Consider the following 144,179-nt stretch of genomic DNA (forward strand, 5'->3'; position numbering starts at 1 on the left):
AAGCCACTCCTTAGTAAAGGGCACATGACAGCCTGCATGGAGTTTGCCAAAAGGAACCCAAAGGTACTCAGACCATGAGAAACAAGATGATATGGTCTGATGAAACCAAGATTGAACTCTTTGGCCTGAATGCCAAGCGTCACATCTGGAGGAAACCTGGCACCATCCCTACGGTGAAGCATGGTGGTGGCAGCATCATGCTGTGGGTATGTTTTTCAGCGGCAGGGACTGGGAGACCAGTCAGGATCGAGGGAAAGATGAGCAAAGTACAGAGAGATCCTTTATGAAAACCTGCTCCAAAGGTTAACCTTCCAAAAGGACAATGACCCTAAGCACACCGCCAAGACAACTCAGGCGTGGCTTCGGGACAAGTCTCTGAATGTCCTTGAGTGGCCCAGCCAGAGCCCGGACTTGAACTTGATCGAACATCTCTGGAGAGACCTGAAAATAGCTGTGCAGCGACACTTCCCATCCAACCTGACAGAGCTTGAGAGGATCTGCAGAGTAGAATGGGAGAAACTCCCCAAATACAGGTGTACCAAGCTTGTAGCATCCTACCCAAGAAGACAAAAGGCTGTAATCGCTGCCAAAGGCTCTTCAACAAAGTACAGATTAAAGCGTCTGAATACTTATGTGAATGTAATATAATCTTTTTTCATTTGCAAACATTTCTACAAACTTTTTTTGCTTTGTCATTATGGGGTATTGTGTGTAGATTGATGAGGGGAAAAAAACAATTCAATCAATTTTAGAATAAGGCTGTAACGTAACATAATGTGGAAAAAGTCAAGGTCGGAATTTTCACTGTATACAGTACCAGTCGAAGGTTTGGACACACCTACTCATTCAAGGGTTTTTCTTTATTTGTACTATTTCCTACATTGTAGAATAATAGTGAAGACATCAAAACTATGAAATAACTCATATGGAATCATGTAGTAACCAAAAAAGTGTTAAACAAATCAAAATATATTTTAGATTTTAGATTCTTCAAAGTAGCCACCCTTTGCCTTGATGACAGCTTTGCACACTCTAGTTTTGATGTCTTCACTATTATTCTACAAAGTGAAAATAGTAAAAATAAAGAAAAACCCTTGAATGAGTAGGTGTCCAAACTTTTGACTGGTATTGTATATATTTTTGGCCCTTTCAGGCGTGGAATAAAGAAAAAAAAAAAAAAAAAAAAAAAAGAATACTTCCATTTTGACATTATGGGGTATTGGGTGTAGGCCAGTGAAACAAAATCATTTAAATTCAGGCTTTAACACAACAAAATGTGGAAAAGGTAAAGTGGTGTCAATACTTTCTGAAGGCACTGTATGCAAGTTAGTCATTCAAGTTTAGACATTACACTGAAGTAGAAAATAAATACAAAAACAAACACATATTAATTTGGGGATTATGAAGTCCAAGATAATCAAATTGTACAACAATACTTCAAGGGCCCTTTACTAAAAGAAAATAGATTTACTGACCACATACAAAAGTGGCTCCAGGAAACCAGTTTTCACCATGTTAAATTATTTATCTAGAAACAAAAATAACAATGATGTTTCCTTGGATTCAAATGTAATGTCTGTTTCCAATGATAATGTTGAGAGCAAAAACAACAGTAAACTAAACCTTATAAGCAGCAATTAACTAAAGCAGTGTGTTATTATATGAAAGCTGACAGGTTATGGTAAGATGTTATCACAACTGCACATTCTCATAGGCACTCTGAACACTGGGACCTGTTGAATGAAATAAATATTATGTGACACATTATATATAAATCATATTGTTTTTATCTCAAGCTTCGTGGATAATAATATTATTTAAATATTGAGATACTGTAAATGTCCAACTCACCTATGTTTCCAGGTACAAGTCCTCATTCCTCACTGTGGTTATGTTTCATTTTCTAAGGCCATTTCTATGTTACTTGTGCCTAAAAAACAAAACATGCCTACAGTAAATAGAGTTCAACCTGGATGTGGACATGAACCTAGGGTAAGAGTTAGGGTTGTGGTTGAGGATAGGGTTAGGGTTGAACCAGGATGTGGACATGAAGTTAGGGATAGGGTTAGGGTTAGGGTTAGCTCGGCTCCACCTCGCTTTGCCTTTGACTCCGGCTCAATTTAACCACTGAAAATAACCCATCAGATAGTTGATCCCTCACCCAGTCTCTCTTTGTCCTCTGCGGCCCCATTCTCTGTCCAGGACGGGGCGCTGTTCAGCAGTCGACTTTGGGACTCCCTCAGTGTTTTGATTGGGAACTGGTGGCTCTCTCCAACACTGCACAACACAGAAAAAAACCTTAGGCAAGATCCCTTGATCAGCACCTTCAGTTGTGTAAATGTGGTAAATGTGAAAAAAATTGTGTAACTGTGACCCCAGTTACTCAACAGATAAATAGTCCCTTATTGTTATCTGCGAGCTTCAAGGGATCTGAGCTAAGTTTTTGTCCTGAGTTGAGTTTTCGTCCTGATTCCTATCCCATTGAGACTGTCTTGGCAGGCCCACTCGCCCCAGGGGCATTTAGCCCTGCCACCCAGCTGCTGTTTATTCATATATTACCTTACCAGAAATCAAACTCAAATTTGGATTGTTGAACATCAGATTTCTTTCTCCAAAAGCAATTCATGTGAATTAACTCTGTCCAAACTTAATGAAAATAATCTAAATGTCTATTGGATACGGTTGCTAAAATGACCAAAAGCCAATTGTTACAAACTCAATATTCCAGTTCTGATTATATGACTTTCTTTACAGACAAAATTGATTCAATGAGATAAAATAACCTCAACTTCTACTTTACCAACTAACCCCTCAAATACCTTTAACATGCCCATAGTGCACGAGCACCATGATTTGACACCCTTATCTACTCTGGAATATTTTAGGCTCACACTAAGTAAACTGTCCAAAATTGATTTTATAAATACAAACTCAATCTTTGAATCCTATCGATCTGGTTTTAGACCTCACCACAGTACCGAAACGGCCCTTATAAAAGTCACCAATGACTTACAACTTGCATCTGATAATGTCTCTCTCTCCATACTCATTCTACTCGATCTAAGCGCAGCTTTTGATACTATTGACCATCATACCCTTCTCAGGTGCTTAGAAACAAATATTGGTCTTTGAGGTCAGAGACTCTCTTGGTTCCGCTCTTACCTTTCAGACAGACTCCAGTTTGTACAATTAGATAATGAATCCTTACCCAAGGTCGATTTTGGGTCCATATTATTTTCTTTGAGGAAGCTCTTGAGGATCAAGTGGCAGGACACAATCCCAGACACTGAAGTCCTCAGCTGTGCCGACATGATGAGCATTCCCACACTGCTTATAAAAGCACATCTCAAATGGGCGGGCCATGTGGCCAGGATGCCTGCTACCCTTCTCCCTAAGCAGATCTTCTTCAGAGAGCTGAAGAATGGGAAGCGAGCACAAGAGACAAAACCTGTATTAACAGAACCGTCAGGAGACTGCTACCAAGATATCATGTCCAGTGTGCCAAAGAGTGTTCCGGGCTCAGATTGGTCTCATCAGCCATCTGCGCACTCACCATACCCCAGACTCATCCCAATGAATCGTGTCATGGTCATCATCAATCTATGATGGTTGAACAAGGACATGTTACATTTAGGTGATATACAGTGGGAGTTCTCCCACTTAAAAAGATGAGAGAGGCCTGTAATGTTCATCATAGGTACACGTCAACTATGACAGACAAAATGAGGAAAAAAATCCAGAAAATCACATTGTAGGATTTTTTATGAATTTATTTGCAAATGATGGTGGAAAATAAGTATTTGGTCAATAACAAAAGTTTCTCAATACTTTGTTATATACCCTTTGTTGGCAATGACACAGGTCAAACTTTTTCTGTAAGTCTTCACAAGGTTTTCACACACTTGCTGGTATTTTGGCCCATTCCTCCATGCAGATCTCCTCTAGAGCAGTGATGTTTTGGGGCTGTCGCTGGGCAACACAGACTTTCAACTCCCTCCAAAGATTTTCTATGGGGTTGAGATCTGGAGACTGGCTAGGCCACTCCAGGACCTTGAAATGCTTCTTACGAAGCCACTCCTTCGTTGCCCGGGCGGTGTGTTTGGGATCATTGTCATGCTGAAAGACCCAGCCACGTTTCATCTTCAATGCCCTTGCTGATGGAAGGAGGTTTTCACTCAAAATCTCACGATACATGGCCCCATTCATTATTTCCTTTACACGGATCAGTCGTCCTGGTCCCTTTGCAGAAAAACAGCCCCAAAGCATGATGTTTCCACCCCCATGCTTCACAGTAGGTATGGTGTTCTTTGGATGCAACTCAGCATTCTTTGTCCTCCAAACACGACGAGTTGAGTTTTTACCAAAAAGTTATATTTTGGTTTCATCTGACCATATGACATTCTCCCAATCCTCTTCTGGATCATCCAAATGCACTCTAGCAAACTTCAGACGGGCCTGGACATGTACTGGCTTAAGCAGGGGGACACGTCTTGCACTGCAGGATTTGAGTCCCTGGCAGTGTAGTGTGTTACTGATGGTAGGCTTTGTTACTTTGGTCCCAGCTCTCTGCAGGTCATTCACTAGGTCCCCCCGTGTGGGTCTGGGATTTTTGCTCACCGTTCTTGTGATCATTTTGACCCCACGGGGTGAGATCTTGCGTGGAGCCCCAGATCGAGGGAGATTATCAGTGGTCTTGTATGTCTTCCATTTCCTAATAATTGCTCCCACCGTTGATTTCTTCAAACCAAGCTGCTTACCTATTGCATATTCAGTCTTCCCAGCCTGGTGCAGGTCTACAATTTTGTTTCTGGTGTCCTTTGACAGCTCTTTGGTCTTGGCCATAGTGGAGTTTGGAGTGTGACTGTTTGAGGTTGTGGACAGGTGTATTTTATACTGATAACAAGTTCAAACAGGTGCCATTAATACAGGTAACGAGTGGAGGACAGAGGAGCCTCTTAAAGAAGAAGTTACAAGTCTGTGAGAGCCAGAAATATTGCTTGTTTGTAGGTGACCAAATACTTATTTTCCACCATAATTTGCACAAAAAAAAAATGTCTATGATGAAAATTACAGGCCTCTCTCATCTTTTTAAGTGGGAGAACTTGCACAATTGGTGGCTGACTAAATACTTTTTTTCCCCACTGTAAACAAAATGTACTTTCAATGCTATGCTGATGACACTCAGGTTTATCTGTCTATGAAACCGCTGACATCACACAAACATCGCACTTAGAATCCTGTATTGTTGATATAAAAGAGTGGATGACTGCAAAAGGAAAGAATGAATGGGGCCATGTATCGTGAGATTTTGAGTGAAAACCTCCTTCCATCAGCAAGGGCATTGAAGATGAAACGTGGCTGGGTCTTTCAGCATGACAATGATCCCAAACACACCGCCCGGGCAACGAAGGAGTGGCTTCGGAAGAAGCATTTCAAGGTCCTGGAGTGGCCTAGCCAGTCTCCAGATCTCAACCCCATAGAAAATATTTGGAGGGAGTTGAAAGTCCGTGTTGCCCAGCGACAGCCCCAAAACATCATGGCTCTAGAGGAGATCTGCATGGAGGAATGGGCCAAAATACCAGCAACAGTGTGTGAAAACCTTGTGAAGACTTACAGAAAACGTTTGACCTGTGTCATTGCCAACAAAGGGTATATAACAAAGTATTGAGAAACTTTTGTTATTGACCAAATACTTATTTTCCACCATAATTTGCAAATAAATTCATAAAAAATCCTACAATGTGATTTTCTGGATTTTTTTCCTCATTTTGTCTGTCATAGTTGACGTGTACCTATGATGAAAATTACAGGCCTCTCTCATCTTTTTAAGTGGGAGAACTTGCACAATTGGTGGCTGACTAAATACTTTTTTTCCCCACTGTATCTGTTTAGCTGAGAATATCAGTGTTTTCACAGGGGGCTCAGACACAGAGCAAAGAGCATTATATTTTATTTTCCAGCAGCCTACCACCCTGCATCCCACTGCTGGCTTGCCTCTGAAGCTAAGCAGAGTCAGTCCTGGATGGGAGACCAGATGCTGCTGGAAGTGGTGTTGGAGGGCCAGTTTGGGAATGCTTCCCTCTGGTCTAAGGAGATCCCAATGCCCCAGGGCAGTGAAGGGGACATTGCCCTGCGTAGGGTGTTGTCTTTCAGATGGGAAGTTAAAACGGGTGTCCTCTGTGGTCACTAAAGATCCCATGGCACTTATCATAAGAGTAGGGGTGTTAACCCTGGTGTCCTAAAAGTTCAAACATGGTTACATTTCATTTCAATTTTGGTAATGTTCTAGGAACGTTCTCCAACTGGTTTGACATTGGGAATAATTCTCAAATAGTTCAGAGAACATTAAAGGGGAACGGAAACACTTTAGGAAAGCTTAGCAACAATATGTATTCAATCCACTAATACTAAACATGTGCATGTAACATAGAAACCTATTTTTAATATTTTGATCTTGAACAACGTTTATTTGACCTATGGTCAGTGCCATCTTAAATTGCCATAGTAACGACTGACACCAATGCGTCATTGGTAGGAGTGAGCAAATTGTCTGTGGTATTGAGTTTTGGTGTGGAGAGTGAATCGAAGAGTGAGCAGCGGACGATGAAGATGGCGAGAAGTAATTCAAACGTGAACTGTATAGCCCCAGGCTGTACTAATTGCTACAAAAACAATCCCAAGGACCCACAATACTGGAAAAAGTGGAAGAGGAAGGACGTGCCAGCTCACAAGGCAGTGTCTGTAGCTAGCACTTTGCGGAGGAGGACTTTGTTATGAAAGGCACTTTTGATGTAGCAAGCGGGAGTTTCCGAATGGAAAGAAGTCAAACATTGAAGCCCTCCACTTGCCCCTCCATCTTCAACTTTGACAGTTACGGTGTTTGGGTTACTGACCGACCATCATCGACAACATCGATTACTTCAGACAGTGTCAAGGAATGAACGGAGGAGGCAGCGCGAGTCAGTGAAAGTAAGATCAGCTAGTTATGCTGACAGAGATTTGATTTGGCCTGCAGCAGCTAATGTTAGTCAGTAACGTTAGCTGTCAACAAGTGTTGCTAGCTAGCTAGCTACCTGATTTTGTTAGCGCCACCTTAGATAGATAGACTGAAGTTGACATAGCCAATGTTTTGTGGGAATCTAGATGTGATGACTAGCTTAGAAAGAATGCATTAATGATTAAACATAAAAGGTTTGTACTGTACTGATATAAATTGTTTCACATAACATGATGTGATTCATGTGAGGAATGTTAGGGAGTAGGGTGAGACAGACTTGTATTTCTCACAGACACATACACACTGCCTCTTTGTTAAACCATCATACTCAAGGACATGTGTACTGCAAAAAGTGCTGACTTTCTGGATAAGTTGCAAAACAACTAGACACCTGGCAACAGTGAAGCGCCAAGGGGCTGGGACCAGCCTGTGCGCCAACGGATAGGCTGAGTAAGTCTAAACCACGCTCAGTCTCTACCCTGATAGGCCCAGCAAGGAGCGGGAACTATCACTGTCAGGGTATTTAAAGAACAGCCTGTAACAATGGATCAGTTCTCTGTCTGCCCTGCGTGGTATTTCAGTGAGCCCGTATACGAACCATCATACTTATCATACATATATTTTGCATATAATAAATTTAGCTTGGATTGAATATCTCTTGATTATGTTTTCTCTTATTCCAATACCAGATTTGTATTACGCTATTTCTAACAGTTTGCTGAAAGAGAAATGTCGCTTCCTGTATTTTCTCTGCTGTGTCTGTGTGTGTAGATTAGATGGTTAGACTGAAGTTTACATAATGTTTGTTGTAAAATGTCCCTGTATTTGTATGTCACATACTGTGTGTGTGTGTGTTTGTCTGTGTGCATAACACATTTACAACCAACTGATATATTTTGTTCTGCAAATGTAACAAAATGTTTGTTTGTTTTCAGGATGACATCGTCATCCCTAAAAAGGTTTTCATCCTGGAGGAGACCGTGGAGACTGTGCAGGAGTCAGAGGAGGTAGCTGCATGCAAACCCGTGTTATTTCTAAGCTATTTTTATTTCATGCCACAATCTGTCTTTCCTGAGGGGAATTTGGATATAAAATGGACAATATACAGTATATGCAGTGATTCTTGAAGAATATACTGTAGCTATAGCCTAAAAGATGCCTCATCATGTTCTTAGTACAACTGACTTAATTTGTTTTCTACCAACAGGAAAGAATGGTTAGTACTGCTTGCCAAACTGACCCCTGGGTGCCAGTGTCCTTGTGCTGAGCTGGAGAAGAGGTCCACCGGGACCATCACTACAGAGCTGGAGGCACAGCTAGTCTGCGCTCATGCCCATCTGTGTATGACCAAGCCCTGCCCCTTTTCACCACAGATCATGGAGGAGCTGACTGACAGTAAGAGTGAGAATGAGATGAGTCAAGACCAGGTCTCACTGTTTGAGCCTGAGAGAAGCAGCTCAGAATCACAATCATCGCAGTGCGAGCCAGGAGTTTCTATCGAAGAGTGTGTGCAAGATGCAAAATCCATCATCTTCGATAGCAAGCTGAAGGAGCTGTTTAATGTCTGCCATGAGCCAGGATGTGGCGCAAGTGTAATCAGCTCATCCCAGTACAGAAGTGGTTTTGCCATCACCATGGAGTCCGAGTGTGTTGTGGGCTACAAGAGGAAGTGGTAGTTCCAGACCAGAGTGGGAAAGTTGTTTGCAGGGAATCCCTCCAAACAACTCCCACACCACATTTGTGGAAACTTGTCACCTCCTCAGCCTGGTGTCCATCTCGCGGCAACAGTTCACCAACATACAGCGCCTCTACATCATTTGGCACTTACACCATCCTGGACTCTGCTTCCCACCTGATCCTCGCCCAGGAGAGTGTGCATGTGACCGAGTTGAAGAACATCTACTGGTTGGAGACAGAGGGATTAGAGAGATGCCTGCAACACACTGAGGTAAGCTATAACCTATTTTTTGTCTTTGTCAAATGCAATTAATGCTGTTATGCAATGTGTAGGCCTACTTTAGGTACCTTTAGTAATAATGCCTTTATTATTATCCTTACAGGCCCATGGATGCGTAGTTGAAACCCTGGCCACCGACAGGCATCCAAGTGTGAGGGTGCTCTTGAGGGACTCCTATTCTCATATCTGGCATGAGTACGACCTGTGGCACATACAGTAGCCAAAGGTGTGAGGAAACAGCTGTTGGCTATCGGGAAGCCAGAGGTACTGTCATATATTTTATGGTAAACTCAGAACCACCTGAACTTGTCACAATATAGGAATGAATTTGGTTTTATTTATTTTTACAAATGAATTTTCAGACAGAGGCGATCATTCAAGTCAATGACTCAGGTGTCTCATTTGTTCCCTATCTGTCTCAGGTACTGCCATGGGTGAGGGCAGTGGTACTGTGCCGTCACTGCTGGTGGAAGTGTCCAGGTGCTGAAAGGAAAATGGATCACTGAAGTTCACCACATCACAAATGAGCACCAGTGGGTCAATGGAGACTCCCGTAACAGATGTGAACCCCACCCCCACACACACCCGAAGAGGAAGAAACACGCCCCTGGCTGAACACGTCATCAGCAGCTTTTGAGAAAGTTAGAAACGTCGTCCTCAACTCGAGATTGCTAAAGGATCTCGAGAAGGTAATTTTCAAAATATATGTCTGTACATACACTACCGGTCAAAAGTTTGGACACGCCTACTCATTCAAGGGTTTTTCTTTATTTTTACTATTTTCTACATTGTAGAATAATAGTGACGACATCAAAACTATGAAATAACACATATGGAATCATGTAGTAACCAAGAAAGTGTTAAACAAATCAAAATACATTTTACATTTGAGATTCTTCAAATAGCCACCCTTTTGCCTTGATGACAGCATTGCACACACTTGGCATTCTCTCAACCAGCTTCATGAGGTAGTCACCTGGAATCATTTTAATTAACAGGTGTGCCTTCTTAAAAGTTAATTTGTGGAATTTCTTTCCTTCTTAATGCGTTTGAGCCAATAAGTTGTGCTGTGACAAGGTGGGGGGGGGGGGGGGGGGGGGGATACAGAAGATAAGAAGTGGGTGGCACTGTGTGCTGTTTTCGAAGGATGGGTCCTGGCCTCTCGGGGGGCCTAGGGATCCGGGGGGACAGGGGTGGTATGCCGATCACTGGGATGACAACCCAACTTGGGATGGGGAGGGGCTTTAGCGGAGGGAATAGTGGAGAACAATTGGAGGGTTACTTAGTAGCAATGCAAATATCATGGTACAGCTACAGTGCCTTGCAAAAGTATTCATACCCCTTGGCGTTTTTCCTATTTTGTTGCATTACAACCTGTAAATTAAATGGATTTTTATTTGGATTTCATTTAATGGACATACACAAAATAGTCCAAATAGGTGAAGTGAAATGAAAAAAATAACTTGTTTCAAAAATATTGAAAAAATAAATAACGGAAATGTGGTGCAGGCATATGTATTCACCTCCTTTGCTATGAACCCCCTAAATAAGATCTGGTGCAACCAATTACCTTCAGAAGTCACATAATTAGTTAAATAAAGTCCACCTGTGTGCAATCTCAGTGTCACATGATCTGTCACATGATCTCAGTATATAGACACCTGTTCTGAAAGGCCCCAGAGTCTGCAACACCACTAAGCAAGGGGCACCACCAAGCAAGTGGCACCATGAAGAACTTTGAGAATCTCACGGAGCACCATTAAATCCATTATTTAAAAATGGAAAGAATATGACACCACAACAAACCTGCCAAGAGTGGGCCGCCCACCAAAACTTACGGACCAGGCAAGGAGGGCATTAATCAGAGAGGCAACAAAGAGACCAAAGATAACCCTGAAGGAGCTGCAAAGCTCCACAGCGGAGATTGGAGTATCTGTCCATAGGACCACTTTAAGCCGTACACTCCACAAAGCTGGCCTTTATAGAAGAGTGGCCAGAAAAAAAGCTATTGCTTAAAGAAAAAAATAAGCAAACACGTTTGGTGTTCGCCAGAAGGCATGTGGGAGACTCCCCAAACATATGGAAGAAGGTAATCTGGTCAGATGAGACTAAAATTGAACTTTTTGGCCATCATGGAAAACACTATGTCTGGCACAAACCCAACACCACTCATCACTCCGAGAACACCATCCCCACAGTGAAGCATGGTGGTGGCAGCATCATGCTGTAGGGATGTTTTTCATCGGCAGGGACTGGGAAACTGGTCAGAATTTAAGGAATGATGGATGACGCTAAACACAGGGAAATTCTTGAGGTAAACCTGTTTCAGTCTTCCAGAGATTTGAGACTGGGACGGAGGTTCACCTTCCAGCAGGACATTGACCCTAAGCATACTGCTAAAGCAACACTCGAGTGGTTTAAGGGGAAACATTTAAATGTCTTGGAATGGCCTAGTCAAAGCCCAGACCTCAATCCAATTGAGAATCTGTGGTATGACTTAAAGATTGCTGTACACAAGCGGAACCCATCTAACTTGAAGGAGCTGGTGCAGTTTTTCCTTGTAGAATGAGCAAAAATGACAGTGGCTAGATGTGCCAAGCTTATAGAGACATACACCAAGAGACTTGGTATTATTAAATATTTTGCATCTTCAAATCAAATGATACAAACCCCACAAAAAATCTAATTGAATTCCAGGTTGTAAGGCAACAAAATAGGAAAAATGCCAAAGGGGGTGAATACTTTCACAAGCCACTGTATATGGATACTCAATCACTATGGTACCTTTTATTGGAAAATTTACAAACATATATTATAATAAATAGATTTGAAACTTGTATCTTTATATGGTAAGTGTTGAAATAAGTATAGCCAATTATAATATATAATTGTAACGGCTTTGCAGATAATAACAAAATAATATTACTCTGCCCCTACACAGATGGTAACGCGCCGCCGCAACCTTCGCTCTCTCTCTCCCACTACTCTCTCCTCTTCCATCCTATCATCTCTTCCCTCTGCTCAATCCTTCTCCCTCCAATCTCCTGATTCTGCCTCCTCAACCCTCCTCTCCTCCCTTTCTGCATCCTTTGACTCCATGTGTCCCCTATCCTCCCGGCCGGCTCGGTCCTCCCCTCCAGCTCCGTGGCTTGATGACTCATTGCGAGCTCACAGAACAGAGCTCCGGGCAGCTGAGCGGAAATGGAAGAAAACTAAACTCCCTGCCGACCTGGCATCTTTTCACTCCCTCCTCTCTACATTTTCTTCATCTGTTTCTGCTGCTAAGGCCACTTTCTACCACTCTAAATTCCAAGCATCTGCCTCTAACCCTAGGAAGCTCTTTGCCACATTCTCCTCACTGCTGAATCCCCCCCCCCCCTCCTCCCTCTCTGTGGATGACTTCGTCAACCACTTTGAAAAGAAGGTTGACGACATCCGATCCTCGTTTGTTAAGTCTAATGACACTGCTGGTCCTGCTCACACTGCCCTACCCTATGCTTTGACTTCTTTCTCCCCTCTCTCTCCAGATAAAATATTGCGACTAGTGACTGCAGGCCGCCCAACAACCTGCCCGCTTGACCCCATCCCCTCCTCTCTTCTCCAGACCATCTCCGGTGACCTTCTCCCCTACCTCACCTCGCTGATCAACTCATCCTTGACCGCTGGCCATGTCCCTTCCGTCTTCAAGAGAGCGAGAGTTGCACCCCTTCTCAAAAAACCAACACTCGATCCCACTGATGTCAACAACTACAGACCAGTATCCCTTCTTTCTTTTCTTTCCAAAACTATTGAGCGTGCCGTCTTTAGCCAACTCTCTTGCTATCTCTCTCAGAATGACCTTCTTGATCCAAACCAGTCAGGTTTCAGGACTGGTCATTCAACTGAGACTGCTCTTCTCTGTGTCACGGAGGCTCTCCGCACTGCTAAAGCTAACTCTCTCTCCTCTGCTCTTGTCCTTCTAGACCTGTCTGTTGCCTTTGATACTGTGAACCATCAGATCCTCCTCTCCACCCTCTCCGAGCTGGGCATCTCCGGCGCGGCTCACTCCTGGATTGCGTCCTACCTGACCGGTCGCTCCTACCAAGTGGCGTGGCGAGAAGCTGTCTCCGCACCACGTGCTCTCACCACTGGTGTCCCCCAGGGCTCAGTTCTAGGCCCTCTCCTTTTCTCCCTATACACCAAGTCACTTGGCTCTGTCATATCCTCACATGGCCTCTCCTATCATTGCTACGCTGACGATACACAACTAATCTTCTCCTTTCCCCCTTCTGATAACCAGGTGGCGAATCGCATCTCTGCATGTCTGGCCGACATATCAGTATGGATGACGGATCACCACCTCAAGCTGAACCCTGGCAAGACGGAGCTGCTCTTCCTCCCGGGGAAGGACTGCCCGTTCCATGATCTCGCCATCACGGTTGACAACTCCGTTGTGTCCTCCTCCCAGAGTGCGAAGAGCCTTGGCGTGACCCTGGACAACACCCTGTCGTTCTCTGCTAACATCAAGGCGGTGACCCGATCCTGCAGGTTCATGCTCTACAACATTCGGAGAGTACGACCCTGCCTTACACAGGAAGCGGCACAGGTGCTAATCCAGGCACTTGTCATCTCCCGTCTGGATTACTGCAACTCGCTGTTGGCTGGGCTCCCTGCCTGTGCCATTAAACCCCTACAACTCATCCAGAATGCCGCAGCCCGTCTGGTGTTCAACCTTCCCAAGTTCTCTCACGTCACCCCCCTCCTCCGCACACTCCACTGGCTTCCAGTTGAAGCTCGCATCCGTTACAAGACCATGGTGCTTGCCTATGGAGCAGTGAGGGGAACGGCACCTCCGTACCTTCAGGCTCTGATCAGTCCCTACACCCAAACGAGGGCATTGCGTTCATCCACCTCTGGCCTGCTGGCTCCCCTTCCTCTGCGGAAGCATAGTTCCCGCTCAGCCCAGTCAAAACTGTTCGCTGCTCTGGCACCCCAATGGTGGAACAAGCTCCCTCACGACGCCAGGACAGCGGAGTCACTCACCACCTTCCGGAGACATTTGAAACCCCACCTCTTTAAGGAATACCTGGGATAGGATGAAGTAATCCGTCTAGCCCCCCCCCCAAAATTTTTTTTTTTTTAAAATTAAAAAAATTAAAATAAAATAAATAAAAAATAAATAAAATTGTTGTAAAGTGGTTAACCCACTGGCTATAGGGTGAATGCACCTATTTGTAAGTCGCTCTGGATAAGAGCGTCTGCTAAATGACTTAAATGTAAATGTAATGTAAATGTAACTGAGTCAGGTTTGTAGGCCTCCTTGATCGCACATGCTTTTTCAGTTCTGCCCACACATTTTCTATAGGATTGAGGTCACGGCATTGTGATGGCCACTCCAATACCTTGACTTTGTTGTCCTTAAGCCATTTTGCCACAACTTTGGAAGTATGCTTGCAGTCATTGTCCATTTGGAAGACCCATTTGCGACCAAGCTTTAACTTCCTGACTGATGTCTTGAGATGTTGCTTCAATATATCCACATATTTTTCCTTCCTCATGATGCCATCTATTTTGTGAAGTGCTCCTGCAGCAAAGCACCCCCACAGCATGATGCTGCCACCCCCATGCTTCACGGTTGGGATGGTGTTCTTCGGCTTGCAAGCAACCCCCATTTTCTTCCAAACATAACGATGGTCATTATGGCCAAACAGTTCTATTTTTGTTTCATCAGACCAGAGGACATTTCTCCAAAAAGTACAATCTTTGTCCCCATGTGCAGTTGCAAACCGTACTCTGGCTTTTTTATGGCGGTTTTGGAGCAGTGGCTTCTTCCTTGCTGAGCAGCTTTTCAGGTTATGTCGATATAGGACTGGTTTTACTGTGGATATAGATACTTTTGTACCTTTTTCCCCCAGCATCTTCACAAGGTCCTTTGCTGTTGTTCTGGGATTGATTTGCACTTTTCGCACCAAAGTACGTTCATCTCTAGGAGAAAGAACGCGTCTCCTTCCTGAGCGGATTGACGGCTGTGTTGTCCCATGGTGTTTATACTTGCGTACTATTGTTTATACAGATGAACGTGGTACCTTCAGGCGTTTGGAAATTGCTCCCAAGGATGAACCAGACTTGTGGAGGTCTACATTTTTTTTTCTGAGGTCTTGGCTGATTTCTTTTGATTTTCCAATGATGTCAAGCAAAGAGGCACTGATTTTGAAGGTAGGCCTTGAAATACATCCACAGGTACCTCTCCAATTGACTCACATTATGTCAGTTAGCCTATCAGAAGCTTCTAAAGCCATGACATCATTTTCTGGAATTTTACAAGCTGTTTTAAGGCACATTCAACTTAGTGTATGTAAACTTCTGACCCACTGGAAATGTGATACAATGAATTATAAGTGAAATAATCTGTCTGTAAACAATTGTTGGAAACATTACTTGTGTCATGCACAAAGAAGATGTCCTAACCGACTTGCCAAAACTATAGTTTGTTAACAATAAATTTGTGGAGTGGTTGAAAAAAGCATTTGAATGACTCCAACCTAAGTGTATGTAAACATTTTTTACATTTTAGTCATTTAGCAGACGCTCTTATCCAGAGCGACTTACAGTTAAGTGAGTGCATACCTTTTCTTTCTTTTTTTTCATAAACTTCCAACTTCAACTGTAAATGGTACTCAAGAAGGTCTGATTTCATTATTACTGAAACGGGATACAAGTGAGAAATAGAAAAATATCCAGTCCATTAAAAAAATTGGAGGCACCTTACACTTCAGTGTTGTGATGCAAAAATTCTAGCAAAATGTGTAGCACATAGAATTAAAAAGGTATTGTCAGACATTATTCATTCTAATCAGACAGGTTTTTTACATGGATGATACATTGGAGATAATATAAGGCAAGTCCTGGAAACAATAGAACACTATGAAAAATCTGGGAAACAGGCCTACTTTTCATAGCAGACTTTGAAAAGGCATTTGATAAGGTACGACTGGAGTTTATATATAAATGCCTGAAGCATTTCAATTATGGAGAATCTCTTATAAAATGGGTAAAAATCATGTATAGTAACCCTAGGTGTAAAATAGTAAATAATGGCTATTTCTCTAAAAGTTTTAAACTGTCAAGAGGAGTAAAACAAGGTTGTCCACTATCGGCATATCTATTTATTATGGCCATTGAAATGTTAGCTATTAAAATCAGATCCAACAATAATATCAAGGGATTAGAAATCCAGGGCTTAAAAACAAAGGTGTCATTGTACGCTGATGATTCATGTTTTCTTTTAAATCCACAACTTGAATCCCTCCACAGCCTCATAGAGGATCTAGATACATTTTCTAACCTCTCTGGATTACAACCAAATTATGATAAATGTACTATATTACATATTGGATCACTAAAAAATACAATTTTTACATTACCGTGTAGTTTACCAATAAAATGGTCTGATGGTGATGTGGATATACTCGGAATACATATCCCAAATGAAATAAATGATCTCACTCCAATAAATTTTTATAGAAAGTTATTAAAAATAGATAAGATGGAAAGGTAAATACCTGTCTATTTGTGGAAAAATCACCCTGATTAACTCTATATTATTATCCCAGTTTACCTATTTACTTATGGTCTTGCCTATGCCTAGCAAACAGTTTTTGAATTTATATCAGAATGACATTAAATGGGCCTATTTCTAAAATGAATATGAATTCGGAGGACAGAAATGATTAAATATTAAAGCATTAGACCTATCACTAAAAGCTTCAGTCATACAAAAGTTATACTTAAATCCGAACTGGTTCTCTAGCAAATTAGTAAGATTGTCTCCCCCCATGTTCAAGAATGGCCTTTTTCCCTTTATTCAGATTTCTAATAACTGAAAGTGAGAGGTTGTAAAGGAAATCATCTCCCAAATATCACTCTTTCTAAAACAAGTCATAGAAAGTTGGTTGCAATTTCAATTGAATCCTCCAGAAACGATAGAACAAATAATGCAACAAATATTGTGGTTAAACTCAAATTACTAATTGATAAAAAACCATAATCTTTTGATTTTTTTTTACAAAATGTATAATCTTCATAAATGACATCATAGGTAGGAGTGGTGGAGTAATTTCGCACATGCAGCTAACAAAACCATATGGAAATGTCTGCTCTACCCAAAATTACTTCCAAATAATTCAAGCATTACTGCAAAAATGGAAGAGGAAAGGGGAAGGGGGCAAAAGTAAGGAACTTGTCTGTCAGCCCTGCATTAAAGACCATAATTGGTTAAAGGAAACTGTGATAAATAAAAAAGTATACCAGTTTCATTTAAGGACCAAAGGATCGACAGCCATCCCATATAGATTGCAAAATAGTTGGGAAGTTTTTTGACGTACCGATTCATTTTACATTTATATTTTTGTCATTTAGCAGATGCTCTTATCCAGAGCGACTTACAGGAGCAATTCGGGTTAAGTGCCTTGCTCAAGGGCACATCGACAGATTTTTCACCTAGTCGGCTCGGGGATTAGTACCAGCGACCTTTCGGTTACTGGCACAACGCTCTTAACCACTAAGCTACCTGCCGCCCCATTCCGGTTCCATGGCATAGTGTTTATGAACTGATACGCAAAACAACGCCGGATTCAAAACTTGGAATTTTTCAATTTAAATTATTATACAAAATTCTTGCTACATATAGAATGTTATTTATATAGGGGATACAATCTTCCCAGCTCTGCAGATTTTGCTGCGAATAGACAGAATCATTAGATCATTTGTTTTGGTATTGTCCATTTGTAGCTTGTTTTTGATCACAGGTCCAGGAATGGCTGAAGGATTGCAATATTTAACTGGAGCTAACTCTGCAGATAGCACGACTGGGTGATCTGAAAAGTCATAGTCAATCGATCAATAATATAATAATAATTTTTGCAAAAACTATTATTTTCAATTTACAATCTGTAGAAACAATGAGAATAGAAGGGTTCAGAACTTTTGTGAAACATCACAGTACAGTTGAAAAAATATATGGCAAATAGAAATCCAATATGGATGGTGTTAAGAGATAGATGGGAGGTGTTGAATGGAGCTGAAGGATGGGACTAATAACAACTAACAACAACTAATAACAACAAGATAACTAATGTAAAGCATACTGTGTCCATAATAAGTATATAGGTTATAGGTTGAGAGCTTTTGTGAAAGAGCACAGTTAGAAAGAAATGGCATATAGAAGCATACCAGATGGACATCATGAAAATTATCGGCAATGTTGTGGGTGGAGGAAGTTCAGGAGTGAAAACAAACAAAATATAATTATTGTAAGATTGACTGTGTCCATAAAATGTACATAGTATGTATAAGCTGGAAGTAGAGGCCTAAGTGTGAAGGGATGATCTCCACATGTGTATTTCCCACCGTAAAGCATGGAGGAGGAGGTGTTATGGTGTGGGGGTGCTTTGCTGGTGACACTGTCTGTAATTTATTTTGTGTTAAAAAGTCGACAATCTCCACAATATCATCAAATAGCCATCACATATTATATAGTATGCACATAGCCCAGTGTTCCACAGTATGGATGGCGGAGGTCGGTTAGACGGGAGCTCATCTGCTGGCTGAGATGAAATTACCAAAAATGATTTGTGTAACTCCTATCTGGCTCTAGGGTCATCCCAGCAGACCCTCCTGAGTGCCCAATTTGTGTGTATTAGACAGTTTTGTATGTTATGATGATTTATGATACGTTCCGGGATGGCCCTGTTTTAGGTGGGAATTCAGTTCTGTTTTGGAAAATTGACTGGGGAGGCTGCTTTAGCCTGGTACACCCCCACCTGTCTAACCTGATAGAGACAGGGTAAGCCTGCTTGAGACTCAGTTCGTTTGGCTTTGTAAATATTGTAAATATCTTTATCGGATACCACTACTTGAATAATGTAAATAAATATCAACAGTTATGCTCCCGAACCTTCTGCCTCCTGCTGAATATCTGACCGCATCTCTACACTACCTGTTTTACATGTTTTTTTGTTTTTATTTACAATACATTTGTAATGTGTGCTTTTTGTCAAACAAAGTGCCAACTTGAGTGTCTAAGATCTCAAACTAGCTGCTCAGTGTAATTACCATTGCTTCCACAAGATGGCAGTGCTTCCCTAAGCTACAGTGCTATGAAAAAGTATTTGCCCCCTTTCTAATTTTCTCTACTTTTGCATATTTGTGATACTGAATGTTATCAGATCTTCAACCAAAACCTAATATTAGATAAAGGAACATAAGTGAACAAATAACACAACAATTACATTTTTATTTAATAAACAAAGTTATGCAACACCCAATTCCCCTGTGTGAAAAAGTAATTGCCCCCTTACACTCAATAACTGGTTGTGCCACCTTTAGCTGCAATGACTCCAACCAAATGCTTCCTGTAGTTGTTGATCAGTCTCTCACATCGCTGTGGAGGAATTTTGGCCCACTCTTCCATGCAGAACTGCTTTAACTCAGTGACGTGTGGGATTTCAAGCATGAACTGCTCGTTTCAAGTCCTGCCACAACATCTCAATTGGGATTAGGTCTGGACTTTGACTAGGCCATTCCAAAACTTCCAATTTGTTGCTTTTTAACAATTTTCATGTCGACTTGATTGTGTGTTTTGGATCATTGTCTTGCTGCATGACCCAGCTGCGCTTCAGCTTCAGCTCACAGATGGATGGTCTGACATTCTCCTGTAGAATTCTCTGATACAGAGCAGAATTCATGGTTCCTTCTATTAAGGCAAGTCGTCCAGGTCCTGAGGCAGCAAAGCATCCCCAAACCATCACACCACCACCACCATGCTTGACCTTTGGTATGATGTTCTTACTGTGGAATGCAGTGTTTGGTTTTCGCCAGGCATAATGGGACCCATCTCGTCCAAAAAGTTGACTCAAGTTTGCCAAAAAGCACCTGGATGATCATCAAGACTCTTGGAAGAACGTTTTATGGACAGATGATTCAAAAGTATAACTTTTTCACATAGGGGAATTGGGTGTTGCATAACTTTGTTTATGAAATAAATGAAATAAATATGTAATTGTTGTGTTATTTGTTCACTTATGTTCCCTTTATCTAATATTAGGTTTTGGTTGAAGATCTGATAACATTCAGTATCACAAATATGCAAAAGCAGAGCAGTTGCTATTCTTGCCCCGAGAACGAACTTTTCGACCTGGGGCAATGATCGGCTCAAACATGAAATATTTCAGGAGGTTTATTGGCTTTCTAACTATTTCCTCCTCTTCCATTAATTCATTTTCTGACTTAGAGCTACTGCTGCTCTCGGTAAATTCAGCCACTTTTGGGAATTCCAAAACTTTCTCTCCTACCAGTGACGCGACAATGGCAATATGGCGAGATGGCAATATTTACACTTAGAGTTAGCTTTTGGGAATTTCAAAACTTCAGCATTAACGTTTCCTACAGATTTCCTCATGATTCTATTTAAAGTCATGTTTACAAATTGTTCCGAGAACATTAAGAAAACTTTCCATTAAACCACAAGAAAACTATAGTAACGTTTAGAAAACGTTCTAAGAATGTTATTTAAAAACATACATTCTGTTCTCAGCATGAACAAAATGTTCCTCTATCTTGTTAAGTGTGTTCAGATGTGTTGGCCAAGCCCACTAATTGGCCACACCTGAGGTTAATGAGTGCTTGTTTCCTTTGAAATGGGATGTGTTTGAATAGACTAAAATGAACAGCTTTGTATGTGTAAAAAAACATGGCATGCTAATTCCATGGATAGAGAACAGAAGATTATAGGTTGGAATCTCACTGATTCTCTGTCATAATAAATAATACATGTATTTGCATGATTAATGCTTAAGCAAATTCATTTCCATGTGTCCCATCTGTGCTTGGAGTTCAAGAAAGTTAACCCAACATAAGCTAGCAGTGTTATTAAAAGTCTTATTGAAATATTCAGTGAATGTTTTAAGGAAGGTATTCAAAAACCACCAAATAACAAGTATCATCCGCATATAGATGAAGTTTACAATTTTTAACAGATTGACAAATAGTGTTTATATGAATAGTGAAGAGAACAGGTCCCAAAATAGCCCCCTGTGGTACACCTTTATGTACTACAAGAAATTCAGACTTAATTCAGACTTGGCCTGAGTTCTAGCACTAAGATAATCATGAAACCATGAACAGGCGTCAGAGCTCAGGCCTATCGAGGACAACTTATTCAATAAAATAGCATGATCAACAGTATCAAAAGCTTTTGAAAGGTCCACAAACAAAGCAGCACATTTCATTTTAGTGTCTAAAGCATTGAGAAGATCATTAACAACTAAAGTGGTTGCTGTAATAGTGCTATGCACCCCGTAGTGCCAGAAGACATGAGTAAACAGGGCCTCCGCAGTCTGCAGGGCCGTGGGGAGACCGGGCAGAGGAAGGAGGTGGCAGGCTTTTGAAAAGCGGTCCACAACGACCAGGATGGTGGTGTTACCCTGAGAGAGGGGAAGATCAGTGAGAAAGTCAATACACAGGTGGGACCATGGCCGTTGTGGAACTGGTAAGGGCTGTAACTTACCCGCTGGGAGGTGCCTATGTGCCTTACTCTGGGTGCACACCGAGCAGGAGGAGACATACATGTCCTTAGCCAAGGTAGGCCACCAGTACTTTCCGGTCAGGCAGCGCACTGTACGACCGATACCTGGGTGACCAGAGGAGGGGGACGTGTGTGCCCAATAGATCAGACGGTCACGGACAAGAGACGTACAGCAGCCCAGCTGGACACTGAGGTGGAGATGGCTCTGTGCGTAACGCCCGCTCTATGTCCGCGTCCACAGCCCATACTCCCGGCGCCACAATACAGGAGGCCGGGAGTATGGGGGTGTTGTCTATGGGCTTCTCCTCTGTGTCGTACAGCCTTGCCAGTGCGTCTGCCTTCATGTTCTTCGTACCCGGGATGTATGATAGAGTAAAATCAAACCGGGTGAAGAATAGGGCCCACCTGGCCTGGCGAGGGTTCAGCCTCCTCACTGCCCGGATGTACTCCAGGTTACGGTGGTCCATCCAGACGAGGAAAGGGTGTTTCTCCCCCTTGAGCCAGTGCCTCCACACGGTCAGGGCTTGGACAACAGCCAACAGCTCCCGATCACCAACGTCGTAGTTCTGCTCCGCCGGGCTGAGCTTCTTGGAGAAGAAGGCACAGGGGCGGAGCTTGGGTGGCATGCCCGAGTGTTGAGATAGGACAGAGCCTATCCCTACCTCGGACGCATCCACCTCCACTACGAACAGTAGTGATGGATCAGGATGGGCCAGTACCGGGGCTGAGGTGAACAGAACACTCAGGTTACTGAAGGCCCTGTCAGCATCAGCAGACCAGTGGAGCCGGGACGGCCCACCCTTCAACAGAGATGTGATGGGAGCTGCGACCTTGCCAAAGCCCCGGATAAACCTCCGATAGTAGTTGGCGAAGCCAATAAAGCGCTGTACCTCCTTAACCGTGGTTGGAGTCGGCCAATTACTGACGGCTGAAATGTGATCTCCCTCAATCTCCACACCTGAGGTGGTAATGTGGTATCCGAGGAAGGAGACGGACTGTTGGAAAAACAGACACTTTTCTTCCTTGGCATGAAGCTCATGTTCCAACAGTCGGGCCAGCACTTTGAGAACCAGGGACACATGCTCGGCGTGCATAGCGGAATACACCAGAATGTCATCAATGTAGACCACTGCACTGCGACCAAGCATGTCCCGAAACACCTCGTTCACAAAGGACTGGAAGACTGATGGAGCATCAAACCGTACGGCATCACCAGGTATTCGTAATGCCCCGTGGTTGTGCTGAATGCTGTCTTCCACTCGTCCCCCTCTCGGACACGCACCAGGTTTAACGCACTCCGGAGATCTAATTTTGTGAAGAAGCGCGCCCCATGTATTGACTCGATCACACATGGAATGTGGGGTAGAGGATAACTATAACGTATTGTCCCCTTGTTCAGTGCTCGGTAATCAATGCAAGGGCGCAGATCTCCGTCTTTCTTCTTCACAAAAAATTAACTTGAGGAGGTGGAGGGACGTATGAACCCCTGACGCAGGGACTCGGAAACGTATGTCTCCATCGCCTCCGTTTCAGCCTGTGTCAGGGAATACACATGACTCCTGAGAGGCACAGGGTCTACCCAGAGGTTTATCGCGCAATCCCCCGCCCGATGAGGTGGTAATTTGGTCGCCTGCGTTTCAGAAAACGCGTGCACCAAATCTAAGTATTCGGGGGGAATGCACACGGTGGAGGTAGTGTCTGGACTTTCCACTGTTGTTGGACCAACGGAAACACCTAGACACCTACCCTGACACTCTCGCGACCACCCCGTGAGAACCCTCTGCGGCCATGAAAAGGTGGGGTTGTGTAGTGCTAACTGGGGAAATCAGAAGACTCAATAATAAAAAAGGTGACTTGCTCTCTATGGGTCTCGTGCGTAACCATGGTGACTGGTGCTGTAACTTCCTTTACGAACCCGGACCCTAGTGGTCGACTGTCAAGTGCTCTAATGGGGAGTGGAATGGATAGGGGAACAAATGTAATGCCTAGACTATGTGCAAATGACCTGTCCATAAAGTTACCAGCTGCGCCTGAATCGACCAGTGCCTTACACTGGGGAACTACTGTGTAATCAGGAAAGTAGACGGGTAGGGTACAGTGCGCAGAAGAGGGCTCTGAACGAGTGTGGGTGTTCGATACCTGGGGTGACGCAAGAGTGCTCTGCCTGCCGCCTCCAGCGTGCAGGAGAATGTCCTCTCTTGCCATTAGAGTGACACTGGCGCTGTCGTCCTCTGCTCTCCCGGATCGCCGTTCCACCCAGCTCCATCAGCTCATGATCCAGGTTGGGGGGTTGGGGGACGTCCTCTAGCATCCAACAGGTTGTCCAACCGGATGGCCATGTCCACCAGTTAATTGAAGGACAACATGGTGTCCCGGCAGGCTAGCTCCCTTCGGACGTCCTCTCGTAGATGGCACCGGAAGTGGTCGAAGAGGGCCCGCTCGTTCCACCCGGACCAGACGCTAGAGTTCGAAACTCCAGGGCGAGGTCCTGCGCGGTCCTCGTCCCCTGCCTCACGTGGACCAGCCGCTCGTCCACCTCTCTACCTTCGGGCGGGTGATCGAAGATGGCCCGAAAGAGGCGAGCGAACTCCCCGTAGTTGTCCACGTGGCTCCTTCACTCCAGACCACATTGGCCCATTCCAGGGCTTTCCCCGAGAGGCAGGAGACGAGGGCGGACACCTTCTCCCGCTCCGATGGAGCCGGGCTGATGTTTGAATAGTACAACTCCAGTTGTAGGAGGAATCCCTGCCAGAGAGCAGCTGTCCCGTCGAAATCCAGTGGTCGGGATATATGCATCCCTCTGGGTGCTGGGGTGTGGGTGGCTGGATCCGGTCGGCCAGCTGATCCATCGCTTCTGCCAAGCTGGCTAGCATCGTCGAATGCTCCCGGACCCGTGCCATGACTCCAGGCATGTGCTCCTCTCCTGCTGACTCCATTTCGGGTGTGTGATTATGTGATGGGTGAGTTGAAGGAGTCAGGCGCAGGAGGGTAAATCACAGAATAACAGGGTTTATTCCGGAAAACAGAGTTACGCAGTCTAATTGGCAAAACAGGCGCACCTAAACCAACAAGGTACACAGGGGAAAATAACCCGGCGATACAAAATACAAGGAGCTCCACTGAGCTTCACTATCCTCACAATAAACAATCACACACAAAGACAAGGGGGCAGAGGGAACACTTATACAGGTACTGATGAGGGGATATGAACCATGTGTGTGTAATGAACAAGACAAAACCAATGGAATTATGAAATGAGGAGCGGCAATGGCTAGAAGGCCGGTGACGACGAACGCCGACGCCTGCACGAACAAGGAGAGGTGGCAGCTTCGGAGGGAGTAGTGAAAATATCACAGCTAATCACAACACTGTGAAACACAACACTATGAAACACTAATACTGTGAAACACTATCATTCAACTATTAGCGGCAGATACATTATGGACATTTTCAGAAATTACAAAAATAAAATAAAAATCGTATTTGTAGCACCTTTAAGAGTAGATGCGTGCCCAAATTTATTTTTTTTCCCCCCATGTAAGTGTTTGCCACTGTTATTGCCATTGAAATGCATTGGAAGCTCATATAAATATTGTTGTAGCACAGAAAGTATAGATGCTATCAAAAATATTTTCTCAAGCAATCTACATTGGAAGTTCGTTTTGTGTTAATAGCTTAAATCGTTTAAGGGCTAGAGTGATTTCAAATAATAAGAATAAGAATAAGAATAAGAATAAGACTATGTAAGAAATCTAGAGTTGTGCTTTGCCTTCAGCAAGCACACCTAATAAATAAATAAATACCTGGAGAATACGGGAAGTGGCCAGTATCTAATTTCATCCCCAAAGACCTGGCGGAAGTTCTTACTTAGGCCCAGACTGAAGCCATTCTTATCTGCCCCATGACGGAATGGTGGCGCACGGAACGCCTCTGAGGAACAATAGAATAGAATATGATCAGTGTTGAACCAAAACTGAGGAGAGATCTAGTTTTGCAACATAGAGAACATATGCAATCTAGATGTTTCATAACTCAAAGGAAACTGAGAGAAATACTTCATTGCATTATGTTGTGGGTACTTATGTAACTGCTGAATCAATAGCAACACTATAAGTCTAATGTCTAATAAGTCTAATGCATGGATAAGAAACATTTTGAGACATCAGTTGTCAAATATCCTCTTGTGGAACAGATTGATGAGAGTTTGTTATTCTCAAAGGGTGGGGAGATTTGCTGTTTAAAAGCCTGCTACAACTGCAGACTAATACCTTCTACTCCATCTCACTGAACTGCCATTTGTACAGCAAAGATAAAAATCAGCTACAGTGAGGGAAAAAAGTATTTGATCCCCTGCTGATTCTGTACGTTTGCCCACTGACAAAGACATGATCAGTCTATAATTTTAATGGTAGGTTTATTTGAACAGTGAGAGACAGAATAACAACAAAAAAATCCAGAAAAACGCATGTCAAAAATGTTATAAATTGATTTGCATTTTAATGAGGGAAATAAGTATTTGACCCCTCTGCAAAACATGACTTAGTACTTGGTGGAAAAACCCTTGTTCGCAAACACAGAGGTCAGACGTTTCTTGTAGTTGGCCACCAGGTTTGCACACATCTCAGGAGGGATTTTGTCCCACTCCTCTTTGCAGATCTTCTCCAAGTCATTAAGGTTTCGAGCCTGACGTTTGGCAACTCGAACCTTCAGCTCCCTCCACATATTTTCTATGGGATTAAGGTCTGGAGACTGGCTAGGCCACTCCAGGACCTTAATGTGCTTCTTCTTGAGCCACTCCTTTGTTGCCTTGGCCGTGTGTTTTGGGTCATTGTCATGCTGGAATATCCATCCACGACCCATTTTCAATGCCCTGGCTGAGGGAAGGAGGTTCTCACCCAAGATTTGATGGTACATGGCCCTGTCCATCGTCCCTTTGATGCGGTGAAATTGTCCTGTACCCTTAGCAGAAAAACACCCCCAAAGCATAATGTTTCCACCTCCATGTTTGACGGTGGGGATGGTGTTCTTGGTGTCATAGACAGCATTCCTCCTCCTCCAAACACGGTGAGTTGAGTTGATGCCAAAGTGCTCGATTTTGGTCTCATCTGACCACAACACTTTCACCCAGTTCTCCTCTGAATAATTCAGATGTTCATTGGCAAACTTCAGATGGGCCTGTATATGTGCTTTCTTGAGCAGGGGGACCTTGCGGGCGCTGCAGGATTTCAGTCCTTCATGACGTAGTGTGTTACCAATTGTTTTCTTGGTGACTATTGTCCCAGCTGCCTTGAGATCATTGACAAGATCCTCCCATGTAGTTATGGGCTGATTCCTCACTGTTCTCATGATCATTGCAACTCCACGAGGTGAGATCTTGCATGGAGCCCCAGGCCGAGGGAGATTGACGGTTATTTTGTGTTTCTTCCATTTGCGAATAATCGCACCAACTGTTGTCACCTTCTCACCAAGCTGCTTGGCGATGGTCTTGTAGCCCATTCCAGCCTTGTGTAGGTCTACAATCTTGTCCCTGACATCCTTGGAGAGCTCTTTGGTCTTGGCCATGGTGGAGAGTTTGGAATCTGAATGATTGCTTCTGTGGACAGGTGTCTTTTATACAGGTAACAAGCTGAGATTAGGAGCACTCCCTTTGTTGTTGTTATTCTGTCTCTCACTGTTGAAATAAACCTACCATTAAAATTATAGACTGATCATTTCTTTGTCAGTGGGCAAACGTACAAAATCAGCAGAGGATCAAATACTTTTTTCCCTCACTGTATTTCTAATTGACTTTATGTAATAACTAATGCCAATGAACCAAAGAGCCTGAGTACCCTGCTCTCTGAGGACAGATCTATGCCTTCAGGTCTGCTGGCTGTTCTGAGCTGTGGTTTGGCTGACTTCTCTTCCTCTAAAGGCCTGTCCAGCAGGGCTACCTGACCAGTGTCTATTTCTAAGCCTCTTACTCCTCTGAGCCTCCTCTTGGCGTTATAACAGACTCCCTGAGTAATCCACTCACTCCAATCTGAGACTGCTCTCTCTGTCTGTCTGTCTGATATTGGCCATGACAAAGATACATCGAATCATACCACAGATGAGGGACTCAATCTCTGTTTTTATTGGATGTGGAGAAAAATTGAATAAAGTCCCTATACTTGGAGACTCAGTCAGTGCACCCAGACTAGGTCTATTTACACTATGTTTAGTGAGACACCAGTGAGATGCTCTCAAAAACAGCCCTTACCTAGAGTGGATCTGTTCTTGCAGACCAGCCAGCAGTGGTAGACGAACAGTGAGGCCAGACTGACAGAGAACATAGAAGCAGCGAAGAACAGGAACATTATATGGAATTTAGCCTGGCTGTCAGGCAGACCATCCTGAGGGAGCAGTTCCACACAAACACAATGCATTAGACTTCTAGTATCTGCAAGTGCACATTAAACATTACCTCTCTATTGAAGTTACTGTAAGGAAAGTATGTCATCTAGTTGGGTGTTAGCGTTTGTTAGCTAGGACTAGGTCACTACAAAACTAGTTTAGGGGGAGCTTAACCAATCAGTGTGCATCGTCCTCAAATTAAATGCCACTGATTGGCTGATTGGCTCATACCAGTTATTCTAACAGACGGTCATGTGTTGTACCTCCAGCCTTGCAGAGAAATCAGAATGCCAAAAACATAACATGAAACAGTGATTTTAAAGTTATACACCAAGCATCATCTTTCATACTGTATTCTCCCCCTAATGAACATGGATATAGAGAGATATAGATATATAAGACAGTAAACTATAATTAGAAATGCAATCATTCTACTGATTTAGATTCTACAGAATGTAAATTATTCAGAAGTTTACAACGAAGATATTGTACTCACGATCCAGAATTTAATGAAGTACTGTAAATCTGTAGCAGTGATGAAAAGGCAATATAATAAGGAGTATGCCAGGAACAGCATGAAAAACTTATAGTTGGAGAAGCCCACACAGTTATTCACCCTGTCACATTCCAAAACAATAAGGCAATGCTCCAAGTCAATATCACACAATATGGGGAAAAAAAACATACAGTTTGACTGCAACATAGATTGTAAGAATGTCCCCAAACAGAAATGGACAAGGCTGAAATATCATCTACACTATATATACAAAAGTATGTGGACACCCCTTCAAATTAGTGGATTAGGCTATTTCAGCCACACCCGTTGCTGACAGGTGTATAAAATCGATCACACAGCCATGACAAACATTGGTAGTAGAATGGCCTTATTGAACAGCTCAGTGAATTTCAACGCGGCACCGTCATAGGATGCCACCTTTCACCCTGCTAGAGCTGCCCCGGTCAACTGTAAGTGCTGTTATTCTGAAGTGGAAACGTCTAGGAGCAACAACGTGGTAGGCCACACAAACTCACAGAACGGGACCGCCGAGTGCTGAAGCGTGTAGCGGGTAAAAAAATCTGTCCTCAGTTGCAACACTCACTACCGAGTTCCAAACTGCCTCTGGAAGCAACGTCAGCACAAAGACTGTTTGTCGGGAGCTTCATGAAATGGATTTCCAATGCCGAGCAGCCGCACACAAGCCTAAGATCACCATGCGCAATGCCAAGCGTCGGCTGGAGTGGTGTAAAGCTCGCCGCCATTGGACTCTGGAGCAATGGAAACGTGTTCTCTGGAGTGATGAATCACGCTTCACCATCTGGCAGTCCGACAGATGAATCTGGGTTTGACGGATGCCAGGAGAACGCTACCCGCCCCAATGCATAGGGCCAACTGTAAAGTTTGGTGGAGGAGGAATAATGATCTGGGGCTGCTTTTCATGGTTCGGGCTAGGCCCCTCAGCATACAATGACATTCTTGACAATTCTGTGCTTCCAACTTTGTGGGAACAGTTTGGAGAAGGCCCTTTCCTGTTTCAGAATGACAATGCCCCCGTGCACAAAGGGAGGTCCATACAGAAATGGTTTGTCGAGATCGGTGTGGAAGACTGGCCTGCACAGAGCCCTGACCTCAACCCCATCGAACACCTTTGGGATGAATTGGAACGCCGACTGCAAGCCAGGCCTAATCGCCCAACATCAGTGTCCGACCTCACTAATGCTCTTGTGGCTGAATGGAAGCAAGTCCCCACAGCAATGTTCCAACATCTAGTGGAAAGCCTTGGAAAGCCTTCCCAGAACAGTGGAGGCTGTTATAGCAGCGAAAGGGGGACCAACTCTATATTTATGCCAATGATTTTGAAATGAGATGTTCGACGAGCAGGTGTCCACATACTTTTGGTCATGTAGCGTATATCGTAGACAGACATCTGTTAAGCCCTTGACGACAATGGAAAAAGCTATCTATTTATCAAATGAGATTTAAACACTATTACAAATCATACAGGGACCTAATGGAAAATATTGTTTATTTCCCTAGAATAATTAATAAAACATCACTTATATTTAGTATGAGATCATACAGTAACAATACATACCACGGGCAATGGTGATCCATCTTTAGGATGCATCTGTAAAACAACAGTAAGGAACCTCAGTGACAGCTAGAATATTCTCCTACACATTAAAAAGAGTTACAGCAGAGTTCTTATTAACAGTACATAGGACCATGAGCAAAGCCATACTTATCACAGACTGAGCAATGGTGACATCGATCAGGCTTGACCAGCTGGCAGCGATCACAGAAACGGATAGCTGAGGAGAGACAGCAAGAGACAGCGTTAGCATGGTCAATTAGACACCATTGTCAGCCTATCCACCCCACTGATAAATAACAAATGAAATTGACTTTTGATTGCCAAAGGCCAGTGCTTCTGGTGTGTCGCTACACACTGCTCTGTCAACAGCAAGTATTGAAAGGTTTTAGGGGTACCATAGGCCTATGTTCTTTTGTTCATCACCATTTCTGTAATTGTGTTCAACAACTGAAATGCTATAGAAATATCTTTGTATTGTAAACAGAGAATGTCAAATGAAAATGGTTTGTCAATTAAATAAAGAATGTATAACAATGAAAGCACCTATAACAATGAAATTGTTATACTGGTGGATTGGTAAAAGTCACAGGGCAGAATTGCATTGAACCATCCATCACAGTTAAGACGTTTATCAGCGTGTGTTCTGTACCTCCAGACATGGTGCGGGTGTAGATGGGTAAATCCTTGGCTAGCCTTCTAAGAATCTCCTGTTGAGACTCTCCGCGGTCCTCACGCTCCAACAGCTCCTTGTCTGAGTAGGACAGGTGGAACTACAGAGGAGAGGATGGAGGAACATAATAAGAAGCATCCTGTGCCTCTAGCATACTGCAGGCCTATATCCATTACTAATGAGATACACTTCCCATTACAGCACTTATCAAAGAATATGATAATGCAAGTGATCTAAATGATGTGTAGCTCTGAGTGCTGGAGGACTGCAGTACAGTATTGTTGTGTGTCGCAAGGCTGATCAGTCATTTGCAGTTCTATATTTCCCCTTTCCTTCTGATTCCTTCTGCCTGAGCAGCTAGATTGGTTGGAGAGCCACAGCACTGCTACATTATTACTTTGAGGCACTCAGGCATTTTATGATTGAAGGCTAAGGACTAATAACTTCAACAATAACAAACAGCATGGTACCCAGTGCCACATATATCACTTTTATTGCGACATCACCACCCACTGAATAATCTAACAAATAAATACTACAGTATGAAGGAAAACATTGTTATGTGGTGACCTGAATGTTAAGTTCTCTCCCCTTGAATGCACACAATGAAACAGAGCACTCAGTAGTGTAAGGAGGATTTTTGAGTGTCGTCTGAAGCACATGGATTCAACAACAACAAGCACTGAATCCGAGTGGTCAGGAGAAGTGCTATTAGAGTGCTCCTTCAGGCAGTTGGAGAAGAATGTAATATCACACTAAATATCACTCTCAATCATAGAAGGAGAGACTGTAGCCTAGTTCTGCACCTCTCCCTGTACCTCATCATCGAGACTTGTCTAGAGCCGTGTGGGTGACTGTGGTCAGACGCACGCACCAAGGTTATTATAGTTTTCCGTTTATATATTCGTTTTTATTTCTATTCGTTTTAAGATTTTATTTGAAATTCAGTTTAGTTTGTTAGTTTTCAGATCCACTTTATTAGTTTTTATTCAGTTTAAGTTTTATAAAAAAAAATATTTTGTTTTTATATTAATTTCGTTTCAGTTTTAGTGTTAGGGACAGAAATGTGTGGGAGGCTAGGAGCCATTTATGTGTTTTGGGGATGTCACTTCTTGCCACTGTGTGGCAGTAATGCATAGGTTAGTTTAGGTTTAAAGGTAGACACAATTTCTGTAACAACCAGGAGGGTTGAAGCACGAGGCTAAACTTCTCTACTGTTTTGGTCCCGTAGCTACCACGTTGTAGCAGCATGAAACACAGCTGTGCACATGCGCAGATACTCTGTGTGACGGTGTAAGAGCAAAGTCTTGCATAATGGGTGCGTTCAAGCGAATCACTTTGGTCAAGTCGGTGACCATCGTGTGTTGCATTCTGGGGATTGTCTGACTTGCATCTACATGTCAACTGCATGAACTTTACAACAATAATGTGATCAAAGGTCATGAAGTTTTGACTGCAAGTTTCTGCAGTTGCTCTTCACCAACTTCATCCTGCAGCATCGCCTGCATTGTGGGAGGCTCTATTGTCAACCAATCATCAGGGTGCTTTTGTTTGACCCACGTGAACATGACCAAAGACATGAAAGAGGAACCAATTTGCCGCGATTTATGTGTACAGTGGATATATACAAATACATGTGATATTTGAGGCTCTTTCTCAATAAGTGATTGTACAATGTACACACATAATATTCTATTATGATTTCAGATTGTGTGATATGGTGGTTAGATCCATGTTTATTTCGACATTATAAAGAAAACATTTAATAAACAATGGCAACACTACCATGTTGATCTGAGCCTTGCTGTTGGAAAACCACATTAGTGTCCGACTTTCGGCTGTCGCATATGCACCTCCCCCGACTTTCGTCTACTGTCGGTTGCTTTAGCCTTACTACTCAAACACGCCGAATACCTGTGGTGCTGTTTGTGGCAACGTCATCTCACTGAGTCTACCTTTCAATTATAAAGTAAATCTCAATGTGACCCGCCAGATTCAGAAACTTGAAAATCCCATTCGAAAAAAAGTTTGTAAACCCCATTAGATTTTGAAACCACCCCCCCCTCAAACTGAACATAATTCATGTTGGTTTTGATTTTACTTCAGTTCGTTTTGGAGTCAAAGATAATAGTTTCAGTTTAATTTTAGTTTTTCAAATGGATTTGTGAATTATTTTATTTAAGTTTACTAAATGTTTTTTCATTAGTTTTAGTTTCAGTTCTAGATTACTATAACAACGGTGGCACACACACACACACACACACACTCACCTCTTTCATGGGGTTCATGGGCTTGGTGAAGATGGTCTGCCAGTAGGCCCAGGTAAACAAGATGAAGGCAACATGATAGGCCAGCAGGTAAACAACTGGAAATAGAAAGACATACAGAAAGACAATTGTAGAATGATGATTTATTGGGAAAGATGGGTTGATCTGTGGCTTTCTGAAGGGTGGAATTGATGAGTGTTGGAATAATTATATACACAAATGTAGGTCCTCCAATCAGGGGTGAGGGCAGGGCTGGGATTATTGTATGTTTTTAGATTTTTGTGGTTTGGCTTCATGCTGTGAGCGGTGTGTATCCTGGTCCTGGTAGTTATGGGTTCGCTCGCTTCCATGCCCGTCCGGGCATCGGGCGGGGCTTGGTTTTTCCCGCCCTTGGAAAATCCCCTTTGGGTCGGGAGCGGGGCCTTGCCGTGTCGGCGTCTCGGGGCGGGTGGGAGCGAGCACACCCTCTGACCAGAGCACCCACTGTAGGAGTGGCCATTTGTATTGTCTGTATTGTATTGTTGTTTTAAAGAAAACATTTGTATATCCCTCAAAACAAATTGTACAAAGGGAAAAAAAGACATACAGCTCACTGTGCAGGCAAGTCATGTCTGCTAGCAGCTAGATCTCTGATACAGTTTTCGAATAGACCAACAAAAATGCCCTGTTTCCCATTAACTTAAAGTCAATAAAGTTATTATTCCTTTCCCACACTTTGAACAGAGCACATTTTTCCTAAGAACCCCCAAAGGAGAAATTGTGGCGGCTTTGGGTCAGCTTGACTAAGGGCTCTATTCAAACAGATCCGCTTTAGCCGACATACGCATAGCGGTTGTTTTGGCAGTGTCGGAGGTGGAAATGCAGAGGTAAAACCACAAGCGGCTCCTGGCATTATAGCCTACCTAAAGCCTACACAGAGTCACATTAAGAGAAATCCCATGCAGCCTTGTTAACAAGTTTGAACTTGTTGAGATGTAATATACACCTCGATTAGGCTGATAGAAATACTCATTATTTTGTTTCATGATTTTCAGTTAGAGTCATTATTTCTATATAGCCTACACAGTCCCTAACACTCTCGTTCCGAACTTCTAACACGAGTAGGATGGGTGTGGCTTCGTGACAATGATCAAGAGCAGCTGCTCACCGATTTGACAGCTCCAACACAGTTACACCTCTGACACTACCAAAACATCAGCTATGCGGATGTCGGCTATCGCAGGTTAACGCTTGATCTGATTGAATCTAGGCCTAACTTTGCTTAGATAAGGCTCTGGCAAAGATAACAGAAGTCCTTTTTGCTTTTGGGATCTTATTTATTCAGGAAGCCCTCTTACATAGCCTTTAATAATAACAGTGAAAATTAGTTTCCAAATGGTTTTGAGTAAACAAACATAATTGGAATCCATGAAACTGACTATAAACTGCATGCTTGACTGACATTTTTTCTAAAAGACAGGTTGGGGTTAGACTATGATGAAGCGTGTAGTGATGCTTAGGCTAGCTACAGTAAATGTCTCTATTGGGTCCCAGCCTGTGTTGATGAGGGACTTGGGGAACATCCTATTCAACTGCTTCCAACTGCGTACTCCCTGACCCATCATGCAACATCATCCTCATTCCTGGGTGTCTCTCCTGACTCTAACTGTGTATATAACAGATTCAGGCCTGGCAGAGGAAACAGAAAGTTCTTAGACAAGCACTTTAACAGACCTACTTCCCCTGCCCACAATGGTACTAACCACCTGAGCGGCAGTTGGTCAGACTAATGGCTACTGTTGGCACACGACTGACCATTGATAAGCCTCAATCCTCTGGGTTATTCATCAGTGCTGGGTTCACTGAGACAGACAGGCACTACTAATGGCATGGCATCAGTGTTCATCATATCATACTGTAGAAAAAAACTATATCGGTCAGGGCACTTACTCTTTTCTCCAATGTTGTCGATGGATTCTGAAAGGAAAAGATGAGAAATGTGCAGTCATGTCTCTGTATTTAGTTACCGTAAAAAAAATCAACGTTTACTGCATAACACCCGAAAAAATACGAATGTAAATGCTTTGAACATTTTCAGCAGCATCCCTCTTCAGTATAATGTGTAGATTGTGCTAAAAACAAAGGATATGCCTATGTGGCAAATTTTCTCCTTGGTGTACTTGGCGTCAAATTATTGTTTAATAATGATAAATAAGCTGAGGGTCACACAGACATGCTGTAGGCATGCTGCTGAATTGCTATAAGTGAAATATGCTAACACTAAGACATCCTTTAGTCCCAATGCCGTCTGAGACATCAAACTCCTACGACAGGGTTCCTCAACTGGAGGTGGTTTTATGAGGCACCCCAAGTTTTCCCCAAAAAATATATAAATACTTGTTTTATTTATTTTGGACATAAAAGACTGTAAAAACACCAGGAAATCAGCACAAAGTGATTTTAATTTAGGAAATCTGTTCCCAAGTATTCCCACGCATAATACAGAGACACGTGATCATATACAAATGTAAGCAAGGTTTGAAATGATTATGTTTTAGTCAAATATTATATGTTTGGGCTTCTTGCAGTCAATTTGCAGTCTACAAATTCTTTGAAATTATGTTCCTGCCCCCCGACCATCCGCTCAAGAAGAAATTGTCCCACAGATGAATCTAGTTGATGATCCCTATCCTACAACTTATCACGACCCATTCCAATCATAAATGACTGTCCTTGTTTTACCTTTTGATATAATAAAGCATTAATGTGCATTGACACGAAAGCAATGAAAACAACAGTAGCATCGTGTCTGTTACAGTCTGTGCTGACTGTTGCAGCTGCTCCACGTGCAGCTGGACAGGGGGCAAACAAAGAAGCTGGCCACTTGCTAGGATCAGCACCCCAGTCCTCAACACACTGAATCAGCTCAACTACTGAGTATACAAAACATTAAGAACACCTGCTCTTTCCATGAAATAGACTGACCAGGTGAATCCAAGTGAAAGCTATGATCCCTTATTGATGTCACTTGTTAAATCCACTTCAATCAGTGTAGATGAAAGGGAGGAGACAGGTTAAAGAATGATTTTTAAGCCTTGAGACAATTGAGACATGGATTGTGTATGTGTGCCATTCAAAGGGTGAATAGGCAGTATGGTAGTAGGTGCCAGGCGCACCGGTTTGTGTCAAGAACTGCAGCACTGCTCTGTTTTTCGCACTCAACAGTTTCCTGTGTGTATAAAGAATGGTCCACCACCCAAAGGGCATCCAGACAACTTGACACAACTGTGGGAAGCATTGGAGTCAACATTGGCCAGCATCCCTGTGGAATGCTTTCTCCATGCCCTGCCGAATTGAGGCTTTTCTAAGGGCAAAAGGGGGAGGGTGCAACTCAATATTAGGAAGGTGTTCCTAATGTTTGGTATATTCAGTGTACATGAGTAGCACCCTACTACATACACCTACTAATATAACATGAACATCACCAAGAGACACCTATGAGAAGCTCCAGTACACACATATTACACAGTTGCACCTTACTACACACACCTACACACACTTAATAAACATCATTAAAATACACACCTAATACACATGACCAGCATCCACCAAATACATTATATACTACATCAACAGCACAGAAAAGACAGGACCAGCTCCCTAATTGAGACAAAGTATCCTACACATAACTAATACTAAAAACACCAAACACATAAGACCAGTTCCCCAACAGCACATTGATCCTTCTTCCTTCCAATCAGCCCTTACAGGAGCACACATTAGCTTAATATTCACAGGCATATAGCACACTGCAGTCTGCACACATACACAGCCAGAGCTGAGGAAAGGTGATCAGAGCAAAATAATCATACAAATAATTATTGTGTGTGCGTGCATGCTTATGTGTGTGTTGTCAACCCAGTTTCCATACACACTGGGTCAACACGACTAAGAGGGCAGTGAATTGGCACTTTAGTGGTGTGGCATAACATATTGTTTGTCCACATACTACAACAGGTGCTTGGTAATACATTTGAAAGGGTGAAATCAAACAACTGATTTGTGTCCAAGAATTCTCATAAAGTTTCCCAACAATAACAGCGCTGGAATATCACAGCTTTGACATTTTGTCAACTTCAAAAGACCCTGCTGCCATTTTTCAAAGATAGTGTGAAGTGATTTTATGAGGGGAAAACTGGGTCAGGCAGAGATTGCTTGGGGTGAATTAAGTGAGTCAGACAATGGGATTAACAGAACTAGAGGGATCAGTTGATGATACACTCCTACAATTTTTTTGGGAACTCATCACACCACTTGCTGGCAACAACAGTTCTAGTCCTATCTTACTGGTTTCATTATAGATAGGAGAAAACAAGACATATACGTTTTCTGTCATTTTACAGTCAATGCAAATATCAAACTATCATATTGTAGGAACTAAAAGCATTGATAACAGATTAATACATTCAATCCCTGGTTTCCTCTGACACACACAGAGCTCTTCACCTAAGGAATCAGCATCACTATTCAGGTAAATTCAATATTCTGTCTAATATTCCTCTCTTTTACACAATCATTTAACAAAGTGTAACATTGCCAGCCTAAAAACCAGCCTTGAAAGCCAATGGGAGGGAGGAACTAAATGTCCAAAATGGCACCCTATAGTGAACTACTTTTGAGCAGGGTTCATAGGGCCCAATTGTATTTTGTATTTATTATGGATCCCCGTTAGCTGCTGCCAAGGCAAATTAAGGCAGTAATACAATTTTTAAAACATTACAATACATTCACAACACATTAAGTGTGTGCCCTCAGGCCTCTACTCTACCTTAGATTGCTTATTGTAAAGCAGCAAGTGCTGATCACATCACAGTGTTGTCGTGAATGTGCAACACATGAACACGTAATGAATCTTGTCAGAGCTGTATGAAGTAGTAGTACATCCATGTAATCCATACATACAGGCAAAGGATAGTACAGGCCATCAATCTGCCAAACTCATCCTTGTGAAGTGATTTTTCATCCGGAGAGGAACTCAAATGGAGGGGGCTTGATTTTTCATAGTCATAAACATTTAAAAGCAGACCACAACTTGGATGTTTTACAGAGGCACAAGTTGATATAGACCCTTCATCTTAATCAGTGCTTGTTTCTTGTATAGTTGTTTGGATTATACATTTGCAATAAATGGTCCATACATACAGTATATGGTGCATTGCTTGAGATAATCAAACACATTAGCAAGATTATTGAATGATGTCAGTCCATATATAAACAACCAATAATTACATTTCCACTATCATTATTTCATTATAATCAAACAGTATTTGCAACTAATGTAATCTATTTCAGTTATAGTATTTATAGGAGCCTTCCAGATACCAACATTTGTTTCCAGAATAACTGTCTTTGAAATGATGGTAGAAATTGGTACTGTCAACAACAAGCACCAGCATAAACAAATTGTTCAGCGTCCAAAATCAGGCTGGACCAACATGAGTGAATGCTGAAAATGAGACGCAGCACAGGAGCTGGGAAAAACACATGGACACATCAGTTTTAAAGGCAATGCAAGGCATCCACAGCATCCTAGCATTCAAACCCATACTGTACCGACAGCGGAGTTATCCTTACCTATGCAGAGCTGTACAACATACGCGTAGTAGGACCAAGCCACTATGATGGTGATAAAAATAACTGGAATCCAATACAAAACTGTCTGACAGCTCCGTTTGATACTGCGCGAGCCAGACGGCGCCATATTCTATTTATAAACCATTTGTTTGACATTAAGTTTTTGTCTCTCGTTCACTGAGCTTACTGCACATAAATCAGCCAGGACGTAGCACTTCTGTTCTTCAGCCTCCACTTCGCAGGCAGAGAGCGGCGGCGCGACGTTCCTCGTTCCTCTTTGTGCTGCAAAATATAGAGCACTACCCCTTTTCATCAAGTTGCCATGACGTTCGTGGAACGCTGCAAACCAATTTTCATTATTTGGAATGAGCCCATTGAGCCTCTGACCATTGATGCAGAGAAGAAAATGTGTATCAACATTTAAGTTGCTTTTAATGTTGACTTGACATTGATCTAACATTGATGAAAGTAGGCATATATGATGGAAAGATCTTAGGCTACATTTAATGTGCCTTTTTGTAGAATAGGCCTATTGGTAGGCAGCAGGGGCGGTGTGTTCAATAGGGCGATATGGGCGATGCACTGCCAAACGGGAAAAGGAAGGGATTTTTTTTCTAATCAATTATATCACGGCAACAGTAGTTATCAGTGTTGTAATCTAGACGTCTGATCTGCCACAGTGCCACTAAATGTCCAATCAGGCTAAAGTCGTGCTTCAAATGGCCCCCCCCCCTTTTGGGGCGATTTCAGTCAGGTTGAAAATCGCCCAGAAGTCTGTCATAGACTCCCATGTAAAATCAATTTTTTTCAAATATCAGAGCTTTCAATACAATCTCTATGGGTTTCTGAGGGCTTGCACTTACGCGCTTTCGTCATACGTAACATAACCATGAACGTAACTAAGAAAAGAGCGGGTAGCAGCGTCAATCAATTTACTATTACTGTCAAAATGGCTAGGCTTCAGTGCAACTCGATTGTGTCTTTGAAAGAAGTTCCTTTTTGTCGGCGAACAAATGAAGATAAATTGGCAACGAAACAATTAGGACCTCCCAGACCAAATTTAATAATTCAACAGGTTTCTACTAAAGGGGGGAAGTCCTACACCCGAGGATTTTCCAAAAATTGGTACGAACGAAAAACCTGGCTAGCAGGCTGCGATGTAGCTAATGCAGTCTTCTGCTACCCCCTGCTTACTCTTTCACCCTGAAGGCGGCACGGCAGACAGCACCGCTTGGACAGCGACTGGTGTGTAACGGACATGCACCATCTTTCAGGAAAGATTAAGAAACATGAGCTGTCAAAGACCCACATGGATAGCTGTTTGAGATTGTCTGCTTTGGGGAGAGTGAACATTCCCACTCAACTGGATGAGGGATACAGGCTAGCTGTCCGCCGCCACAACGATGAGGTTAGTGTTGATAATCACAAGTTTACTGGAGAACTGAAACTGACAAGGCTGACAAGATATGACCCTTTTGTCCATTGTTATTGGATAGGAACAGAACTTATAACCAGCTCCTGACCTAAATAGATCTTAGCACAACATTTTACTCAACATATCATATTCCATATTCACTATAACAAATATATTTACTACGACATTAGCAAGAACCGCCACATCCTCAGCCGGCTAATCCAGTGTGTGAAGTTTTGCGGAGTGTTTGAGTTAGCTTTGCGAGGCAAAGATGAAACTGAGGGCTCCACCAACCCTGGTAAGCCAACACTTTTGAGATCAGTCAATAAATGCTTCTGGTATTGACTTATATGCTGCCCCTGTCTTCATGTTGTTGCTGGACATATATATTTTAAAATGTGTGTAGGTCACCTAAATCATCAGAAAAATTGCCCCCCCTGAGAATTTTTTCAGGAGCCGCCACTGGTAGGCAGTGCTTGACTTTTACATTTACATTTTAGTCATTTAGCAGACACTCTTATCCAGAGCGACTTACAGTTAGTGAATGCATACATGTTTTCATACTTGGACTGAAATAGGTTCAGGTACTCATTTTGGGTGTCGGTACTGTTTATATTTAGGTGCAGGAGTTCCACAATCCTTTTGAGCTAATATTATATGAGGAATAGGAGCTCAAACAGTGGAAAATGTGAGGTGCTGGTACTCAGCTCCGGTGATCCCCTGCCCAAGTCAAGCACTATTAGGCATATTTGTTTATGAATGTAATACAGTAAGAGCAGAAGATGCTAATATAGCCGCTCTGTTTCAAAATTCTGAGGAATGTGTGACACAATCAGCTGTTAATAACTGACATATTAAATATTGCCTTCAGCTAAAATCTGAGGTCAGAGGTTATGAAATTGTGTTTGTGTGTGTGTGCGCTCGTGTGTGCGCTTTTGTGTCCAGAACATTTATTACACAAAGCTTTGATTGTTTTAAAATCTTTATTTACCAAGTCAACGTAACAGCCTGCAACAGCCTGTGTTATCCATCTCATCTTAACAAAGTTCTGTAGACGAGAGCTTTGTCATTCACATGACTTCCAAACATCATTCAGAAGAGGTAGACAAAAAGAAAATGTAAGATATTCACATTACTTGCACAAATGGCTTCTGTTATATCATGCAAAGGGAGTAGGCTAAGTAAACACATCCATTTGTTTGATTTAATATGTAACATATGAGATAATATTGTGAGACATTGGCACTAGCAAACCAAGTATGTATTCAAGCAGGAAATCCACCTAAGGTAAATATCACGAGACCAGGACTACAGTCTCTATAAAACATCACTGAAATGCATACACTATGATGTTACCCATTTAGAAATAAACACAGGTAGGCCTACCCCTCTGAACAAACAGTAATCTCATTGGTACTCCAACATTTTACCTTTGGTGTAAAAAATCTGCAAATTCATAAAGTTCTCATTGTATAGAGTCCCTGTCAGTAGGCCTAGTATGAAAATAGTCTGTATGGTTAGTATACACTACATTTCTCCATTACAGAGTAAAACCTGGATTATGATACATTATTAATAGAGTTAGCAGCCTCTATTTACACAATGAAACCCAGAGATAAAACCCCCATTTGAAAGGTGTTAGCTAGCTGGCTCTGAGAGTTATTTGAGTACTATTTCTGTACTTCCCTGCGTCAGTTGATCTGTGCAGTGGGCTGCAGACAGGCTTGGAGAAAGTATGTTAGCAATGCGCCCACTGTACAGGCAGATTATCAGGTTTAGGACTGGGAGGGAACTACACTTGTGATGAGTGTAATAGAAGGAGTCAGGCGCAGGAGGATAAATCACTGAATACAGAGTTTATTCTGTCGTACACAAATGCGCTGGATAGTGACACACGGAAACAGGCACAGGGGACTATCTACCCCGGCAATACAAAGGGAGAGTAGCTCCACCGAGCTACACTACTCTCATAAATAACAATCACCCACAAGGACAATGGGGCAGAGGGAACACTTATACACAGACTAATGAGGGGATAAGAACCAGGTGTGTGTAATTGACAAGACAAGACAAATGTAATGATGATATATGGAGCGGCAGTGGCTAGTAAGCTGGTGACGACGAACTCCGAAGCCTGCCCGAACAAGGAGGGGAGGCAGCCTCGGTGGAATTCGTGACAGTATCCCCCCCCCCCCTTGACCTTGGCCTCGGGGACGGCCAGGAGGACGCGGAGCAGGGCGAGCCGGATGGCGACAGTGGAAATCCCGCAACAGGGAGGGATCGAGGATATCCCTCACCGGGACCCAGCACCGTTTCTCTGGACCGTACCCCTCCCACTCCACGAGGTACTGAAGGCCCCCCACCCGACGCCTCCAATCCAGGATGGAACGGACAGAGTATGCCGGGGCCCCATCGATGTCCAGAGGAGGTGGAGGAACCTCCCACACCTCAGACTCCTGGAGCGGACCAACCACCACCGGCCTGAGGAGAGACACATGAAACGAGGGGTTAATACGTTAATTAGGGGGAAGTAATAACCTAAGTGACCTCGTTGATTCTCCTCAGGACTTTGAACGGCCCCATAAACCGCGGGCTCAGCTTCCGGCAGGGCAGGCGGAGGGGCAGATTCCGGGTCGAGAGCCAGACCCGATCCCCCGGTACGAAGACCAGGGCCTCACTGCGGTGGCGGTCAGCGTTGGCCTTCTGACGACGCACGGCGTGCTGGAGGTGAACGTGGGCAGCGTCCCACGTCTCCTCCGCACGCCGAAACCAGTCATCCACCGCAGGAGCCTCGGTCTGGCTCTGGTGCCATGGTGCCAGAACCGGTTGGTAACCTAAAACACATTGGAATGGCGTTAGGTTAGTAGAGGAATGGCGAAGAGAGTTCTGGGCATATTCTGCCCATGGCAAGAACACCGACCACTCCCCCGGCCGGTCCTGTAGTAGGACCGAAGGAACCTACCCACCTCCTGATTTACCCGTTCCACCTGCCCATTTGACTCGGGGTGAAACCCAGAGGTCAGGCTGACGAGACCCCAGACGTTCCATGAACGCCTTCCAGACCTTGGACGTGAACTGGGGACCTCGTCAGACACTATATCCTCTGGTACCCCGTAATGCTGAAAGACGTGCGTAAACAGGGCCTCCGCAGTTTGCAGGGCCGTGGGGAGACCGGGCAGAGGAAGGAGGCGGCAGGACTTGGAAAAGCGGTCCACAACGACCAGGATGGTGGTGTTACCTTGGGAGAGGGGAAGATCAGTCAAAAAATCAACACTTAAGTGAGACCATGGTCGTTGTGGAACTGATAAAGGTTGTAACTTACCCACTGGGAGGTGCCTAGGTGCCTTACTCTGGGTGCACACTGAGCAAGAGGAGACGTACACCCTCATGTCCTTAGCCAAGGTAGGCCACCAGTACTTTCCGGTCAGGCAGCGCACTGTACGACCGATACCTCGGTGACCAGAGGAGGGTGATGTGTGTGCCCAGTAGACCAGACGATCACGGATAAGCGCAGACACGTACCGCAGCCCAGCTGGACACTGAGGTGGAGATAGATCTGTGCGTAATGCCTGCTCTATATCCATGTCCATCGCCCATACTACCGGTGCCACAATGCAGGAGTACGGGGGTGTTGTCTCTGGGCCTCTCCTCTGTGTCATACAGCCGGGACAGTGCATCTGCCTTCAAGTTCTTCGTACCCGGAATGTATGACAGTGTAAAATCAAACCGGGTGAAGAATAGGGCCCACCTGGCCTGGCGAGGATTCAGCCTCCTCGCTGCCCGGATGTACTCCAGGTTACGGTGGTCCGTCCAGACGAGAAAAGGGTGTTTCGCCCCTTCGAGCCAATGCCTCCACACGGTCAAAGCTCAGACAACAGCCAACAGCTCCTGATCACCAACGTCGTAGTTCTGCTCCGCCGGGCTGAGCTTCTTAGAGAAGAAGGCACAGGGGCGGAGCTTGGGTGGCGTGCCTGAGCGTTGAGATAGGACAGCACCTATCCCTACCTCAGACGCATCCACCTCCACTACGAACGGTAGTGATGGATCGGGGTGGGCCAGTACCGGGGCTGAGGTGAACAGACCCCGCAGTTTGCTGAAGGCCAGGTCAGCCTCAGCAGACCAGCGGAGCCGGGATGGCACACCCTTCAACAGGGATGTAATGGGAGCTGCGACCTTGCCAAAGCCCCGGATAAACCTTTGATAGTAGTTGGCGAAGCCAAGGAAGCGCTGCAACTCCTTAACCGTGGTTGGAGTTGGCCAATTATGCACGGCTGAAATGTGATCTCCCTCCATCTCCACACCTGAGGTGGTAATGCTGTATCCGAGGAAGGAGATGGACTGCTGGAAAACATACACTTCTCTGCCTTGGCATAAAGGTCATTTTCCAACAGTCGGGCCAGCACTTTGCGAACCAGGGACACATGCTCGGCGCGCGTGGCGGAATACACCAGGATGTCATCGATGTAGACCATCACACCGCGACCAAGCATGTCCCGAAACACCTCGTTCACAAAGGACTGGAAGACGGATGGAGCATTCATCAAACCGTAGGGCATCACCAGGTATTCATAATGCCCCGAGGTTGTGCTGAATTCTGTCTTACACTCATCCCCCTCCCGAATACGCACCAAGTTGTATGCCCTCCTGAGATCTAATTTGGTGAAGAAGCGCGCCCCATGCATTGACTCAATCACTGAAGGAATGAGGGGGAGAGGATAACTAAATCTTATCGTCTCCTTGTTCAGTGATCGATAATCAATGCACGGGCGCAGACCGCCGTCTTTCTTCTTCGCAAAGAAGAAAATCAAGGAGGCGGGTGAAGTGGAGGGACGTATATACCCCTGGCCCAGTGATCTCATTAAAATGCAAATCAATTTATAACATTTTTGACATGCATTTTTCTGGATTCTTTTGTTGTTATTCTGTCTCTCACTGTTAAAATAAACCTACCATTAAAATGATAGACTGATCATGTCTTTGTCAGTGGGCAAACGTACAAAATCAGCAGGGGATCAAATAATTATTTCCCTCACTGTACATGGAGCGGCAGTGGCTAGTAAGCCGGTGACGACGAATGCCGAAGCCCGCCCGAACAAGGAGGGGAGGCAGCCTCGGCGGAAGTCGTGACAACACTGAACAATACTGTGCACACTGCCAGCCACCAACTAACCAAATGGGTTTTTCCATTTCAGAGACTTACAGTGGTAAACATACAAAATAATTATGTAAATGTATAAATAAATACTGTACATAGATGAAAAGTTAAATAGTGAATAAATCTGCTGTAACAATATGTTGGAGTTTTAAGTGACACTATCAGCTCCTGTGACTTGTAGAAGACCAAGAAGGTGTTACACCGGTCTTGATCCATAGCGTTTAATGCCGTGATTTAACATAGAAGAAAACTATTTAGTAGAAAAATAAAACACAATCAGTGCAACTTAACATTCATATCATGGCCATTACAGCACTACATAGCACATATTGCTGATTTCCATATGTAACAGACTGAAAGCTTAACAACAAGCTTAAGACTTTAGGTATTGTAAATGGCTTACTTACTTTTAGGGTTATCAGAGTAACTCTCTGTTTTCTCACATCAGTCTCAACTTGAAATCACTTCCAGTAGCAACTAGGCATAGGTATGCAGCATCCTATTTAATTTAATTTCTACTTTTTAGGCTACTATGCAGAGACTGCCACATGAATAATATCCTTCTCTCATCTTCGCATAGCAGAAGGAACTATACTGTTGTTTTGAATTATCTTCTTCATGGATAAGGGGGAGTCTATCCAGGTAGAGGGGGAATACAGAGTGCAGGATATTAACCTGGTGATCAGCAGAAGAAAAAATACTAATTATGCAATACATTGAAGGACATAGCACACAAAGCATTTAACACTATCGACCTGTTCAGTGGCAACATAAAACTACTGGGAAAAACAAAAGAACTGCTGAGCTATTCATAAAATAACCTCATGTATCCCTTGATGGCCCAGAGTCTTTCCTGGTCAGATCAGGTCCCAGGGGTGTCAGTTGGGTATGGCAAAGACCAAAGATGCAAGTAGGCTGCAAATAAATTGACTAAAATCATTCCAATCGTGATTAAAATGCAAAGGCTGTTAAGCTTATTGGTTGGCTGGCTTTAGGCCCATCGCTTGGAGAGTAGCTGCCAGCCTGCGTGTCTTTATCTCAGAGCGTAGAGATGGTGCCAGACAGTTTGCTGGTCAGCTGTTTAGGCAGTGTGCAGATTACTTTGAACTTGATGTCGGCATTTGAACTCGGCCTTATAAGCGTTGTGGCTACCGTTTTATGCACCGTTTACTTTCACATTGATGTCGGCATAAGCGACGCGTCCAATAGGCTAGGGGAAGATAAGCTTCCCCTAAAGTAAACTGAATAAAATTGGCCAAAATTAGCTATATAATTACTTGTGCCTACACAGAAATAAATAAAATCATTCAAAATACTACACCAAAGTGCATGATTTGGCCACAGAGGATCATTATCTTAAAAAAAATAAAAAATGGTGTTGTGCACAATTTGGGAAGAGTGCGTTATGAAATAGCTGATTGTTGAGTTGCAGAGGTCAGTGAAAAGCAGTTATGAAAGACACAGGTTACACAAGTCAGATAGTTTGAGAGGCAGGTTTATGTTACCCCCTAGACTCTCAGGCTCTGGGTTGTACCCCCTAGACTCTCAGGCTCTGTGTTGTACCCCCTAGACTCTCAGGCTCTGGGTTGTACCCCGAGACTCTCAAGGTTGTGAGGTGCTGATAACAGTCACCGGGCAGGGAATTTGTAACAAGTTAAATAGCCCCAAAAATTAAATCGTACTGAATAACATCGATTAGAGGCTTTTCTTTGTCTTCTCTTTTCAGCAATAGCCATTTGCTTTCTAAACTGTCTCTAGTTATCAGCATCGGCCATATCCCCGGTGAGTGCTCGCATATTCACTGTCTTTATCATTGGATCAGTACCACTATAACGTTTTTTGGGGACAATAATTTCCTTGTCCATGCTAGATGGACATCATATTTTACAATTTGTGTCTCCCATTTTCATAGGCCTAGATTAAATGGTTGCGATAAGGTCGTTTTTACTGAGCAGGCTACTAATTTGTGTCGTATTAAAAAATATGTTGCTTATGTTTCCAGTCATATAAAGTGTAGTAGAACTGCATGAAATGTGTTTATAAAAGGCTACATTTTTCCAGTGCATTGAAAGGAGAAGAAACATTGCATGCATTTATTACCCTAAATTATGACTATGCAAAGGTGTGTTATTCTGTCAGATATGTGCTGATGTGGATGCGGTGGTTGAGTCAATCGCAGGACACAGAGGATAAGTCAAGACGACTTTACTAATACTTGTAAATAGACACAAAATAAACGGCCTCAAACACAGGAGGCGAACAAAATACGCGCAGTGCGTAAATTACTATACAAAGCCAAGGCACCGAACCTATCAACACACGACATGTGGAACAATAACACACAACTACAAAACATAACACAGGGAAACTTATAGGTGACATAATCATGACAGAATACGAAACAGGTGCACTAAACTAAACATGACAAAACAAACATCGAAAACATCAAACGGTGGCAGCTAGTACTCCGGGGACGACGAACGCCGAAGCCTGCCCGAACAAGGAGGAGGAGCAGCCTCGGCGGTATTCGTGACAATCACATTAGGAAGAGTAGCCTATCTTACATTAGTCTGCAAATGCGATGATAGATGTTTTATATAGGTGCAATTTTATAGTGAAAAAATTGCTTCCCCAAACTCACGCGAGCCTATGGATGTCGGCATTTGATGTCGGCCTTGTTGTGACTTGATAGAGTGTTTTATGAATCTATTTCACTTTGCACTGTATGTGCCTTTCCACAAGGAAATGTGTCAATTTATGATGAGGTTGAGTAGTGGTTGACATAGCATATGCCGTTCCACAGACCTTTAAACCTAATACTGCGGTGATACAGTAAGTAGCCCTTTCCTGCAGTCAGCACCCAAAAGCGCCCTCTTTGGCCTCATGGGTGGAATGTTATTTATATTCTTCCTAAATGAATGTTTATTTTTTATTACGACAAAAATCCATTGTTTCCATTTCAAACAGTTTTGTCAATTTTTCAGTCTTCTGTGATGTATATAAAGTGTAATATTGGGATGGGAAACTCAAAATGTAACACATTCCAACTCTATATCTGACATGGTACAGGTGTCTTATTTTTTTAAAGCCCATAATCGTGTGTGAGGTGTTTACTTTTGTTTCAAAGTAGATTTGTTTAAGACTACCAAGAATCACTGTGTGACCCTGATTTAGCCCACTGCAGTAAAAGGTTAATTAATGTCTGGAGTCATTTTTGTTTGTTATGCTATTCTTCAAATAGCATTTGAGTTTATTAATTGTGGAGAAATGCAGTAAATGAAATAGTACCAGTCAAAAGTTTGGACACACCAACTCATTCAAAGGTTTTTCTTAATTTTTACTATTTTTTTTACATTGTAGAATAATAGTGAAGACATCAAAACTATGAAGGCACAGTATGTGGGTATGTGTGGATGAATTGTGATGGAAGGTGTGGTGTGTGTTTTTGTGTTTGAATAAGTGTGGGGTTAAGTGAGTGAGAAAGGAAATGGTTGCATATCCCAGAACCAACGTGTGTCTGTGAGCAGGGGTTGTGAGAGAGAGCTTTCAATTTTGTGCAGATGAGGGATATACATTTTAAAATATAGTATACATCTGATAGATTAATTTGTATTTTAAGAATAATGACTAAAGGATTTCACCCCAAATACAGTATAAATGTGTGAACGGTGGGGGGGGGGGGGGGTTAGAAACTGCTGAGAAAACATTCCAGGGTGAAGGGGACTGAGATTGTCACGGATTCTGCAGAGGCTGCCCCTCCTCCTTGCTCGGGCAGGTTTCGGCGTTCGTGGTCACCGGAGTACTAGCTGCTGCCGATCTATGTTCTATGTCTACCTGTTGTTGTCAGACTGTTTCACACCTGTTGCCCATCTTGTAATTACTCCGCCCCTATTTAACCCTGTGGCTCCCAGTGTGTTCTGTGCATGTTTGTTGTTTGTTTTCGGATGTCGTTGGTGAGCGGGTTTATTCCTCCCTGCGTGGAGGTTTATTGTTTCTTTATGTGTTTTGGTAAAGATACGTTTTCTTTGAGTTCTGTGTCCTGCGCCTGACTTCGTCTACCGCATTACACTGACACCGTGACAGAAACACGCACCAATATGGAGTCAGCAGGAACAACTGGATCTACTGAGACGATGGAGGAACGATGGAGTCCAATGTCAAGAGACGGTACTTCAGAATCTCGGTGCCACAATGGAACGAGTGTTCCAGATGATGGAACGATTTGAGAGAGGTGGTATCCCTTCACCATTTCCAACCACACAACCACCTACAACACTGGCTACCACTTCGCCACCTGGGTCCAGTGGAATTCGGCTCTCGCTCCCGAGGGCATATGATGGTACACCTGCCGGGTGCCAGGAATTTCTCCTCCAGGTAGAGCTCTACCTGGCCACCATTCACCCGGCGCCCTCGGGATATGAGAGCGTGTCCGCCCTCATCTCCTGTCTATCGGGGAGGGCGCTTGAGTGGGCCAACGCCGAGTGGGGAGGTATAGACTCGAGAACTGTCCGCTACGAGGATTTCACCCGCCGCTTCTGGGCGGTATTCGATCATCCACCTGAAGGGAGAGCGGCGGGAGAACGTCTGGTCCACCTACGACAGGAGATGAGGAGCGCGCAGGATTTTGCGCTGGAGTTTAAGACTTTAGCAGCCAGCGCGGGATGGAATGAGCGGGCCCTTATCGACCACTATCGTTGCAGCTTAAGGGAGGACGTCCGTCGGGAACTGGCCTGCAGGGACACCAATCTCAACCTGGACCAACTGGTGGACATGTCCATCAGGTTGGATAACCTGTTGGCAGCCCGCGGACGTTCTGATGGGGGGCTGTCCATTCCATCCCCCAGCACCTCCGAGCCTACCCCCATGGAGCTCGGAGGTGCTGCAGTTAGGGAGACTGGGAGAGGGATCGTCCCCTGCAGCAAGTGTGGCCGCAGAGGACACACTGCTGGTCAGTGCTGGGGAGGGTTCTCAGGAGGTCGAGGCAGCAGGCAGAGCACTGGTCGACCGTCTCAGGTGAGTAGGCACCCGACTAACCCAGAGCTCCCTGCTGCTAATATGTGTATTGACATTATGTTTCCAGAATTTTCTCCCCATTCCCAGCATAAGGCGCTAGTAGATTCAGGCGCGGCTGGGAATTTTATTGATCGCCAGTATGCACGTAGTCTAGGGATTCCCAAAGTGTCTGTTGATAAACCTTTCCCTGTTCACGCATTATATAGTCGCCCGTTAGGGTCAGGCATAATCAGGGAGGTCACCGCTCCACTGCTGATGATGACGCAGGGGGGGTCATGAGGAGAGGATTAGCCTCTATCTGATTGATTCTCCTGCGTATCCTGTGGTGTTAGGACTTCCCTGGTTAACCATTCATGAACCCACGATTTCATGGCAACAGAGGGCTCTCAAGGGATGGTCCGGTCAGTGTTCAGGGAGGTGTTTAGGAGATTCCTTGGGGGCAACTTCGGTGGAAAGTCCAAACCAGGTTTCCACCATGCATATTCCATCCGAGTATGCCGATTTGGCGATCACCTTCAGTAAAAAGAGGGCGACTAAATTACCACCCCATCGTCCGGGGGATTGTGCGATAAATCTCCAGGTAGGAGCTGCACTTCCCCGGAGTCACGTGTATCCTTTGTCTCAGGAGGAGAAGGCGGCTATGGAGACATATGTCACCGAATCTCTGAGGCAGGGATACATTCGGCCATCCACTTCACCTGTTTCCTCAAGTTTCTTTTTTGTGAAGAAGAAAGACGGTGGGTTACGCCCGTGCATTGATTTCCGTGGCCTAAATCAGATTACCATCAAGTACAGCTATCCATTACCTCTGATAGCTAGTATGACGGAATCATTGCACGGGGCACGCTTCTTCACAAAATTGGATCTCAGGAGCGCGGACAACCTAGTGCGTATCCGCGAGGGAGATGAGTGGTAGACGGCATTTAATACCACCTCTGGACATTTTGAGTATCTGGTCATGCCATACGGGTTAATGAATGCTCCATCAGTTTTCCAATAATTTGTGGATGAGATTTTCAGGGACCTGCACGGACAAGGGGTAGTGGTGTATATTGATGACATCCTTATATACTCCGCTACACGGGCCGAGCATGTGTCCCTGGTGCGTAAGGTGCTTGGAAGACTGTTGGAGTATGACCTGTATGCTAAGGCAGAGAAATGCCTGTTCTTCCAGGAGTCCATCTCTTTCTTGGGGTACCATTTGTCCGCGTCAGGGGTGAGGATGGAGAGTGACCGCATTTCCGCCGTGCGTAATTGGGCGACTCCTACCACGGTAAAGGAGGTGCAGCGATTTTTAGGTTTTGCCAATTACTACCGGAGATTTATCCGGGGCTTTGGTCAGGTAGCAGCTCCCATTACCTCGTTACTGAAGGGGGGCCGGTGCGTCTGCGGTGGTCAGCTGAGGCGGACAGGGCTTTTAGTCGTCTGAAGGACCTGTTTACCTCGGCTACAGTGCTGGCTCATCCGGACCCCTCCTTAGCCTTCACGGTTGAGGTGGATGCGTCCGAGGCTGGAATAGGCGCTGTACTGTCTCAGCGCTCGGGTACGCCACCTAAACTCCGCCCCTGTGCCTTCTTTTCGAAGAAGCTCAGCCCGGCGGAGCGCAACTATGATGTGGGGGACCGGGAGCTGTTGGCTGTGGTCGAAGCTCTGAAAGCGTGGAGACATTGGCTTGAGGGGGCTAAACACCCTTTTCTCATTTTTAATGACCACCGCAATCTGGAGTACATCCGGGCAGCGAGGAGATTAAACCCTCGCCAGGCAAGGTGGTCCATGTTTCTCACCCATTTTGTTTTCACCCTTTCCTACAGGCCAGGTTCCCAGAACGCTAAGGCAGATGCTCTGTCCCGACTGTATGACACGGAGGGGAGTTCCGTGGAGCCCACTCCCATACTTCCGGCGTCGTGTCTGGTGGCACCGGTGGTGTGGGAGGTTGACGCGGAGATCGAGCGGGCGTTGCGTAACGAACCCACTCCTCCCCAGTGTCCAGAGGGTCGTGTGTACGTACCGCTGGATGTCCGCGATCGGTTGATCTATTGGGCTCACACGTCACCCTCCTCTGGGCATCCTGGCATAGGTCGGACAGTGCACTGTCTTAGTGAGAAGTACTGGTGGCCCACCTTAGCTAAGGACGTGAGGGTTTCCTCCTGCTCGGTGTGTGCCCAGTGCAAGGCTCCTAGACACCTGCCCAGAGGGAAATTGCAACCCCTACCCATTCCACAACGACCATGGTCCCACCTATCGGTGGACTTCGTGACGGATCTTCCCCCCTCACAAGGGAACACCACGATCCTGGTCATTGTGGATCGGTTTTCTAAGTCCTGCCGCCTCATTCCGCTGCCCGGCCTCCCTACGGCCCTACAAACGGCTGAGGCCCTATTTACACACGTCTTCCGGCACTACGGGGTACCTGAGGATATAGTGTCTGATCGGGGTTCCCAGTTCACCTCTAGGGTTTGGAGGGCGTTCATGGAACGTCTGGGAGTCTCGGTCAGTCTGACCTCAGGATTTCACCCCGAGAGTAACGGGCAGGTGGAGAGAGTCAACCAGGAGGTGGGTAGGTTTCTGAGGTCGTATTGCCAGGACCAGCGGGGGGAGTGGTCAGTTTTCCTCCCCTGGGCAGAGATAGCCCAGAACTCCATCTGCCACTCCTCCACTAACCTTTCTCCATTCCAATGTGTATTAGGTTATCAGGGGGGGTGGGGGGTACTGTCACGGATTCTGCAGAGGCTGCCCCTCCTCCTTACTCGGGCAGGTTTCGGCGTTCGTCGTCACCGGAGTACTAGCTGCTGCCGATCTATGTTCTATGTCTACCTGTTGTTGTCAGATTGTTTCACACCTGTTGCCCATCTTGTAATTACTCCGCCCCTATTTAACCCTGTGGCTCCCAGTGTGTTCTGTGCATGTTTGTTGTTTGTTTTCGGATGTCGTTGGGGAGCGGGTTTATTCCTCCCTGCGTGGAGGTTTATTGTTTCTTTACGTGTTTTAGTAAAGATACGTTTTCTTTGAGTTCTGTGTCCTGCGCCTGACTTCGTCTACCGCATTACACTGACACCGTGACAGAGATACTGTTTTAAAAACCTCCTAATGGTGGGCGGAGCAAAGTTCCTTTTTGTGTCAAGGGCTATAAAGCTGTATATGTGTTTTTGGGCGGCAGAGCTTTCCATGATTAAACATACAGATCATTCTTGCCGGTTGTGGACCTTCGTTTAATTCATGATTAAACCAGAGTCTTACACCCTCTGGGAATTATTCAAAGCTTTAAGTTTGATTAATTAGAGATAGAAATTCTCGTGACAAATGGTCCTTCGAGCAGAGCTCAAAATGCGTCTTTATCGTTCTGAGGACACCGAAAACCGTGCACGGGCGGATGATAGCATCCGTATAGAATAGACCTGGCCTTTGACGTTAAGGTTATAAACAGGCCGGTGATGAACCTTATGAACGATAAAGACGTTGACGAGATCTGAAAAATCATTTAAATCTCAACTGCAAGGAGAAGGTCAGTAATTTTTATTCATGGTTTTTGTGAAATCATTTCAACTTGTATGATAATAGTAATTATTGTGAAGGGCAGAGAATAGTTACCAAAATCTCATTAGAGAATTAAAAGGAAGGAAGGGGGTCTGAAATGACTCTAGGTAAATGGCCATTACCAAAATAAACTAGTTAATATTGAGATTGTACGGGGTACAGTGTTTACAATATAAACAGGAAGGGAGATAATTATCATCATGTGAGATAGACACATTAAACAAGTCAAGAGTCATAAACAACTGGGGATTTACTCTAACTCTGTCTATTTCATAAAACTAGAGCAGTTACGACCTCTGGGTTACGGATAGTGTTAGTAAAAAATCATATAAGGTTGTATACGTGTGAGACCTAATGATCCATCGAAATACGTGATAATTGTTTCAAGGAAGGGACTAAAATAGGTAGCGTGAGAAAAAATGGTGATCCCATCCGTTTCATTAAACTGGTGTCTTAAAAAACTCTGGCTTACTGGTTGGATCATTTAAATGGTTGATTACAAAAGCAGATCATAAACATTTGCTCAAAAGTCGCACCAAATAATAAGTCCCAAAGAAAATGATTCTTGATTGAATTATTACTAAACGGGGGGATTTCTTATTTTTCTACCATGGGAAATAAATATTCTAAAGAGGTCCGAGAATTAACGGGGGATGAAAGATATATGTTTGGAAGGGATCGAAGAAATATGTTTTATGGATCCATTTGGGAGAAGAGGTATGGATTTATTGGGCATCTCGATGTGGAGAAATTAGAGGCTATGATTAGGCAGATGCATATAAACTGTGGAACGGATTTGAAGAAACAGCGAGGGGAGGGGCTAGAGACAGCGAGAGTATGGCTTTTGGAGGCTCGGAAGAGAGAGGAAGGACAGAAAATAAAAAAAATAGTTATGCAGAGAGAAAATGAAGTAAAAATTGAGGTTTCAGTGCCTCCCCCAGAGCAGAGGGCAGAAAGGTTATATCGAGTTTTAGCAGAGCAGGCTTGGAAAGAAAGCCCAGATGATAACGTTGTCATGTGTAGGAGAAAATTAGGACTGGTCCCCGCCCCTCTCCCACCATATGACGGCCAAGCCGGAATGTTGGAAGAGGGGGAAGAAGGGGGGCAGAGGAGGGAGGCCAGTAAAGAGAAAAAAGAGGGGGAAGTTTTACAGAAAGAATTTACAGAACTCAGGGAGAGTAGAGAGGAAATAGGCAGGCTAAGAGTAGAACTGGATAGGGAGAAAGAGTTGAGAAGGGCTAAACACAGAGAGTTGAAGAGATTAGAGAGCTATAATAAATTAGGGAGGCAGAATAGGGGAGGAAATAAGAGGAAGTGCTTTAACTGTAACAAGGAGTGTCATTTTGCCAGAGAGTGTGAGGCCCCGTGTAAATACTGTAACAAAACAGGTCATAACCATCGCGACTGCAGAGATAAAGGAAAGGGCAGTGTCCGGGAAATGACAGTCTATTTTTTGGTTCCACGGGTAAAATGTTTGAAGAAGTGATTTGTGTCGATTAAGAATTGGCTAAAAACACCACGAAGTGATTATTTGAGAGGTACCTATACATTTCTAACGATATATACGTATGAACTTTCTCACCCAAACGTAGACGTACATCATGGGTGAGAAAGTAGAGAATATTTACATTTGCGGTCATTTAGCAGACGCTCTTGTCCAGAGCGACTTGCAGGAGCAATTGGGGTTGGGTGCCTTGCTCGGGGGCACATCAACGGATTTTTTGCCTGGTCAGCTCGGGGATTGGAACCGGCAACCTCTCTGTAGCTGGCACGGCACTCTTGGTCACTAAGCTACCTGCCGCCCCATATGAGTTTAAGGTTGTGCCGTTGTTTGATCATGTGATAAGGTTTAATGGGTAATCGGACCATAACTAATGTGGTTATAGAAGTAATGTATAATATAAGCCAATAGAGGGTTCCATTGAACTATTATGGTTTATTGGGCATTTCAATGGCATATGTATGAGTGAATTCAACGGCTGGTATGGGTGGTAACCGGATACTACTGAGTATTTGGTATGGTGATGTTGAATGGAATCGCAGATTTTGTAGAGTGACTGGCAATGTACGTAGAGGGTCCCTGGTTGGAACCCAGGTAGGGACAGTGGGTAAAGCTTTCGCATTGGGGCTATGGACCTAGATTACTACGTGGATTGAGAAATGTGAAAAGTTGAATTAGATAGCTTTAGAAATATTCTAGAAAGGTCTATGAAAATATGTTACAAGTACGAATGACATTATTTCCTAAGAAGGAAGATGATTAGGGCAGGTCCCCGCGCCTCACCCGTTGTGTAGGAAGGAGCAGGGGGGGGGGGGGGGGGGGAGAGAGAGACAGTACATAGTTCAAATGATAGGAATGTAATTAAATGTATGCTTATCAACAATAGCAAGTATTTGTTTTATTAATTAGGGCCTAATCAGAAAGAACAGTTAAAGAAATTAAAAAGCGAACTGAAATTGCGATAGAGCTGTGAAAATTATTTAAGTTGAGGACAAAGGAAAATAATTTATGGTTCTAGTTCCCGGGTAAAAGAGTTGTACTTGCTTGACTAAGATTGAGCAGAAGTTTTAATAGTTGAATGAATAGCATTTCTTTGACAAAGTCTAATGGTTATTACTTTATTGTATAGGTTGGGTAACACCAGTGGTGTATGAAAATAATTGGTGATTTCTAAAACGATAATCTGTTTATGGTACGCTGAACAATGGGATATAGTTGTGACTATTAGGATGATGGATTGAATAAACATTGGTTATAAGTATGAAGTTGTTAAACAATAGGTTTATATTTTAAAAACATCAATGCAACAGGTTGCGATGATTACATTAATAGAAAGGGGTTATAGGGTTATATTAGAAGGTGTAGTGAACTTAATGAAACGTGGTATTATATATATCCAGGATTGATGGCATTATGTTAAGGGAATGCCTTGGAAAAAATATAATATCTTACTTACACGGAGTATGTGATTGTATTGGCTAATGAATGAAATATGATATTTACAGGGGCAAAAGGAACAATGGAAGGGGAGACATATTTTCCTATGGTGTTGGTAAAATAATTGATAATGGATCATTTGAGATGAGATCACATGGAGTAGATTTAGGGGTTCAATAATCATTGTGAGATTAGTTATGAGGAATTAGATTGATACAAACGATTATTGATGAGTTAGGACTGGGGATATCTGTATCATGTTTTGTGTGTACTTACCATCTTTAGATTACTGATGGTAATTGAAGGTTAACAAAATGTATAACCAGGAGAAAGAGATTATCTTATCTCATTGGAATGTTGCCCAGGGCTAGGGGGAGTATTTAGGTCGTAAAAGGGAGCTACCAAATTAAGTGGGGCCTGGCTATTTTTGGTTGTTGTTTTTCAATTGGGTTTTTCAAATAAAAAACAACACACCTAGTATGATGTTTCTAAAGGGGGTTGTTATGTTGAATTTAGGGGTTTTTCAACAGTTCATAGGTGATGGGTCTTAAAGGAGCACACACAGTGAATTTTATGGAGTTTTTCGTTTTTTGACTGAGTTTGGAGTGTGCATGATTTCTTGTGGGACTTGGATGTCATGAGGACTTGGTGTTTACTATGCTGTGGGATGGTTTATTTTATCAAGTTGAGGGTAATTTATAATACTGTGAAAAGTGTGAAGAAGATTACAATTAGGTAATAATAGGATTTGAACCATAAAATAACAGAAGAGGAAGAGAGCTTTCCCTGAATGAGGGATACCTGTTGCTAGTCAATTGTACTAATCTTGGATTACTTTTACGGGATAGAAGTAAGTTGAGATATTATCAAATGTTGTCATTTAAATTTCATTTTTATTATGCTTTAATAAACAACAAGTTGGTATTTGAAACTAAATTAATGCAATGAGTTGCAGTAATCAGAGGAAGGCACAATCTAATGCGAAACAGCTATTGCCTAGATCATTGATTTAGTAATAAGATCAGGAAGATAGTAATAATAGGAAGCTGGATAGGAGAATTTAAGATAGGGACTAGCTGTCCAGAAATAGATGAAGAAGGATGAGTTAAGGAATAAATGCAGAGACGAAATACAGAAAGTGTTGTGAAGTGTTCTTCTATACTTGAAGTACCAAAACCGTTAAACAAGAAACAAATGATGAGCTTTTTGGGAATGATAGACTACTGTAGAGCTTGGGTACACCATTATGTACTGCATACTGGTAAATTAAGTGATCTTATCTATGGGAAGGCAATGGCAGCCCATGGTAAAATCATTTGGAACTCTGAGGAGGAGGAACAATTTATGAAGATAAAAAAGTTGCTCACTTCCCAAACAGTCTTAGCTTTTCCTACATATAACAGGGATTTTACCCAAATGGTAGAGAGTAAAGAGGGATATATGACATTAGTCGTGATTTAAAGATGGTGATGAGGGAGTTTTTTTAGTGGACTATTAGATATAACTGGGTTAATCACGAACATAGAGTTTTTTAATTCTTTGTTGCTAGGCGGAGCGCTTAGTTGGGTTATTTCAGTGTGTGGGTGAAGTGAAAGGGGACCTAAGGTCGAATTGCTCTCTTACTTAAGTCCTATGGCTGTCCTACGTTATCAGTGAATGAAAGCAGAAGGGAGCCTTTTGCTTCTCTCCTCAAACAGAGAGGAAAAATCTGCCAGGGTTGAGCAGAGTTCAGGCTAAAACCTTTGTCTCTCCTTTGCTATCTTCTTGATTGTTACAGCATGAAGGGGGGTTTGTGTTAGGTTTGAAAGATTTAAGTATGAACCTGTCATGTCCAACCATCAGTCTTCAGGTCAAGCCCGGGAGAGCCGGGGTAGAACAGAGTTTGAACTAAACATGAGTGTTTTTACAAGATAAGGGATTGATTGATTGGATTACTATTGATTCTGAACTGAATGAAAGTCGAATTTAGCCGCCATAAAAGACAAAGGAAGTGGGAGGAGCAATAAAGAAGCAAGGGACAGTCTCAAAAATAAATAAGGGATGGCAATTGGATGATAAATTACCAATATTACCTAAGTGATTGTTTAGGTAGGTGGTAATATTGACACATGAGCAAAACCATGTGTCAAGAGGGGGGAAGAGTGTAGTGGTAGGATTAAAAAATAAATATACGAAGGAGAGGACAAAATACTTTAAAAAAAATTTTTTTTAGATACAGTCTAGAAAGAGAATACTGATGTGAATGGTATGATTAGAGAGGGGTTAAGGAAAACACACAGGAGAGCAGGAAGAAATGGGGTACAAGGTCTACCGATAGTATTAATGACGATCAGGAGAACTCCAGATGAAGAAGGGTTATTGCCATTGGAGAAGGGATTTGGTAGACCATATAGAATGCCCGAGTTAGGAGGACCGTAGCAGGCAGAAATAGACATTAAGAGCACCCTAGCAGAAAATGTGAGAAGGTAGTTATTAACCACACCGGTATGTCAGAGGTTTTGTGCCCCACAGGTGAACTAAAGGAGAAGGTGACCCACTCTATCTAACCAGGTGACTGGTGAGCATCCAGTCCCTAAAGAAGAAAGACTGGAAGCAGGCCTGTTGGGAAGGGCCCTATCAGGTTATATTGGTCACTGCCTTTGCCATTAGAATAGCAGAAAGAGCAACCTGGGTCCACGTTACCCACTGCAAAAAGGTAAGAACACATACAAGCACCACTGAACACATGCAGAGTTAGAGAGAAGAACTGGACCGATAGGGTCTGGGGATCACCTCTGTTAACGAATATCTCCTACCCCGACCTATCATCACTGTAGTGTGTTCTCAGGGTGTGAGTATGGGGTAATACCAAGCAGAAAGACTGAGGACAGGAGAGGGTTGGCGGTTTTTGGGAATAGGGGTGACTTGAGCTGCATCATAGTCTCGGCAATGGTCTTGATATGTCAAGATCCACCACCAATTACGCTATGCCCTTACCATTGTTAAGAAGTAAAAGAGAAGAGAAGCGACCCGACATACTGACCGTCAAGGACTAGTGGCCTACAAAATGGGAGTCAGAGAAGGGCAGACTGTAGGATTCAAAATAAAGGTTAGGGACGTAGCCAACGGGTGGGGTACATGTCAATAAACAACTTGGGATTATAAAATCCCATTATATTCGTGTTCGGCCCCCACGGCGGATTGTTCCTAGACTCAAGTGTTTAAACACACTTGGGGACGGGGGTATGAGACCGGGCGGGACTGAACATCCAGATGGGGGGTAAAGAGAAACAAAGACATCACCAATTATCAATTGGAGATAGTAGTAATGTGATTGACTTAAGTTCAGAAGCACAGGAGAGAATTCTGAACCTTACAGCCCCTTTAACCGATGGGTGGTAGGCGTGTGCCAGTAAAGGCAGTATAAGGCAGAGAATACCAAAAGGGTGGCTAGATACGTGTGCCCTGGTTCTACTGATTCAGCTAGTTAGAATTAGTCAACAGGAACCAAGGAAAGGGTTAAACAGACGTAGGAGGAGTTTTAACAAGAAGGAGAATAGCCCTATTTAGATGGATGCGAATGGGATACCAAGAGGGGTATCGGATGGATACCAAGCTATGAAAGAATTAGGGGAAGGATTTACTACCACGTTCTTTTGGTGGGTGACAATAAACAAAATTGTGGATTGGATTAATTATATCTATTACGACCAACAACGATTTATTGGCCAGACTAGGGATGCAGTAAAAGGTCTCTCTGAACAATTATCCGCCATCTCACTCATGACTTAGGAAAATAGGTTGGCTCTAGATCAGGCAGAAAGGGGCGGTGTCTATAGAATGATAAGCCATTGTTGCACATTTATCCCTAACAACACCACACCGGATGGGACGGTCACCAGAGCTCTTGCAGAATTAACTGCTCTAAGTGAAGAATGAGCGGAGAACTCAGAAATTAGTACATCGAGGATAGGGTGGTTTGATGAAATGTTTGGTAAATAGAAAACCATAGCAGCCACCATCTTAGGGGCGGTCAGCGTTTGTATGGGTATTCTTGTATTATGTGGTTGTTGTTTTGTTCCCTGTGTCCGAGGATTGGTGAGTAAGGCGTTGGTGAATGCAGTATCTCACCAAATGATGAGAGATGGAGCGACTCCGGACTCTGACCAGGAGAGTGGGAAATACGATCCTCCAGGCTTGGGGGATAACGAGGACTTTGACCCTGAAACGTTTATTGGTTCTGACGTATGAAGGTCATAGGGAAAATCTTAAAAAGAAGACCTATGATTGGAAGTAGATAAATATAACTAATCTCTGAGATTAATCATGCTTGTAAATACATTTGTCCTGAGTGTGAAAACATTTAGTCAAAGGGGTGGATTGATAGATTAATTTGTATTTTAAGAATAATGACTAAAGGATTTCACCCCAAATACAGTATAAATGTGTGAACGGTGTTAGAGTTATAATGTAGTGTCAACCTACTAACAGAGGGGGCACCCACCTGAGCGACCCATACACCAAAGAGAAGTCCCCATCTGTTTTATGGACCTGCTGTGAATTACCTAAATGCAGCCAAAACAGAAAATAAATGCGGTCAGAGACCTACTTGAGCAGCACCGCACAGCAGGTCCATAAAGGACCCCTGGCAGGGTTGGTCCTACAAAGCCAGAGCCTCCTGATGGGAGAGCATAATATAATAATATACAATTAAATTCTCAAAGCTGCTAATGAGAACCTTGACGACCTTGTACCTAGCCGGTGGGGATTCCGGTGGGGTACCCCCACCCAGGTAGTGGCAGTGTTGAAAACACTGACTGCAGTAACCCATGGGGAGGGGGTCACACTCGGACAATCAGAGAGGGGGCTAATCATTGTGGCCCAGGTTGCTCAAAATTATCAAAGGTCTGACTGCAAGGAGAGGCTTGGGAAAAATGGTTACAACGGGGGACCAGAGTGTTTGTGTCTCAGGTGAAGAGGGTGGATCTGACCTCCATCACCTAGGACTTGACATAGATTAAATAGATTAATCAAATACATTTTTGCTCAATCTTGCATGCTTTCTCAAACAGCTGTAACTGTATATGCATTTGTATATGCATTCGTAAATCAGGTCCTTTCTTGAGTTGGGCTCTGGGATGTAACACCCCCTTGAGTGTGTTAGAGTATGTGCGTGTGTGTTTATCCCACATCTGTTGCAAGGGGGTAAGGATGTTAGGGAGAATATAGGATGAAACACAATAATTGTTTGCTAAAATAATAATTGCTTGTCAAAATGTAATGTAATACAATGGCAATCCGGGTTATAGGTTAAGATCCTACGCATGAACTGCTGACATTATTACGCATATTCATTGATAATGATGGAAAATGAGATATGCAAGATATTTGAATAGATACAGTGGGGAGAACAAGTCTTTGATACACTGACGATTTTGCAGGTTTTCCTACTTACAAAGCATGTAGAGGTCTGTAATTTTTATCATAGGTACACTTCAACTGTGAGAGACGGAATCTAAAACAAAAATCCAGAAATCACATTGTATGATTTTTAAGTAATTAATTTGCATATTATTGCATGACATAAGTATTTGATACATCAGAAAAGCAGAACTTAATATTTGGTACAGAAACCTTTCTTTGCAATTACAGAGATCATACGTTTCCTGTAGGTCTTGACCAGGTTTGCACACACTGCAGCAGGAATATTGGCCCACTCCTCCATACAGACCTTCTCCAGATCCTTCAGGTTTCGGGGCTGTCGCTGGGCAATACGGACTTTCAGCTCCCTCCAAAGATTTTCTATTGGGTTCAGGTTTGGAGACTGGCTAGGCCACTCCAGGACCTTGAGATGCTTCTTACGGAGCCACTCCTTAGTTGCCCTGGCTGTGTGTTTCGGGTCGTTGTCATGCTGGAAGACCCAGCCACGACCCATCTTCAATGCTCTTACTGAGGGAAAGAGGTTGTTGGCCAAGATCTCGCGATACATGGCCCCATCCATCATCCCCTCAATACGGTGCAGTCGTCCTGTCCCCTTTGCAGAAAAGCATCCCCAAAGAATGATGTTTCCACCTCCATGCTTCACGGTTGGGATGGTGTTCTTGGGGTTGTACTCATCCTTCTTCTTCCTCCAAACACGGCGAGTGGAGTTTAGACCAAAAAGCTCTATTTTTGTCTCATCAGACCACATGACCTTCTCCCATTCCTCCTCTGGATCATCCAAATGGTCATTGGAAAACTTCAGATGGGCCTGGACATGCGCTGGCTTGAGCAGGGGGACCTTGCGGGCGCTGCAGGATTTTAATCCATGACGGCGTAGTGTGTTACTAATGGTTTTCTTTGAGACTGTGGTCCCAGCTCTCTTCAGGTCATTGACCAGGTCCTGCCGTGTAGTTCTGGGCTGATCCCTCACCTTCCTCATGATCATTGATGCCCCACGAGGTGAGATCTTGCATGGAGCCCCAGACCGAGGGTGATTGACCGTCATCTTGAACTACTTCCATTTTCTAATAATTGCGCCAACAGTTGTTGCCTTCTCACCAAGCTGCTTGCCTATTGTCCTGTAGCCCATCCCAGCCTTGTGCAGGTCTACAATTTTATCCCTGATGTCCTTACACAGCTCTCTGGTCTTGGCCATTGTGGAGAGGTTGGAGTCTGTTTGATTGAGTGTGTGGACAGGTGTCTTTTATACAGGTAACGAGTTCAAACAGATGCAGTTAATACAGGTAATGAGTGGAGAACAGGAGGGCTTCTTAAAGAAAAACTAACAGGTCTGTGAGAGATGGAGTTCTTGCTGGTTGGTAGGTGATCAAATACTTATGTCATGCAATAAAATGCAAATTAATTACTTAAAAATCATACAATGTGATTTTCTGGATTTTTGTTTTAGATTCCGTCTCTCACAGTTGAAGTGTACCTATGATAAAAATTACAGACCTCTACATGCTTTGTAAGTAGGAAAACCTGCAAAATCGGCAGTGTATCAAATACTTGTTCTCCCCACTGTATATATTTTTAAATAGCTATATACAGTGGGGGGAAAAAGTATTTAGTCAGCCACCAATTGTGCAAGTTCTCCCACTTAAAAAGATGAGAGAGGCCTGTAATTTTCATCATAGGTACACGTCAACTATGACAGACAAAATGAGAAAAAAAAATCCAGAAAATCACATTGTAGGATTTTTAATGAATTTATTTGCAAATTATGGTGGAAAATAAGTATTTGGTCAATAACAAAAGTTTCTCAATACTTTGTTATATACCCTTTGTTGGCAATGACACAGGTCAAACGTTTTCTGTAAGTCTTCACAAGGTTTTCACACACTGTTGCTGGTGTTTTGGCCCATTGCTCCATGCAGATCTCCTCTAGAGCAGTGATGTTTTGGGGCTGTCGCTGGGCAACACGGACTTTCAACTCCCTCCAAAGATTTTCTATGGGGTTGAGATCTGGAGACTGACTAGGCCACTCCAGGTCCTTGAAATGCTTCTTACGAAGCCACTCCTTCGTTGCCCGGGTGGTGTGTTTGGGATCATTGTCATGCTGAAAGACCCAGCCACGTTTCATCTTCAATGCCCTTGCTGATGGAAGGAGGTTTTCACTCAAAATCTCACGATACATGGCCCCATTCATTCTTTCCTTTACACGGATCAGTCGTCCTGGTCCCTTTGCAGAAAAACAGCCCCAAAGCATGATGTTTCCACCCCCATGCTTCACAGTAGGTATGGTGTTCTATGGATGCAACTCAGCATTCTTTGTCCTCCAAACACGACGAGTTGAGTTTTTACCAAAAAGTTCTATTTTGGTTTCATCTGACCATATGACATTCTCCCAATCGTCTTCTGGATCATCCAAATAAACTCTAGCAAACTTCAGACGGGCTGGACATGTACTGGCTTAAGCAGGGGGACACGTCTGGCACTGCAGGATTTGAGTCCCTGGCGGCGTAGTGTGTTACTGATGGTAGGCTTTGTTACTTTGGTCCCAGCTCTCTGCAGGTCATTCACTAGGTCCCCCCGTGTGGTTCTGGGATTTTTGCTCACCGTTCTTGTGATCATTTTGACCCCATGGGGTGAGATCTTGCGTGGAGCCCCAGATCGAGGGAGATTATCAGTGGTCTTGTATGTCTTCCATTTCCTAATAATTGCTCCCACAGTTGATTTCTTCAAACCAAGCTGCTTACCTATTGCAGATTCAGTCTTCCCAGCCTGGTGCAGGTCTACAATTTTGTTTCTGGTGTCCTTTGACAGCTCTTTGGTCTTGGCCATAGTGGAGTTTGGAGTGTGACTGTTTGAGGTTGTGGACAGGTGTCTTTTATACTGATAACAAGTTCAAACAGGTGCCATTAATACAGGTAACGAGTGGAGGACAGAGGAGCCTCTTAAAGAAGAAGTTACAGGTCTGTGAGAGCCAGAAATCTTGCTTGTTTGTAGGTGACCAAATACTTATTTTCCACCATAATTTGCAAATAAATTCATAAAAAATCCTACAATGTGATTTTCTGGAATTTTTTTCTCTCAATTTGTCTGTCATAGTTGATGTGTACCTATGATGAAAATTACAGGCCTCTCTCATCTTTTTAAGTGGGAGAACTTGCACAATTGGTGGCTGACTAAATACTTTTTTCCCCCACTGTATATATGGGATGGAGACAATTACATTGATGGAAGTTACAATCTATCTGCAATATTAAAGCTGATCTATGCCCCCCCCCCCCCCCCCCCCCCCCCCCAAAAAAAAAGAAACCACTACTAAAGGACACCAATAAGAAGTAGAGACCTGCTTGGTCCAAGAAACACAAGCAATGGACATTAGACTGGTGGAAATTTGTCCTTTGGTCTGGAGTCCAAATTTGAGATTTTTGGTTCAAACCGCTGTGTCTTTGTGAGACGCGGTGTGGGTGAACGGATGATCTCCGCATGTGTAGTTTCTACCGTAAAAGATGGAGGAGGAGGTGTTATGGTGTGGGGGTGCTTTGCTGGTGACACTGTCTGTGATTTATTTAGAATTCAAGGCACACTTAACCAGCATGGCTACCACTGCATTCTGCAGCAATACGCCATCCCATCTGGTTTGGGCTTAGTGGGACTATTGTTTTGTTTTTCAACAGGACAATGACCCAACACATCTCCAGGCTGTGTAAGGGCTATTTTACCAAGAAGGAGAGTGATGGAGTGCTGCATCAGATGACCTGGCCTCCACAATCACCCGACCTCAACCCAATTGAGATGGCTTGGGATGAGTTGGACGGTAGAGTGAAGGAAAAGCAGCCAACAAGTGCTCAGCATATGTGGGAACTCCTTCAAGACTGTTGGAAAAGCATTCCAGGTGAAGCTGGTTGAGAGAATGCCAAGAGTGTGCAAAGCTGTCATCAAGGCAAAGGGTGGCTATTTGAAGAATCTGAAATATAACATGTATTTTGATTTGTTTAACACTTTTTTGGTTACTACATGATTCCATGTGTCATTTCATGGTTTTGATGTCTTCACTATTATTCTACAATGTAAACAATTGTAAAAATAAAGAAAAACCCTTAAATGAGTAGGTGTGTCCAAACTTTTGACTGGTAGTGTATATATACAGTGGGGAAAAAAAGTATTTAGTCAGCCACCAATTGTGCAAGTTCTCCCACTTAAAAAGATGAGAGAGGTCTGTAATTTTCATCATAGGTACACGTCAACTATGACAGACAAATTGAGGAAAAAAAATCCAGAAAATCACATTGTAGGATTTTTAATGAATTTATTTGCAAATTATGGTGGAAAATAAGTATTTGGTCAATAACAAAAGTTTCTCAATACTTTGTTATATACCCTTTGTTGGCAATGACACAGGTCAAACGTTTTCTGTAAGTCTTCACAAGGTTTTCACACACTGTTGCTGGTATTTTGGCCCATTCCTCCATGCAGATCTCCTCTAGAGCAGTGATGTTTTGGGGCTGTCGCTGGGCAACACAGACTTTCAACTCCCTCCAAAGATTTTCTATGGGGTTGAGATCTGGAGACTGGCTAGGCCACTCCAGGACGTTGAAATGCTTTTTACGAAGCCACTCCTTCGTTGCCCAGGCGGTGTGTTTGGGATCATTGTCATGCTGAAAGACCCAGCCACGTTTCATCTTCAATGCCCTTGCTGATGGAAGGAGGTTTTCACTCAAAATCTCACGATACATGGCCCCATTCATTCTTTCCTTTACACAGATTAGTCGTCCTGGTCCCTTTGCAGAAAAACAGCCCCAAAGCATGATGTTTCCACCCCCATGCTTCACAGTAGGTATGGTGTTCTTTGGATGCAACTCAGCATTCTTTGTCCTCCAAACACGACGAGTTGAGTTTTTACCAAAAAGTTATATTTTGGTTTCATCTGACATTCTCCCAATCCTCTTCTGGATCATCCAAATGCACTCTAGCAAACTTCAGACGGGCCTGGACATGTACTGGCTTAAGCAGGGGGACACGTCTGGCACTGCAGTATTTGTGTCCCTGGCGGCGTAGTGTGTTACTGATGGTAGGCTTTGTCACTTTGGTCCCAGCTCTCTGCAGGTCATTCACTAGGTCCCCCCGTGTGGTTCTGGGATTTTTGCTCACCATTCTTGTGATCATTTTGACCCCACGGGGTGAGATCTTGCGTGGAGCCCCAGATCGAGGGAGATTATCAGTGGTCTTGTATGTCTTCCATTTCCTAATAATTGCTCCCACAGTTGATTTCTTCAAACCAAGCTGCTTACCTATTGCAGATTCAGTCTTCCCAGCCTGGTGCAGGTCTACAATTTTGTTTCTGGTGTCCTTTGACAGCTCTTTGGTCTTGGCCATAGTGGAGTTTGGAGAGTGACTGTTTGAGGTTGTGGACAGGTGTCTTTTATACTGATAACAAGTTCAAACAGGTGCCATTAATACAGGTAACGAGTGGAGGACAGAGGAGCCTCTTAAAGAAGAAGTTACAGGTCTGTGAGAGCCAGAAATCTTGCTTGTTTGTAGGTGACCAAATACTTATTTTCCACCATAATTTGCAAATAAATTCATTAAAAATCCTATAATGTGATTTTCTGGATTTTTTTTTTTCAATTTGTCTGTCATAGTTGACGTGTACCTATGATGAAAATTACAGGCCTCTCTCATCTTTTTAAGTGGGAGAACTTGCACAATTGGTGGCTGACTAAATACTTTTTTTCCCCACTGTATATATATTATTTTTTTTGCTGCCTCTTGGGCCCCCCACGGGCCTGGGCCAAGGGCTTCAGCCCTGGTAAACCCCTGCATTAATCCGGCCCTGCCTTCAGGACATCTACACCAGGCAGTGTCTGAGGAATGCCCAAAAGATCGTCAAGGTCTCCAGTCACCCGAGCCACGGACTGTTTACTCTGTTACCATCTGGCAAGCGGTATCGGAGCATCGGGTCTCAGACCAACAGGCTCCGAGACAGCTTCTACCACCAGGCCGCTGAACAGCTAACCCTAGCTGTCTCCCTGCATAGACCTGCACCTTAGAGACTATTTGCACCCTAGAGACTATCTGCACCTTAGAGAGTATTTGCACTGATTACCCACACATCCAACCCTTACACACAAACGTACACACAAACACAAACACCCATAAACACACACAGACTCAGAACTCTCACACACAGGCATACATACACACACACAGTCAACGCTGCTGTTGGATTACATACTATTTATTCTACCTCTTGATCAAGACACTACCCACTTTATATGTGTACTTTATATGTGTAAATACAGTGTAAATACAGTCCTTTATTACTATGCATACTACCTCTATTACTTGTACTACTTTTTTACTCTTTTTATTGTTACTACTCTAGAAGGAGCTAGCACACCAGCATTTCGCTGCACCTTTTATACCTGCTGTAAACTGTGTATGTGACGAATAAACTCTGATTTTATTTGAAATAGGGTGCCATTTGGAATGCTATGTTCTATACTCAATGCTGTGTGTAAAATATACTAGGAGACAACATGTTTTTTTATATTTTAGCCCAGAGTAAAAACATGCAGATCAGGATGTTTGGTAAATGGACCCAGCGTCAGCCTTGTTGTTTCATCACGTTGTTTGAGCAGTATGGTGTTTCCTTTGAAACATTCATAGGGGTTTAAACCACACTGCTCACTGATCATGTATGCAGATTTAAGCTCTGGTAGCAGTTGATCAGGCGTAAATATTACTACACTGTACTCGATGCTGAGGCTAAGGAGAGTTAGTGTTGGGGGCCTCAAAAAATTTCAGGAGCTAACTTAACATACCACATCCCTAAGGAACTAGTTGAAAAGAGATTGTTTTTAATTATTTCATTACAAATTGAGCTCCTTTGAAGAAGGACCTGGAACTAATACCATGTGTGTTATGGTGGCATTTTTCCTATTTTGTTGCCTTACAACCTGGAATTAAAATTGATTTTTGGGGGGTTTGTATCATTTCATTTACACAAAATGCCTACCACTTTGAAGATGCAAAATATTTTTTGGGGTGAAACAAACAAGAAATAAGACAAAAAAACTGAAAACTTGAGCGTGCATAACTATTCACCCCGCCAAAGTCAATACTTTGTAGAGCCACCTTTTGCAGCAATTACAGCTGCAAGTCTCTTGGGGTATGTCTCTATAAACTTGGCACATCTAGCCACTGGGATTTTTGCCCATTCTTCAAGACAAAACTGCTCCAGCTCCTTCAAGTTGGATGGGTTCCGCTGGTGTACAGCAATCTTTAAGTCATGCCTGTCACGGAATCAGCCGAGGCTGCTCCTCCTCCTTGCTCGGGCAGCTTTCGTCGTTCGTCGTCCCCGGAGTACTAGCTGCCACCGATCTATGTTTCGGTGTTTGACTTGTTTTGTCCTGATTGTGTACACCTGTTCCCCATTATGTTGTATTGTTTCCCCTATTTAACCCTCTGTCGTGCATTGTGTGTTGTGTGTTATTGTATTCGTCTTCGGCAGTGTTAGTGTGCAGGTTGTTTTCCTCCTTGTATGGAGATGGTTTTCTTCTCTGGTTACTTTCAAGTAAAGTACGTTTCCAGTAAGCTCTGTGTCCTGCGTTTGACTTCGCCTACCGCATTTCACTGTCGCCTTCTGACAGAGCCACAGATTCTCAATTGGATTGAGGTCTGGGCTTTGACTAGGCCATTCCAAGAAATGTTTCCCCTTAAACCACTCAAGTGTTGCTTTAGCAGTATGCTTAGGGTCATTGTCCTGCTGGAAGGTGAACCTCCGTGCCAGTCTCAAATCTCTGGAAGACTGAAACAGGTTTTCCTCAAGAATGTCCCTGTATTTAAAGGCATCCATCATTCCTTCAATTATGACCAGTCTCTGCCAATGAAAAACATGGGGGGGATGGTGTTCTCGTGGGGATGAGAGGTGTTGGGTTTGCGACAGACATAGCGTTTTCCTTGATGGCCAAAAACCTCAATTTTAGTCTCATCTGACCAGAGTACCTTCTTCCATATGTTTGGGGAGTCTCCCACATGCCTTTTGGCGAACACCAAACTTGTTTGCTTATTTTTTTCTTCAAGCAATGACTTTTTTCTGGCCACTCTTCCATAAAGCCCAGCTCTTTGGAGTGTACGGCTTAAAGTGGTCCTATGGACAGATACTCCAATCTCCGCTGTGGAGCTTTGCAGCTCCTTCAGGGTTATCTTTGGTCAGTTTGTTGCCCCTCTGATTAATGCCCTCCTTGCCTGGTCCGTGAGTTTTGGTGGGCGGCCCTTTCTTGGCAGGTTTGTTGTGGTGCCATATTCTTTGCATTTTTTAATAATGGATTTAAATGGTGCTCCGTGGGATGTACAAAGTTTCGGATATTTTTTCAGAACCCAACCCTTATCTGTACTTCTCCACAACTTTGTCCTTGACCTGTTTGGAGAGCTCCTTGGTCTTCATGGTGCCGCTTGCTTGATGGTGCCCCTCGCTTAGTGGTGTTGCAGACTCTGGGGCCTTTCAGAACAGGTGTATATATACTGAGATCATGTAACAGATCATGTGACGCTTAGATTGCACACAGGTGTACTTAATTGAACTAATTATGTGACGTCTGACGGTAATTGGTTGCACCAGATGTTATTTAGGGGCTTCATAGGAAATGGGGTGAATACATATGCACGCACCACTTTTCCGTTATTTATTTTTTTGAATGATTTGAAACAAGTTATTTTTTTCGTTTCATTTCACCAATTTAGACTATTTTGTGTATGTCCATTACATGAAATCCAAATAAAAATCGATTTAAACTACAGGTTGTAATGCAACAAAATAGGAAAAATGCCAAGGGCGATTAATACTTTTGCAAGGCACTGTATATCTCCAAATCAATATATCATTAACAATACTTCTATGTACTTCTTCTGGGCATTGTGGATAGAACATAGACATATCTCTATCTGCCTGATGAGATCTCCTTCTTCAGACAGGATTGGAAAGAAGTGAACTTCTTCTTATCATCCACACTAAACACCTGAGAGAGAGAGAAAGACACAGACAGACATAGAAAGAGAGAAAGAGAGAGAGAGAATAATGTAAATGGAAAATGTAACATAATGGCCATTATTTGCCACTAGGTAGCGGCAAACCTTCACAACAATTGAAGCAGGATTTAGAAGTGGAAGTGAGACAGTGCACTAACATGATGGTCAAGATGTCAGAAAAGTGATTAAATTGGCCATGAACTAATGTAAAACAAATATATCACATGAAAACATGAAAACCATGTTTGTTTCTATGCATTAGCTGGTGGCTGTTAAAATAAATAATTGACATACCTTATAAGATATGTCTTGGTAATACAGTGCATTCGGAAAGTATTCAGACCCCTTGACTTTTTCCACATTTTGTTAAGTTATAGCCTTATTCTAAAATGTATTAAATAAAAGCATTTCCTCATCAATCTATACACAATACCCCATGATGACAAAACAGGTTTTTAGAAATCTTAGCACATTTATTCAAAATAAAAAACAGAAATACCTTATTTACTTAAGTATTCAGACCCTTTGCTATGAGACTTGAAATTGAGCTCAGGTGCATCCTGTTTCCATTGATCATTCTTGAGATGTTTCTACAACTTGATGGGAGTCCACCTGTGGTAAATTCAATTCATTGGACATGATTTGGAAAGGCGTACACAGCTGTCTATATAAGGTCCCACAGTTGACAGTATATGTCAGAGCAAAAACCAAGCCATGAGGTCGAACGAATTGTCCGTAGAGCTCCGAGACAGGATTGTGTCAAGGCACAGATCTGGGGAAGGGTACCAGCATTGAAGGTCACCAAAAACACAGTGGCCTCGCCTCCATCATTCTTAAATGGAAGAAGTTTGGAACCACCAAGACTCTTCCTAGAACTGGCCGCCCGGCCAAACTGAGCAATCGGGGGAGAAGGGCCTTGGTCAGGGAGGTGAACAAGAACCCGATGGTCACACTGACAGAGCTCCAGAGTTCCTCTGTGGAGATGGGAGAACCTTCCAGAAGGACCACCCTCTCTGCAGCACTCCACCAATCAGGTCTTATGGTAGAGTGGCCAGATGGAAGCCACCATTCAGTAAAAGGCACATGACAGCCCGCTTGGAGTTTGCCAAAAGGCACCTAAAGACTCTCAAACCATGAGAAACAAGATTCTCTGGTCTGATGAAACCAAGATTGAACTATTTTGCCTGAATGCCAAGCGTCACGTCTGGAGGAAACCTGGCACCATCCCCACGGTGAAGCATGGTGGTGGCAGCATCATGCTGTGGGGATGTTTTTCAGCAGCAGGGACTGGGAGACTAGTCAGGATCGAGGGAAAGATGAACGGCGCAAAGTACAGAGATCTTTGATGAAAACCTGCTCCAGAGCACTCAGGACAGACTGGGGCAAAGGTTCACCTTCCAACAGGACAACGACACTAAGCACACAGCCAAGACAACGCAGGATTGGCTTTGGGAAAAGTCTCTAAATGTCCTTGAGTGGCCAGCCAGAGCCCGGACTTGAACCCAATCTAACATTTCTGGAGAGACCTTCAAAATAGCTGTGCAGCGACGCTTCCCATCCAACCTGACAGAGCTTGAGAGGATCTGCAGAGAAGAATGGGAGAAACTCCCCAAATACAGGTGTGCCAAGCTTGTAGCGTCATACCGAAGATGACTCTATGCTGTAATCACTGCCAAAGACGCTTCAACAAAGTCCTGAGTAAAGGGTCTGAATACTTATGTAAATGTGATATTTCCGTTTTTTTTATATATAAATACACATTTGAAACATTTCTAAAAACCTGTTTACGCTTTGTCATTATGGGGTATTGTGTGTAGAATGAGGAGGAGAAAAAAAACTATTTAATCAATTTTAGAATAAGCTGTAACGTAACAAAATGTGGAAAAAGTCAACGGGTCTGAATACTTTCCGAATGCACTGTATAAAACATAGCTCGATGATAAACTTGCTTTGCTCTGTTCATACAGCTTCTGTGAACATTTATCGACTTGTCCCCCTTCCCATTACATATGAATGTCTATGCCTCATGATGACCATGCCTTTATCAGCTATCCTGTCCTGACAGCCTCCACACAGCTATACTCCACACAGTTCAGTTGCCTTGGGAGATTACACATTACAGAGATATGTAGATAACATTGGGTATATCTGTCAAAATCAGGCTTCTGCCTGCACTACCGTGGAGACCTCTGCAGAGGGTTTCTGGGCTGCTGGGTGGGTTAATTCCACCTCAATCCAACATGGCCTCATTCTCAGGCTGGTGCCTAGCCGAACTTGGCTAGACGAACTGAACGAGTGTGCTTGCATACTCCCTTAAAAGACCTTCGCTTGAAAAATGAGAAAAAAGCGGCAATAGTAAATTTGAGATGGTGTAGCCAGAATTAGACAGAATTAATCTAAGAAATCAGTCATTCATTTTGACGTTTTAGTCATGCAATTTTACATCTAAGATGTTTGGTGCGGTATTTCTCAATGAAAAAATGTGCATGAAAATGAGTCGTCTCTCGTTGAATGACAACAAAGACTTTAATGAAGAATCCCTACTGTTGACCAATCACCAACGAAAGGGCGTAGACTTCGGCTACCGACTTCGGCTTGACTCAATATTTTTTTTGGGTGTGCCCTAACAGCCGAAAAAACATTTACCAAAGTCCAAAACGAACAAAAACGTCACAAAATGTAGTCATAATATATGCACAAACCTTTCCGAACTGTTTCGGCTGGGAAGCATGGGGACGCCTTTACCCTCCCTCCCTTGGCACTACTTTTGATGGGTGCCCATAGGGTCAAAAGTAGTGCACTAAGGAATAGTGTGCCATTTGAGACGCAGAAGTGTATAGGTGGTGTGTTAATAGTGTATAAAGTGTTGTTATTTCCTGTCCATGAATTTCAGTAGTCAAACAAATCAAATTAAGAGTGGAACTAACCTTGGCCAATGGAACGATTGGATATAGCAAAATCCTCCAGGTTGTTCAGAAATTGGAAGAATGATCTGAACTCAAAGGTGATTCCCTACAAGATTTAAAAAGTCAAATCAAGTCAAATCAAACAGTCAAATCAATTCAAATCGATTCATTATAAAAGCAGATTTAACAGTAGCATAATCTCTCCTAACTCAAATAAATGAAAACTGAAAAAGATTCACCATAATATTTAAAAGTTAAAAGAATAGTAAAATCCGAAAGGCTCAAACAGCATGTGAGAAATTATACAGGAATGAATGACACATAAAGCAAACGACTGGATGTCCCAACCCTGAAACAAAAAGGGGGCCAGCCAGATTATGCAACAGCACTTCACATGACACATCATCTACTCCACTTAAAACAGAGGGAAGCCTTTAGTGTCTGCGGGACCTTGAAGACATCAAACAGATAACAGATCCAAAGGTAGGAAAATGACTTAGCCAAACAGACAGAGTATACATTGTAGGGTTTTCTCCCCCTGGTATGAGCTGTCAACACAGCGGGGGATTGTAGTTTTGGGGAAAAGGTCACTGCGTTTGCAGACTTTTCTAAAGCAGATTAACCTAACACTTACATAAACAAAAACAAAAGGGGACTGAATCCCAAACATTTTAGGTCTGGCAGATGAGTCAAACAAAGGCCCTATTGATGTCCACTCAACCATCCCACTGCTACTAGCGGCTCCTATAGCACCATCCCTCCGGGGCCCCTCCAACACGCTGAACCTAACAAATGAAGTAATTAGTAATTTGTGGCGCTTTGCTGATTTAACAAGGCAAGCTCCATAAAATAACTCTTAGCCTAATGATGAGACCCACTTGATAATCAATGGCAATCTAACAACAGTCTACTCAGAGTTGGGGCAGAGAGGATTTGTTGAATTGGTAAAAATCACAAATATGTTTTGTACATAACATATATTTGACACAGTAAAAGCAAGATATAAGTTGGAGTTTTTGTCAATTTCTCCACTTACCTGTAAAGATCATCGAAGCCCAACTCTGCCTTTCCCTTCTTCCCAAAGAAATGAACCAGCAGTGTTGTGTTGGTCATATTTTCATCAACATTTTGGGAGGGAAAACAAATATGTGATTCAGTCTGACTTTCATTCCTCATAAAGAAATTGACCACTTATGGCTGACCACTTATCCACGAGGACCACTGATCCACAAGGACTCAGCCACGCAAAAAATATTTCACTCACACAAACATGCTTGTACGTAGAAACATGCAGGCAAGTGCCACATATATAGCTCATGAACATGAAGGCACCCCATCGTTTCAATATCACACATATTAAAAGGAAATGCTTTTATCCAACTTTTATTGTTTAATGTGTAAAAGTAGCACGATTGTCATTTTACAACTTTACTATGTACAGTGCATTCGGAAAGTATTCTGATCCCTTTACTTTTTCCAAATTTTGTTACGTTACAGCCTTATTCTAAAATGGATTAAATCGTTTTCCCCCCTCATCAATCTACACACAACACCCCATAATGACAAAGCAAAAACAGGTTTTTAGATTTTTTTGCACACGAAAAAAAAAAAAAAGCCAATATTATGTTTACATAAGTATTCAGACCCTTTACACAGTACTTTGTTGAAGCACCTTTGGCAGCGATTACAGTCACTAGTCTTCTTGGCTTGGCTTCGCTACAAGCGTGGCACACCTGTATTTGGGGAGTTTCTCCCATTCTTCTCTCCAGATCCTCTCAAGCTCTGCCAGGTTGGATGCACAGCTATTTTCAGGTCTCTCCAGAGATGTTCGATCGGGTTCAAGTCCGGGCTCTGGCTGACTCAAGGACCTTCAGAGACTTGCATCGTCTTGGCTGTGTGCTCAGGGTCGTTGTCCTGTTGGACGGTAAACCTTCGCCCCAGTCTGAGATCCTGAGCACTCTGGAGTAGGTGTTCATCAAGGATCTCTCTGTACTTTGCTCCATTCATCTTTCCCTCGATCCTGACAAGTCTCCCAGTCCCTGCCGCAGAAAAACATCCCCACAACATGATGCTGCCACCACCATGGGATGGTGCCAGGTTTCCTCCAGATGTGACGCTTGGCATTCAGGCCAAAGAGTTCAATCTTGGTTTCATCCGACCAGAGAATCTTGTTTCTCATGGTCTGAGAGTCCTTTAGGTGCCTTTTGGCAAACTCCAAGTGGGCTGTCATGTGCCTTTTACTGAGGAGTGGCTTCCATCTGGCCACTACCATAAAGGCCTGATTGGTGGAGTGCTGCAGAGATGGTTGTCCTTCTGGAAGGTTCTCCCATCTCCACAGAGGAACCTTGGAGCTCTGTCAGTGTGACCATCAGGTTCTTGTTCACCTCCCTGATCAAGGCCCTTCTCCCACGATTGCTCAGTTTGGCCGGGCGGCCAGCTCTAGGAAGAGACTTGGTGGTTCCAAACTTCTTCCATTTAAGAATGATGGTGGCCACTGTGTTCTTGGGGACCTTCAATGCTGCAAATTTTGTTTTTAACCATTCCCCAGAACCTCGACACAATCCTGTCTCTGAGCTCTACTGACAATTCCTTCGACCTAATGGCTTGGTTTTTGCTCTGACATGCACTGTCAACTGCGGGACCTTATATAGACAGGTGTGTGCCTTTCCAAATCATGTCCAATCAATTGAACATAGCATAGGTGGACTCCAATCAAGTTGTAGAAAGGATGCACCGGAGTTAAATTTAGAGTCTCATAGCAAAGGGTCTGAATACTTACGTAAATAAGATATTTCTGCTTTTTATTTAAAAATGTATTTGTCATTATGGGGTATTGTGTGTAGATTGACGAGGAAAAAATTTATGTAATCCATTTTAGAATAAGGCTGTAATGTAACAAATTGTGGAAAAAGTCAAGGGGTCTGAATACTTTCTGAATGCACTGTAAATGGTTAACTTGTGGCTTGGAAAGATCCAGCATTTCCCCTTCTCCTGACAGTTACACGTGATGTGCTAAGCTAATTCAGAGTCCCCTGGGAACATGCTCCCCCAGTAACAGTTCCTACTGGTGCAGGATATATCCAGTTCAGGACAGGAAGGTTTCAGATACGTCAATTAAAAAAATTGTGGGAAAGTGGGTTTTTTGAAGACAGTGGAGGCTACTGAGGGGAGGACGGCTCATAATAATGGTTGGAACGGAGCAAATGGAATGGCATCAAAGACAAGGAAACCATGTGTTTAATGTATTTGATACCAATCCACCAATTCCGCTGCAGCCATTACCATGAGCCCGTCCTCCCCAATTAAGGTGCCACCAACCTCCTGTGTTTGAAGAACACCGTTCTTTTTTTTTTTTTTTTTACAATAAATGAGGTTTGACCTCATCAAAAACTTGGGCCAAACACCATAGTTTATCATCAATAACAAAATAAGGTACACATCTGAAAATAAGGCTTGTGTACCTCCAGATCAGAAAAGTGAGCTTGGCTTGCCCCTTTCCTTAGAACATCCCACTTGCCCCAGGGGTCTAACTGCTGAGCCTCTTTTCTAAAGACCTGTGATGGTGGTAGAGTAGTGGAGGCAGAGCTGTTAGATGACAGAAAACATCTGGCAGATATTAGCAGGATTAGCATTAAACACACATACACAAACAGGGAAAAAGACTGACGCAAAGACAGAAGTACAAATGGACAGACGGACGGCCTGCCTGAAGGACAGACAGAACTAGAAACAGACAGACGAATGGGTAAACAGACAGACAGACAGACAGACAGACACAGTATATACAGTGGGGGAAAAAAGTATTTAGTCAGCCACCAATTGTGCATGTTCTCCCACTTAAAAAGATGAGAGAGGCCTGTAATTTTCATCATAGGTACACGTCAACTATGATAGACAAATTGAGGAAAAAATATCCAGAAAATCACATTGTAGGATTTTTAATGAATTTATTTGCAAATTATGGTGGAAAATAAGTATTTGGTCACCTACAAACAAGCAAGATTTCTGGCTCTCACAGACCTGTAACTTCTTCTTTAAGAGGCTCCTCTGTCCTCCACTCGTTACCTGTATTAATGGCACCTGTTTGAACTTGTTATCAGTATAAAAGACACCTGTCCACAACCTCAAACAGTCACACTCCAAACTCCACTATGGCCAAGACCAAAGAGCTGTCAAAGGACACCAGAAACAAAATTGTAGACCTGCACCAGGCTGGGAAGACTGAATCTGCAATAGGTAAGCAGCTTGGTTTGAATAAATCAACTGTGGGAGCAATTATTAGGAAATGGAAGACATACAAGACCACTGATAATCTCCCTTGATCTGGGGCTCCACGCAAGATCTCACCCTGTGGGGTCAAAATGATCACAAGAACGGTGAGCAAAAATCCCAGAACCACACAGGGGGACCTAGTGAATGACCTGCAGAGAGCTGGGACCAAAGTAACAAAGCCTACCATCAGTAACACACTACGCCGCCAGGGACTCAAATCCTGCAGTGCTAGATGTGTCCCCCTGCTTAAGCCAGTACATGTCCAGGTCCGTCTGAAGTTTGCTAGAGTGCATTTGGATGATCCAGAAGAGGATTGGGAGAATGTCATATGGTCAGATGAAACCAAAATATAACTTTTTGGTAAAAACTCAACTCCTCATGTTTGGAGGACAAAGAATGCTGAGTTGCATCCAAAGAACAACATACCTACTGTGAAGCATGGGGGTGGAAACATCATGCTTTGGGGCTGTTTTTCTGCAAAGGGACCAGGACGACTGATCCGTGTAAAGGAAAGAATGAATGGGGCCATGTATCGTGAGATTTTGAGTGAAAACCTCCTTCCATCAGCAAGGGCATTGAAGATGAAATGTGGCTGGGTCTTTCAGCATGACAATGATCCCAAAGACACCGCCCGGGCAACGAAGGAGTGGCTTCGTAAGAAGCAATTCAAGGTCCTGGAGTGGCCTAGCCAGTCTCCAGATCTCAACCCCATAGAAAATCTTTGGAGGGAGTTGAAAGTCCGTGTTGCCCAGCGACAGCCCCAAAACATCACTGCTCTAGAGGAGATCTGCATGGAGGAATGGGCCAAAATACCAGCAACAGTGTGTGAAAACCTTGTGAAAACTTACAGAAAACGTTTGACCTGTGTCATTGCCAACAAAGGGTATACAACAAAGTATTGAGAAACTTTGTTATTGACCAAATACTTATTTTCCACCATAATTTGCAAATAAATTCATAAAAAATCCTACAATGTGATTTACTGGATTTTTTTTCTCATTTTGTCTGTCATAGTTGACGTGTACCTATGATGAAAATTACAGGCCTCTCTCATCTTTTTAAGTGGGAGAACATGCACAATTGGTGGCTGACTAAATACTTTTTTTCCCCACTGTATACTCTAAAATAGCAAACTAATTTGAACTACTGAACATTTTCCTTGCAGTGACAACAGTTAAATAACTCTCTGACAATAACTCTCTGACATCCAACCACCCAGCCAGGCAGTCATAGACAGGTGTGCTGAGAAGTCCTCACTATAGGTATGACAACCACATATCTGGGAAGTCTGTGAAAGACTGAAAAACTCCCCCATCCATGAAGCTGCGAGCTCTGCTCTGCACTGGAGCATGCAGGCTTCTGGCGAGGAATTCAGCCAAGACAGCTGCATATGTCCGAGACTCACAGGGTGTGAAGGGTTGAATGAGGATTCATGCCAGGTTTACAGTGTAACTGAATCCACCCAATACATCACCATTTGATACATAACTGTGAGCTGAATGCAGGTTACAGTGTACCTTTCATCCACACTTGTGAAATGGGATCAGATTGTGATTAAATAAACTTTTTGGAATGATATCTCTTTGTTTATTGTTTTGGAACTACTGGCCCACCCTACTGTACCCCAGAGGGGGATGCAGGTTACACCCTACAAATGGGAAAATGTTGCCACTTGTATAATCATGGGCAATTGAAACCATTCAATACATTTCGAGCATACAAGGATTCTTTCAAACGCTGCATCCCAAAGTCTCTGTGGAAGTCGAAGTATCATTTTCCTCCCATGTTATTGTTATGTCTGGACTAGACTGATATCAAATAAACAAGGCTGCTTCTCACCAGTGTGACAAACTCTCATCCAGTAAGGTCATGCAACAGCAAATGCCTTTACTTTTACATTCCTTTTGATATCATAATTTACACTGGCTGACACTACCAATGTATTGCAACAGGACTTCTACTGATAGTAATACTAGTTATATGAATGATAACATAATGTTTAGTCATACTGTTTCACCATTCTCAGGTTTTATCTCTAGGAATTTCCTTGCAAAGGGTGTCATGGAAACAAAGATTCACAGGGAAACTGTTTTCCATCTACTTCAGAGGGCCAACTTCTTTCTCCACCCACAAGGTGAGCAAAACTGTTTTTTTTCTCATCCTTTTTGGCCTGGTTCTCAATGCCTCTCATGTCTCGACATTGCCTTGCTCAAAGGCAACACCAAGAGCAGCCAACCAGTGAGGGCCAGATCCTCTAACATGTTCTCAAGTGTGTCTTCCTTTATTTCATAATCTTTATTTATCTTAATCTTTTTCTTTTTTTAACTTCCATGCCTGCCGAAGGAATGAGAGAGTTGAGACAGCTGATAAAACACATATCTTCCTCTGCGCTTCATGAGTGAGAGATTTATGACTTGATCCCACAGCTAATTACGGACCAGTCTTTAATGTACTGCCGCTCTATCCCAATCTCGGCCCATGAAAAGAGCCTGATATGCTTGTAATTAGAATAAACTGGCTGGGGAAAGCCCAACCGCAGGTTTCAAGACATGTCTGTTATGTAGAGTTTGACATTTTTTTACTTTTTAACCTTTTGCTGGAAGGATATGTTGAGTGATGCAGAACAAATCAAAACAAAAAAGACACACCTTAACCCAGCATCTTTTCAAACAACCATCTCAAAAGCACTGGGTTTTCTTTCTGCTAGCTGCAGCAGCACCCTTGTCTATATACAGTATGTGTTTGTGTTCAGACATTCATTCTAGCAGTGCTAGCTCTATAGCTCTCGCTGACTGGCACGGCAATCAGCATGGTCAAGCCCAGCACAAAAGGTAACCGGAGCCCGAATACCACTTTTCAAGAAACAGTCCAAAAAAAACATGGGGGTCCATAAGGAATGCTGTAATTTTTCAGAAAAGGGCCTTTTGAAGAGGGATCTCTGGGCCCATAGAGCCCATAGCTCAGACAACCACTGACAGACAGCAGACCAGTACAGAAATCAAAATATTTGTAATTGTGAAACAAACAAGAAATATGACGAAAAAACATTAAACTTGAGCGTGCATAACTATTCAACCCCCCAAAGTCAATACTTTGTAGAGACAACTTTTGCAGCAATTACAGCTGCAAGTCTTTTGGTGTATGTCTCTATAAGCTTGGCACATCTAGCCACTGGGATTTTTGCCCATTCTTCAAGGCAAAACTGCTCCAGCTCCTCCAAGTTGGATGTGTTCCGCTGGTGTACAGCAATCTTTAAGTCATACCACAGATTCTCAATTGGATTGAGATCTGGGCTTTGACTAGGCCATTCCAAGACATTTAAATGTTTCCCCTTAAACCTTTAGCTTTAGCAGTTTGCTTAGGGTCATTGTCCTGCTGGAAGGTCCCAGTCTCAAATCTCTGGAAGACTGAAACAGGTTTCCATCAAGAATTTCCCTGTATTTAGCGGCATCCATCATTCCTTCAATTCTGACCAGTTTCCCAGTCTCTGCCAATGAAAAACATCCCCACAGCATGATGCTGCCACAACCATGCTTCACTGTGGGGATGGTGTTCTCGGAGTGATGAGAGGTGTTGGGTTTGTGCCAGACATAGTGTTTTCCTTGATGGCCAAAAAGTTCAATTTTAGTCTCATCTGACCAGAGTACCTTCTTCCATATGTTTGGGGAGTCTCCCACATGACTTTTGGCGAACACCAAACGTGTTTGCTTATTTTCTTCTTTAAGCAATGGCTTTTTTTCTGGCCACTCTTCCATAAAGCCCAGCTCTGTGGAGTGTACGGCTTAAAGTGGTCCTACGGACAGATAATCCAATCTCTGCTGTGGAGCTTTGCAGCTCCTTCAGGGTTATCTTTGGTATTTTTGTTGCATCTCTGATTAATGCCCTCCTTGCCTGGTCCGTGAGTTTTGGTGGGCGGCCCTCTCTTGGCAGGTGGTGGTGCCATATTCGTTAATTTTTTTTAAATAATGGATTTAATGGTGCTCCATGGGATGTTCAAAGTTTCGGTTTTGCACCAGATCTAATTGGTTGCACCAGATCTTATTTAGGGGCTTCGTAGCAAAGGGGGTGAATACATATGCACGCACCACTTTCCCGTTATTTATTATTTTAAAATTTTTTAAACAAGTAATTTTTTTCATTTCACTTCACCAATGTTGACTATTTTGTGTAAGTCCATTACATGAAATCCAAATAAAATCAATTTAAATTACAGGTTGTAATGCAACAAAATAAGAAAAACGCCAAGGGGGATGAATACTTTTGCAAGGCACTGTATCTTTGACATGCTATATAATTTGACCACATCAATGCATTTGTTACGATAATAGTCCATATAAAGTACAGTCATTTGTTAAATTAGGGGTAAGTGTGAAAATGAAACCATTGTTGAAATACTATAAAAGACTGAAATAATGAAATTTCGAATGAGAGATGGCTGATCTTGCTCTGTTGGAAGATTTGGCACACGCTGCATTTCGCAGAGAGCGCGTTTTTAGAGACAGGTGGGACTTCTTCTGCAGACAGCAGATTGGCTCATCAGATATCGTTTCCCAAAACCAATCTTATAGGATTTTAGCGAGGATTTAAGACCTATTTTAAAAAGGCAAACATGCCATTCCGGTGCACATCCAAGTGCTATCCACCTTCGGGTTTTTGGCAATGGGCACATTTCAGCGTGAAAAAAACACAAAAGAAATACCTCTCCTTACCAGCTTGTCAGACCTCGGAGCACCATCCGCTGCTTCTTTGCAATCTTTTTTCTTATGGAAGATGTCTTCTAGCTGGTTAGAAGAAGACATTGAGATGTGATTTAGACTTTACTCCCTTTACTTTACTGACTGAACAGGGGAACGATCCATCCCATTTAACCTTTAGAGAATTACATACCACCAAGAACTCCCGTTTGTCTACCATTTCATTTCCATCTGCATCAAACATGTTGAAGGCTATCTTAAAGCCGGCATGAGGCTCTGGGAAAGGACAGAGAAAGGAGATTAGACGAGACAAAATTCACAAATCTTACTTATAAAAAATCGAAATGAAGAAAACAAATGTTTGACTTTGCCTTGACTGATGTTCAGAAAGTTGATAAAATCATTTAACATCAAAGCCTGGGAGTTTAGCAGCTCACTTGAGTTGTTTACAGATTTTCAAAGTAATGCCCTAATACTTGAGATGAATAAAACATCCAATGAAACAGTGCACACCTTCAGACAACAGCTAATCTTCTCTTTCATATTGATAACATCTTAAAAGGTGCCTCATAATTCATGTTTGGGGTTCTCTTCACACAAACAGAGGCTTTACAACATAAGTTGCCTATCTGGACACAAACCCAAACAATATTAAGCCCCAGTGCTGGCTTCTGAGCATCCACTGTTTGGATAACAAGGTGTAAAACATTCTCAAGAGATCTATCACTGATTATGGATGCCTGATTCGGGTTTGTGTTCTTCTTTGTGTTCTACAACTCCTTTGTTGTGTGACACCGAGCAGAAGACAAGAGTAACTGTCAGGGCCCATTTCAGTAGACTGAGAAGGGTTGTCTTGCTGCCTCTGAAAGCATTCCCAAGCTTTTGTTTGCAGGAGAAGATAGTGATTCCAGCACAGACAGTTCTGGGTGACTACTCTGGGTGTTATGGGAAAAGGATTCAGGTATGGCTTTTGCTCCAGGACATATTTACCACCAAAAAAGGACACTTGGGGGAAAATACTATAAATGGATAATGGTAGTGAAAATGCATCCAATAAAAACCTCTTTATTCATATTTCTGATACTCCTTGTTTTATAAATGATGTTCTACAAATATCTGATGTTTGTTAGCGTTTGGATGGTTCAATATGGTGGGGAAGTACTGAATGTCAACAAGAGCATTTTAGTTGAAAAGTTAGAGTGACGTGGTGCATCAAAATATTAGTCAATGATCAGCTCAAGAAGCTCTCTGTTGAAAACTTATAGGGCCTTAAAATGACTAAAGTTCCCTGGCTTCAAATATCTTTTAAAGCTTAAATGGGTTGGAGGGAAAACATCTTTAAGATTCCAGCCGTGTCTCACCAATACCACACACACACACCTTCACTCTGGGAGAGGGAAACCATCCCTCCCCAACCCTCCCAACCTCTGAGCTCAAGTAGATGTTGTCAGACAATACAAAAAAATCCTCAGAAACACTTCAGATAGAGTGGCAAACCCGGAGATGTAATCCAACACCATTCTTAGGATTCATAATGTCCATGGTGATCACACAGTTCATCTCAGCCTCTAAAGCAAGTCTTTGTTTGCAGATCAATACAATCAATTTTTTTCTCTGGAAAGTCGCGACGTTACAGAAGGATTAAAAGCCCCAGGTCCCAGCACTGGCACTTAGCTAAAGAAACAGAGGAGAGGACAGAGCAGGGAGAACGTATACACTAAGCAGAGGGTTTGAAATATAGGGAGGGATGTGCACTTCAAATCAAATCAAAGTTTATTGGTCGCGTACACAAATGTGTTGATGTTATTGCAGGTGCAGCGAAATGCTTGTGTTTCTAACTCCAAATGTGCAGTAATACCTAGCAATATAAAAAAAAAAAAACTATACACACATTATCCAGAAAATAATTCAATAAATGTTATACTTAAGCCTCCTCCCTGTAGGCTGTGTCACGGTTTACTAAGCCAGAACCCAGAAGCAGACCAGGACAAGGAGAGTTGAAACGAAGGTGAGTATTTATTTAACAGATTCAAAAAACGATGTAGAATAATCCAGGGGACAGAGCGGGCGGCGGAGATGAGTTGGTGGAGGTGCAGTGGCAGATCCAAGAATGGCTCGGCAGCCGCCGACAACCAGGCAGGGGTTGGGTGAAGGTTCCGGGAGATTGACTGCAGATAGAAACAAAACGGAGGTAAGTACACGGCAAGCCAACAAGGTGCAAAACAACAAAACTAACGCTAGAACTCCAAGGCTGATACACTGACAAACATACTGTTCATGGCTAACGATCCGGCAGGGAATGGATGTCAGGTCAGGGCTTAAGGAGGGAGTGACAGAGCCCTCTGCTTACTGAACACTTCCCCCAAATCGTGATATGTCTCGGGAACCAGGGACAAATCTGGGGGTTTAGCCTCAATCACCTGACTGGGAACAGAATGGGAACAGGCAGTCTTGAGGCAGTTAGCATGACAATCAAGGCTCCAACTAGTTACCTTGCCAGTCACCCAATCGAACGTGGGATTGTGTTCTTTCAGCCAGGGGTATCCAAGGACCAGAGGAACATGGGAAGAAGGCAGAATGAAGAATGAGATCACCTCAGAATGATTCCCTGACAACAGCATCTTAACCGGTTCAGTCCTCATCGTGATACGTGCCAGACTACTGCCGTTCAGAGTGGTAGCTTCAATGGCTTCCGGTAATCGCTCCTTGGAAAGCCCCAGCTGTTCCACCACTTCGGCATCAATAAAGCTTCCATCGGCACCTGAATCGACGAAAGCGTTAATCGCTAAACTCTGATTCCTGTTCATGAGGGTAGCCGGGAAACGGGGTCTGACAGAGGTATTGAGAGGTTGAAACTGGCTCGCTAAAAGTCCTCCCAACTTTAGCGAGCCGAGCAGTTTGACGACCGCCGGGAACAAGTGGAGATGTAATGTCCCGAACTACCACAGTAGAGGCAGCAGTTGGTCTTACGTCTATGTTGGCGCTCCTCCTTGGTTAACCCGTGCCGCCCCACTTGCATGGGTTCAGAATCTGGAGGCAGGACCTCTCCACTAATCCTGTGTGGTGGACAATGATCGACGTATTCTGGTCCACCCCCTGACCCGACTGGGAACTGAGAAGCTGATTGAATGGACGGGCCCCATTGCTTCTCCCTCCTTCTCTCTCGAACTCTGTTATCCACCCGAATAGACAAGGCTACCAAGCTGTCCAGGTCACTAGGCTCCGGATAGGAGATCAACTCATCCTTGAGCTGCTCCGACAGCCCCTGGTAAAAGGCCGCTTGCAGAGACTCCTCATTCCACCCACTCTCCACAGCCAAAGTCCTGAACTCGATCACGAAGTCGGCAACGCTGCGAGTTCCTTGGCGAAGCGAAAACAGGCGCCTAGCTGCGTCCATACCTCGGACGGGATGGTCAAATAGCTTCCTCATCTCGGCCGTGAACTCCTGGTATGAAGCCATGCAGGTGTCCTGTCGTTCCCAAACGGCTGAAGCCCACTCCAGAGCTCGACCACGCAGCAACTCAATGACAAAGGCTATCCTAGCCTTGTCTGTGGCATAAGAGTGGGGCTGTAGATCGAACACTAATCCACACTGCATAAGGAAAGAACGGCATCTTCCCAACTCCCCCTCATATTTATCAGGCGTCGGAACCTTGGGCTCACGGAAGGGCACAGCTCCAGAAGCGGCAGGCGAGATGGGTGAAACTGGTCGTGAATTCTCCACCGGCAAACTGAGCTGAGCCTGGATCTTCGTCAGACTGGTAGAAAAGTTCCGAACGGACAATGCTATCTCCTGTAGTGCCGTGCTATGTTGTCCCAACATCTTCTCCTGATGGGTAATGGCATGGCGAACAGAGTCCAGGTCCGCTGGGTTCATTTCTGGCCGGATCGTTCTGTCACGGTTTACTAAGCCAGAACCCAGAAGCAGACCAGGACAAGGAGAGTTGAAACGAAGGTGAGTATTTATTTAACAGATTCAAAAAACGATGTAGAATAATCCAGGGGACAGAGCGGGCGGCGGAGATGAGTTGGTGGAGGTGCAGTGGCAGATCCAAGAATGGCTCGGCAGCCGCCGACAACCAGGCAGGGGTTGGGTGACGGTTCCGGGAGATTGACTGCAGATAGAAACAAAACGGAGGTAAGTACACGGCAAGCCAACAAGGTGCAAAACAACAAAACTAACGCTAGAACTCCAAGGCTGATACACTGACAAACATACTGTTCATGGCTAACGATCCGGCAGGGAATGGATGTCAGGTCAGGGCATAAGAAGGGTGATGATCAGGACCAGGTGTGCAGACCGCTGATGAGATGCAGGTGCGGTTAATCGGGAGATCTCCCGCCTAGCAACGTCGCCCGGCAACCAGGCCGGGAGCGTTCACGAACCCTCAGGAAACTGGAGATTCCGAGCAGAAAAATGGCAACACAGGCAGGAACCGACTCAGGATGCAGGGTTCATGACAGTACCCCCCCTCTGACGAACGCCACCGGGCGGACTACCCGGAGCGCCAGGATGGAGGCGGTAGAAGTCACGAAGGAGGTCAGCATCAAGGATCTGGCGCCGAGGAATCCAACTCCTCTCTTCAGGACCATACCCCTCCCAGTCCACGAGATACTGGAAACCCCGGCCCCGCCGTCTGGAATCCATAATGCGGCGCACCGTGTAGGCAGGACCACCTCCGATCATCCGAGGGGGAGGAGGAGGAGGCGGAGGGGGTAACAGAGGACTGAGGAGAACAGGCTTGAGTCAGGAGACATGAAAGGTGGGATGGACTCTGAGCGTTCTAGGTAACTTGAGTCGAACCGCAACAGGATTGATCACCTTCTCCACCACAAACGCACCAATGAACTTCGGTGACAGTTTCTTAGACTCAGTCCGCAGAGGAAGATCCCGTGTGGCCAACCAGACCCTATCTCTGATGGTATAGGTGGGGGCGGGAATCCGGCGACGATTCGCCTGGAGCTGATACCGGTCAGAAACTCTAAGGAGGGCCTTTCTGGCCCGATGCCAGGTCCGGTGGCAGCGACGAATGTGGGCCTGAACAGAGGGCACTGAGAGATCCTTCTCCTGAGAAGGAAACAAGGGAGGTTGGTAGCCATACAGGCACTGGAAGGGAGACATCCCAGTGGCAGATGTAGGGAGAGTATTGTGGGCATACTCAACCCAAGGCAACTGAGAGACCCAGGAGGTGGGGTTGGAGGAGACAAGGCAGCGTAGCGTGGATTCCATCTTCTGGTTGGCTCTCTCCGCCTGACCATTAGATTGGGGGTGAAAACCAGATGTGAGACTGACTGTAGCTCCAATGGCCAAACAGAAAGACTTCCAGACAGCAGAGGTAAACTGAGGGCCACGGTCGGAAACTATGTCACTGGGCAACCCGTGGACCCTGAAAACCTCCCTAACCAGGATCTCGGACGTCTCAGAGGCCGAGGGAAGCTTGGAAATGGGCACAAAGTGGGCGAACTTGCTGAATCTGTCCACGATAGTCAGAATGACCGTGTTCCCCTCAGAAGAGGGCAACCCAGTGACAAAGTCCAGGGCCAGATGCGACCATGGTCGCCGGGGAATAGGGAGGGGGTGAAGTAGTCCAGAGCTGGGCCGGTTGGCACTCTTATTCTGCGCACACACTGGACAGGCAGCAACAAACCTCAGAGTATCTTCTCCCATGGCCGGCCACCAAAATCGTCTGCGAAGTAACGCCATCGTCCGAGCCACGCCAGGGTGACAAGCCATCTTGCTGGCGTGGGACCATTGGAGGACAGCAGAACGAACCGACTCAGGCACAAACAAACGACCGGGTGGACCGTTACCGGGACCGGGCTGCGTCCAAAGGGCCGCCATAACCTCCTCCTCAATCCTCCACATAACTGCTCCCACGACACAGTTCCGGGGAAGAATCGTCTCGGTCTTGGCCCCACTCTCCTCCGTCTTGGAGAACATCCGGGACAAGGCGTCCGCCTTGCCGTTCTTAGACCCAGGTCGGAACGTCAGGGAAAAATTAAAGCGTCCGAAAAACAAAGCCCACCTGGCCTGACGGGAGTTGAGACGTCTAGCCGATTGCACGTAAGCAAGATTCTTGTGGTCGGTCCAGACAATAAACGGTTGCTCCGCCCCCTCCAACCAGTGGCGCCACTCCTCCAAGGCAAGCTTCACCGCGAGAAGCTCCCGGTTACCCACATCGTAGTTCCTCTCCGCAGACGAAAGACGACGAGAGTAGTAGGCGCAGGGATGGAGTTTCCCGTCAGTGGAGCATCGCTGGGACAGGATGGCGCCAACCCCCACATCAGACGCATCCACTTCCACAACGAACTGACAGGCCGTGTCAGTTGAGAGAGAATCGGTGCGTTGGTGAATCGCCTCTTGAAATCCAGGAACGCTCGGTCCGCCTCAGGATTCCAACTGAAGGTCCTGGTACTGGAAGTCAGGGCAGTTAAAGGAGCGGCCACACGGCTGTAATCCCGGATGAATCTGCGATAGAAATTCGCAAACCCCAGAAACCTCTGGAGCTGCAATCTCGTACCGGGCTGGGCCCATTCCAGAACCGCCCTAACCTTCTCCTGGTCCATCCTAATCTCTCCCCTGGAGATGATGTACCCGAGGAAGGATGTAGTGTGGGCGTGAAATTCGCACTTCTCGGCCTTCACGAACAGGCGATTCTCCAACAATCGCTGCAGAACCTGCCTGACATGCTGGACGTGGCTGGAAGGTTCCTTCGAGAAGATAAGAATGTCATCCAGGTAAACAAACACAAAGAGACCGATCATATCTCTCAGGACATCATTCACCATACTCTGGAACACCGCTGGAGCATTGGTCAGTCCAAACGGCATCACCTGATACTCGAAGTGACCCATCGGTGTATTGAAACCCGTCAACCACTCGCCCCCCTCTCTGATCCGGACCAGGTGATACGCATTGCGTAGGTCTAGCTTGGTGAACACCGTAGCACCCTGTAAGGAGTCGAAGGCAGAGCTCATCAAGGGCAGGGGATACTTGTTCTTGACCGTGATATCATTCAACCCCCGATAATCAATACACGGTCGAAGAGAGCCATCCTTCTTACCCACAAAGAAGAATCCTGCCCCCAGGGGTGATGACGAGGGACGAATGAGACCAGCAGCTAGGGACTCCTTGATGTAGGTCTCCAAAGCCTCACGTTCAGGTCGGGAAATGCTGTATAACCGTCCCTTGGGATAGACAGCTCCAGGGAACAGGTTTATGGCACAATCATATGGTCGGTGGGGAGGGAGTGACAGAGCCCTCTGCTTACTGAACACTTCCCCCAAATCGTGATATGTCTCGGGAACCAGGGACAAATCTGGGGGTTTAGCCTCAATCACCTGACTGGGAACAGAATGGGAACAGGCAGTCTTGAGGCAGTTAGCATGACAATCAAGGCTCCAACTAGTTACCTTGCCAGTCACCCAATCGAACGTGGGATTGTGTTCTTTCAGCCAGGGGTATCCAAGGACCAGAGGAACATGGGAAGAAGGCAGAATGAAGAATGAGATCACCTCAGAATGATTCCCTGACAACAGCATCTTAACCGGTTCAGTCCTCATCGTGATACGTGCCAGACTACTGCCGTTCAGAGTGGTAGCTTCAATGGCTTCCGGTAATCGCTCCTTGGAAAGCCCCAGCTGTTCCACCACTTCGGCATCAATAAAGCTTCCATCGGCACCTGAATCGACGAAAGCGTTAATCGCTAAACTCTGATTCCTGTTCATGAGGGTAGCCGGGAAACGGGGTCTGACAGAGGTATTGAGAGGTTGAAACTGGCTCGCTAAAAGTCCTCCCAACTTTAGCGAGCCGAGCAGTTTGACGACCGCCGGGAACAAGTGGAGATGTAATGTCCCGAACTACCACAGTAGAGGCAGCAGTTGGTCTTACGTCTATGTTGGCGCTCCTCCTTGGTTAACCCGTGCCGCCCCACTTGCATGGGTTCAGAATCTGGAGGCAGGACCTCTCCACTAATCCTGTGTGGTGGACAATGATCGACGTATTCTGGTCCACCCCCTGACCCGACTGGGAACTGAGAAGCTGATTGAATGGACGGGCCCCATTGCTTCTCCCTCCTTCTCTCTCGAACTCTGTTATCCACCCGAATAGACAAGGCTACCAAGCTGTCCAGGTCACTAGGCTCCGGATAGGAGATCAACTCATCCTTGAGCTGCTCCGACAGCCCCTGGTAAAAGGCCGCTTGCAGAGACTCCTCATTCCACCCACTCTCCACAGCCAAAGTCCTGAACTCGATCACGAAGTCGGCAACGCTGCGAGTTCCTTGGCGAAGCGAAAACAGGCGCCTAGCTGCGTCCATACCTCGGACGGGATGGTCAAATAGCTTCCTCATCTCGGCCGTGAACTCCTGGTATGAAGCCATGCAGGTGTCCTGTCGTTCCCAAACGGCTGAAGCCCACTCCAGAGCTCGACCACGCAGCAACTCAATGACAAAGGCTATCCTAGCCTTGTCTGTGGCATAAGAGTGGGGCTGTAGATCGAACACTAATCCACACTGCATAAGGAAAGAACGGCATCTTCCCAACTCCCCCTCATATTTATCAGGCGTCGGAACCTTGGGCTCACGGAAGGGCACAGCTCCAGAAGCGGCAGGCGAGATGGGTGAAACTGGTCGTGAATTCTCCACCGGCAAACTGAGCTGAGCCTGGATCTTCGTCAGACTGGTAGAAAAGTTCCGAACGGACAATGCTATCTCCTGTAGTGCCGTGCTATGTTGTCCCAACATCTTCTCCTGATGGGTAATGGCATGGCGAACAGAGTCCAGGTCCGCTGGGTTCATTTCTGGCCGGATCGTTCTGTCACGGTTTACTAAGCCAGAACCCAGAAGCAGACCAGGACAAGGAGAGTTGAAACGAAGGTGAGTATTTATTTAACAGATTCAAAAAACGATGTAGAATAATCCAGGGGACAGAGCGGGCGGCGGAGATGAGTTGGTGGAGGTGCAGTGGCAGATCCAAGAATGGCTCGGCAGCCGCCGACAACCAGGCAGGGGTTGGGTGACGGTTCCGGGAGATTGACTGCAGATAGAAACAAAACGGAGGTAAGTACACGGCAAGCCAACAAGGTGCAAAACAACAAAACTAACGCTAGAACTCCAAGGCTGATACACTGACAAACATACTGTTCATGGCTAACGATCCGGCAGGGAATGGATGTCAGGTCAGGGCATAAGAAGGGTGATGATCAGGACCAGGTGTGCAGACCGCTGATGAGATGCAGGTGCGGTTAATCGGGAGATCTCCCGCCTAGCAACGTCGCCCGGCAACCAGGCCGGGAGCGTTCACGAACCCTCAGGAAACTGGAGATTCCGAGCAGAAAAATGGCAACACAGGCAGGAACCGACTCAGGATGCAGGGTTCATGACAGGCTGTCTCATCGTTGTTGGTAATCAGGCCTACCACTGTTGTGTTGTCAGCAAACTTGATGATTGAGTTGGAGACGTGGGTGGCCACGCAGTCATGGGTGAACAGGGAGTACAGGAGGGGGCTGAGCACGCACCTCTATGGGGCCGACGTGTTGAGGATCAGCATGGCGGAGATGTTGTTGCCTATCTTCACCACTTGGGTCGGCCATCAGGAAGTCCAGGACCCAGTTGCACAGGGAGGGATTCAGACCCAGGGCCCTGAGCTTAGTGATGAGTTTGGATTGCACTATGGTGTTGAATGCTGAGCAGTAGTCGATGAACAGCATTCTTACATAGGTATTTTTCTTGTCCAGATGGGATAAGGCAGTGTACCATGCAATGATGATTGCATCGTCCGTGGATCTGTTGGGGCGATTTGCGAATTGTAGTGGATCTAGGGTGTCAGGTAAGGTGGAGGTGATAGTCCTTAACTAGCCTCTCAAAGCACTTCAGGATGACATGATGTCATTTAGTTCAGTTACCTTCGCTTTCTTGGGTACAGGAACAATAGTGGACATCTTGTAGCAAGTGGTGACAACAGACTGGGACATGGAGAGATTGAACATGTCCGTAAACACTCCAGCCAGCTGGTCTGCACATGCTCTGAGCCCACGGCTTGGGATGCCGTCTGGGTTAACACGCTTAAATAACTTACTCACGTTGGCCACGGAGAACGAGAGCACACAGTCCTTGTGAGCGTCGGCTCGATGTTGTTTCCTCAAAACGGGGGAAGAAGGTGTTTAGCTCATTCGGGAATGAGGCGTCCAGGGGAACAGTGGGAACATGTTGCTTGAAGCATGTTTCCATAAACATAGCAACATTAAAGAACATGGGGAAACCATGAGCAGCACTTACAATGACTTTTTATCCTCAGTTTGTCTATATTTAGAAAATACAAGCACATCTCATTCTCAGTACGGGGAGGTTTTCCATATATCTGATACATGGTATCGACGCTATCTCATCAATGTTAACTGCCACGTCCTATATAGGGGATATATTTACCACTCTCATATCTAAGGTTACCTGAGAGCAAATTGACAACATCCCTAAATTGATAAGATAGTGTACTCTGTTCAAGATTGATTTGGTATATGGGAACTGCAATAATTTCATTGGCCGATATTCTTGACATTAGAGAGAGTTTAGGCGTCTCACCTCGGTGACGTAGGTTCCTGAATAAATTGGATGATCCTTTAAAAACAGGAGGGGTGTCTGCCAGCATGTCACACCCTGGCTCTGGGACTCTATATGTTGAGCCAGGGTGTGTTCATTCTATGTGTTCTGTTTCTTTGTTTGGGTGTTCTAGGTTGTCTGTTTCTATGTTTGCCTGTGTGACTCCCAATCAGAGGCAACGAGTGTCAGCTGTCGGCTGGTTGTCTCTGATTGGGAGCCATATTTAAACTGTATGTTTTTCCTTGGGTGTTGTGGGTTTTTGTTCCGTGTCGGTATTTGTTTACCGTGGACTTCACGAGTCGTGTTTTGTTTGGTATACTTGAACTAATTAAAGTCATGTTTGTTTCACACGCTGCGCCTTGGTCTACTCACTCCTACGACGATCGTGACAGAAGAACCCACCATACAAGGACCAAGCAGTGTGTCCAGGGGCAGATCTTGGACTGGACATGGGAGGAAGCGCCGGGAAAGGAGATGGAGAGGTTGGCGATGGCCCAGGTGGGCAAAGTGTGGTCCTGGGAGGACATGCTCGGGGGAAAAGGGCCATGGGCTAGGATTAAGGCCCTGGCGAGAGAGGAGCAGCGGCGTCAACAGTGTCAACGTCGGACAGGCGAGAGGCAACCCCAGAAAATTTTTAGGGGGGGGCACACGGCATGGGCGGCTGGGCAGCAGGAGGCTGCCACAGGGCGATTTGGAGAGGAGGCCACTGGGTTAGGGGGGCCAGAAGGCAGGTTGGCGGAGCCTGGATGGAGAGCGGAACCAACTTCCCGTACTCAGGCATGGCAGCATGGGACGGGGCAGGTTCCGCGGTATGCGGAGCGGCGTACTGTGCCACGAGTGGTCCGGCATAGTCCTGTACGTCCTGTGCGAGCACCCCGCACGTGTCGTGCGAAGGTGGGTATGCAGCCAGGACGGAGTGTGCCGGCTCAACGCTCGTGGTCTCCAATGCCTCTCCGCGGTCCCGGATATCCTGCTCCAGTGTCACGTGCTGTTATGCCAGTATGGGTACACAGCCCTGTACGTCCTGTGCGGATGCCTCACACAGAGTGTGTGAAGGTAGGCATTCAGCCAGGACGGGTTGTGGCCGCTCTTCACTCCAGGTCTCCTATCCGTCTCCACAGCCCGGTTCGGCCTGTCCCTGCTCCACGCACCAAGCCTACGGTGTGCGTCGCCAGCCCAGTCCGGCCTGTCCCTGCTCCACGCACCAAGCCTACGGTGTGCGTCGCCAGCCCAGCCCGGCCTGTCCCTGCTCCACGCACCAAGCCTACGGGGTGCGTCGCCAGCCCAGCCCGGCCTGTCCCTGCTCCACGCACCAAGCCTACGGTGTGCGTCGTCAGCCTGGTAAGGCCTGTTCCTCCTTAACGCACCAAGCCAGGGGTGCGAGTCGTCAGCCTGGTAAGGCCCGTTCCTCCTCCACGCACCAAACCAGGGGTGCGCGTCGTCAGCCTGGTAAGGCCCGTTCCTCCTCCACGCACCAAGCCAGGGGTGCGCGTCGTCAGTCCAGCACAACCCGTGCCTGGGTCACCGGTGCCTGGTAAGGTACCGGTCAACTGCTCCACTACGGAGCTGAAGCTAACCGCTCCTGCTAAGTCCAGTTCAGCTCCAGCCAGCGGGGCCAGACTGGACCAGGGGCGCTATGGGGGGTTTATTGGAGGGTGGTGGGCAAGGCCGGAGCCAGAACCGCCGCCGAGGAGGTATGCCCACCCAGCCCTCCCCTGTTTTGTTCAAGTTGAGGCGCGGTCGCAGTCCGCGCCTTTAGGGGGGGGTACTGTCACACCCTGGCTCTGGGACTCTATATGTTGAGCCAGGGTGTGTTCATTCTATGTGTTCTGTTTCTTTGTTTGGGTGTTCTAGGTTGTCTGTTTCTATGTTTGCCTGTGTGACTCCCAATCAGAGGCAACGAGTGTCAGCTGTCGGCTGGTTGTCTCTGATTGGGAGCCATATTTAAACTGTATGTTTTTCCTTGGGTGTTGTGGGTTTTTGTTCCGTGTCGGTATTTGTTTACCGTGGACTTCACGAGTCGTGTTTTGTTTGGTATACTTGAACTAATTAAAGTCATGTTTGTTTCACACGCTGCGCCTTGGTCTACTCACTCCTACGACGATCGTGACACAGCATCTGCTCCAACTCCTTCAACAATGGAAGAAAATCAAAAATGGTTCTCTCATTGAAGAATCACAAAGGCATACAGTACACAAACATAAATAATGCATTATTGTACATTGATTCTTCTCTTAGGAGAGAAAAGCAGGGTTCAATTTCAACAACATTTCACACTTGTCTATGCGTGCAGTGCTATAAGCACAAAACCTCCCACCTGTTTTGAGAGGGACTTCCAAATCCTCTTTTCTAAAAAGAAACAGGAAAGTATTGTTCAGAATTAATGAATTCATCAGTATTATTAAACGGTGAAAAACAATAAAATAACAATTATTCACACAACATGCTATAAACAAGCCTATAATGTACTGTACATTATGGTGGGGAAAACCAAACAAAAGTGAAAACAAGTGGCTTTGTATAAGGAAGGACAGCTGGACTCAGGGCTGTACTGAAACATTGTCACGCTCTGGCTCCGGGACTTTGTGTGTTGAGCCAGGGTGTGTTCGTTTCGTGGTGTTTTGTTTGGTTGGGTGGTTCTATGTGTTGTATTTCTTTGTTGGGTTCAATGACTCCCAATCGGAGGTAACGAGTGTCAGCTGTCGGCTCGTTATCTCTGATTGGGAGCCATATTTATCTGTATGTTTTCCTGTGGGTGTTGTGGGTTTTTGTTCCATGTTCAGTCATTGTCACTGTTGGACTTCACTATCGTCATTTTGTTTTGTTGTTTCGTGGTTGCGTTAATATAATAAAGTCAACATGTTCGCTCAACACGCTGCGCCTTGGTCCGCTTCCTTAGACGATCGTGACAGAAAAACCCACCATAAAAGGACCAAGCAGCGTGTCCAGGAGCAAAGAGACTGGACATGGGAGGAGGCGCCTGGTAAGGAGATCGAGAGGCTGGCGATGGCCCAGGTGGGCAAATCGTGGTCCTGGGAGGACATGCTCGGGGGCAAGGGACCTTGGGGGAAGATCAAGGCCCTGGCGAGAGAGGAGCAACGGCGTCAGCAGGGTCATCGTTGGAAGGACGAGAGGCAACCCCAAAAAGTTTTTGGGGGGGGGCACATGGCTTGGGCGGCTGGGCAGCAGGAGGCTGCCACAGGGAGACGTGGAGAGAAGGCTATCGGATTACGGGAGCCATTGGCGAGTAGAGGAAGGGAAGTTGTTGCGGCACGGCGTGAGAGACTGATGTGTGTTACCAGTCCGGTCCGGCCCGTTCCTGATCCCCAGTTAAAGCCAGTGGTGTGTGTTCCCAGTACGGACCGGCCTGTTCCTACTCCACGCATCAAGCCCACGGTGTGCGTCGCCAGTCCAGCCCGGCCTGTTCCTGCTCCACGCACAGAACCTACGGTGTGCGTCGCCAGCCCAGCCCGGCCTGTTCCTGCTCCACGCACAGAACCTACGGTGTGCGTCGCCAGCCCAGCCCGGCCTGTTCCTGCTCCACGCACAGAACCTACGGTGTGCGTCGCCAGCCCAGCCCGGCCTGTTCCTGCTCCACGCACAGAACCTACGGTGTGCGTCGCCAGCCCAGCCCGGCCTGTTCCTGCTCCACGCACAGAACCTAAGGTGTGCGTCGCCAGCCCAGCCCGGCCTGTTCCTGCTCCACGCACAGAACCTACGGTGTGCGTCGCCAGCCCAGCCCGGCCTGTTCCTGCTCCACGCACAGAACCTACGGTGTGCGTCGCCAGCCCAGCCCGGCCTGTTCCTGCTCCACGCACAGAACCTACGGTGTGCGTCGCCAGCCCAGCCCGGCCTGTTCCTGCTCCACGCACAGAACCTACGGTGTGCGTCGCCAGCCCAGCCCGGCCTGTTCCTGCCACTCGCACCAAACCTACGGTGCGCGTCGCCAGCCCGGTCCGGCCTGTTCCTTCTCCCCGCACTAGCCCTGAGATGCGTGTCCTCAGCCCGGTACCTCCAGTTCCGGCACCACGCACCAGGCCTACGGTGCGCCTCAGACGGCCAGAGTCTGCCGTCTGCCCAACGGCGCCTGAACTGCCCGTCTGCCCAACGGCGCTTGAACTGCCCGTCTGCCCAACGGCGCCTGAACTGCCTGTCTGCCCAACGCCGTCTGAACTGTCCGTCTGCCAAGCGCTGCATGAACTGCCCGTCTGTACGGAGCCTGCAAAGCCGCCCGTCTGCCATGAGCCTTCAGAGCCGTCCGCCAGACCGGAGCCGCTAGAGCCTTCCGCCAGACAGGATCAGCCAGAGCCTTCCGCCAGACAGGATCAGCCAGAGCCTTCCGCCAGCCATGAGCAGCCAGATCCGTCAGCCGGCCATGAGCAGCCAGATCCGTCAGCCAGCCATGAGCAGCCAGATCCGTCGGCCAGCCATGAGCAGCCAGATCCGTCGGCCAGCCATGAGCAGCCAGATCCGTCAGCCAGCCATGAGCAGCCAGATCCGTCAGCCAGCCATGAGCAGCCAGATCCTTCAGCCAGCCATGAGCCGTCCAGCCAGGATCCGCCAGAGCCAGCCAGCCAGGATCCGCCATTGGGTCCGGTGCTGCCCCTTAGTCCGGTGCTGCCCTTTAGTCCGGTGCCGCCCCTTAATCCAGTGGGGTTTAGTTGGGGGGTGGTCATGTGGAGGAGGCTACGTAAGCGGGTAGTGACTTTGGTGGGGTGGGGACCACGGCCAGAGCCAGAACCACCGCCGAAGAGGTATGCCCACCCAGCCCTCCCTTGTTTAGCCTTATTGAGGCGCGGTCGCAGTCCGCGCCTTTAGGGGGGGGTACTGTCACGCTCTGGCTCCGGGACTTTGTGTGTTGAGCCAGGGTGTGTTCGTTTCGTGGTGTTTTGTTTGGTTGGGTGGTTCTATGTGTTGTATTTCTTTGTTGGGTTCAATGACTCCCAATCGGAGGTAACGAGTGTCAGCTGTCGGCTCGTTATCTCTGATTGGGAGCCATATTTATCTGTATGTTTTCCTGTGGGTGTTGTGGGTTTTTGTTCCATGTTCAGTCATTGTCACTGTTGGACTTCACTATCGTCATTTTGTTTTGTTGTTTCGTGGTTGCGTTAATATAATAAAGTCAACATGTTCGCTCAACACGCTGCGCCTTGGTCCGCTTCCTTAGACGATCGTGACAAACATGAGCGCCATATCACCAGGAACGCATTCCAATACTCCATAAAAAGGTCCCTGGCAATAAGACAAATGCGTTAGCCTAAAACAAAAAACTGGCTAGGTGATTCACATTGCCCTAACACAGCAGAGGAACGATAACAGTGACAATAACCTTCTACTGATACATCTTTAGGCATGTTTCTCATGAAGTAGGAAGCAGTTATGATGACCCTTTGCTTTGTAGGGCTCTCCCACCAAAGTGAGGTGTCTGGGAGGATGAGTTAAGATAAGAGGAAGGGACAATCCTCAATGTGTGTATTTAATGCCCTAAAAAGTTCATTCACACCAAGGACTAAAATGAACAGAGATGAGGGTGACATGGCACAGTGGTCCCGTAAAAGTACATTGTACATTTGCTGGACCACTGTACCATGAAACACTCAGGTCACCAACATGGTCCAGCAAAAGATATTTGCAGTTTTGACTAAAATGCTGATGAAGAAAGTCTGAAAAAACTATGTTGAACAATGCTAGTTATGTCCCTACTGTAAACAGACACATCAACACAGACTATGAACTAACAATGGGGACCAGAGTTATACTGGTGCCTTTCCCAACAGACAGTCAGCCTTTTAGCCTGAGTCTAGGAATACACATTATCAGGGCTTATTTGCAGTGGCTGGCTGGCTGGCAGGCGCTTTGAAGAGAGAAAATCATTAAAATCACTAGAAAATAGAGACCATTTACCTTGGCAGAATTCAAACCAATACTGTTCTAAGCAAACAGGCAATTCCTCTGAAATACCTGAGATGCTACCTTTTTCTCATGGCAACTAGTTTGAAAGCGCCCAAATAGGCTCCCACAATTATTTTAAAACAGGAGACTCTGGTAATACAATTTTAATTGAACACGAAGCAAAGGTATCATATTAAATACTGTTATGTAATGGTATATTTGAAAATATTATGGCAATTATTCAGTGATGTACAGTATAATGGCCCTATAACCCAGACTTTTAATTTTTCATCTTACTAGATATTTTTTTTTCATAACCAAACATACACACACACAAACGACAGCAGACAGACATACAAAAACGTCAACGACATCACACCTGTTCAGACCCCCCTGCCCACACACTTTCAACATTTAGATAATAAAGCATTTGACCTTTCACTGTGTTAACGATGGAGGATTGGTTGATTTCCCATTTTTTCAAGATGATTGACGAGAAAAGTATCATCCAACCCATCGGGTATCTCATTGCACCCTCATATGCCATGTCTTGAAATATGCAGACAGACGGATTGAAAGTACATTGGCATTGTAATACTGACAGCCAACTTTTTAACTCCGCCCATAACTTTTTGACTTTATAGCATTCCCAGAAGGCATGGATTATTGACTCATTGTTAGTTTTACACTTAAGACATAGAATATGTGAAATTTGTCTCTTGTATATTACATTCTATACATATTATTTGTTCTTTTTTTTTAGGGTGTAGATCAGCTTTAATATTGCAGATAGATTGTAACTTCCATCAATGTAATTGTCTGCATCACTTCCAATCCCCCATATGTTTTTGTTTTTGTCTCACATATATATATATATATTATATATATATACATATACACACATACCTACACATATACACATACATACACATATATATATACACATGGGACCCATCTCGTCCAAAAAGTTGACTCAAGTTTGCCAAAAAGCACCTGGATGATCATCAAGACTCTTGGAAGAACGTTCTATGGACAGATGATTCAAAAGTATAACTTTTTGGACGACATGGTTCCAGTAATGACTGGTGAAAACCAAACTCTGCATTCCACAGTAAGAACATCATACCAAAGGTCAAGCATGGTGGTGGTGGTGTGATGGTTTGGGGATGCTTTGCTGCCTCAGGACCTGGACGACTTGCCTTAATAGAAGGAACCATGAATTCTGCTCTGTATCAGAGAATTCTACAGGAGAATGTCAGACCATCCGTCTGTGAGCTGAAGCTGAAGCGCAGCTGGGTCATGCAGCAAGACAATGATCCAAAACACACAATCAAGTCTACATGAAAATTGCTAAAAAGCAACAAATTGGACGTTTTGGAATGGCCTAGTCAAAGTCCAGACCTAATCCCAATTGAGATGTTGTGGCAGGACTTGAAACGAGCAGTTCATGCTTGAAATCCCACACGTCACTGAGTTAAAGCAGTTCTGCATGGAAGAGTGGGCCAAAATTCCTCCACAGCAACGTGAGAGACTGATCAACAACTACAGGAAGCATTTGGTTGGAATCATTGCAGCTAAAGGTGGCACAACCAGTTATTGAGTGTAAGGGGGCAATAACTTTTTCACACAGGGGAATTGGGTGTTGCATAACTTTGTTTATGAAATAAATGAAATAAATATGTAATTATTGTGTTATTTGTTCACTTATGTTCCCTTTATCTAATATTAGGTTTTGGTTGAAGATTTGATAACATTCAGTATCACAAATATGCAAAAGTAGAGAAAATTAGTAGGCTGTCATTGTAAATAAGAATTTGTTCTTACAGTGGGGAAAAAAAGTATTTAGTCAGCCACCAATTGTGCAAGTTCTCCCACTTAAAAAGATGAGAGAGGCCTGTAATTTTCATCATAGGTACACATCAACTATGACAGACAAATTGAGATATTTTTTTCTAGAAAATCACATTTGTAGGATTTTTAATGAATTTATTTGCAAATTATGGTGGAAAATAAGTATTTGGTCACCTACAAACAAGCAAGATTTCTGGCTCTCACAGACCTGTAACTTCTTCTTTAAGAGGCTCCTCTGTCCTCCACTCGTTACCTGTATTAATGGCACCTGTTTGAACTTGTTATCAGTATAAAAGACACCTGTCCACAACCTCAAACAGTCACACTCCAAACTCCACTATGGCCAAGACCAAAGAGCTGTCAAAGGACACCAGAAACAAAATTGTAGACCTGCACCAGGCTGGGAAGACTGAATCTGCAATAGGTAAGCAGCTTGGTTTGAAGAAATCAACTGTGGGAGCAATTATTAGGAAATGGAAGACATACAAGACCACTGATAATCTCCCTCGATCTGGGGCTCCACGCAAGATCTCACCCTGTGGGGTCAAAATGATCACAAGAACGGTGAGCAAAAATCCCAGAACCACACGGGGGGACCTAGTGAATGACCTGCAGAGAGCTGGGATCAAAGTAACAAAGCCTACCATCAGTAACACACTACGCCGCCAGGGACTCAAATCCTGCAGTGCCAGACGTGTCCCCCTGCTTAAGCCAGTACATGTCCAGGCCCATCTGAAGTTTGCTAGAGTGCATTTGGATGATCCAGAAGAGGATTAGGAGAATGTCATATGGTCAGATGAAACCAAAATAGAATTTTTTGGTAAAAACTCAACTCGTCGTGTTTGGAGGACAAAGAATATTGAGTTGCATCCAAAGAACACCATACCTACTGTGAAGCATGGGGGTGGAAACATCATGCTTTGGGGCTGTTTTTCTGCAAAGGGACCAGGACGACTGATCCGTGTAAAGGAAAGAATGAATGGGGCCATGTATCGTGAGATTTTGAGTGAAAACCCCTTCCATCAACAAGGGCATTGAAGATAAAACGTGGCTGGGTCTTTCAGCATGACAATGATCCCAAACACACCGCCCGGGCAACGAAGGAGTGGCTTCGTAAGAAGCATTTCAAGGTCCTGGAGTGGTCTAGCCAGTATCCAGATCTCAACCCCATAGAAAATCTTTGGAGGGAGTTGAAAGTCCGTGTTGCCTAGCGACAGCCCCAAAACATCACTGCACTAGAGGAGATCTGCATGGAGGAATGGGCCAAAATACCAGCAACAGTGTGTGAAAACCTTGTGAAGACTTACAGAAAACGTTTGACCTGTGTCATTGCCAACAAAGGGTATATAACAAAGTATTGAGAAACTTTTGTTATTGACCAAATACTTATTTTCCACCATAATTTGCAAATAAATTCATTAAAAATCCTACAATGTGATTTTTTGGATTTTTTTTTCTCATTTTGTCTGTCATAGTTGATGTACACTGCTCAGAAAAATCAAACTGTCCACTTAGGAAGCAACACTGATTGACAATACATTTCACATGCTGTTGTGCACATGGAATAGACAACAGGTGGAAATTATAGGCAATTAGCAAGACACCCCCAATAAAGGACTGGTTTTGCAGGTGGTGACCACAGACCACTTCTCAGTTCCTATGCTTCCTGGCTGATGTTTTGGTCACTTTTGAATGCTGGCGGTGCTTTCACTCTAGTGGTAGCATGAGACGGAGTCTACAACCCACACAAGTGGCTCAGGTAGTGCAGCTCATCCAGGATGGCACATCAATGCGAGCTGTACCAAGAAGGTTTGCTGTGTCTGTCAGCGTAGTGTCCAGAGCATGGAGGCGCTACCAGGAGACAGGCCAGTACATCCGGAGACGTGGAGGAGGCCGTAGGAGGGCAACAACCCAGCAGCAGGACTGCTACCTCCGCCTTTGTGCAAGGAGGAGCAGGAGGAGCACTGCCAGAGCCCTGCAAAATGACCTCCAGCAGGCCACAAATGTGCATGTGTCTGCTCAAACGGTCAGAAACAGACTCCATGAAGGTGGTATGAGGGCCCGACGTCCACAGGTGGGGGTTGTGCTTACAGCCCAACACCGTGCAGGACGTTTGGCATTTGCCAGAGAACACCAAGATTGGCAAATTCGCCACTGGTGCCCTGTGCTCTTCACAGATGAAAGCAGGTTCACACTGAGCACATGTGACAGACGTGACAGAGTCTGGAGACGCCGTGGAGAACGTTCTGCTGCCTGCAACATCCTCCAGCATGAATGGTTTGGCGGTGGGTCAGTCATGGTGTGGGGTGGCATTTCTTTGGGGGGCCGCACAGCCCTCCATGTGCTCGCCAGAGGTAGCCTGACTGCCATTAGGTACCGAGATGAGATCCTCAGACCCCTTGTGAGACCATATGCTGGTGCGGTTGGCCCTGGGTTCCTCCTAATGCAAGACAATGCTAGACCTCATGTGGCTGGAGTGTGTCAGCGGTTCCTGCAAGAGGAAGGCATTGATGCTATGGACTGGCCCGCCCGTTCCCCAGACCTGAATCCAATTGAGCACATCTGGGACATCATGTCTCGCTCCATCCACCAACACCACGTTGCATCACAGACTGTCCAGGAGTTGGCGGATGCTTTAGTCCAGGTCTGGGAGGAGATCCCTCAGGAGACCATCCGCCACCTCATCAGGAGCATGTCCAGGCGTTGTAGGGAGGTCATACAGGCACGTGGAGGCCACACACACTACTGAGCCTCATTTTGACTTGTTTTATGGACATTACATAAAAGTTGGATCAGCCTGTAGTGTGGTTTTCCACTTTAATTTTGAGGGTGACTCCAAATCCAGACCTCCATGGGTTGATAAATTTGATTTCCATTGATAATTTTTGTGTGATTTTGTTGTCAGCACATTCAACTATGTAAAGAAAAAAGTATTTAATAAGATTATTTCATTCATTCAGATCTAGGATGTGTTATTTTAGTGTTCCCTTTATTTTTTTGAGCAGTGTATTTGAAAATATCTACATTGGTCAGTCCAAAATTGCTTTTTAATTCTGTCATGGAAATAAATGTATTTCCTGTTACCAAGTCATTGACGGTTTCTATGCCTTTAGTTTTCCATGTGGACCAATTTATCGGTGAATTCTGAAAAGCTATCCAAGGATTGTTCCATAGGGTTGTGTTTTTAGGGAGTGATATTGGAATACGTTTAGTTTTCTTCCATATTGTTATAGTGTTCTTAACTTCGAAGATGTTCATGTTATTAGCTTTATCCTTTGAAAATAGATGTGAAAAGATTCTGCGGATGAGAATGAGCATCTTTAATATGTACCCTTTGTTCCTCTTTAATGCATTTAACTATATGTCACAAGTAAAAGCCTTCGGTGGTGAGATGATACAATTCCAAGTGTGAAAGGTAAAAAAAAAAAATCTGACTTAGGAAGATGTAAAATTGTCCTTTTTATTCTATGAGTTTCATTTGCCCATACAGTGGGGAAAAAAAGTATTTAGTCAGCCACCAATTGTGCAAGTTCTCCCACTTAAAAAGATGAGAGAGGCCTGTAATTTGCATCATAGGTACACGTCAACTATGACAGACAAATTGAGAAAAAAAATCCAGAAAATCACATTGTAGGATTTTTTATTAATTTATTTGCAAATTATGGTGGAAAATAAGTTTTGGTCACCTACAAACAAGCAAGATTTCTGGCTCTCACAGACCTGTAACTTCTTCTTTAAGAGGCTCCTCTGTCCTCCACTCGTTACCTGTATTAATGGCACCTGTTTGAACTTGTTATCAGTATAAAAGACACCTGTCCACAACCTCAAACAGTCACACTCCAAACTCCACTATGGCCAAGACCAAAGAGCTGTCAAAGGACACCCGAAACAAAATTGTAGACCTGCACCAGGCTGGGATGACTGAATCTGCAATAGGTAAGCAGCTTGGTTTGAAGAAATCAACTGTGGGAGCAATTATTAGGAAATGGAAGACATACAAGACCACTGATAATCTCCCTCGATCTGGGGCTCCATGCAAGATCTCACCCCGTGGGGTCAAAATGATCACAAGAACGGTGAGCAAAAATCCCAGAACCACACGGGGGGACCTAGTGAATAACCTGCAGAGAGCTGGGACCAAAGTAACAAAGCCTACCATCAGTAACACACTACGCCACCAGGGACTCAAATCCTGCAGTGCCAGACGTGTCCCCCTGCTTAAGCCAGTACATGTCCAGGCCCGTCTGAAGTTTGCTAGAGTGCATTTGGATGATCCAGAAGAGGATTGGGAGAATGTCATATGGTCAGATGAAACCAAAATATATATTTTTGGTAAAAACTCAACTCGTCGTGTTTGGAGGATAAAGAATGCTGAGTTGCATCCAAAGAACACCATACCTACTGTGAAGCATGGGGGTGGAAACATCATGCTTTGGGGCTGTTTTTCTGCAAAGGGACCAGGACGACTGATCCGTGTAAAGGAAAGAATGAATGGGGCCATGTATCGTGAGATTTTGCCAACAAAGGGTATATAACAAAGTATTGAGAAACTTTTGTTATTGACCAAATACTTATTTTCCACCATAATTTGCAAATAAATTAATAAAAAATCCTACAATGTGATTTTCTGGATTTTTTTCCCTCATTTTGTCTGTCATAATTGACGTGTACCTATGATGAAAATTACAGGCCTCTCTCATCTTTTTAAGTGGGAGAACTTGCACAATTGGTGGCTGACTAAATACTTTTTTTCCCCACTGTATAAAGTCTGTTATGACCGAGTATACCTTTTTAAAGAATGTTTTCGGTTGGGTGATTGGTATTACTGAGAATAAATATGAAAACTTAGGGAGCCATGCCATTCCGAAGAGGTTTGTTCTATCTGTAGGATTTATGGGAAGATTCCACTTAAGTAGATCTGTTTTCATACTGTTTCGTAATGGGATAGTTATCTCTATATATTTGTTGCTTGTTGTCACTTATTAAGCATCCTAAGTATTTGATATTTTTTGTGGTCCATTGCTGTAAATCATGTTATTTTTTATTTTTTTCCTATTGCTATTATTTCATTTTCTCCAAGTTAATTCTATATCCTGAGATTTGAGGGTATTCTGAAAATATTTTTAACAAGTGGGGCAATGTCTTTTCAATATTGGTGAGGTACACTACCAGTCAAAAGTTTGGACACACCTACTCATTCAATTTTTTTTTTTTTTTTTTTTACATTGTAGAATAATAGTGAAGACATCAAAACTATGAAACAACACATACAGTGGGCAAAAAATGTATTTAGTCAGCCACCAATTGTGCAAGTTCTCCCACACCGACTTTCAACTCCCTCCAAAGATTTTCTATTGGGTTGAGATCTGGAGACTGGCTAGGCCACTCCAGGACCTTGAAATGCTTCTTACGAAGCCACTCCTTCATTGCCCGGGCGGTGTGTTTGGGATCATTGTCATGCTGAAAGACCCAGCCACGTTTCATCTTCAATGCCCTTGCTGATGGAAGAGGTTTTCACTCAAAATCTCATGATACATGGCCCCATTCATTCTTTCCTTTACACAGATCAGTTGTCCTGGTCCCTTTGCAGAAAAACAGCCCCAAAGCATGATGTTTCCACCCCCATGCTTCACAGTAGGTATGGTGTCCTTTGGATGCAACTCAGCATTCTTTGTCCTCCAAACACGACGAGTTGAGTTTTTACCAAAAAGTTATATTTTGGTTTCGTCTGACCATATGACATTCTCCCAATCCTCTTCTGGATCATCCAAATGCACTCTAGCAAACTTCAGACGGGCCTGGACATGTACTGGCTTAAGCAGGGGGACACGTCTGGCACTGCAGGATTTGAGTCCCTGGCTGCGTAGTGTGTTACTGATGGTAGGCTTTGTTACTTTGGTCCCAGCTCTCTGCAAGTCATTCACTAGGTCCCCCCGTGTGGTTCTGGGATTTTTGCTCACCGTTCTTGTGATCATTTTGGCCCCACGGGGTGAGATCTTGCGTGGAGCCCCAGATCGAGGGAGATTATCAGTGGTCTTGTATGTCTTCCATTTCCTAATAATTGCTCCCACAGTTGATTTCTTCAAACCAAGCTGCTTACCTATTGCAGATTCAGTCTTCCCAGCCTGGTGCAGGTCTACAATTTTGTTTCTGGTGTCCTTTGACAGCTCTTTGGTCTTGGCCATAGTGGAGTTTGGAGTGTGACTGTTTGAGGTTGTGGACAGGTGTCTTTTATACTGATAACAAGTTCAAGCAGGTGCCATTAATACAGGTAACGAGTGGAGGACAGAGGAGCCTCTTAAAGAAGAAGTTACAGGTCTGTGAGAGCCAGAAATCTTGCTTGTTTGTAGGTGACCAAATACTTATTTTCCACCATAATTTGCAAATAAATTCATTAAAAATCCTACAATGTGATTTTCTGGATTTTTTGTTCTCATTTTGTCTGTCATAGTTGACATGTACCTATGATGAAAATTACAGGCCTCTCTCATCTTTTTAAGTGGGAGAACTTGCACAATTGGTGGCTGACTAAATACTTTTTTCCCCACTGTATGGAACCATGTAGTAACCAAAAAAGTTAAATGTTAAACAAATCAAAATATATTTTATATGAGATTCTTCAAATAGCCACCCTTTGCCTTGATGATAGCTTTGCACACTTTTGGCATTCTCTCAACCAGCTTCATGAGGTAGTCACCTGGAATGCATTTCAATTAACAGGTGTGCCTTCTTAAAAGTTAATTTGTGAAATGTCTTTCCTTCTTAATGTGTTTGAGCCAATCAGTTGTGTTATGACAAGGTAGGGGGGATATACAGAAGATAGCCCTATTTGGTAAAAGACCAAGTCCATATTATGGCAAGAACAGCTCAAATAAGCAAAAAGAAACAGTGCATCATTACTTTAAGATATGAAGGTCAGTCAATACGGAACATTTCAAGAACTTTGAACGTGAAGTGCAGTCACAAAAACCATCAAGCACTATGATGAAACTGTCTCTCATGAGGAACGCCACAGGAATGGAAGAGACAGAGTTACCTCTGCTGCAGAGGATAAGTTCATTAGAGTTACCAGCCTCAGAAATTGCAGCCCAAAAAAATGCTTCACAGAGTTCAAGTAACAGACACATCTCAACATCAACTGTTCAGATGGGACTGTGTGAATCAGGCCTTCATGGTCGAATTGCTGCAAAAAAACCACTACTAAAGGACACCAATAATAAGAAGAGACCTGCTTGGTCCAAGAAACACGAGCAGTGGACATTAGACCGGCGGAAATTTGTCCTTTGGTCTGGAGTCCAAATTTGAGATTTTTGGTTCAAACCGCTGTGTCTTTGTGAGACACGGTGTGGGTGAACGGACAATCTCTGCATGTGTAGTTCCCACCGTAAAGCATGGAGGAGGAGGTGTTATGGGGTGGGGGTGCTTTGCTGGTGACACTGTCTGTGATTTATTTAGAATTCAAGGCACACTTAACCAGCATGGCTAACACAGCATTCAGCAGCGATACGCCATCCCATCTGGTGTGGGCTTAGTGGGATTATCATTTGTTTTTCAACAGGACAATGACCCAACACACCTCCAGGCTGTGTAAGGGCTATTTTACCAAGAAGGAGAGTGATGGAGTGCTGCATCAGATGACCTGGCCTCCACAATCCCCCGACCTCATCCCAATTGAGATGGTTTGGGTTGAGTCGGACCGCAGAGTGAAGGAAAAGCAGCCAACAAGTGCTCAGCATATGTGGGAACTCCTTCAAGACTGTTAGAAAAGCATTCCAGGTGAAGCTGGTTGAGAGAATGCCAACAGTATTCTACAATGTAATAAAAAGTAAAAATAAAGAAAAACCCTTGAATGAGTAGGTGTGTCCAAACTTTTGACTGGTACTGTATATCAGGAGATCATCTGCAAATAAGTTTTGTTTGTATTCATGTTGACCAATAATGATACCTGTTATGTTTAGGTCCTGTCTAATTCTTTCTGCAAGCGGTTCAATTGCCTGTGCAAACATGAAGGGGAGAGAGGACATCTCGATCTTGTGCCCCTTTCGAAAGCCATTTCATCAGTTAATGTATTATTTGTGTATATTTTTGCTTTAGGACATTTATATAATATTTTTATTAAATGTATTATTTCAGCTGGAAAGTTGAAAGCTTCCAAAAGTTTTAAATAGAAAAAGCCATTCAAGACAGTTGAAAGCCTTTTTTGGCATCAACAGCCATTATTTGATAAATCTATATCTTGTTATTAAGCGTATTGTATTAAACTGAAACATGTTCTTCTATTTGTTTGTAAGTGTCTATGTTTCATCATCCTTTTTTGGTTAATATGTTTCAAGTCTAGTAAAACTTTTCCAAACATCCTCAGTAGCTAGGATTCCATCCAATTGGCGACAGATCTTCATGCAAATATTCACAAAAGGTATACACCATATACCCACAATTTTTTCAGTGGGCATTGCATATACTCACTTCTTTTATCCACACTGATGAGTATCAAAGTAGTGTAGTGGAGGTATAAGACATCAATTATGTAGTACAATCGTGAAATCATGCACAAACCAGGTATTGAAAAAGTTTTGTCCGAAGTCTTGGTTAGTAGGTTATTTGTGATGTGCCATTCAGCCATCATGGGCTGTTTGCATCAGGGGCATAGGCATGAGTGGGCCTGGGTGGACAGAGACCCACCCACTGGGGGGCCCTGCCAGGCCCACCCAATCAGATTAAGCAAAAACTAACAAATATTATTATTACAGAAAGTTATTTTTGAAAAGGGAGAAGCTAACAAATTAGCAACAACATCCTCTTTGATAACACCTGCTGCAGCCGCTGCAAACCAGCCTACAACAAAAGATAGCTAGCTAGACCGTGGGAAAACTACTGCTCGCTATTGTGCCTTGACCTGTTGGCCTTTGAGAAGGCAGAAGTTTCAAGAAGTTTTTTTGTTAAAACGGTCCCAAATGTATTAGGGCAAAATGTTGGAGTGACAGTGGAATCAAACAATTTCATTTTGACTTGTAATGCATGGGAGTCTCATGCATTACAAGTCAACATTTGTTTGGTTGATTCCACTGTCACTCCAAAATGTTGCCCTAATACAGTTGAATGGGAGATGCCTTATATCTAGCTTCTGATGGCCTAGCCAACGGCTGACTGAGCTAGCTAGATTTATCTCCCCAGAGACGACCCAAAATAAATCCTGATTGGATTTTTTTCTCTTCAGCGTTAACCCTTTCCAACAAAAACTGAAGAGATTAAATCTATTTGCCCTCAGCAGCATTTTTTTCACCATTCTGAATGTCTAAAGAATCCATATGTTCTTCTGAAATACGAACAGAAATGCTGGACATTATGAACTCTTATTATGGTGGCGATATGACAAAATGACAATCATGGTCTTGAATTGGGACTCACATTTTTCTGGTCTTTCTGGTATTCTTGACTCGGTCTCGGACCCATTGTCCCCCTACCGGTTTCGGTCTTGACTCGGTCTCACCCCCCCCTCCGGTCTTGGTCTTGAATCGGTCTCACTTTAGGTGGTCTCGAACAAAACACTGACCCTAGATATTTATTGGAAAAGAGCATCAAGATCACCGTGCACTATCACCACCCTGTGAAGTTCATCATAAGTTACTTAATCTGTAGTCTAATAAACAGCATGGTTTCCCGAGTCGTAGTGGGAGGACCGCACACTATATCATCACATGACTCCAAGTTTACTTCGGTATGATGTTATTCAATCAATTTTTATATAATCATAATACATTTTACAGACACAAAAAGATCCCACCATGTCGAAATAACAAATTATCTGTTGGCATTTACCTATTTTTACCGATACTTCCGAGTTTCCATCACAGCTGTTGTGGTTTTTTTTAATAAGGTATGACTTCACTCATAAAAACTGTGGATAGAAACATGGTTACTGAGCGCAAAAACAAATCAGATTTTACAACCACAGCATAACACGGAATTATCCCTATTTCGTAACGTAGTTGCCATCAGAGAGAGCGAGGAGAGAGGGATGACACAATGTGTGCTTATTTTATTTCACATTAGTGCTTGATTTATATCCCTCGTTACATGCCAGGGAAAGCAAGACACACATAATAGTAGAGAATGATTTATTTCAGCTTTTATTTCTTTCATCACATTCCCAGTGGGTCAGAAGTTTACATACACTCAATTAGTATTTGGTAGCATTGCCTTTAAATTGTTTAACTTGGGTCAAACGTTTCGGGTAGCCTTCCACAAGCTTCCCATAATAAGGTGAATTTTGGCCCATTCCTCCTGACAGAGCTGGTGTAACTGAGTCAGGTTTGTAGGCCTTCTTGCTCGGACATGCTTTTTCAGTTCTGCCCACATATTTTAGGATTGAGGTCAGGGCTTTGTGATAGCCACTCCAATACCTTGTCACACCCTGGTGCTGGGACTCATTATTGTTGATCCAGGGTGTGTGCAGTCTATGTGTTTATGTTCTATGTTGGGTGTCTAGGTTGTTGTTTTCTAGGTTGGTTCAATGACTCCCAATCGGAGGTAACGAGTGTCAGCTGTTCGGCTCGTTATCTCTGATTGGGAGCCATATTTATTTCTGTATGTTTTCCTGTGGGGTTTGTGGGTTTTTGTTTCCTGGTTACATGTTCCGTATGTCAGTGATTTGTAACTTGAGAACTTCACGTATCGTCTTTTGTTTTGTTTTCGTGAGTACGTTTATTAATAAATCATGTTCACTCGCAACGCTGCGCTTTGGTCCGCTTCTTCATATGTAGACGATCGTGACAGAAAAACCCACCACAAGAGGACCAAGCGGCGTAACAAGCGGCAACAGGACCTACCTACGCAGGATTTATGGGAGCCTCCTAAGGACTTTTGGACATGGGAGGAGATACGGGCTGGAAAGGGTCCTTGGGCACAACCGGAGGAGTACCACCGCCCTCGTGAAGAGCTGGAGGCAGCTGCAGCCGAGAGGAGGTGGTATGAGGAGGCAGCGCGGAGTCGAGGCTGGAAGCCCGTGGTTACTCCCCAAAAATTTCTTGGGGGGGGGCTAAAAGGGAGTGTGGCGAAGTCAGGTAGGAGACCTGCGCCTACTCCCTGGACTGACCGTGGAGAGCGGGAGTACGGGCAGACACCATGTTACGCAGTAGAGCGCATGGTGTCTCCTGTACGCAGGCATAGCCCGGTGCGGTACATTCCAGCTCCTCGTATCGGCCGGGCTAGATTGAGTGTTGAGCCGAATGTCATGAGGCCGGCCCCACGCAGCAGGCCACCAGTGCGTCTCCTCGGGCCGGCTTACATGGCATCAGCCCTACGTATGGTTTCCCCGGTTCGCCTACATAGCCCGGTGCGGGTTATTCCTCCTTCCCGTACTGGTCGGGCGACGGGGAGTATACAACCAGGTAGGGTTGGGCAGGCTCAGTGCTCAAGGGAGCCAGTACGCCTGCACGGTCCGGTATTTCCGGCGCCACCTCCCCGCTCCAGCCCAGTACCACCAGTGCCTACACCACGCACCGAGCCTCCTGTGTGTTCCCAGAGTCCTGTGCGTCCTGTTGCTGCTCCCCGCACTAGCCCTGAGATGCGTGTCCTCAGCCCGGGACCACCAGTTCCGGCACCACGCACTAGGACTTATGTGCGTCCCCAGGGTCCTGCATGCCCTGTTGCTGCTCCCCGCACTAGCCCTGAGATGCGTGTCCTCAGCCCGGGACCACCAGTTCCGGCACCACGCACTAGGACTTATGTGCGTCCCCAGGGTCCTGCATGCCCTGTTGCTTCTCCCCGCACTAGCCCTGAGATGCGTGTCCTCAGCCCGGTACCTCCAGTTCCGGCACCACGCATCAGGCCTACGGTGCGCCTCAGACGGCCAGAGTCTGCCGTCTGCCCAACGGCGCCTGAACTGCCCGTCTGCCCAACGGCGTCTGAACTGCCCGTCTGCCCAACGGCGTCTGAACTGCCCGTCTGCCCAACGGCGCCTGAACTGCCTGTCTGCCCAACGCCGTCTGAACTGTCCGTCTGCCAAGCGCTGCATAAGCCGCCCGTCTGCCATGAGCCTTCAGAGCCGTCCGCCAGACCGGAGCCGCGAGAGCCTTCCGCCAGACAGGATCAGCCAGAGCCTTCCGCCAGACAGGATCAGCCAGAGCCTTCCGCCAGACAGGATCAGCCAGAGCCGTCCAGCCGGGATCCGCCAGAGCCGTCCAGCCGGGATCCGCCAGAGCTGTCCAGCCGGGATCCGCCAGAGCCGTCCAGCCGGGATCCGCCAGAGCCGTCCAGCCGGGATCCGCCAGAGCCGTCCAGCCGGGATCCGCCAGAGCCGTCCAGCCGGGATCCGCCAGAGCCGACCAGCCAGGATTCGCCATTCTGCCTGGTACTGCCCCTTAGTCCGGTACTGCCCCTTAGTCCGGTACTGCCCCTTAGTCCGGTGCTGCCCCTTAGTCCGGTGCTGCCTCTTAGTCAGGTGCTGCCCCTTAAACCGGTGGGGGTCATTTGGAGGAGGCTACATAAGCGGGAAGTGACTATGGTGGGGTGGTGGTCTAGGCCGGAGCCAGAACCGCCACCGAGGAGGTATGCCCGCCCAGCCCTCCCCTGTTTGGGGGTTTTGAGGCGCGGTCGCAGTCCGCGCCTTTAGGGGGGGGTACTGTCACACCCTGGTGCTGGGACTCATTATTGTTGATCCAGGGTGTGTGCAGTCTATGTGTTTATGTTCTATGTTGGGTGTCTAGGTTGTTGTTTTCTAGGTTGGTTCAATGACTCCCAATCGGAGGTAACGAGTGTCAGCTGTTCGGCTCGTTATCTCTGATTGGGAGCCATATTTATTTCTGTATGTTTTCCTGTGGGGTTTGTGGGTTTTTGTTTCCTGGTTACATGTTCCGTATGTCAGTGATTTGTAACTTGAGAACTTCACGTATCGTCTTTTGTTTTGTTTTCGTGAGTACGTTTATTAATAAATCATGTTCACTCGCAACGCTGCGCTTTGGTCCGCTTCTTCATATGTAGACGATCGTGACATACCTAGACTTTGTTGTCCTTAAGCCATAATTTTGGAAGTATGCTTGGGGTCATTTTCCATTTGGAAGACCCATTTGCGACCAAGCTTTAACTTCCTGACTGATGTCTAGAGATGTTGCTTCAATATATTCACATAATTTTCCTTTCTCATGATGCCATCTATTTTGTGAAGTGCACCAGTCCCTCCTGCAGCAAAGCATCCCCACAGCATGATGCTGCCACCCCCGTGCTTCACGGTTGGGATGGCGTTCTTCGACTTGCAAGCAACCCCTTTTTCCTCCAAACATAACGATGGTCATTATGGGCAAACAGTTCTATTTTTGTTTCATCAGACCAGAGGACATTTCTCAAAAAAGTACGATCTTTGAAAACCGTAGTCTGGCTTTATGATGGCGGTTTTGGAGCAGTAGATTCTTCCTTGCTGAGCAGCCTTTCAGGTAATGTCGAGATAGGACTCGTTTTACTGTGGACATAGATACTTTTGTACCGGTTTCCTCCAGTATCTTCACAAGGTCCTTTGCTGTTGTTCTGGGATTGATTTGCACTTTTCGCACCAAAGTATGTTCATCTCTAGGAGACAGAACGCGTCTCCTTCCTGAGCGGTATAATGGCTGCGTGGTCCCATGGTGTTTATACTTGCGTACTATTGTTTGTAGAGATGAACGTGGTACCTTCAGGCGTTTGGAAATTGCTCCCAAGGATGAACCAGACTTGTGAAGGTCTACAAATTTTTTTCTGAGGTCTTGGCTGATTTCTTTTGATTTTCCCATGATGTCAAGCAAAGAGGCACTGAGTTTGAAGGTAGGCCTTGAAATACATCCACAGGTACACCTCCAATTGACTCAAATTATTTCAATTAGCCTATCAGAAGCTTCTCCGTGACATTTTCTGGAATTTTCCAAGCTGTTTAAAGGCACAGTCAACTTAGTGTATGTAAACTTCTGACCCACTGGAATTGTGATACAGTGAATTATAAGTGAAATAATCTGTCTGTAAACAATTGTTGGAAAAATTACTTGTGTCATGCACAAAGTATATGTCCTAACCGACTTGCCAAAACTATGGTTTGTTAACAAGAAATTTGTGGAGTGGTTGAAAAACAAGTTTTAATGACTCCAACCTAAGTGTATGTAAACTTCCGACTTCAACTGTAATTGTTTCTAATGTAGTGACTAAAATCATCATGATTAACAAAATACATCATGAATGCCTAATTCTGTTTGGTCTCTGTCCGTCCGTCAGAGTTTGTTGCTACAGAAAAGAGCTGTAAAATTGGTGCTGCAGGTAAAGATGTGTATCTCTATGCAGGTGTTATGACTACTTGACTCCTAGCCAATCACACAGCTATTTTATGTCACTCATAAGGCCTGTACATAAAGAGTGTTGATTTGAGTCTCCAGTAAACAACATTGGCACCTCGGACTCTACCATCATCACATGAAGAAGAATTTAACTACTGAAGCTTGTAATTTGATCAGTGCCATATGTAAACATTTTAGTTGATGTCTAAGGTCAATTTCATTCAGAACACATTCATCCACTATATGAGGAGATCTAACGAGTGGTGGTTGTTTGGGATGTGTGTGTGTGTGCGGTGAGTGTGTGTGTGTTTGTGTGTTATGGTTGGTACTCACTCTTGGGCTCACTCATGAAGTTCAGAGGGTCATATCCTGTAGAGCTGTTCCATTAAGCTGAATAACCTAAATCTAGTCTCATGGGACGACATGTACACATCCCCATCATCCAGATCTAATATTTTGGCCTGAAACAAAACACACACACAAACACCCAAATTCATTTTAACATTTGTGTGAGAAATGTTTTAAATTAATAGTTTCAAAAATAACTTTTTTTTTCATGGGAAAACATTAGGGTAGTTATATGGCCAATGCACTCTTCACGTGTGTAGAAAAGCCACATTCTAATAGGTCTACACAATGACAACGAGAACACATGCTTTACTTCAAAGAATTGGCCCCATCTTTGTCAGGCAAGATATTCAGATAATGTCTGAATAATAATGTCCCTACAAATGTTAAAAACCAGCGATATCAGGAGGCACGCCTGCCCTGCATGGCGAGGACAGAGTGGATCTATCTCAGTGGTGGCAGAGTGCATCCAGCTGCCTCCCCCACAAACACTTCCATCCTCACCACACCCACCACCACCCTAGAGTGTATATATTCCCCTAGAGTTCCAGGATTCCTGTGTCTCAAACCCCCAGTCAAGGTTACATCCAGCCGCCTCCCCCCATAACCACTTCCACCCTCACCACTCCCACCAGCAACCTAGAGTGTAGATAAGAGGGTGGGGACAAAGCCCGTGTCCCAAATGGCTCCCTATTCCCTTTATTGGGTCCTGGTCAAAAATGGTGCACTATACAGGGAATAGGGTACCATCTGGGACGCCTAAAATAGGAACACAGACTTCTGCACAGTTTACTGGTCCAACAGGCTTTTCTGCAATGATCCCACAGATGAGCCTAAAACAAACCTGCCAACTAAACCGAGGGACGGAGTGCAATGCCTCACTATGCCTTATTTGTTTTCACTTCCAGAACCCTATTATTATTGTCACTGCCTGTCTGTTTACCTTTATGTGTCCAAGTCTATTTGTTCTATGGAAATAGCCCTAAATAAGCATGTTATGAAGAGTAAGACTGCGTCTCCACCCATTCCAATATAGCAATCATGATACTTCTGTAAGGATGAGAATTGGATGTTCATCATTTATTAGTAATGCCTGACCTGTGTCTATAAATTCCTGTCCATCACATTAACTGATTGAGATGGTGGTTGCTTCTAGAGAATAAAGACACATTTTACATTGCTCCTGTGCGCTGCCTCTGTCTAGTCTGAACTTTCCAATAGTTGACATTCCATTCTCTGAACCTTATAAACAGGCGCGTTACACTGGTAAAAATTGTTTACAAAATTGAGAATTTAAATTATTATTGAGTTTGCCCAATGCTCGTTGATACTTCCATTCAAAAATACAAGGTCTTAATATATATTTGAATCTTAATTCACTTGCAAGATAATTTTTTAAGAGGAAAACACAAAATAGACCAGAACAAAAAATTGACGCATTTCAGTACCCATGTAGGGGAGAGCACCCTTGTCATAATCAGGCAAATAGTCATATTGGGCCATTTCAATTATACAGTGACTTCGGAATGTGTTCAGACCCCTTGACTTTTAAAAAAATGTTTACGTTACAGCCTCATTCTAAAATGGATGACATTTTAAAAACAGCAATCTACACACAATACCCCATAATGACAAAGCGAAAAAAGGTTTTTAGAAATTTTACCAAATGTATTAAAAATAGAAAACAGAAATAACTAATTTACATAAATTCAGACGCTTTGCTATGAGACTTGAAATTGAGCTCAGGTGCATCCTGTTTCCATTGATCATCCTTGAGATGTTTCTACAACTTGATGGGAGTCCACCTGTGGTAAATTAAATTGATTGGACATGATTTGGAAAGGCACACACCTGTCTACATAAGGTCCCACAGTTGACAGTGCATAACAGAGCAAAAACCAAGCCATGAGGTCAAAGGTCCGAGAGGATTGTGTCGAGGCACAGATCTGGGGAAGGATACCAAAACATTTCTGCAGCATTGAAAGTCTCCAAGAACACAGTGCCCTCCATCATTCTTAAATGGAAGAAGTTTGGAACCGCCAAGACTCTTCCTAGAGCTGGCCGCCCGGCCAAACTGAGCAATCGGGGGAGAATGGCCTTGGTCAGAGAGGTGACCAACAACCCGATGGTCACTCTGACAGAGCTCCAAAGTTCCTCTGTGGAGATGGGAGAAACTTCCAGAAGGACAACCATCTCTGCAGCACTCCACCAATCAGGCCTTTATGGTAGAGTGGCCAGACGGAAGCCACTCCTCAGTAAAAGGCACATGACATACCGCATGGAGTTTGGCAAAAGGCACTTAAAGACCCTCAGACCATGAGAAACAAGATTCTCTGGTCTGATGAAACCAAGATTGAACTCTTTGGCCTGAATGCCAAGCGCCACGTCTGGAGGAAACCTGGCACCATCCCTATGGTGAAGCATGGTGGTGGCAGCATCATGCTGTGGGGATGTTTTTCAGCAGCAGGGACTGGGAGACTAGTCAGGATCGAGACAAAGATGAACGGAGCAAAGTACAGAGAGCTCTTTGATGAAAACCTGCTCCAGAGCGCTCAGGACCTCAGACTGGGGCTAAGGTTCACCTTCCAACAGGACAACAACCCTAAGCACACAGCCAAGACAACACAGGAGTGGCTTCGGGACAAGTCTCTGAATGTCCCTGAGTGGCCCAGCAAGAGCCCAGACTTGAACCCGATCTAACATCTCTGGAGAGACCTGAAAATAGCTGTGCAACAACGCTCCCCATCCAACCTGACAGAACTTGAGAGGATCTCCAGAGAAGAATGGGAGAAACTCCCCAAATACAGGTGTGCCAATATTGTAGTGTCATACCCAAGAAGACTCGAGTTGCTGCCAAAGGTGCTTCAACAAAGTACTGAGTAAATGGTCTGAATACTTATGTAAATGTGATATTTCAGGGGTATTGTGTGTAGATTGATGAGGGGGAAAAACAATTTAATCAATTTTAGAATAAGGCTGTAACGCAACAAAATGTCAAGAGGTCTGAATACTTTCCGAAGGCACTGTATGCCCGTGCGTGTTTCTGTTTACAAAATGCCTTCATATTTGACTTTAACCTTACCTAAAAATATGCTTAATTTCAATTCTGCCTCGCGCTGTGACAGTTCAGTGGGCATCATTAAGTGTAGATACTGGGTCACTCACTGGTAGCCTACTGCGTGCATGATCAATATTAGGCTATATCTCCTAGGCTACTATATAGACATATAAACATGCTATTACCGATATACTAACGCCCCATGCCATGACAAGTAGGCTACAATACCTTATCTGTCGCAGATACTGCTCGTAATGCAAGAAGTAAACCATTATCGATTTGGGTTGACAGACTTTTGGATATAATAATTAGCGATGCCAGCTCCGGTGGCGACACATACTCTAGTTGCAATAAGTTTAAATGTCTTAGTTCTCGTCAGTGTTTGTTTCCAAACCACACATCTCTCTGAAGTAGATGAGAAATTAGTCAACGTGGAAATAAGTCTACGAAAGGCCTCCATGGTTGTTTTCACTGAATTGTCATTGCGGCGAGCAGTTTGATCTCTTTAATCGCGAGATAATGCCAGTGACGTTTCACCCCGTTTCACCTGAATGTTTTGCGCTTCCTAGTGCTAGAGCGGATCTCAAACTAGGTTTCCATCCAATTGGAAACAGATTTTCATGCGAATATTCTAAAATCCTCATAAAAACAATATGCCCATTTTCCTACCAGAGGTGTGTTTCCATCAAATTGACCTGTTGCAGATAAAAGGCTGTGCGTGATGACGTGGTGCACATACAAATACACTACATGGCCAAAAGTGTGTGGACACCTGCTCGTCGAACATCAGATTCCAAAATCATAGGCATTAATATGGAGTTGGTCCCCCCTTTGCTGCTATAACATCCTCCACTAGATATTGGAACATTGCTGCGGGGACTTTCTTCCATTCAGCCACAAGAGCATTAGTGAGGTCGGCACTGATGTTGGGCGATTAGGCCTGGCTCACAGTCGGCATTCCAATTCATCCCAAAGGTGTTTGATGGGGTTGACGTCAGGGCTCTGTGCAGGCCAGTCAAGTTCTTCCTCACCGATCTAGACAAACCATTTCTGTATGGACCTCGCTTTGTGCACAGGGGCATTGTCATGCTGAAACAGGAAAGGTCCTTCCCCAAACTGTTCCCTTGGAAGCACAGAATCGTCTAGAATGTCATTGCATGCTGTAGCGTTAAGATTTCCCTTCACTGGAACTAAGGGACCATTATTCCTCTTCCACCAAACTTTATAGTTGTCACTATGCATTGGGGCAGGTAGTGTTCTCCTGGCATCCGCCAAACCCAGATTCGTCCGTCGGACAGCCAGATGGTGAAGCGTGATTCATCACTTCAGAAAACGTGTTTCCATTGCTCCAGAGTCCAATGGCAGTGAACTTTACACCACTCCAGCCGACGCTTGGCATTGCACATGGTGATCTTGTGTGCGGCTGCTTGGACATGGAAGCTCCCGATGCACAGTTTTTGTGCTGACGTTGCTTCCAGAGGCAGTTTGGAACTCTGTAGTGAGTGATGCAACTGAGGACAGACGATTTTTACGTGCTACACCCTTCAACACTCAGTGGTCCCTTTCTGTGAGCTTGTGTGGCCTACCACTTCGCGGCTGCGCCGTTGTTGCTCCTAGACATTTCCACTTCACAATAACAGCACCTAAAATTGACCGGGGAAGCTCTAGCAGGGCAGAAATTTTACAAACTGACTTGATGGAAAGGTGGCATCCTATGACGGTGCCACGTTGAAAGTCACTCAGCTCTTCAGTAAGGTCATTCTACTGTCATTGTTTGTCTATGGAGATTGCATGGCTGTGTGCTCGATTTTATACACCTGTCAGCAACAGGTTTAGCTGAAATAGTCGAATCCACTAATTTGAAGGTGTGTCCACATACTTTTGTATATATAGTGTAACTTGTGCGGTTAAATTCACATGTACCAAATAAAGAATTCAAGTTAAATGGGTTTCCATTGCATTTTCATCCATATTGATGGTTTAGTCCTCCCCAAAATGGCATTATATTGCGAATGTACCCACCAGTGGAGGCTCCTCAGAGGCGGAAGGGGAGGACCATCCTCCTCAGTGAATTTCATAAAAATAAAAATAGTGAAACAATAAAATGTTATCCTTTTTAGATAAAACTATTCTAAATATATTCACATCACCAAATAATTTATTAAAACACTCTGTAGTTTTGCATCATGGTGTAGCCGGAGGACAGCTAGCTTTTTCCTCCTCTGGTAAATTGACTTAGGAGTACAAAACCTAGGAGGCTCATGGTTCTCACCCCCTTCTATAGACTTACACAGTAATTATGACAACTTCCAGAGGACATCATCCAACCTATCAGAGAATTAATCTTTACAGAATATAGCCCTATTTGGTAAAAGACCAAGTCCATATTATGGCAAGAACAGCTCAAATAAGCAAAGAGAAATGACAGTCCATCATTACTTTAAGACATGAAGGTCAGTCAATACAGAACATTTCAAGAACTTTGAAAGTTTCTTCAAGTGCAGTCGCAAAAACCATCAAGTGCTATGATGAAACTGTCTCTCATGAGGACCGCCACAGGAATGGAAGACCCAGAGTTACCTCATTAAAGTTACCAGCCTCAGAAATTGCAGCCCAAATAAAGTTCAAGTAACAGACACATCTTAACATCAACTGTTCAGAGAAGACCTTCATGGTCGAATTGCTGCAATGAAACCACTACTAAAGGACACCAATAAGAAGAAGAGACTTGCTTGGGCCAAGAAACACAAGCAATGGACATTAGACTGGTGGCAGTTTGGCCTTTGGTCTGGAGTCCAAAATTGAAATGTTTGGTTCCAAAAATGATCGCTGCATGTGTATTTCCCACCGTAAAGCATGGCGGAGGAGGTGTTATGGTATGGGGGTGCTTTGCTGGTGACTCTGTCTGTGATTTATTTAGAATTCAAGGCACACTTAACCAGCATGGCTACCACAGCATTCTGCAGCGATATGCCATCCCATCTGGTTTGGACTTAGTGGGACTATCATTTGTTTTTCAACAGGACAATGACCCAACACACCTCCAGGCTATGTAAGGGCTATTTTACCAAGAAGGAGAGTGATGGAGTGCTGCATCAGATGACCTGGCATCCACAATCCCCCGACCCAACGCAATTGAGATGGTTTGGGATGAGTCGGACCGCAGAGTGAGGGAAAAGCAGCCAACAAGTGCTCAGCATATGTGAGAACTCCTTCAAGACTATTGGAAAAGCATTCCAGGTGAAGCTGGCTGAGAGAATTGCAAGCGTGTGCAAAGCTGTCATCAAGGCAAAGGGTGGCTATTTGAAGAATCTTGAATATAAACGTTAATTTGATTTGTTTAACACTTTTTTGGTTACTACATGATTCCATATGTGTTATTTCATAGTTTTGATGTCTTCACTATTATTGTACAATGTAGAAAATGGTAAAAATAAAGAAAAACCCTTGGATGAGTAGGTGTTCTAAAACGTTTGACCGGTAGTGTATACAACGAGCAAAGTGATCATGCTGTTTTTATGTGGCTGCTATGAACCATGTTTGCTTGCGATCAGGGTTGTATGGGCCTCCTGTAGCTCAGTTGGTAGAGCATGGCGCTTGCAAGGCCAGGGTTGTGGATTCAATTCCCACGGGGGGCCAGTATGGGAAATGTATGCACTCACTAACTGTAAGTCGCTCTGGATAAGAGCGTCTGCTAAATGACTAAAATGTAAAATGTATTCATTCCTGTTGGCCTATGTATATTTATAAGAGGAAACCCAAAGATAGAGAATTTGAGTGATTTAAATAATTAGACGTCTGGTTTTAATCTCTTTGCACTTCATATATTGCCACGTAGCTCTGTTTTTCGAGGATTGTGGATCATTCAAAAAATTTTGACTTCATAATTATTTTACACAATGTTGTATGCATGTTTGAAGAAAGAAAAGTATACTCTCTATATCAGCAGCTTGTTGTGCCATGAGGTGTAGGCCTATTGGATCATTATGAACTGATATTAAAATCATCAGGCACAATGATGTTCAATGATGAGACGACCCATTCCCACATTTCCAACTTGTAATAGTAGAGGCAAATACAGCATCCTGCAATGCTTGCTGTAAAACCTCTAGTTACTGCTGGTTGATTGAGCACTTCTCAACGATGCTTGCCAATGATCAGATACATAAATCAATGAAAATACTCCAGAAGAAGTGATCTAACTCTGCACTAGACAGGATTTGAAACACCATATTAGTGGCTTTAGAGAGAGGAAACGACACCAACAGAGAAGGTATCTAATTCTGCACTAAAGAGGACTCGAAAAACACCAATAGTGTTTTAAACCTCTTCTGGTAGTGCTCCAGTCCCTGGCAAAGTGTTGCACAACACTTGATTAAGTGGTGTTACAACACACCATGTAATGTTTCAAAACATCTCAGGATGATGTGTTTCTATACTCCAGTTTCGTCTCCTTCAATTTGGTGGCAGCTCAGTTTCCAACTAGTTTTGGTTTTACAAAGCACTTCATTTGAACAGTATGGGAGGACCACACAACATATCACGGAGTGACTCCAAGTTTACTTCAATATGATGGTTAAATATATCATAAAGGCATTTCCACCAAATTGACATTTTGTGAATACAAATCAGTGCTTGATGACATTGTGCACGCAAAATGTAGTTTTTCGCTTATGTTTTCATGTACCTAATACAAATCTAAAGTTCAATATGTTTCCCTCACATTTTCAACTCTACTGATAGTTTCATCACAAAAACTGTTGTGTTAAATAGCAAATGTGCCTACTCTGGTCTTGGCACTTGCGCTCTAGCCAACAGCTAGCATATACATTGCGAGTAGGCTGTGCTGGTATAGTCAACATGATGATATTATTATGGATAAGAGCGAGAACATTTTTATTTGTCAAACGGCAGTCAAGCATAGATCAACATGTCACCAGAATAAAACCCTTGATATTTATTGGAAAGGAGTTCCCAGTGCACTTTCACCACCCTGTGAAGTTCATCATAACTTATAGTATTTCATCTGTAGCCTAATAAACTGCAATGAACTGTGTTTCCACTGCCATTTCTCACATTATTAATTTTACCACACAAAATGATCACACCATGTCAAACGAAAAAATTATCTGTTAGCGTTTATATAATTGTATCGAAACTTCCTGTTTTCATCACAGCTGTCTTGATTTTTCTTTTTTATAGGTATGGCTTTACATACATAAAAACTGTGGAATGGAACATGGTTATAGTCAAGCAAGAATACAAGTTTCTCTAATAATTTTGCAGGGATAATATGGCAATACATTAAAATAGAGGCAGCACATTACATTGATTTTATAGCTCAATACATAGGCTACTGTATTTGTTGTTTCATGTAGGAGTGTTTTGTTTCATGGTAGTTGCCTATAGCTGGTTGGTGCAGTGCAAACTAAAGTAATGAGCGTGGGAATGAATGCGATAGGACTGTCAGTATCATTGCCATACTGTAGGTAAGTAGAAAAGTACAATGATCAATGGCCAACATGTTGCAATGTTACCAAATACATGATCAAACTCACGGTTGAGCTATGTAATACAATATCTCTACCTCTCTCTCTCGTTCTCTTATTTTATACCTTAGAAGAAAAAAAGTCTGGCAAGGCAAGTCTGAACTGACAGCCCCACCCACTAAAAGTCCTCGTTGTCGTTTTGCACCTGCCTCACGTCTTTAGGCACGATGTGCACAAGCCTCCAACAGCTAGCCTACTCCTTACCTGCAGAGCAGTGGTCTAGGGTCTCTCATAGAAATAGGGGTAGCATAGAGAGAGGGGTAGGATACACTGGTGTCTCTCTGGGAAAGATTTTGACTTGCTACTGTATTAGATTTTCACAATTTCCCAACCCTTCATGTGGGAACCAGCAGAATTTAACAACTTTACCTTACCTCAACTGATGAAGACATCAAGCGGTAGGGTCATATTTGGGAACGAATTGGTGTTCAAGGTATACATGTCAAGGAAGAAAAGGACTGATCCGTTGATTTCAGTGCAAACAGTGCGAAAGTAAACATCAATAGGCTACAGAGTGGCAACCTGGTAGCCGTCGATGCAAGAGCGCTCCCTCTGGACCTCTCTGTTGAACTTTAACCACTCCGACCGTGACGCGCCGGGAGGGCTCTGCGATGACGGCTCTGGGTGAAGTTGGAAGCTTCTTGCACGGCATTGATGGTGTGGGGCACGTCGGGTCCCATTATCTCCTGACGTCTCTTCGAGAGAGTCCAGTGGTACTGCTGGGTCAGGGTGAACACCTCGTACCTGGTGCTGGGGAGAGGCTGTCCCGGAGCGCCACGGCAGATTTAACTCATTTAAAAGGGATTATCCGGAGAAGGCAGCTATACTGTAGAACTGGATTTCATCTGGAAATTCTTCCGGATGGCACTGTACAAGGGACAAGAAAGGACCACAGTAGATTCGGTAATTATCAAGTTATTAATGTGTAATATTTCACATCTAATATTACACGTTAATATTATATGGTTAATAATGTAACCATATATGTGCAATATTCATTATAATAATACCTTATTATTATAATTATTTGATTCTAATTATAATTCTTAGTATTGTTATTATTATTATTATTTGTGTTAGAGCAAGATCAGTTTCATAGCTTAACATCAGTTGCTAATATTAGGCCTACAGCAAAAGTGCAACTTAATGCAACAGTTATAATTTCTTCAATAAATATAAGTGGAAGTCATGTGAAAGTCTTATAGTGAAATGTGGCTATATTCTACCCTGCTGGGTCACAATCTGTAAAATAAGGCTTAGATCTCTCTGGTGAAATACACCTGGAACAACTGATTTATTCTTCTCCAGGTATTTTGGAATTCATAAGCCTTGCTGTTGGATTGATAAGTATTCGAGGAGTGGACAGTGATCTCTACCTGGGGATGAATGACAATGGAGAGCTCTATGGTTCTGTAAGTATTACACTAATTCACTGTCTCTCTGCTGTTTCTGTACTCCCACCTCTCATTGAAAATGTGTTGTAAAAGATTCTCTGGGTTGTCTTTTGTTGTCCAATATAAATTATATTATACCAGCAGGTGGCATGAATGGGTTTTATTCACTATTGCTGTCATTCTGTGTCACGCCCTGATCTAGAGAACTCTTCTTGGTTGGGTCAGGGTGTGAGTTTCTGTTGAGATCTATGCTATTGTATTTCTATGTTGTAGATCTAGTTAGCTTTTTCTATGTTTGGCCGGATGTGATTCCCAATCAGAGGCAGCTGTCGCTCGTTGTCTCTGATTGGGGATCATACTTAGGTAGTCTGGTTGCCTACCTTAGTTGTGGGATCTTGACTCATGTTTGGCTTGTTGTGGTGTAGCCACTGTTTGAGCTTCACGTTTCGTTGTTTTGTTATTTTGTCAAGTGTTTATTTGTATTAATAAACATGTACGCATACCACGCTGCACCTTGGTCTGACCCGTCTCTCAACGATCGTGACATTCTGCCATAAAGGATCCAGTTCTGGACTAGTTATGTTCTTATCATCTGTAAACACACAGTCCATCCTTACCATTTTGGTATTTTTGGTATTTTAGTAGGATCCCCATTAGCTGTGCAAAAGCAGCAGCGACTCTTCCTGGGGTACACACAAAACATGAAACATGACATAATACAGAACATTAATAGACAAGAACAGCTCAAGAACAGAACTACATATTTTTTTTTAAAGGCACATGTAGCCTACATATCAATACATACACACAAACGATCTAGGACAAATAGGGGAGAGGCGTTGTGCCGTGAGGTGTTGCTTTATCTGTTTTTTGAAACCAGGTTTTCTGTTTATTTGAGCAATATGAGATGGAACGGAGTTCCATGCAATAACGGCTCTATATAATACTGTACGCTTTCTTGAATTTGTTCTGGATTTGGGGACTGTGAAAAGACCCCTGGTGGCATTGTGGGGTAAGTGTGTGTGTCAGAGCTGTGTGTAAGTTGACTATGCAAACAAGTTGGGATTTTCAACACATTAATGTTTTTTATAAAAAGAAGAAGTGATGCAGTCAGTCTCTCCTCAACTCTTAGCCAAGAGAGACTGGCATGCATAGTATTTATATCAGCCCTCTGATTACAATGAAGAGCAAGACGTGCCGCTTTGTTTTGGGCCAGCTGCAGCTTAACTAGGTCTTTCCTTGCAGCACTGGACCACACGACTGGACAATAATCAAGATTAGACAAAACTAGAGCCTGCAGAACTTGCTTTTTGGAGTGTGGTGTCAAAAAAGCAGAGCATCTCTTTATTACGGACAGACCTCTCCCCATCTTTACAACCATTGAATCGATAAGTTTTGACCATGATAGTTTACAATCTAAGGTAACGCCAAGTAATTTAGTCTCCTCAACTTGTTCAACAGCCACACCATTCATTACCAGATTCAGCTGAGGTCTATAACTTAGGGAATGATTTGTACCAAATACAATGCTCTTAGTTTTAGAGATGTTCAGGACCAGTTTATTAGTGGTACCCATTCCAAAACAGACTGCAACTCTTTGTTAATATTATATGGTATATGGTGACTTCATTAGCTGTGGTTGCTGATGCGTATATGGTTGAATCATCAGCATACAGTGGCAGGTCATTGGTAAAAATAGAAAAGAGTAGAGGGCCTAGAGAGCTGCCCTGTGGTACACTACACTTTACATGTTTGACATCAGAGAAGCTTCCATTAAAGAAAACTATTTTAGTTCTATTAGATAGATAGCTCTGAATCCATGATATGGCAGAGGTTGAAAAGCTATAACACATATATTTTTTTAACAACAGGTTATGGTCAATAATATCAAAGGTTGCACTGAAATCTAACAGTACAGCTCCCACAATCTTCTTATTATCAATTTCTTTCAACCAATCATCAGTCATTTGTGTCAGTGCAGTACATGTTGAGTGCCCTTCCCTATAAGTATGTTGAAAGTCTGTTGTTAATTTCTTTACAGAAAATAGCATTGTATTTGGTCAAACACAATTTTTTCCAACAGTTTGCTAAGAGCTGGCAGCAAGCTTATAGGTCTACTGTTAGAACCAGTAAAGGCCTCTTTACCATTCTTGGGTAGCGGAATTACTGATCGATTCGATGAATGATGGTGTTGAAATTGTCTTTCTACCCATAATTTCATTTAAAGTACTCCAAAGTTTTTTTCCATCATTCTTTATATCATTGATATTGGCTTCATTATACAGTTTCTTCTTCTTTTTGTTGAGTTTAGTCACATAATTTCTCAATTTGCAGTAAGTCAACCAGTCAGATGTGCAGCCAGACTTATTAGCCACTCCTTTTGCCCCATCTCTTTCAACCATACAGTTTTTCAATTCCTCATCATTCCATGGAGCCTTAACAGTTCTAACAGTCAGTTTCCTAGCAGGTGCATGTTTATCAATAATTGGAAGAAGCAATTTCATAAATGCATCAAGTGCAGCATCTGGATGCTCCTTATTAATCACATCAGACCAACACATATTTGTTTACATCAACCAACATATGAGTCACAGCAACATATTTTGAATGATCTCTTATACACTATTTTAGGCCCAGCTGTTGGAACTTTGGCTTTCCTGGATATAGCCCCTATATTGTGATCACTGAATCCAATGGGTACAGATACAGCATTAGAACAAAGTTCTACAGTATTAGTAAAAATGTGATCGATACATGTGGATGATCTTGTTCCTGTAGTGTTTGACTTCACAATCTGATCTGAAATACTTTTCTATCCTGTAGGAGAAACTTACTGCTGAGTGTGTCTTCAAGGAGCAGTTTGAGGAGAACTGGTACAACACATACTCCTCCAACCTTTACAAGCACGGAGACAAAGGGACTCGCTACTTTGTGGCGTTAAACAAGGACGGCACGCCTCGGGACGGAACAAAGTCCAGGCGACACCAGAAGTTCACCCACTTCCTGCCCAGGCCCGTGGACCCTGAACGGGTTCCGGAGCTGTACAAGGAGATTCTGGGCCACAGCTGAGACTGGCCTGCAGATCAGGAATAGCTGCTTATTAAGCTCCAGTCCCTCCCGCTGTGGGAAGCAGGGATGTGTGCAGGCCAGGCCAAGACAGTGGAGCCAACCAGCCCTACAGCAGCCCCAGCCAGCCAGCAAGTTAGGAGTAGCATACACTCAGCGAGGAAGACAGTCTAGAATGTATGACATTGTCAACCTAAACACCAAGGCATGAGTAGGCTGTATGTTCCAGGGGTAAACTAACCCCCGAGAGTAGCTGTCTGTGGAATAGGAGGGAACAGGAAGAGGATCAGAGGAAGAGATGCTGATGCGGGAGGGAGGGCAGGAGGATTGGTCACTCTTCTGTTTTAGGGTCAATACACTTCAGGAAGTGTCTGTTGGACTGAGGAGCTCGTTGGAATCATATAGATACAACATAGAGATAGAACTGTTCTATTATCTATTATTGGAATGGCCAAATCTATGGGATTCTATACTGCTTTTTATTTGGGGGTGCTATGATGTTTTGGAAGGGCTCTGTTTATTTAAGGACTTTGAAGGAACTCAACTGTATTATTCTCGTTTTACATGTGACTAGATAATGCTGAAAGGGGCAGAAATATATTTGTTACAGATGTCATGTCAAAATGTATTATTTATTCATTTCTAGATACTTATATTTATGTTATATTTATTTATTTCAGAATATACACTGAGTGTACAAAACATTAGGAACACCTGCTCTTTCCATGACAGACTGACCAGTTGAATCCAGGTGAAAGCTATGATCCCTTATTGATGTCACTTGTTAAATCCACTTCAATCAGTGTAGATGAAGGGGAGGAGACAGGTTAAAGAAGGATTTTAAGCCTTGAGACAATTGAGACATGGATTGTGTATGTGTGACAAGACAAAAGGTTTAAGTGCCTATGAGCAGGGATGGTAGTAGGTGCCAGGCGCACCGGTTTGTGTCAAGAACTGCGACGCTGCTGGGTTTTTCATGCTCAACAGTTTCCCGTGTCTATCAAGAATGGTCCACCACCCAAAAGACATCCAGCCAACTTGACACAACGGTGGGAATCATTGGAGTCAACATGGGCCAGCATCCCTGTGGAACGCTTTCGACACCTTGTAGTGTCCATGCTCCAACGAATTGAGGCTGTTCTGGGGGAAAAAGGGTTGCAACTCAATATTAGGAAGATGTTCCTTATGTTTTGTACACTCAGTATATTTGAAGGGTTTGACTCCAAAATGCGACAAATGCCAATTTTTGACATTAGCATTTTTTCTTCTGAAATAAATGCTCATGGGTCCGTTTCTATGTGTAGGAATTATAGCTGTTCTCATACTTTTAAAACATTTACTTCAGATGTGCTTTATAATGTGTTTTTTTGCAAAACAAGATATCACTTGTTTCATATCAAAACGCGCTATATCTATAGCCATGTGTTTAGAGAGTTGACATTAAGGTTTCTGCTTATGATGCATTTACATGACACTACAACATTCTATGGCAGCCATGTTAGCATCCCAGAGACAACCGGATTCATCCAGTTTTCAGGGGAAATGGAAAGAGAGCCTGTGACACTTTTGGACCTTAACAAGGCGACACCACTGAGGTATAAAGAGCTGTCAAACATCTTGGATGCAGTCTCCAGTTCTTATTATACCTCAGTGGCTGTGAGAGATGGGGGAAAAAAATTGTCCTGTGACAATTATTTGAATAATTCAGTATGATGCTTTGTGCACAAAGGTGATGGCAAAAGTGTCTTATAATAAGGGTTACATGGAGAGAATTGGACCTCTCCGAAATGAAAATGGATGGCCCTCCCTTCAGCAAAATACATTTAACCTAAACCCTCTCTGAACGCTTGAAAAAAAAAGTGACCCTCCCCTATACTGAAAATAATAATTAAAACTAAAAGTGGATAGCAGAGAATATGCTACCGTTTACAGGAATTTTTTTATAGCACACAGGGCTGCAGGCCAAAAGGTTGTGGGTTCACAGACCACCATGGACAAGAGTAGTGGGTGGAAAGATCTCCTTTATAGTAAAAGCATTGCATGAATCTATCATCGTATTTGCAGGTCCGAGAAGAAATTGCCTACGTCATATTACATACTAGCAGAATCTTTTTTAATAGCACACAAATTACCGAAATGACAGGCTAAGAATGGACAGATAGATTGGCCTATGGGCTCATCTTATAATATTTCTCCAATGCCAAATCAGTGTGTCTTGTTTGCAACAAAACTGTCCTTGTTTGCAAATAATAAAATTTGAGATATCATTAGGAATCTGAGCATGGTAACCTACATTCAAAAGTTAGGCCTACCTTTCCACCCCAGTAGGCCTACATATGCAGAAAAATGTAAGCTTTAACTGCTGGCTACTTTTCTTCCATGGCTTAACCCAACAAGAGATGGTTACAAGTGTTTCCCTAAAAGATGTTTTGTGTTTAAACATCTATTGTAGAGAAAGTGAATAGCTTAATAAATTGATAGTGACAGAATTACATTACTTCCCAAGCAAAGTTTTGTCTCCTCGGCTATAGAAGGCTGTAGCTCAGCCTCTGAATGTCAAAGATGCATCAGAGTCACGTCTTTACCAGGTATTTTGAAGCTTGTTTCTAGCATAAAGCATTGCGGACCAAAGCGCTGTTATATATCACTTTATATACACTTTATAAAATCTTAAGCTAACAAGGGGTAGTCCTTTTTGCAATTTTCTTTAATAAAAGGTAGGCCTATGGCATACCCTCTCATACCCCCTCAATTCGAGTCCTGGTTTTAACATAACAGCCCTTCAGTGACACAAAGGTAGGCTATTTAAAGAGTGCATGGTTGGTGGAGGAATTGGCCAACAAATCTATGGATAAAGCAGCCTATAGTCTAATTTCGTCTGCAAACAGGTAGGCCTACCTCTTATTTCTTAAATAACAGCCCTCTGGTTGTTAGTAAAGTCTAATTAAAATGAAGACTGTTGAAATGAATTACGCCTACCTGAATTTGCCTAATTTCAGCCCCATGAGCTATCCATTTCTGATTGATTGTGCCGCGGTTGCTGCTTCAAGCACCACAATATAAGTTACTCGAATCTGTCTTATTGTGAGGTCAATTACTGTTAAATACATAATGGGCAGGAAATGTATTGTTTTTATTCAAATCAATTATAGTAGTAGCAAGCTTTCAAAGTTGACTTCCGGTCCTCCTTCTCATCTTTGTGCTCTCCTTCTCAAACTGAACAGAACAAAGGCTATGGGCTAATCCACGCACAAGATATTGCATTTTTTGGTCTAGGCCAAATCAAATTTTATTTTCAGAAGAAGCCTTTGACTCTCCTCCTGTAGGCTTACACAGCACAGCACTGGTTAGGCACCACACAAAAAAGGTTTTGATCAGCAAGAGCAGAGCAGGGCTCAGGGTTGGAGTATCCATTGCAGTGTGTAATGCAGCCTAGTTTTATTTACACCATCCCAGCAGCTATCTTAGAAATATAACTTTGACCTGTGCTTCTCTAAATATGCACTTCATAGCCTATAGCCTATAGGCTATGGATCATTTGATTGAGACCACACTAAATAGCCTATAGGCACACTTGATATTGCGTGCCCAGCGGAGAATCAGAGATGAGGGTGTGGCATTGGGCACACATCGATATACACTGAGTATACCAAACATTAGGAACACCTTCCTAATATTGAGTTGCACCCCTCAGATAATTCAAAGGCACTTACATGAAGTGGATTATATCAATAAGGGATCATAGCTTTCACCTGGATTTACCTGGTCAGTCTATGTTCTTAATGTTTTGTATACTCAGTGTATAGCCTAATAAGCAACTAATTCTAAAACCCTGAGAAATTTTGAAACTTCATCAATTACAAATTACATGACCCTCCCATGGACTAGATTTAAGAAAAATACTAAATCCTCCCCTTGACTGAAATTGAAAAAGCATGACCCTCCCCTATTTTCCTCCAGGTACCCATTCTATAAATTTCGATCTACGCCTTATTAGTAATTTTCAAATCTGACTTATGTATGTGGTAGTGCTGAGCGATTAACCAACATTTCTGGGTGGTTTTGGTTATTAAACAACTAATTCCATTTAGTTCTGATTTTTTGAGTGCCGTTTCTCTAGAGAGAAATCTAATCATTCACTAGAGAAATCAAGTCAAGATCTATGTGGGACACTGGGTTGAACAGAGTTGTAATTTTCATTAAGCCTAGTTCAGCGCAGAAACGTGGTAATTAACTACAATGACCATAATCCATTGCACCTGTTCTTTCTGGCTCGGACAGAGATCTAATAAAATCAAATCAAATTTGATTTGCCACATGCGCCGAATACAACAGGTGAAATGCTTACTTACAAACCCTTAACCAACAATGCAGTTTTAAGAAAAAAAGTGTTAAGTAATGGATACACCTTTTTTTAATGCCTGCTACATCAGGTTAGGTTAGGTTAGATATACAGACCACATAGACCGCATGAGAGAGGAATGTACACAACACAACTTTTTACAATGCCAGGGTTGTGGGTTCGTTTCCCACGGGGGACCAGTAACAAAAAAAAAAAAAAAAAAAAAAATGTATGCACTCCCTAACTGTAATTTGCTCTGGATTAAAGCATCTGCTAAAATGACTAAAATGTAAATTACAGGAATGTACACAACACAACAACAACGAGAGAGGAAAGAGACTAATTTGAAGAACTAGTATAATAAGTTGACTAAAGACAATACAGTATGGGGAGCACAGAGATAAGGTTGTCTGGCTGGCTAGCTGCCACTGCCTGAGCAGAGATGAGATGATGACTTTAAGGAATGAAAAATAATGAAGTCATCAAATAAAACAAAGTAATATACACAACTGAAATATTTTATTATTTCATAGTAATTTCCTATTTTTCTATACACAATGTGGACAGACAGAGACAATGGAATATTTTCAATGTTTTGGCAATTGAATGTTCATTATTTTTGGCTTTGGAATTTCCATGAAAAAGCTAGAAACTGTACCGACCTCAAAAAGCACTAATCTCTCAGCACTACTATGTGGCCGTCAATGGAAATTGTCTTTCCGGGTCGGGGGTCAGTTAAACTGCAGTACAGAAGCAAGACTGTAGGAGCAGCCGAAACCCTGCTTCTAGACCGGAACCCTGACCCCTTGGGCAACACCTCAGATGATCCATTATATTGACCAGTGTCATGAGCCGTCGTGGATGTGGTGGAGGAGTCAAGCGCAGGAAGCAGAGGTTAGTCCAACAAGACTTTTAATAGTGTCCAAAGTAAGTGTACAAGCCCCGACCTCGAAAACACGAAGAGGCGAGGAACATTACGCACACGCGTAAAACACTTCAATAAGGCAAAAATGACACGGAAAAATAAACACGTATCAAACAACGTGGCAACGGACAACAACACACAAAAACCCTAGATTACAACATGGAACTTATAAGACACGTAATCAACTCTAAAACAAACACAGGTGTGACAGACAGACAAAAGCAATGGAACACAGAAACATAGAGCGGTGGCAGCCAGTACTCCGGGGACGGCGAACGCCGAAGCCTGCCCGAACCAGGAGGAGGAGCAGCCTCGGCCGAAACCGTGACAGTACCCCCCCCTTGACGCGACCCCGGCCTCGGGGACGGCCAGGAGGACGCGGACCCGGGCGCGTGGGATGCCCATGGTGAAACTCAGTCAGGAGGGATGGATCTAGTATGTCCCTCCTGGGCACCCAGCACCGTTCCTCCGGACCGTACCCCTCCCACTCCACGAGATACTGGAGACCACTCATCCGGCGTCTCGAGTCCAAGATGGTCCGGACTCTGTACGCCGGGGCCCCCTCGATGTCCAAAGGGGGCGGAGGGGTCTCTCCTATCTCATCCTCTTGGAGTGGGCCAGCTACCACCGGCCTGAGAAGAGACACATGGAACGAGGGGTTAATATTTTTATACTCTATAGGCAGTTGTAATCTGTAACTCACCTCGTTCAATCTTCTCAGGACTTTGAAGGGCCCCACAAACCGCCGACCCAGCTTCCGGCAGGGCAGGCGGAGGGGCAGGTTTCGAGTCGAGAGCCAGACTCGATCTCCCGGTGCGTACACCGGTGCCTCACTGCGGTGATGGTCGGCGCTCGCCTTTTGGTGACGGATGGCACGCTGCAGATGGACATGGGCAGCGTCCCACGTCTCTTCCGAGCGCCGAATCCACTCGTCCACCGCAGGGGCCTCGATCTGGCTCTCGTGCCACGGAGCCAGGACCGGCTGATAACCTAAAACACACTGGAAAGGTGTTAAGTTGGTGGAGGAGTGGCGGAGAGAGTTCTGGGCCATCTCTGCCTAGGGGATGAACCTCGACCACTCCTCCGGCCGGTCCCGGCAATAGGACCTCAAAAACCTACCCACATCCTGGTTGACTCGTTCCACCTGCCCATTACTCTCTGGGTGGTACCCCGAGGTAAGGCTCACCGAGACCCCCAACCGTTCCATGAACGCTCTCCAAACTCTGGAAGTGAACTGGGGACCTCGGTCAGACACAATATCCTCGGGGACCCCATAGTGCCGGAACACATGGGTAAAGAGAGCCTCAGCGGTTTGTAGGGCAGTAGGGAGACCCGGCATGGGAAGGAGACGACAGGCCTTAGAAAACCGATCCACAACGACCAATATGGTGGTATTCCCCTGGGAGGGGTGTAGGTCAGTTACGAAATCCACCGATAGGTGGGACCATGGTCGTTGTGGAACGGGCAGGGGATGTAGCTTACCCCTGGGCAAATGTCTAGGCGCCTTACACTGGGCACACACCGAGCAGGAGGAGACATAAACCCTCACATCCCTAGCTAACGTTGGCCACCAGTATTTCATGCTAAGACAGTGCACGGTCCGGCCAATACCTGGATGTCCAGAGGAGGGTGATGTATGAGCCCAATAAATAAGACGATCGCGGACCTCGAGCGGAACGTACGTCCGCCCCACAGGACACGCGGGGGGAGTAGGGTCGGTACGCAGTGCCCGCTCGATTTCCGTATCGACCTCCCATACTACCGGAGCCACCAAACAAGATTCCGGCAATATGGAAGTAGGCTCGTTGGACCTCTCCTCCGTGTCATACCGCCGGGACAGTGCGTCTGCCTTAACATTCTGGGACCCTGGGATGTAGGTGATCTTAAAAACCAACCGGGTTAGGAACATATTCCACCTAGCCTGACGAGGGTTCAATCTCCTAGCTGCCCGGATGTACTCCAGGTTACGGTGATCAGTCAGAATGAGAAAAGGGTGTTGAGCCCCCTCAAGCCAATGCCTCCACACCTTTAGGGCTTGGACTACGGCTAACAACTCCCTGTCCCCAACATCATAGTTGCGCTCCGCCGAGCTGAGCTTCTTCGAGTAGAAAGCACAGGGGCGGAGTTTAGGTGGCGCGCCGGACCGCTGTGACAGGACTGCCCCAATACCGGTCTCGGACGCGTCTACCTCAACCTGGAATGGTAAAGAGGGATCCGGATGCGCCAGCACCGGAGCCGAGGTGAACAGGTTCTTAAGCTTGATAAATGCCCTGTCCGCCTCAGCCGACCACCGCAAACGAACCGGACCCCCCTTTAGCAGGGACGTAATGGGAGCTGCAACCTGTCCAAAACCCCGAATAAACCTCCGGTAGTAATTAGCAAAACCCAAGAACTGCTGCACCTCTTTTACAGTGGTTGGAGTTTGCCAATTACGCACGGCCGATACCCGGTCTACCTCTATCTCCACACCAGCCGAGGACAACCGATAACCCAAAAAGGAGACGGACTCCTGGAAGAACAGGCATTTCTCTGCCTTGACATACAAGTCATGCTCCAACAGTCTTCTCAATACTCGGCGCACCTGGGCTACATGCTCGGCTCGTGTAGAAGAGTACACCAGGATGTCGTCGATGTAAACTACTACACCCTGCCCATGCATGTCCCGGAAAATCTCGTCAACAAAGGATTGGAAGACTGACGGAGCATTCATTAACCCGTATGGCATGACGAGATACTCGTAATGACCCGAGGTGGTGCTAAATGCTGTCTTCCATTCATCCCCCTCCCTAATGCGCACCAGATTGTACGCGCTCCTGAGATCCAACTTTGTGAAGAATCGCGCTCCGCGTAATGATTCCGTCATCGTCGCAATCAGTGGCAGTGGGTAGCTGTATTTAACTGTGATCTGATTGAGACTACGATAATCAATACACGGGCGCAATCCCCCGTCCTTCTTCTTCACAAAGAAGAAACTCGAGGAGACTGGGGAAGTAGAGGACCGTATGTATCCCTGTGCCAAGGACTCGGCTATGTATGTCTCCATAGCCGCTGTCTCCTCTTGAGACAGGGGATACACATGACTCCGAGGAAGAGCCGCTCCTGTTTGGAGATTTATCGCACAGTCCCCCTGTCTATGAGGAGGTAGCCGTGCTGCCCTCGATTTGCTAAACACGAGTGCTAAATCCTCATACTCGGGGGGAATGCGCAGTGCGGGCACTTGGTTCGGACTCTCTACCGAGGTCGCCCCTACGGAAACACCTAGACATCTCCCTACACACTGAGCAGACCACTCCATAAGAGCCCTCTGTTGCCACGCTATAGTAGGATCATGGGTGCTCAACCAGGGAAGGCCCAACACCACGGGATACGCAGGAGAGTCAATCAGATAAAACTGAATGCTCTCCTCATGACCCCCCTGCGTCGTCATAGTCAGTGGTGCTGTGACTTCCCTGATTAGGCCCGACCCCAACGGCCGGCTGTCTAGTGCGTGGACAGGAAATGGATTGTCTACCGGCCGAAGGGGAATCCTTAACCTACTACAAAATGCCCGATCAATAAAGTTCCCAGCTGCGCCTGAATCTACTAGCGCCTTATGCTGGGAATGAGGTGCCACCTGTGGAAACCTCACAGGAATACTCATGTGACCAACAGAGAGCTCTGGGTGAGTGGGGCGTCTACTCACCTGAAATGACTCCCCAGTGCGTGGCCTGCTGTCACCTCTCCCAGGAGACCCTCCCCAGCACCTGGCCGCAGTGTGTCCTCCACGACCGCAGGTGGTGCAGTGGATGGCCACCCTCGGGTTCCCTCTCCTCCTCTCTCTAGCGCCAGCACCCCCTAGCTCCATGGGAATCGGCTCGGGGGCGCTGGAGGGTGGACTGGACGACCCCCACTCGGGACGTCCGCGGGTAGCCAGCAGGGTATCCAGACGGATGGAAACGTCCACCAACTGGTCAAACGACAGGTTGGTGTCCCTGCAGGCCAGCTCCCTACGAACGTCCTCGCGTAGACTACATCGGTACTGGTCGATGAGGGCCCTCTCATTCCACCCCGCATCCGCCGCTAGTGTCCGGAACTCCAGTGAGAACTCCTGTGCGCTCCTCTTCCCCTGTCGGAGGTGGAATAGACGCTCTCCCGCCGCTTTCCCCTCAGGGGGATGATCGAAAACAGCCCTGAAGCGGCGAGAGAACTCCGCGTAGTTGATGGTAGCGGCGTCTATTCCCCTCCATTCGGCGTTGGCCCATTCCAATGCCTTGCCGGAGAGACAGGAGATGAGGGCGGAGACGCTCTCGTATCCCGAGGGCGCCGGGTGTATAGTGGCAAGGTACAGTTCTACCTGCAGGAGGAATCCCTGACACCCGGCTGCAGAACCGTCATATGCCCTCGGGAGTGAGAGCCGAATGCCACTGGGTTCCGGTACTGAGAGAGGAGGACTGGCCGTTGGTGATGCGATGTTGTAAGGGTCCTCAGAGTTCACCAAACGGCGCAGGGTGTTGGACACCTTGTCCATAGCGGTCCCGAGTTGCTGGGTCATGGCGTCCTGGAAATTGATCCGGTCCAGCAGGGATTCGGGAGACGCCGCTGATCCTGCTGACTCCATGATGGTGTGTTGTTCTGTCATGAGCCGTCGTGGATGTGGTGGAGGAGTCAAGCGCAGGAAGCAGAGGTTAGTCCAACAAGACTTTTAATAGTGTCCAAAGTAAGTGTACAAGCCCCGACCTCGAAAACACGAAGAGGCGAGGAACATTACGCACACGCGTAAAACACTTCAATAAGGCAAAAATGACACGGAAAAATAAACACGTATCAAACAACGTGGCAACGGACAACAACACACAAAAACCCTAGATTACAACATGGAACTTATAAGACACGTAATCAACTCTAAAACAAACACAGGTGTGACAGACAGACAAAAGCAATGGAACACAGAAACATAGAGCGGTGGCAGCTAGTACTCCGGGGACGGCGAACGCCGAAGCCTGCCCGAACCAGGAGGAGGAGCAGCCTCGGCCGAAACCGTGACAACCAGATACTCTAGTGGCCGCTCTAACAATGAAAATAAAAATGGAAGGCAGTCGGGAGGAGGCAAGATCAGGTGGGACCATTCTAGCCAATGAGAGGGCAAATGCTTACTTACAAGCCCTTAACCAACAATGCATTTTAAGAAATATAGTAATTTGTACATGTCTGTAGGGGTAAAGTGACTATGCATAGATAATCAACAGCGAGTAGCAGCAGTGTAAAAACAAAGGGGGGGGGGGGGGGGGGGGTCAATGTAAATAGTCCGCGTGGCCATTTGATTAATTGTTCAGCAGTCTTATAGCTTGGGGGTAGAAGCTGTTAAGGAGCCTTTTGGACCTAGACTTGGCGCTCCTGTACTGCTTGCCGTGCGGTAGCAGAGAGAACAGTGTATGACTTGGGTGACCAGAGTCTTGAAATTTTTTTGGGCTTTCCTCTGACACGCCTAGTATATAGGTCCTGGATGGCAGAAAGCTTGTCCCCAATGATGTATTGGGCTGTACGTACTACCCTCTGTAGCGCCTTACGGTTGGATGCCGAGCAGTTGCCATACCAGGCGGTGATGCAACCGGTCAGGATGCTCTCGATGGTGCAGCTGTAGAACTTTTTGAGGATCTGGGGACCCATGCCAAATCTTTTCAGTCTCCTGAGGGAGAAAAGGTGTTGTCGTGCCCTCTTGACATCTGTCTTGGTGTGTTTGGGCCATGATTGTTGGTGATGTGGACACCAAGGAACTTGAAACTCTCGACCCGCTCCACTACAGCCCCGTCAATGTTAATGGGGGCCTGTTTGGCCCTCCTTTTCCTGTAGTCCACGATCATCTCCTTTGTCTTGCTCACATTGAGGGAGAAGTTGTTGTCCTGGCTCCACACTGCCAGGTCTCTGACCTCCTCCCTATAGGCTGTCTCATCGTTGTCGGTGATCAGGCCTACCACTGTTGTGTCGTCAGCAAACTTAATGATGGTGTTGGAGTTGTGCTTGGCCACGCAGTCTTGGGTGAACAGGGCGTACAGGAGGGGACTAAGCACGCACCCCTGAGGGCCCCTGGTGTTGAGGATCAGCATGGCAGATGTGTTGTTGCCTACCCTTACCACCTGGGGGCGGCCCATCAAGAAGTCCAAGATCCAGTTGCATAGGGTGGTCCTTAGCTTAGTGATTAACTTTGTGGGCCCTATGGTGTTGAACGCTGAGCTGTAGTCAATGAACAGCATTCTCACATAGGTGTTCCTTTTGTCCAGGTGGATGGAATGTTCCATACGTGAGTCATTAAGTGAATCGTTTCCGTTATATTTGTCTGATCAGTCGTAAGTAAGGTTCCTCTAAATGTTTTTCCACACTTAGGAACGTAATCACAACTTTATTTTATTAATTTAGGCTAACCCCTGGCTTAGTCAACCAGATACGGTGATAGACAGCTGTCATTCTCAGCTGTTGGTGCGCTGGCTACCTAGCGTTACATTAGCTTTGAGCTCTTGAGTGTCATGGACCTTTTTGGTTATGGATCTCTTCGACTGTTTGGAGCCTGTGATATCTGTTCCTGTTGGCCGAAAGAGGAAACTTTCTAAACAAGCTCATGAAAAGGAGAGAGCCCAGATCCATCGACAGGAAACAATAATAGGCTACTGGCTGCAAACATAGGCTATGGAGACTGTAAATAGCAGTCTGTGTCACTCTGACAATATAAGAATCAATGCATCCATGACCCCACAGATGTTCAATGTGATTATTATTTCTTAAATACTTCCCTAAAGTGTATATAATCAAACTCAAAAAGCTTCCCTTGATTTATCCTCACGATAAAACCCCCATAACATTGTTCCTTAAGTTGCTTAAATCTCCAAAAAGAAAACGCACATTGTATATACACTGTTCACCCTCTGGATACAATAAATCGGCTATGTGATGTTTGCACAATATAGTTGAAACAAATTTATGTTTTTAATATTTATTCAGGCTATGTATCGATACTTTATTACATGTAACTGTTTAAAAACCAATCAGGAGTTGACTTGATTGTGGTGGATATATAGCATTTTGCCACAAAACATGACTATTTTTCTTACTAAAATAAAACTACCTTTCAATATATTTCAACCATAATCATGTTTGTCTTTTCACTAGCCCATGTCATGGTAAGATGAAAAAATAATAGCTCTATCTCTTTCACAAGATGTGCTTTTAATTAGCCTAATGTCAATTTACCAACATTTCTGAAAATTGATAAATACATACTTTTTCAATAAACGTTAATGAAATACCACCACCGACTGTTTCCTTGTCTAGATTCAATTGGCACATGTGCATTTGCGCTGAGTTGCCATATTAGAGCAACAGCAATGTAGCAAATAGTCTGTGGTTTTATTTGATTAACGTTTATTTAAAAAGTATGGATTTCAGCAAACAAAGATAGGCACGCAACTACAGAGGACAAACATAGATACAAGGTGGGCATTTCATAATTTAAATTTTTTAAAGTATTGACCTTGGGCGAATCGATGTAGTCGGAGCTAGATTCCAAAAATCCTGGTCTCGGCTCCACACCATTGCAGAACTTAATCATACACTTCCTTCACCATGGAGGGGAGTTTAGTTTGCTAGGCCACATTGTGAGATTGCCTTAACATAATATGGAAGAAAAAACAGTAATTTGCTGAAATTGTCCCAAAGAAGCCCTTTGTTGTACGCATCACACTTAAAGTCTGTGGGCAATGAATCCTTAGAGCAGCAGGTGGCCTAGCGGTTTTAGCGTTGGGCCATTGTAACTGAAAGGTTGCCAGTTTGAATCCCTGAGCCAACAAGGTGAAAAATATGTTGTTCTGACCTTGGGCAAGGCAGTTAACCAACAAAAGCTCCCGGGATGTCCAAAATGGCAACCCCCCGTACCTATCCATTTCAGAGGGGTTGGGTCAAAAGCAGAAGCCAAGTTTTGGTTGAACCTTGTGTGTAATTGGCGATTAAAATAAATGTAATCCTTTTTAAGTCATTGAACTGGATTTGTCTTTTTGATATAGTCTGTTTGGAAAATTCAATGATGTATTTAAGAAAATTATTTAACATTTGGGTTCAGAAACTAAGAGGATCACACTGTTTATTACCTCTATGTTTTTCTTGATGAACCAACTGATACTTTTAAAACCCCATAACATGTTTAACTCAGTTTTTAAAGTTCATATTTTCAAAAGAGGTATACATTGGTGGCTATAGCTTTGTCTTTTGAATTTGGTGAGTTCAAACATATAAACTTACTTACGAAATCAATGTTGTCCTTCTTTATGATTGCCATTATGTTGAGAGACGAGCGAGGTTCTCATGCATGCATAAAAACTTCAAAACCCCTCTGTGGAACGTGCCAGGGCCAAATAAAAAATGACCTTTACCTTAGGTCCGTCCAGTGGTTTGGCAGCTGTATAAAACTGGAGGTCAGCGCTATAAGGACTAAGTAAGCTCTGTTGACAGTTGCAGAATGATAGTCCTGATTAATATTATTATTGAACAATGAAAGAAAGCCAAGCAACCTGGTCTCAGAGCATTTCGTATTATTCTGTATGTAAATCCGATACACTCTATTTGGCATGATACAGTGGGGGAAAAAAGTATTTAGTCAGCCACCAATTGTGCAAGTTCTCCCACTTAAAAAGATGAGAGAGGCCTGTAATTTTCATCATAGGTACACGTCAACTATGACAGACAAATGGAGGAAAAAAAATCCTGAAAATAACATTGTAGGATTTGTAATGAATTTATTTGCAAATTATGGTGGAAAATAAGTATTTGGTCACCTACAAACAAGCAAGATTTCTGGCTCTAACAGACCTGTAACTTCTTCTTTAAGAGGCTCCTCTGTCCTCCACTCGTTACCTGTATTAATGGCACCTGTTTGAACTTGTTATCAGTATAAAAGACACCTGTCCACAACCTCAAACAGTCACACTCCAAACTCCACTATGGCCAAGACCAAAGAGCTGTCAAAGGACACCAGAAACAAAATTGTAGACCTGCACCAGGCTGGGAAGACTGAATATGCAATAGGTAAGCAGCTTGGTTTGAAGAAATCAACTGTGGGAGCAATTATTAGGAAATGGAAGACATACAAGACCACTGATAATCTCCCTCGATCTGGGGCTCCACGCAAGGTCTCAACCCGTGGGGTCAAAATGATCACAAGAACGGTGAGCAAAAATCCCAGAACCACACAGGGGGACCTAGTGAATGACCTGCAGAGAGCTGGGACCAAAGTAACAAAGCCTACCATCAGTAACACACTACGCCGCCAGGGACTCAAATCCTGCAGTGCCAGACGTGTCCCTCTGCTTAAGCCAGTACATGTCCAGGCCTGTCTGAAGTTTGCTAGAGTGCATTTGGATGATCCAGAAGAGGATTGGGAGAATGTCATATTGTCAGATGAAACCAAAATAGAACTTTTTGGTAAAAACTCAACTCGTCGTGTTTGGAGGACAAAGAATGCTGAGTTGCATCCAAAGAACACCATACCTACTGTGAAGCATGGGGGTGGAAACATCATGCTTTGGGGCTGTTTTTCTGCAAAGGGACCAGGATGACTGATCCGTGTAAAGGAAAGAATGAATGGGGCCATGTATCGTGAGATTTTGAGTGAAAACCTCCTTCCATCAGCAAGGGCATTGAAGATGAAACGTGGCTGGGTCTTTCAGCATGACAATGATCCCAAACACACTGCCCGGGCAACGAAGGAGTGGCTTCGTAAGAAGCATTTCAAGGTCCTGGAGTGGCCTAGCCAGTCTCCAGATCTCAACCCCATAGAAAATCTTTGGAGGGAGTTGAAAGTCTGTGTTGCCCAGCGACAGCCCCAAAACATCACTGCTCTAGAGGAGATCTGCATGGAGGAATGGGCCAAAATATCAGCAACAGTGTGTGAAAACCTTGTGAAGACTTACAGAAAACGTTTGACCTGTGTCATTGCCAACA

At 44.5% G+C, this 144,179-nt stretch overlaps 2 protein-coding genes and 1 pseudogene across 3 annotated transcripts; 1 reads left to right on the forward strand and 2 right to left on the reverse strand.

Moving 5' to 3' along the window:
* Positions 1-2,141: 2,141 nt before the first annotated feature.
* Positions 2,142-38,661, reverse strand: LOC311107652 (palmitoyltransferase ZDHHC2-like; the record flags this gene model as incomplete). Its single annotated transcript, XM_084150180.1, has 10 exons — positions 2,142-2,277; positions 25,320-25,446; positions 27,758-27,890; positions 28,388-28,508; positions 29,985-30,017; positions 30,132-30,201; positions 30,634-30,754; positions 32,925-33,019; positions 34,851-34,877; positions 38,535-38,661. The coding sequence occupies 10 exons, from the start codon at positions 38,659-38,661 to the stop codon at positions 2,142-2,144; spliced, it is 990 nt and encodes a 329-aa protein (XP_084006306.1).
* Positions 38,662-73,119: 34,458 nt separating this feature from the next.
* Positions 73,120-119,400, reverse strand: LOC311107653 (calcium uptake protein 3, mitochondrial-like; annotated as a pseudogene). The gene is made up of 11 exons: positions 119,169-119,400; positions 115,868-115,995; positions 95,815-95,846; positions 93,480-93,558; positions 83,093-83,175; positions 82,928-82,986; positions 77,395-77,539; positions 74,970-75,064; positions 74,240-74,282; positions 73,955-74,039; positions 73,120-73,127 (listed from the first exon to the last, which is right to left on the reverse strand). The product of its transcript is annotated as a calcium uptake protein 3, mitochondrial-like (transcript).
* Positions 119,401-125,100: 5,700 nt separating this feature from the next.
* Positions 125,101-128,952, forward strand: LOC311107800 (fibroblast growth factor 20-like; the record flags this gene model as incomplete). The annotated part of the gene is made up of 3 exons (XM_084150352.1): positions 125,101-125,392; positions 125,798-125,901; positions 128,707-128,952. The coding sequence occupies 3 exons, from the start codon at positions 125,101-125,103 to the stop codon at positions 128,950-128,952; spliced, it is 642 nt and encodes a 213-aa protein (XP_084006478.1).
* Positions 128,953-144,179: the final 15,227 nt, after the last annotated feature.

Source organism: Coregonus lavaretus (assembly GCF_964263955.1).
Source record: "Coregonus lavaretus genome assembly, chromosome: 32".
NCBI classification, from domain to species: Eukaryota; Metazoa; Chordata; class Actinopteri; order Salmoniformes; family Salmonidae; genus Coregonus; species Coregonus lavaretus.